The sequence below is a fragment of the Pygocentrus nattereri genome, chromosome 12 (assembly GCF_015220715.1).
Source record: "Pygocentrus nattereri isolate fPygNat1 chromosome 12, fPygNat1.pri, whole genome shotgun sequence".
NCBI classification, from domain to species: domain Eukaryota; kingdom Metazoa; phylum Chordata; class Actinopteri; order Characiformes; family Serrasalmidae; genus Pygocentrus; species Pygocentrus nattereri.
This window is the reverse complement of record NC_051222.1, coordinates 19,417,694-19,540,193: the sequence shown is the minus strand read 5'-3', so window position 1 is coordinate 19,540,193 and position 122,500 is coordinate 19,417,694. Positions and strand designations below refer to the sequence as shown.

At 39.2% G+C, this 122,500-nt stretch overlaps 6 protein-coding genes across 7 annotated transcripts in view; 1 reads left to right on the top strand and 5 right to left on the bottom strand.

Annotated features, from left to right (window-relative positions):
• The window catches only part of LOC108434698 (radixin), a 69,178-nt gene extending 60,577 nt beyond the window's left edge, over window positions 1–8,601 (bottom strand). Inside the window, exon 1 of the mRNA XM_017710028.2 lies at window positions 8,333–8,601. The gene's annotated coding sequence lies outside the window, so the exon portion shown is untranslated. The remainder of the gene's footprint in view (window positions 1–8,332) is intronic.
• A 16,276-nt stretch (window positions 8,602–24,877) lies between these two features.
• Window positions 24,878–28,492, bottom strand: LOC108434697 (toll-like receptor 13). The gene is made up of 2 exons (XM_017710027.2): window positions 28,387–28,492; window positions 24,878–28,127 (listed from the first exon to the last, which is right to left on the bottom strand). Exon 2 carries the CDS (start codon window positions 28,000–28,002, stop codon window positions 25,165–25,167), a length of 2,838 nt encoding a protein of 945 aa, XP_017565516.1. The 5' UTR covers window positions 28,003–28,127; window positions 28,387–28,492; the 3' UTR covers window positions 24,878–25,164.
• Window positions 28,493–30,355: 1,863 nt separating this feature from the next.
• Window positions 30,356–37,465, bottom strand: LOC108434696 (toll-like receptor 13). The gene is made up of 2 exons (XM_037543715.1): window positions 37,414–37,465; window positions 30,356–34,889 (listed from the first exon to the last, which is right to left on the bottom strand). The coding sequence occupies exon 2, from the start codon at window positions 34,838–34,840 to the stop codon at window positions 32,003–32,005; it is 2,838 nt and encodes a 945-aa protein (XP_037399612.1). The 5' UTR covers window positions 34,841–34,889; window positions 37,414–37,465; the 3' UTR covers window positions 30,356–32,002.
• Window positions 37,466–42,225: 4,760 nt separating this feature from the next.
• On the bottom strand, window positions 42,226–45,964 carry LOC108434695 (toll-like receptor 13). Its single transcript, XM_017710025.2, has one exon. The coding sequence runs from the start codon at window positions 45,848–45,850 to the stop codon at window positions 43,001–43,003; it is 2,850 nt and encodes a 949-aa protein (XP_017565514.1). The 5' UTR covers window positions 45,851–45,964; the 3' UTR covers window positions 42,226–43,000.
• An 11,822-nt stretch (window positions 45,965–57,786) lies between these two features.
• Window positions 57,787–66,317, bottom strand: hpxb (hemopexin b). Its single transcript, XM_017710024.2, has 10 exons — window positions 66,172–66,317; window positions 65,683–65,705; window positions 64,610–64,723; window positions 63,462–63,625; window positions 63,191–63,344; window positions 62,231–62,443; window positions 62,051–62,134; window positions 61,826–61,956; window positions 59,882–60,029; window positions 57,787–58,109 (listed from the first exon to the last, which is right to left on the bottom strand). Exons 1-10 carry the CDS (start codon window positions 66,234–66,236, stop codon window positions 57,883–57,885), a joined length of 1,323 nt encoding a protein of 440 aa, XP_017565513.1. The 5' UTR covers window positions 66,237–66,317; the 3' UTR covers window positions 57,787–57,882.
• A 4,329-nt stretch (window positions 66,318–70,646) lies between these two features.
• Window positions 70,647–78,024, top strand: LOC108434693 (toll-like receptor 13). 2 transcript variants are annotated; one of them, XM_037543630.1, is made up of 3 exons: window positions 70,647–70,709; window positions 72,859–74,039; window positions 75,716–78,024. In XM_037543630.1, the coding sequence occupies exons 2-3, from the start codon at window positions 72,996–72,998 to the stop codon at window positions 75,824–75,826; spliced, it is 1,155 nt and encodes a 384-aa protein (XP_037399527.1). In that variant the 5' UTR covers window positions 70,647–70,709; window positions 72,859–72,995; the 3' UTR covers window positions 75,827–78,024. The 2 variants fall into 2 exon arrangements, with proteins under 2 accessions (XP_037399527.1, XP_017565512.2); XM_017710023.1 differs by having other exon boundaries at window positions 72,859–78,024.
• The last annotated feature ends 44,476 nt before the right edge of the window (window positions 78,025–122,500 follow it).

Sequence of the window (122,500 nt, the reverse complement as noted above, 5' to 3'; positions counted from 1 at the left end):
GGCTGAATACAAATAAAAGGTGAACACTGTTTCATTTGTACCATTTGTATTTCTAAAAGCTTACATGGGAGGAGGGTTCATAGACTTGGCAAATTTATTTTTCAGAAGTTTGTAGGTACTGACATTCGTTGTGGATGTTCTTGGCAGTTTTCTGTGGTTTTATGTAGTTCATATCGATATCGGAATTATATCGTATCGACCAAAATTAAGAAATATATCGTGATATAAATTTTTGTCATATCGTCCAGCCCTACACACAGCTTTACAATAGTTTTGAGAAAGTTTTGGCTTAAAACATATTTTATTAAAAGGCACAGAGGCACATGCGGGGCGTCTTAAGGAAAAAATGGTACCAAAAGAACTTCTATGGTTGACCCCTACTACGTAAACTTCACACATAAAAACTCAGAAGACGTGTTCACTGATCGTAGTGATCATATAAAATGGTGGTCATATAAAAAAATTGTCCTCCCATCACCACCACTGTAAAGGAATTCAAGGCAGTATGTTTTTCTACACGAAACAATTCCACATTAAACCACTCTGAATCCTAGAATTACGCAGAAATTTTGACAAAGTTGACCGTTAACCGAATAAATGCCAAACACCAGTCAGTAGCACTATCTGACTAAAAGTACTATTTTGTTTTGTTTAAATTTTATGGACTAATGTTATCGGTTATCTGTAGTTGGGCCGTAGTTCCCACATTATTACTGACAATGCAGGACATGTAGAACTGGTTTAGCACCAAGTAGCGTTTCTGATATTTCAGGAAATTGACAGAACAGAAAACTCAGATTTCTCTGTCGTGCACACACAGAGTAGATCACATTTCAGCAAACACCCTTCCGTGCATTTCCATGAGGTGCAGAAAACAATGCTTAATTGAGTTACTGCACTTATCAAACCGCAACACTTGCACACTTGTGTTCAGCAAGTCATCAATGCTACTTCACATGACGAGCTGAATGAAAATGATACAACACCACGGTCAGTGGACAAATGCATATTCTTCAAGATAAAGGCAGCTTCCAAGTTCTTTTCAATGCAAAAAAAAATTATACTTACAAAGAGCATGTTTAAAATCAGCTTAGTCACACAGAAACACAGACAATTCGCACACAGACAGTATACTTTTATCATATTAAAACATTCGTAAGTAGGCCTAGAGGCAATAAAGATAAGAGGTATTGCAATTTGTGTGTAATTGGTAAAACTGATGGAAAAGTCAGTGCAACATTAAGAGCCATATACACATCACAGACAAAAGTAGTTTTTAAACACACAATTATTAAACTAATTACTAATTACTATTTACTAATTACTATTACTAAATACTAATTACTATTATCTAGTTATATGTTATGTTGATAATGTTAAAAAAAAGAAACAAACTGCCGAAAATAAGTTTTCGTTAGGGATTACTACATCTTACAATTTATGCCCTGCATAAATAATATATGCCTCTGCAATAAACAGATTTTTTTGTGGAAAAAAAAATAAGAAGGACTATTTAGGCCAAAACTTTCTCAAAACTACTGTATAACAATTTATGCAGCATCAGGCAGCAAACTCGTAGCCACTTGTTAGATAAACTTGTTATGTAAAAGCTTTGTGGGGTAGATTTTAGAGGCGTTAAATGTGAACATCTAGTTCTTATCACCACTGCAAACAATTCTGACTCACACATTTCTCTAGAACAGAGCATTTCATACCAAACCACTCAGAATGACTGTTTATCTTAAATTGTGAAGGGAAAAAAGATAAAAGGTAACAAACTCATATTTCTTAAGTACTGATACTCTCAAGTTTCAATTCTTTATTGCTGTATCAGTCAATATTTGACTTAGAGGAATTTCTTTCGATGCTGCTCAAACACACAAACAACATACACTCATACACAAAAACATCCACAATCTCAATTAATTAACACTGCATAAATTAAACAAGGCTAATACTGTGGAGTTCAAAAGTCTGATAACGGATTGGTAGGTACTATTACTACACCAACATTTTCTACATAAAATGCTTCAAACGCCTTTTGCCAGAAGGGAGCTTTTTAAAAAGATGCTGTGCTGGGTGTGAGATATTGATTTTTAATGCTTTCTTTTCTATCCTTATGGGGTAAAAAGAAGCAACAGCTCACAACCAATGATTTTAGAGGGAGTCAGCACCACTTTCTCTCATCACCATACTACCATACCAGACACACATGGAGGTCAACACGCCTTGCACAACAGCTCTTTAAAAGTCTAACATACAGTCTCCAGTCACACCAAATTTCTTAGGCCGTCTTATAAAGAAAAGCCTTTGATCAGCTTTCCTCAACAACATAGCAGTGCCGCTCTCCCACTTAAGAGATCTGATGATGGTTGTTGGGGAAGAGCTGATGGTTGTCCCCAGGGACCTAAAGGAGGCAACACTGTCCACTTCCCTACCACTGATGGTCACAGGTCGTAGGTACAAACCCGACATCACAGACTGCAGTTTATGCAAACTTTTGCTTTCAAATATAAATAATCACACACACAAATCTTTTTACAGCCATCAATTCTTTCTTCTTCAATAAATATTCTGATTTAACTCCATTAAGACCATTTCTTCCACGACATACCGATGTTTGAATATGAAAGCAAATGAAGACAATATGAAGTAAGTTTTCACTGTCATTAGTAAGCAACTTTCACCGCTGCCGTCTCAAACTACTGCAAAGTTAACCACAAACTTCAGCAAATGATAAAACGCTATACCCGCTCACAGAAACTGAAACAGCAAAAACAAGTGAACGTTAGCCACCTGTCAAGTAAAAACAGAGCAACTGGTCCGTTTTAATGTCTTTTCATGTTTCAACTCTTTAACAGCTAAAGTCAAGTACTTTTTCACCAGGTTTTTACTCCAATTTTCCTCTTCCACCTTAAATGGTGCAGCAGTAACATTCTGGTGCCTCACGCTAACGTAACCAACTGCAACCGGCAGAGCGAACAGGACACAACAGTCCTCCTCCTTCACGAATGGGTTTCTGAATGCACTACAAAGGCTGAACGAGCTGACATACGACTGCCTTTGTAGTTCTGCGATTTATTCTTATTATTAGTCTCTGCCAGAGCCGTAGGTCATGAAGGCAGTGCAGTGGAAGCTAAGCTAAGATTAGCGCTCGGATTCTAACATGGTAACAGAATCAAATCCTTAAAACTTGGAGAGGACAAACCACGTTACTTTCAGCTCTGCACGTTCACACCGTGAGTTTACAGCGAAATAGGACCCAAATACACAACACACCTCAGGAAAAATGTTTTTCATTAATGAAGTAGATATGACAAGGCTGATGTTGGCTTCCTATTCGTCTGTTGCTCGAATTTTTCTGTTCCACCTTAAATGGGGCAGCAGTTACATTCTGGCACCTCAGGCGAAATATGGCTCATATTCTTTACACCACTGATCAGCTCTTAGGATCAGCCAAGTTAGAGAAATATCAGCGGATCACATATTTGGGCTTAAAATCAGCAGATACTGATACCCAGTTGCTCAATCCTTCCATCGCTAATTAACACCTGTTTTTAAAGCTTTATATATCATGGATACAATGCGCAAAAAGTTCCTAATAATTTGCTAACCTCTTATGTTTGTGGGGATATTTCATTTGTCCATCTGAATTTACACGCCCAAATCGTAAGGCAAATTATTCAAGTAACTGCATGAAATAAATGTAATATTTTGTTTCTTTTTTTTTGTAAAAGCTCCCCTCAAATTAACAGAAAATGTGTTTTATGATCACAAACACAATGCCATAGGTTTACAATTTACTGCTGAAAGCCAAAAATCTTAGATGTATTTTCTAATAAAAACAATATTTTTTTACCTTGCATATCACTATAGAGACACCATCTGAGCTCCAGTTCATAGCACACATTTGTGGAAAAATGGGTAAACTTTCAGTAAAAACTTTCAATTTTTTAGTAAAAAAAAAAAGAATTGAGAGTTCAGCTTCTTTTATAACGAAGTTTTAAAAGCATGACCGAGAGGAAAGAAGACGACACCCACCTTTTGAATGAAGCCTACAAAATAAGAAAGTTATGAAGTAAAGAATGTGACGAAGTGTGTTTTGAAACCACCAGTGGTTCCACGGAGTTAAAAAGGCTAATGCTGGAAAGCAGTACAGACAACATAGGGCTCAGCACCACACTAATCCAGCACCGTTATGATCTACCTAATTTCACTGCAGATAAAGTGAGGTATAGAATTAGTGCTGCAGACAGCATGCTCTGCATATTTCTACCCAATCAATCATCCAACATTAAACTCATAGGCTAATTATCAAGCTCTTAATGAGCTGAGTCAGGGGTGTTATATGAGAGCAATCACAAAAATGTACAGAGCATTGTCCCAGGACTATTACTGGGAACTACTGGTGCATAACTTCTCTCAAGTTTAATATGGTACAGTTCCCTCTGACACCTGTGTCATGTAGCACTGCAACGAAATTAGGCAGTACAAGAACAATAGTAGTGCTGAACTTGGGTTCTTAATTACACCTCATTAGCACACGGTTCTTCAGATGTCACCTGACACCAAAACATTACCATCAGCTATAGCACTGCAACTACATCAGATTCACCATCAGAGTGCAGGTCCTTGCTGCTTTCAACTGTTTCTACTTATATTAGAGCAAATACAGTCAGAGTGTAGATGTGGAGTAGATGGTGGAGGCATCCCGCTATTCATTAACACTCAGATCTAATGCTTCATAAACATTCACATGCTCATATATTGTTTAGATAAATATTAGCTACAAGTCTAGACTGTAAAACAACCAGCTCATATTCGGAGCTTACATCTGTTTCCCAGTTTCCCCAAACAGGTCTCTAGGATTACACACGTTAAAGTTACTCATTTAAATATGTCAAATGTGTGTGTTCCACTTGTAAATACACATTTCAAAACCATATGAAGAGACACAAAGGACAACATGAATATTCATGAATGTCATTCAGTACACGAATATCCAGACCTGAAGAAATTTTAATAAGGAACACAAAGAACCTGCTATTATTTCTCAACACCGTTAGGATGTTCTAGTAAGAATCATTAGAATATTTCACCACATACACACCCAAATGTGTGCCATTTATTCCTGTCTAAGAGGGTCATACTCAGAAACCAGTCTCAAAAACCTGTCCATAAACACTGGAATCATGAGCATCACACAACCAAAAATACTATAAATTATAAATGAGTGGATCAACTGAAACGCTAAAGGATGCAGTAAAATGTTTGTGGGGTTTCATTTTTATTTTAAAGTTTTTAGGCAATTTTTACCCTAATCCTAATTACAGTAATATGTCCATGTATCTCTTTGTCATTACCCATATTTTTATATATCTACTGACTTATTTATTATAATAAAATGTGGGTGTATTATTTGCAAGTATTGAATTTCCCTACTTCAATGTTTTCCTCCAAAACTTTAAGGATGTGAAAGAAAACAACTAAATATTTGTGGCACAAGTAAAAAGAAAAACCTCAATGGCTGTTAATGTGCAGCAGAACTGAGATAAATACACTACATTTTGCAAAACATAATTTATTTAACTATAAAATACTTAGTCCAACAACAGCACAAATTGTGAAAAGTTACAGAGAGAAAAAAAAAACACTATTTACAAAATCTCTTCAAATCTTACTGTGTAATATTTAATTAAATCATTTAGACTGATAAGCTCCAGCACCCCCCCCCCAAACCCCCCCCTGCAACCCTGATGGAGAAGCGGCTTAGAAAATGGATGGATGGATGGATTTAGACTGATTTTAATTATTCAAGGAGGCATCACTGTTCATATAAAGAAGGACAAGTCTCAGTATTTGTCATGTTGGTAAGAACAACCTAATGTCAAGAGCAACCATCTTGTAGCTGGGCCTGTTAGAACTAATATATCATCACTTGATCACAATTACTTGAGCTTATTACAGTTATTTGTTTACATCACAACATACAACGTGAAGTGAGAGCATTTCATCCTCTGGGTTGAGGCAGCAGTGAGTACTGTTTCTATTGTAAGTTGGGAGTTACACATCAACAGCTAGGACACAAGACACCTAACTAGCCAACTTGGCCATGTAAGACTCAAACTTTAATAGCTCAATACAATTAACAAAAAAGACCAACCGTTTATTGCAATTACTTCTTTGGCCATTAACTGACAGCTAAAACTTCATGATCGTGAAAGGCCTCCTTGCAGCAGAACAGCTCTAAGGCCTAAAGATTTCAACATAGAGAATATTCTATACAATAGTTTACAAAATCACTTAATTTGATGCCAGTTCACACACACACTGAACAGATCCATGCAGTCATTCGTGTAAACACTAAAGTAATAAACTAGAGAAACGATTTGGTGGAAACTCTAATTGACTACTATAAGGGGAAAATGCGTAAATCAGCAGAGGCAGGTTTGCTGTCCAACAGTTGCTTCTTTAGCTTTGCACTGGAGCTACAAGGCCGATGTTTACACTGAAAAAACATAACTCTTCAAGGGTTCTTTAGTAAAGGCAATGGTTCTATTCATAGAACTTTTGCAGGCTTAAATGGTTCTTTGCCTGGTGAGGCAGTTCGTCACAATAACAGAGAACGTTATGCATGATTCTATATACCCTTTTTTGAAAACGGTCCTATATAGCACCAAAAAGGGTTCTCCTACTGCTACAAACTTGACATTGAACAATAACAGAACCTTTCTTAGTGCCATATACATATCTATACACACACATCACCAATCTGAAGAACTATTTTACCATGCAAAGAACCATTTAATCATCCAAATAGTTTCATACAGAACACATGGCTCTAAGCATAACTACTGCTTTTGCTAAAGAACCCTTGAAGAACCATTCGAAAGCATCAGTCACCCAAATTTTTGGTACTACGCTTTTACGAAATAAGCAAACTTTGGACCCCAAACATGCCATGGCTGATAAGCTTATCTGGGTTGAGGAGAAAATTTTATAAATTGGTTAGCTATACAGGCTTTTCCATTCCTGGGGGGGAACCAGTGAGTCTGCAGGTTGGAAGATAACAGATTTTAAATTAACCAGTAACCCTTACAACGGTCACGACCAACTGCGTTCAGTGGAGCAAACGGGATCTCAGAAATGTGGCAGAAGAATGCATGTTGGACTCCATCCAAGCATGTAATGCCATACGCACTAAAACCGGCCCGCTCATTCGCTCAACACCAATCCCCTGCTCGGGGATTTGCCTGAGGTAAAGCACGTTACATGGACGGCTCCTCTGGCCAAGCGCTCCAATTAATCACAGGTCAGGATCATGTCGAGTTTCGGAGCCTAAAACGTGTGAAATCTCAACAGACAGTCAGCCAGCAAACCCATTTCGAGGCTATGTTTTGGTGTATTGTAGACTACCGGCTCCATCCAGACTGCCCTTCATACCAAAACAATTCACCTCAGCCCGAAACAAGGCGACGCTTCTAGAAAACAGCTCAGTTGGCCTTTATTTACCTAAGCGAAGTTTCCACGTAAAGGCTGAAAGTCTCACAGAACAGCGTGTGAATTAGCTGACACCACATGTACTACCCCCAGAAACTAGGCCACGCTGTTGAATTTGCCTTGCTGACCGGATCCTAGGGCCCATAACGAGCACAGCAGAGGAATAAAATGATAAAAAAGGGAAAACCTGTCAGCGTATTAACGCTAACTCTTCAGCGGCGCTAGGCTACATTAGCCAGCCTCTAATCCACACAGCTATTTTAGCCAAGTTAGCGTGTCTAGCCTTACAGTCAGTCAGTCAGTCAGTCAGTCAGTCATCAACATGGATGATGAAGAAAGTTGTGACAGCAGTCGCTCTGTCACATGGAAAACACCGCCAAAACTTCATTTATAAGCACTCGCGGCTTTAAGTTTGAGTCTGCGTGTCTTGATGTTGGAAACGCATTGAAAGGCTACCGTTACTCTCCCCTCCGCCGCTCCACAAGTTCATACGGGACATGGTACGACGGTTAAGCTAATAACGTTACAAACTCTCAGCCGCTGAGCGCCGCTTTAATCTGTTAGCCAAGCTAGACTTGGAGCAGAAACGCGGCGAAAAGCCTGCTTAAATGTCCTCATTCTCAAACTCCGCGGGGTAAGTAACTCGCGGGAGGGTTAAAAGACCTTAACGACCTGTAAATTAGCGGTTAGAAAACGATGCGGGCTCAATACTGAAGTTTGAATTTTCTGTTCCACCTTAAACGGCGCTGCAGTAACGTTAACTGGTGCACCGTTTAAGGTGGAACGGAAAATTCGACTAAGAAGCCGTGATGCAGCCAACGAAAAAACTCACCTTGGAGAAGGACTACGTCTTCTAAAACCAATATCAGACCCCAGAAACCCTTCGAGGTCGAGGCACACACATAGACACGGGGCACAAAAGACCTCCAAAGCGCGTTGTTTGTTTAGCCGCGGCCGTGCGTTGCCGTTGGCCCGCTCTGCCTCTTCTTTCTAACGGAGAGGAGTGGAGGAGGAGCAGCGCTCTGCTTGTACAGATCCACCGCGAGGAGAGCAGAGAGCAGACTGAAACCGTCAATATGGCCGGCCTGAGTGAGAGAAGCCAACATGAGGCGTGGCTCACTTGATAGATGAGAGACGACGGGGAAGGGGAGAGGGGTGCGCCTCCTTCTCCGTGTTCGCTTTCGAGTTCAAACTGGCGCTGTAGTGTAGAGTTAAGTTAGTGTACTACAGTAAACTCAACCACTACGTTACATTACATATTCACTGTTTAATCCCGCTCAGCACAGGTGTGAAGACACTGTTCCCATTTAAAGGGGAATACCACCGAATTTTAAAAATGTACCCATAAGTCAGTCGTTTGTGTGCAGAGTCACTCAGAGCCATTTGATGAGAAATCGTGCATTGCAGGGAAACTTTCATACTTGGATTTGTTTACAGTGGTGGTGATAAGTACCTGGGGTCGCAAGTCCTACGACATAGCTTGAGCCGTTTTATTTAAACAACCAGTAAACCTACCTAAATACGTGTTCTGAGTTTTTATATGTACTATTGATAATTGGAAAAAAAAAAAAAAAAAAAAAAAAAAAAAAAAAAAAAATATATATATATATATATATATATATATATATATATATATATATATATATATATATATATATATATTTTTTTTTTTTTTTTTTTTTTTGGGGGGGGGGGGGGGGGGGGTTCCTTTTAGTACCCTGCATGCACCTCTCCGCCATGAATGGATTTTAAAATACATTTTAGGCCAAAACTTTATCTGAAAACTACCATAAACCAATGTCTGAGGCATCAGGCAGCATATTCATAATCATTCATCGTGAGGGAGCTTTTATGCATTCAAATGGCTCGTTGAGTGTTCACGATTGTTTATATAACCAATGCTTTTACTAAAGAACACTTAAAGAATCATTTTTGAGGGTGGAGTTTTGCAATAGTTTTTGCCCTAAAATGTACTTTTTTTTAAAAGCATTCATTGCGTTATCAGGCAAAAGAGCATTCAAAGAAAATGAACTGGCACTGTTTTACTACCATCTTCATTGCATATAAAAACCTAGAAAATATGCGTAGGTTCGCTGGTCTCCTTGGAAAGTGAATTAAATTGCTGTACTGTAGACATCAGACCCTCTGGTTCTTATAACCACCACTGTGAACATTTCTGGCTCTGTAAGTTTCACTAGAACGGAGTATTTCACATCAAACCACCCTGAATTACTTTGTTTACATCTTAATGAATTAAACAGAAACTTTGAGAAATTTCCCTTTAAAACAGTCAAACTCTAAGGTAATTAAATAATTCGTTTCTATATTTGCCTCAGACTATAACGACAGAATAAGAGTTACTTTTGACATTTAGGTCTCTGTAAGATTGAAACGGTTACTGTTGTTTTTTTATATATTTCACTACTGAATGTCATGAAGTACATTGTAAATGTGTTGAAAGTCAGTTTTTCCATAAATCCACATTGATATATATTATAAACTACAAACTATACTCGTATAGAATGCTTTTCAAATAAACAGTGCAGTCCTGTGTCCTCCTCAAAGTATCATGTGTGCCAAGTAGGTCTAAAACAGTAGTGTCCAATCCTGGCCCTGGTGATCTACTACCATGCAGAGTTTAGTCCCAGTCCTAATCTAATACATCTGATACAGTTAATGACTTCAGGGGCATCTGAATATTACAGCCAGGTGTGTTGGATCTGAACTCTTCAGGGTTTGCAGATCTTCCAGACCAGGATTTGGCACCCCTGATCCAAAATAACAAGAAAAAAAAGAACGGCAGTATCATCAACATAATATAATTTGTGTTCGCTCCAAACATGAATAACACCAAACAGTTACAATATGAAGGACTGTTGTAAGTCATGTTGATCATCTTTGACCTAATAATAACCGGACTGGTTTGATTGCAGCCAGGAAAAGTTAAGGATTATTATAGTACACATCAAACCACAAAGGAGTGTGAGCCTATAGTTAACACGTTAAAAAGAACCACAACTGACAGGTTATAATGACTGTAATAAGAAGAGACTACTCAGTGATGTTAAGTGTGTTTGGCCTGATGGTACCTGGAGGTTTCTTTGGGTATGTACTGCCATCTAGTGAAGGATAACTGAAAAACACTGCAAACTACTATGAATGTGTCTTAAAGCAACACATAGCACCAAAACAGAGCTCCTCCTCCTTCTGGCCCATCCATGATTACTAAGATTACAAATGAATAGAGCAACAAATACCTTTTTCTAAATGATACACATGATCCTGAAAAGCCCAAACATTAATGCAACAACAATAAAAAACTTACAAAACTTATTTGGGGCTAAAATGAAACAATACAATATGAAAGAGTCTTAGTTTCTAAATATAATTTATAAATAATAAATGAACTATAATAATAATAACATCTAAAAACCCTGAAATATGTTCTGCAAATAGGCTGATGTGGGGGTGAAATGACTGCAGTGACAGGCCTTCACAGTTATATCATAATTGCCTGAGCGTAATTATTTGAGCTGATTGTAATTACTAAAAGCTTCCATAGTTGTCAGCTTACACAATATGTTTATGCCACAACAAACAGAATGTGAATTGGGTGTGTCTTCATCCGTTTCATTGTGGCAAATACATTTGAATAAAAGAAAACATACTGCATCAGCTAATGGGTCTCACAAAAACAACAAAAGTTCTAACTTCTGATTTGGTGCTATAACACATGTAGAAGACAGCAGTGCGTAATGTCTGTTTATTTGAGTTTGAAATGTTGGGAGCTAATAGGCTTCATAAAATGAAATGGCTAATCAGCCAATTAGGCCTTTTTAGGCTTTTACTGGAGTAGCGAACAAGTATAAAGAATAAAAAAGACAATTGTTAATTGCAATTATTTATATAGCATTTCATTGTCAGCTAAGATTTAATGTCAGACAGGCCTATAGAATAATGATAAATATAACCGTGTTCTCTGATGTGGGGCGGCACGGTGGCGTGGCGTGGTGGGTAGCGCTGTCGCCTCACAGCAAGGAGGGCCTGGGTTTGATTCCCCTGCCGGGTGACCGGGGTCCTCTCTGTGTGGAGTTTGCATGTTCTCTCTGTGTCTGCGTGGGTTTCCTCCGGGTTCTCCAGGTTCCTCCCACAGTCCAAAGCCATGCAGTCAGGCCAATTGGACATGCTAAATTGCCCTGGGTGTGAGTGACTGTCTGTGTCTGTCTGTCTGCCCTGTGATGGACTGGCGACCTGTCCAGGGTGTATCCTGCCTTGCGCCCGAAGACTGCTGGGATAGGCTCCAGCACCCCCTGCAACCCTGACGGAGAAGCGGCTTAGAAAATGGATGGATGGTTCTCTGATGTGTTATTTTCACTTAAAAAATCAACAGATTAATTTGACCAGCGGAGCCCAAACCTTTGGATACAACTGTATATCTTTAAATGTATCTTTAAATTAGTCTTTGAGAACTGACAGGAGCAGGAAGTTGTGCCTGTTTCTGTAATTTAATACATGAATAAACCTCCCCCTGTTCTCCCTTTGAGGTGCTCATACGCTTAGCCTTCAGGTTAGGGGCCCACTCACCCTGAGAGCAATGTCTTTAGGGCATTTCGGATCAGTCATTTTTGTAAAAAGGGAAATGTGCATAATAAATAGAGAAATTGTTTTTTCTTTGTATATGTCTTGTGTGTTTAGGTCACTTGTCAGGTTATTTCCACAGTGAGTGGTAACCCTGCTGCTGGGTAGCTAGGTCAGCCTCATTGACAGCTGAAATATTGTAGATAAGACCACCCCTCACCACCCCCCACCCCCCACCCCATTCAGCACAAACTGTCTGACCAGCTGCTGAGTCACTAACAAAGCAGCTGTTCACTCTGCAGATACAGTTTCATAAACTGAAGGTGTCCAGAATGAGAGATTTGACTTGAATCTTGCACTCACTGATTTTTTCAGTCTTTGGTCAATTCTGATTGTTTTTTTCCTATCACATTCATTTTTGACCTGCTGTGTGACAAAACACTATGTACGAAACCAAAAGTCAGTGAGACAATGAAAAGAAACACTTTAATATGAGTGGAGAACCAATATAAGTGCAGATGTTTCCAGACAGGTTTAGTGCATGATACAATCAAGCAGTTAACATCCTACCATGCTCTGTGCCACGTATAAAAGCAGGCCTAGCTGACCTCAATTTTGGATGAGGAAGGCAAACTGGAAAAAAAAGACACTTTGAAAGAGGATTCGTTATTGAGGAATGGATGGCAGGAGCTACTGAACCACATTATTTGCATATGCATCTGTTATTTCTCCACTCATTTATCTCATTATTTGAGCCTGAAGTCATTATATTTGTGATTGGAGTCTGACTCAAGTCCACCCCTCTGGTATACAAACAGTGAACCTGTTCTCTTACTTTGGGTAATTTTTCTTTAAAGGGAATTCCACCTGCTTAATTCAGTGGTTGGTATGTAAACAGAGAGAAACCTATAGAGTCAGATTTCTTTACACTGGTGGTGATAGGAACCAGGGGTTCTGATCTCAACAGTGCAGCAATTTAATTGGGTGTCCAAAGACAATAGTGAACCTACATGTGTCTTCCACTCTTTTAGGGCAAAACCATCTCAAAACTCCACCCTTAAAAATGAGTCTCTCAGTGTTCTTTAGTAAAAGCAAGTTATTTCTCCATTCAAGAACACTCAGTGAGCCATTTGAGTTCATAAATGGCTCTGTATACATTAAAATGGTTCTTCCCTATGACAAAAAACTAGATTCTTTAAAGAACCTATATAAACCTTTTGAGCTCTATAGATATAGAACAAATATAGGTATAGAACAAAGTCTTCAACATCTCGGGCATCAAGCAAAACATTTGTAAACATTTAGAGTTTAAAGGGAGGTGTCTGGTTCCTGCCACCACTGCTGTGAGCAATTCTTACTGTATGTCTCTCTAAAAACACAAGCTTCACATTAAGGCGCAATCCCATTTCTCCCCTTGCTCCTACCACTTGGCCCTTAGCCCTCTGTTTTGCGCGTTCACATCTAGAGTTAGGGTGTCCCAATTTTTGTTGAGATAGAGTGGTAGGGCGAATGTTAGGGCTAAATGGCCCTCCAAATGGATGTTTTTTTTATTCGAGGGTTTGACCCATTTCGCAGGGCAAGATTTCAACCACTAACTGCAAACAAAGGGTAGGGGTAAAAAGAAGAAATGGGCCTAAACCACTCTGAGTGACTGTTTAAATATGAAGTTTAATAAATCAGTAATTTAAAAATTCACAGTAAATTCCCCCTTATGGCAATATATAACAAGTACACTCTGATAAAGCTATTTTAGCCCTAATAACTCAGGGTTCATTGTCCTTGAATGTACTGAAAAGTACTTGAATTTGACACAAATTATTTCATGGTCTTAAACATCAATCAAAATTTAACTGAAATTCTGTAAAATGCTTGAATTTTCTCTCAGTGGGGGGTAATGGTCTGGTGTTGTTTCCTTTTTTTTAGTGGTGAGGCTGCAGGTGGGACGTTTTCATGTACACTTCTGTCCACTAGGGGGGCTCAGTTAATGTTTCTTCTACCAGCATGCCAACATGGGTTCAAAGTTCCTAAAAGCTCCTGTAACTGATGGGAATGTACTCTGAGTGGGTTTGTACATGGGCTGATACTGGGGCCCAGTTTGTCTGGACATATATGGGCTAAAAGAGGGCAAAAAATCCATGCAAATGCTAAATTTTCCTTTGTGATCAAGAAACTACCTACACTATATTTCCAAAAGTATTCAATCACCCATCCAAATCGTTGAATTCAGGTGTTCCAATCACTTCCATGGCCACAGGTGTATAAAACCAAACACCTAGGCCTGCAGACTGCTTCTACAAACATTAGTGAAAGAATGGGTCGCTCTCAGGAGCTCAGTGAGTTCCAGCGTGGTACCATGATAGGACACCACCTGGGCAACAAGTCCAGTCGTGAAATTTCCTCGTTACTAAATATTCCCCAGTCAGCTGTTAGTGGTATTATAACAAAGTGGAAACGATTGGGAACGACAGCAACTCAGCCACGACGTGGTAGACCAAGTAAAATGACAGCGCGGTCAGCAGATGCTGAGGCGCATAGTGTGTATGGGTCGCCAACTTTCTGCAGAGTCAATCACTACAGACAGCTGCATTCATTTTTCTAGGACACTTTGCATTGCATTGCAGCTGCTCAGCCATGGAAACCCATTCCATGAAGCTCTCTACGCTGTTTTTGAGCTAATCTGAAGGCCACATGAAGTTTGGAGGTCTGTAGTGATTGCCTCTGCAGAAAGTTGGCGACCCCTGCACACTATGTGCCTCAGCATCTGCTGACCCCACTCTGTCATTTTACGTGGTCTACCACTTCGTGGCTGAGTTGCTGTTGTTCCCAGATGCTTCCACCTTGTTATAATATAACTGACAGTTGACTGTGGAATATTTAGTAGTGAGGAAATTTCACGACTGGACTTGTTGCACAGTTGGCGTCCTATAACAGTACCATGCTGGAATTCACTGAGTTCCTGAGAGCGACCCATTCTTTCACTAATGTTTGTAGTCTGCAGGCCTAGGTGTTTGCTTTTATACCCCTATGGCCATAAAAGTGATTGGAACACCTGAATTTTAGACTTGTATAGATCATTAGTCCATAATGTGCTTTTAAAACCTATATCTTTCCAATTTTTGATTACTGTTAGTTCAACAAAAAATGCAACCTACATTGGATGCAATGAAACTCACTTTCAGCAAAGTCTTTTGAAGGTTACCTGAACTCATGTAGCATCCCGTGAGCATATGCAGAGGCAAATAAGCTCTGTGGTACAATGTTCATCATGCTGATATATAAAGAATTGGGAGATGGAAGGGAGGTGGCGTTTCTTCCTGCAAAGTTTGTGGTGGCTTTTTTTAGTCTCTGTGGCACGTGTCGTGGAAATGTATTTAATAGTGTTGAAATATGCCTTTTGAGCTATTATGCTTAAGGATGATTCTAAATGTCACAGTGGCCGAGAGGTAGCGGGATTGTTTTGTGTCTCAGGAGATAAGTGGAAGTGACCTCGCTATGAGAACAGAAGCAGAGTGTAAAGATAGATGTAGCAAGGCAGTGGCGCATAGCCACAAGGCTACGGGTCGAATCTGGATGTTTTGCTTGGCTGCTCGCTGTAAACAGGTCGTATAAGATAAACATGTAAGAGAATGGTGTACAATTGAGAATAATGCTGACTAATGCTTACTGCCATGAAAGGAACGTAAGGGCAGGGGAATGACAGAAGGGTATAAGAAGCACAACACACAGCTAGGAAAGATATAGGAAAGATATGGGAAAGGGAGAGAGAATCCATTTTTGTCATGTTCGCTTTTTAATAAACTTGTTACTCACTTTGATATAGACTCAGAGGCTCAAATGAATTTTTCTGTCACGATTTTCCACAACAAACTGGCGTCACGAACAGGATGAGTTCAGAGTTGCGACGGAGGGGGGACAGCTAAACGCACACCGAGGACGCTTGACCGGACCCGAGACAAGGAAGTCCCACAGAACAAGGGCTAATACCGCGGGGGTGAGCGTGGCTGATCGTCCCTCCACCTGCAATCCAACCTCATTAACGAACATTGGTGGTGAGTGACAGGTTAGTTATTTTGAAAAATAACAGTAGGTTAATTTATTCCCCTCCACCTCACCTTAAGCACTCCGCCCTGGACAAGTTTAGTTGCATGACGGTGTAACACATTGCGTGGCAGTCGGGGCAGGACGCTCGACGGCGCAATAAGAGAAGACTAGCCTGGTCAGAGCGAGGCCTCTTTAGAGCAATAGGTCCGGACCGTGGGGAGGAGTGCATAAGTAATATCAATAGTACAGGGTGCTGATTGAGTATTAAGTAGGGATAAAGGGAGGTGAGACTTGGTTGTTGGGGCCAAATTTCTCTGAGTCGCCAAATCAAGTGAGAGAACAAAATGGGATCCCAATTAGCTGTTAGTTTAATTGTTTTACTTTAGTTTAATTAATTTAATTCCCAATTAGTTAAGGAGTTAAAGTTTAACCCTAAAGTCCATACTGCAGCTCTTTTTAGCAAATGAGCCAGGATTATGGTACTGACAGTGTAATGCATGTTCCCCTTTGGATCAAATATTTCGGATTTCCAGCAAATGAACTCTCCCTCAGCAAAAGAAAAAAAAAACAGCAAATGGTAGTTTAGTGTGAAATATTTGAATAAATTTAAAAATTTTAAGAAACAGTAATATCACCGCCCATGGGATGTCCACGGGCAGTAATCAAACACTGTAAAAAGCATAAAAAGAATATGGTTAGAGCAGCAGGGTTTTGGCTGGAAGAGGCCTAACAGAGGCAGAAAGAGAGGGAGGGGGGTAAAAGTAAACCTATGTCTCAGTGTGTCTCAGTCACAGCCGATCCTGACCTCGACGCCACTCCACCACGAAGAAGAGCACCATGAGCAGAGGAGACAGCGGAGGAGGCAGCTGCGGCAGCGGAGGAACCTAGCCAAGAGGAGCAGCTCCAACAAGCTCAGAGGGAACTGAAGACCACGTTTGGGTCATCCTCCCACACCCAGAGCCAGGACCCGGCAAAGCACCGCACCCGACGTGGATCCGATCCAGGCCCAAGCGCATTTCCAACTGGAACCTTCCCAATGGTGGAAGTATCCGGACCCGAAGGGGCGATGCTAGTACATCGACACTGGACAGACAAGGATCTACTGGAGGCTGCCTCAACCCTGCCAGATCCAGCACAAGTTGGCGGACACACTGGATCAAGCCATGCTGATCAGGTGCAGCCATGGGAAGCGCATCTATGCAATAGCTTCCTGTTGGGGCTGAAACCTGAACTGTCGAATGCAATCAAGCAGCACTGTGTGGGCTATGCGCGACAACCCCTCAGTGTCATCGAAGACCATGCCAAGAACCATGAGAATCTCCTCAACTCCCAGGCAAGGAAGAGGTTTTGAGCGAAGCAGAGGAAGAGGATTCGCAGGAAAACGGACCAGCTTTTCAGCCAAATCAACAACAACAGCAGCACTATGAGGAGGATGGCGATGAGGACTGGACTAACAGGTGTTACACCTGCAGGAAATATGGACATTTTGCCAGGGACTGACAATGCCTAAAATAACAGTAATTGTGGAAGGGAAAGATTTAGAGTTTATGGTTGATAGTGGGGCAGGCTATTACGTAATTAGGACAACCGACCTCCAACGTGAAACTCAGAAGGGTCAGTCACGGGCATTGATAGGGGTGGGAGGAGAAGTTGTTAGAGAAAAGGTGTCTGTGCCCCTCCAATGTTTAGTTTCACTGTTTTCTAGTATCTTCAGTTTGTCCAGTGAATCTCCTTGCGCGAGATTTAATGTGTAAACTAGGGTGCACTTTGAATAACTCTCCTGAGGGATTAGCTATAGATTTTGCCGTGCCAACTATGGTGCAAGTGGCACCTGGGGCCCCGGGGTATGCGTACATGTGGCGTTGCGTAGAAGAACAAAGTGAGACAGTCAGACTTTTCCTGTCTGAAGTGAAGAAAAAGGTGCCTGAGCCATTGAAATGGAAACAAACAAATTTGCACTGCACTTCTCATATTAGCAAGGGGCCTGATCATGAAAATGAGCAATCCTTTTTTTAGTCATGGTACTGAGCCATTGTCAACCACAGCATTAATATGGGATGTAGAAAAAGCAGCTGCCATAGCCTCGTTAACCAAACAACAAGATGCTTTGTTCACAGTGGGAAATTTTTACCCCCACATTTCCCTGGCCAGAGTTAGATACACCATCCCATGGAAAGACGTCAGTCCATGGGCCTTACAGGTTGCCAGAGCCAAAGATTGGGCGGATACAGAATGCCCCAATGTACAGTACAGCGCGTCCACTAAAACGTGGAAGTGCCCTTTTCAGTATAGGTTGAAGGCAGAGCCGACAGTGGAGCTACTTGGCCCACCTCCATTGGTGCAGGCAGCCACACTGACGGAAGAAGAGGAACTGGAGCTTGCTTCACTTCCTCCTCAGCTGTGGGCCTCCAGCAAATATGATGTGGGTCATATTAATAATAAAGGACTGTGAACCAGTGTCTATCACGCTAAAATCAGCTTATAGGCCCAGACAAGCCCAATACCCCTTGAAACCAAAAGCCATTGAGAGCATTAGGCCAGTATTTCACGCCCTGCGTGAGGCAGAGGTAATAGTTCCGTGCCCAGACTCACCAGTAAGAACACCAATCTTTCCAGTAAAGAAACCTGACCAGGAGGAGTGGAGGTTTGTTCAAGTTCTGCAAGCAGTAAATGCAGCAGTCCAAGCTAGAGCCCCAGAGGTTCCAAACCCCCACACAATTTTGTCCCAAATACCCACTGACCACACCCACTACACAGTAGTGGACGTAGCAATTGCATTCTTTAGTGTACCGGTACATCCAGATAGCAGATTCTGGTTTGCGTTCTCTTTCGAATGGAAAGCATATACGTTTACACTCCTGACAAGTTCAGGAACCAAAATAAAACACCATCATCTCATCAATGAGTTATTAACGGCCTTACTGCTGCCATCACAGATTGCAGTAGTAAAATGCACAACACACACACACACACTGCAGGGAAAATTAAATTCCTTCATGTGTGTGTTTAGTACATGACATATATTACCATGCTTCTGTCTTGTCAGTAGCACTGCTGTCCAGAGAACTTCCACTGCTGACCCTGTTAGCAAGGGCAATGCCTGCGCAACACACTGCACATAACACACTGATCTCCGCCGCCCAAGTGTACACCACCGAGCTGGAGAAACCAACCCTCTCAGATATTCAAGCTACTGCCACACCAGTTGAAAAAGCTCAGTGGGCAAAATCAGGGTGTACAAAACAAAACAATGTATGGGTACACACAACAACCAATAGGCCATACCTTCCCAAAGCATACATGAAGGTTGATTGCTATTGTTCATGGGCAGAGCCACATGAACAAAGGGGGGATATTGGGAACCATAGCTAAACACTGGTATGCACCAGGACTCTCAACACTTACCCAAAATTTTTGCTCAACATGCCTCATATGTGCACAAAACACGCATAGGCACACACAACCCTTAACACAACAAGCTGTGGGACACCCCCCAGCAATGGAACCATTTCAACATTGGCAAATTGATTTTGTTGAATTAATTCCAGCAGAAGGGAAAAGGTTCCTCCTGGTCTGTGTATGCATGTTCAGAAGCTTTTCCCACAGGTACCCAGGATGGCAAAGCAGTGGCCAAAGCATTCCTCAAGGAAATAATTCCCAGGTGGGGCCTGCCACAACATGTTTCAAGTGACAATGGAAAACCCTTTGTATACACAGGCTTGAATAGCCTGACCAAGTGTCTAGGAATAGATATGAGAAAACATTGCAGCTACCACCCTGCCAGCGCCGGGGCAGTAGAGAGGGCTAATGGGTCCATCAAAAATGGTCTTCCAAAAATGACACAACAAACAGGCCTTAATTGGGTCAAATGTCTTCCTCTGGTCCTTTGGCAGAGTAGGACCAGACCACAAACAAGAACAGCCTAAGTGCATTTGAGATAGTGTTTGGCAGGCCTCCCAACACGGGAATAGGTCCACCCCCACTCGATAACCAGTTGCTTGACCACTCTCTCACGACCTACTGCGTCTCACTTTATGAGACGCTTCTGTCTGTGTCTAAGCAGGTGAAAGCAGTACTACCTCAAGCAGCTGACCAGCCCTTCCACGACCACAAGCTGGGTGATTGGGTGCTGATCCGGGACCTGAGGAGGCGGAGGTGGAACCAGCCCAAGTGGAGGGGACCTCACCAAGTGCTTCTGGTCACCCACACTGCAGTCGGGGTGGAAGGACGAGGAATGTTGGTACATCACACTCACTGTAAGAGGGCTCCAACGACACCTGAGGAAACGACTTCAACATGATGTACATCACAATGCATTTTCCACAACACAACACTTTGTGTTGTCTCTGACTCAATGATAAAATTGTCCACATTCAGTGCCTGGGCAACTGAAGACTAGACTTCCTAACCTTTTTCATAGGCACTTGTTTGGCACTGGGTGCTCTGCACTTCTTGGGTCATGGCATGTCAGAAACGTAAAGGTTTGAACTTGCTTCTTAACAAGTCTACATCAGGCACTTGCACCAAGGAGGGTGGCTGCAGAGGTTCTATGAATTTTTTTGCTCTATGGTGCAATTTTGAACATATGGAGATTTCTTTAGTAACTGTAATCTTATCACCACAACTCTTGAAATTTCACCAATAAAGCACTGATAATCAATTTAAGAAAGCATCACATTCCATAACGTGATTGTGCTGATCAACTGTCAAACAAATGTAGGCAATAACTGGTGTTAATAACTAAGTCCAAGTTTTCATTATTGTAAAACAACAGGGATTTCTGTGAGAATCTCAGGAGCTTTGAAAGAGCTATATTTTCAACACTATGTGATTATTAAACAGTATAATGAGTCATGCCATGGCTTCATGTAACAGGACAGAATGGGTCTGTTGCTTGTGTATCAGAGCTTTGAGGCTTTAATAGTAAAAAGACAAGCTAAACACTTAGTCAAAAACCAGGCTATGCAGCATGACATCTAACAGGGACATCTACAGAGGGCCAATGCTAAGATCAAAAACCAGTAAGCAAAAAAAAAAAAAGACAACAAACCTAAACCAGAAACAGAGTCAAATATACAAAATAAGGTAGAATACACAGGAAATGACAACAACAACAAACCCACTTATTATGATTTGGTGAATTAGGCAATACTACAGAACGTGGGCAGGGAAACAAACAGTGTTTATAGGGAAGTTGGGATCAAGTATAGGTGTAACAGATCAATACTCAGGTGATGATCTTACTAAAGGTTTGTGATTGGAGGATGGCCGTAGGAAGTCATGGCATGTTACATGCTAGTGACAGATTTTCAAATCTTTACACAGATAATAATAGCAGTCATTTTTTTGCTCCCCTTCTGAAAAAAAAATTGTTAGTTATACTGTATGTCTTGATAAGCATTGTTGCAATATGCTGTGAATTAACTTTAATTTATGTTTATATTGCCTATGAGCCCTTGCCATGCCCCACATGTCTGTGTTCCAGCCTACTAACGTCATACAACAACCCATGAATCTATGATTACTGTATGCCAGGAGAGTTTGTTCCAAAGCCAAGCTGAGTACAGCTGACCTAAAAATGTCAGAAACCAAGGCTCAGTCACCCTAACTTTTGACAGTGAAATTGCAACAAAAAATGATTTCCTAGTTGAAAATCTGTTTTTTCAGTCAGTTACTAATTTTGTCCACTGTGCTTTTGCAAACTTCTCAGAGTAGGTAAATAGAGTGGATATGAGGGCAGAATTAAAATGGGCCATTTGCCAGGTTTAATTTGTAAAAAAGAATATCAGGCTATGTGAGTCAACAGTAGGAGAGATGTGACATGTAGAGGACAGATGGTACTGAAGGAATAATTGCAACGCTAAGCACTTCAAAAGGTCCAATACAGTGATACTTGAGTTTACCACAACATCCTACAATATGCAAGGTTGAGAACCTGTGCAGTAAGCAGATGAATTATTGAGTTCTGTGTTACTTGTGCCCATGGCAAATAAGATGCCTACTCATCCTGTTCATCCTGGTAATACAGTCACAGACAGTTAACCAGACTTCTAGTTCACTCACTCACTCTGATGACCATTAGATTGAGGGGAAATTGGGCCACACAAGAGAGAAACATTAATCACCAACCTCTCCATGAACTCTCTCCACACTTATAATGAACTGGGGGATCTCTATCCGACACAATGTCTTCAGGTTTTCTGAACACAAACAAAAACCCCCAAACATGCTCAAACATAGTCAAAAGCAGACAGCAGGGAAAGTATGGGACCAACCAGATTTGTAGTATATGTTCTCCATGGTAAGGATGGGTGTATTGCCCTAGGACAGCGGTAATTCAGAGACAAAGCCCAAAGCAATTTGACCAAGGCCGATAACATATAGGTAATGGCTACAATTACCCTGCAGGGTTCACAGAATGACATAAACTGGTGAACATTAGTAGACATACTTCCCCTGCAATACTGAAGGAATAGCAATTACTTTACATCGTTTTTTTCAGGAAATCATTTTTTACATCCTTTTCTGCTAAGGGTTTCTGAGGTACTTTAAGCTCCTGTGATCAGTGAGGACTGAATAAGTGTGTTTAGCTCCCTCCAAGCAATGTATTCTTATCCAAGAAGTTTTGGTTAAGCAAGGTAAATCAAGACTATTCAGTGTGGTCAGTCATTCTTCGCTAGGCTAGTTGAGTGCCATGGCGCAAAATGAATACTGAGACTCTCATTGGTTGCACCACAGGCGAGCTAAGTGCATTTCAAATTCATGGTTGTTTTTAGGAACTCTTAGTTTTGCTCTTTTTCTTAACTTCCAGTTTCACCCCTACAGGAAACCAAAGAGTTTCCAGAAGCTTCTGAGGCAGACCACATGGTAGTGGAAGAGGTTAGGTTTCCAGTGGTCAGGCAACCGTCTCACATGGCCTCAAAGCCTGCAGGTAGGGTTGATAAGCATTTAGAAGTAACGGGGTAATGGGGAGCCAGCAGAAATGAGTGAAGCTGCTGGTGCAGAGGTTGGTGAGCCAGAGTCAGGGTCCAAGTCTGACTGTGCTTACTCTGCTTAACATGCTGTTAATATGCCTCTACCAACTCCCAAGACTAACCAAAAGGGCCAGTATGTGGGCACGTTCCCTTCCCAAGAAGTTGTTAGTGGCGTGTCAATCAGCCTAGTATTGTTTTATCAAGTGGTTGCAAGCCTGGGAGCAGTGTTTCTTAGAGAGGCAGTGTAAGAAGTGTGTACTAGGTAGTAGGTCACCAATGACACTGATGCTGACTGTAGCAGGGGAGAAGTAGCTGCGTTGTCAGCTCTCTGCGTTTATAAGAGCTGTTTCCTCCCTGGCCGGGGGAGACCGAGGCTGCAGCGTTTAAAGAATCTGAGGACACAAACTAAAGAAGTGGCCATGGCTGAATAACATGAGCTTTTTACAGTGAACTCGAACACATTCTGGGTGATGAGTCCAGCTGTCAACCACTGGAACTTCATAATCGCTCCTATGATACTGGCGAAGACAACACTAAAAGCTCCAGCAGTGACGGGCTGGACGTCATGACTGTTTACCTCCGCCTCGTGAAGTATTGTTCTTTTGCGTATGTGGTCGGTTTAGGAGCCAGATCTGTTCAGATTGATGTCATATACAGGTCACATTTAAATGATAATGTGAACAGCCAAACAAAAAAATCTGATTTGGTGAGAAAATCAGATCTGGGCCACTTTTACCTGCTGTGTAAATGTAGCCAATGTGGCTTTTGCACATTTAACTTGTTAAAATGTGTTATGTGAAACAAGTGTGATGTAAAACAAATGTGATCTCTTTAGAAAAGTCACATGTAAAGTTGCAAAAACTATTTTTGACATGAAAATCATCTGACATTTTGTAAGGGATCACGTGTGAAAATGTGTTCTGGTTTAAAATTGTTCACATATACCTTTTTGTGACACATGAACACATTCACATCTATTTACACATTTGATTTTTGCATACTTCTCTTAAACACAAAATCGCTGTCACGACTGCCTTGAACACTTAAAACACAATACTGATTGCAAGAACAATCCTGATGTTTTTTAACAGGCTCCAGGTTCAGGATGGAGTAGTTTTTGAACTGTGCACATGTGTTTGGTCATTGGTTGGTTAGTCTAATGGTGAAGTTACTCATCCTGATGTAAGAGAGCAGAATTGAAACCCAACACAGGGAAATTAAGCTTCTTATGGTTTGTGCCAGCAATGTAATGATGTCTTTCTGGTGCTGTGGGTTCTATGAGCTCACTGGATCTTTTCTGCCATTGCTGCTCTATTGATGTGTTTATTACAGAAACTCATATTGCAGTAACAATAAAAATATGATTTGTTATTACAGACCCAGTATCTACTGCCAAGATGGAGAAGTTGTAGTTAGCATTAAAGCCTGGTATGACTGTTCTGTTGTTGCTGACTAAAAAAAACAGCTAAAAAAAAAACAACAAAATGAAACAAACCAAAAAAAATATTGTGGGTTTTCAGATAAAGGTAAAAAAAATAGCTGTCTAAGCTTTTGCTGTGTGAGTCATATGACAGAGCATTGTCACAGTGAACACTTTTCAACCCCAAACATGGTCAGGGCCCAAAAGTTTGCCTGTTTGCATTGAAGTCTGTAGTTATTTAAAAATAAGTATTAATATTGAATAAGTCTGGGATTTTAAGGGGTTAACCTGGTTTGAGTCATATGTACAATACAATAAAGATAACATGAACACGGGCCAAAAATACCAGCATGGAGAACAATGATCAAGTCTGGGATGTTTATTCTTTCAATCAATAAACAAATCAGCAGTATAAGTATTGCTTTTGAAAAAAAAATATATTTACAAACATAAATCATGCTTTGAGGTTATTAGTAACAAAATCAAATGTACTTGAACATGTTAACTAGTTTTACAATTCCCACAGACATTGACTGTGTACGTCTTCATACATTTGATTTATAACAGGAAAATCCAGGCAAAGCTTAATCAACTGATCTATAGAACATTGGCATTCTCACATCTTTCTTAATCGAGAATAGGGCTTTCTTCTTAAGAATTCTCTTTGGCCTCCAGAGCAACATCCAGGTTCTGCCAGAAGACCTGAATGTCCTCTCCTGGTTTAGGCCAGGTAAGGTAGGTACGCTTCTTGATTAGGCTCCTCATCCTGTAATATGGAGACAGCTGATGGGGTGGAATTTCCTCCAGGAACACCAGGATGAGAACGTCTTTCTTCTCGTCAAAGAGTCGGAAACTGGCCACCTGGATTTCTCTAGAACACCACTCACTCTCCAGGTAGTGGCGACTGATCACACAGATTGTCTTCCGGCTGCTATAGATCCCATCCACAATGTTATCCATGATGGGTTTACCTGGCTGGAAGTCTCTGTGGTGCAAACACAACCTCCAGCCCTGCTCTCCCTCCAGTTTTGGTAACAGCTGCTTCATAACCCACAGTTCATCGTGGGTATTATAGGATATGAAAGCATCATACTGGAAGCTTTGGATGGTTTGTTTTTTCTGCTGTTTTTTGTCATAAAGAAAAGCCAGGAACAGATAGTAGGTGTAGACAACCTGCCACTTCAAGAAATGGTAGAGGAAAGAACTGAGCAGGGTCAGAAGAACAAAAGATGTGGTGCAGACAAAACATAACAGTCCCACATCAACAACGCATGAGTCTTTGTCAAGATCTATAAGCAGATTTCCTCTAAAATTTGGTGGGTAGTTGCACTTCAACGCGTCAACTTTTAAAACTTGTGTGTTGTTGTTACTGACTGCCCAGTCAATGAACCAGGCGTTATCACAGTCACATGAAAATTCATTTCCTTGGAGATCCAGAAAGAACAACCCTGAAAGGGTCTCAATCAGAGTCTCATTGATGACCGCTATTGAATTTTTTCTGATCAATAAAACTTGTATTTCATTGAGATTTGCTTCAATAAGGAAATCCAGTGATTGAATCCCTGACTGAATCATGGTGAGACTGCTGAGTTTTTTAAGTGGCATGAATATGTCAGGGGAGATTGTTGTTAAATAATTTTTGCTGAGGTCCAATATCCACAGGTCAGGGGTGTAAGTAAAGGTGTCAGGATGCAGAGAGTTTAAATTGAGATTTCCTGCCCAGAATATTTTTAAAGATGTCAATCCTTCCAAAAAATTTGAGGGAATGTTCTTCATTCCATCTTTGCCCTGGCTGAAAATGTTAAGAACATGTAAAGACTTCAGATTTTTAAAGGGTGGCTCACTGAGGCTGTCCTGGCTTGAGTACCATATGAAATTATTATTTAAAATCAGTTGCTTAAGATTTGTGAGTCCTGAAAAAACAGAAGCACTTATTGAAGTCTGCGTGATCTTGTTTGATTGGACATCCAACAAAATCAAATTCTGTAATCCCTCAAATGCACCTACTTCTATGAATTTTATTTGATTGTCTTGTAAGCGCAAATATGTGAGATTCCTTAAATACTCAAACACACCTTTGTGAATAGTATTTAGTTTGCTATTGGACAAGTCCAAATACTTCAAATTTTTAAGTCCATTACTGAAATATCCTTTCAGTGTAAACAGTCTACCCGATCCCATAATGAGTGCCTTCAAATTATGAAGGTCTTGAAAAGCACAATGTTCCACAGAGGACAAATGATTCCTGTAAATATGAACCATCATTAATCGTGTTAGATTGGTAAAATCTGAGCAGGTTAGAGTAGTTATGGAATTGTAGCTGAGATCTAGGACCTCCAAGCTGGAAAGGTTTCTAATGGCAATGGGAACATTACTCAACTTATTATGGGAAAGACTCAGAGTATTAAGTTTAGTCATTGATTTAAATGCTAGTGCTGTTATTTCAGTGAGATCGTTTTCAGCCAAGTCCAGCACTCTCAAATTTGAGCAGTTTCTCAGTTCGTTTTCAGATATGGAGTTGATGTTGTTTGATTCCAAACGTAGGGTCGTCAGTGAGTTAATCAGGCAAGCTTCCTTAGCAAGTGATTTTGCTTTCTGCTCTCCCAAGTAGTACAGTCTGAGATTAGATAGCGTCAAGTTAAAGGTTTGCAGCATTATCTTCATCTCCCTTAACCCTGTTTGTATTCCACTCAAGTTGAGTCTGTCAACATTTCTGAAGTAGTTTTTGTCCTGCACGTCCCACTTCACACTGACTTTATTGAATGCCAGGTCTAATGTTTCCAGGTGAGGAAAAATATCGGCTGTGATCCTGAATGACTGCAAAGGATTGTGGGAGAGATCTAGGACTTGCAGTCGCAAGGACGCATTTGAAGCCTGGCATGTTTCAAAGGAGGAAAATCCATTTTTCCCAATATGCAGCTCCTGAATACGGGGCATCTGAAAAACAGGTTGTGCTTTGTGTATGTATTGTAGATGATTTCCTGACAAATTCAACATTACCAGGCGGATTAGAGGAACAAAAGCAGATGAACTGATATCTGAAATGTGATTTTCATTCAGTCGAAGCTCAGTGAGATTAAACAGATCCTGGAAGAATCCTCCTGAGATGGTTGTGAGTCTGTTGTAGGCAAGATTCAGTTCCTGTAAGGCAGCTAAACCTCTGAAAGCCCCGTCCTCCACATCTTCGATCATGTTGTTACTGACATTTAAGTTGTGAAGATTGGTTAAGTCTCCCAAATCGTTCCTCTTTATCACTGATATTTTATTGTAGGAAATGTCCAGCACCCTCGCTTTGCATGGTATGCTTTCAGGTACAGCACGTAGCTGCCTTTTGTAGCAGAGCACTTTCATAGATGTGGAGTTTAAAGAGCCTTTGACCGTGCAGTCCTTCAGTGAATATCCATCCATAAGATTGAGAAGTACAGAGCAGGACAGCACCAAGAGAAAGAAGGCAGATTCCATTGAACTTATAATTTTTAAATTCAGCATGATCTTCAGGTTTGTAGTGATTTAAATAAAAAAACTGAAGCTTTTGTTGCACAAGCAAAAGTAGCGTAAACAAGACTGACACAGCATTTATCAGAACGTGTCTTTTGTCCTGTACCTCAGCAGTCCTACAAAATCAGCATGAAAAAAATTATTTTACTATTATGAACAGTTCAAATGTCAAGTGCTGAAGTTAACAATTAATGTTTAGCATATTATAACACATTGCATTTTACACAAGTTAAAAAGTTGTACTGTTTGAGGAAATGTTCTTCTCCCTGAAAAATTATCGTCCTTTTTCAGAACAATGCTATTCATATTGTTTTCCCTTAAAAATGATTCGCTGCATTAAAAAACTGGAGAGTTGAAATGTTAAACCCTGCTTACCGTTTGAAGTGTGCAAAAGAGTAAGACAGAGATCCTGTTCTAAAAACACATCTGAAAATTTAGTCCAGCAGTCTGTTATTGTTAACTCAATGAACTGTAGTATCTTGTATAAGGAAATGAAGCTGTGAGGTTAATTTTATGCACCGACAAGAATGTCTTAAGGAAATGAAACCTAAAAGACAATCCCGCCAACTTCTAAAATTTCTAGATAATTCAGTCCTTGAGAAGTCAAAAGTTATTGAGAGTGGTTTGTATCACCACCACTGTGACCAATTCTGAACCTGTACATTTCTTTAGGATGGAGCATTTAACACCAAAGCACACCTTAACCAGTTAATTATGTGAATAGAAAATGGATGGAGTTCCCCTTTAAGGGTATGGTGGGCCTTTTTGTACATGCATAGACCATAAGTCTATTATGTGCTTTTAAAAAATGTATCTTTCCGTTCTTAATAATTGTTATTTTAAGAAATGCAACCCAGGATGGCTGAACAAAACGTGTCTTTACGTGAAGTCTTATGAAGGTCAGTTGAATTCTAAAGAGAGGAAGCACAGCTCTGGACACGTGGACACATTAAATGCCAGGGCAGCTGACAAAGAATATCCTATTCTTTTTTGTAGGCTCTTGTTTGGTGATGGGTCATGGCACATGTCTTTGGTCAAGGCGTGTAAATAATGTGAAAGTCTGAACTTACTTCTGGAAGAAGCAAGTCTCTCCTGACATCAGACACTTTCACCCAGGAGGGGGTGTGTTATTCTTCTAAATGAATTCCAGCGAGACTCAGCTCAGCCTCGTCTCAAGAATAGAGCTTATGAGTCGGCTCAGGTTCTATGAGATTCATTACTCTCTACAGGTGCTCAGTACAGGTGATTTCTCTTGTAACTTCGACCTCTCCCGCATGCACTCATCATCCCGGCACTTGATATCCCACCAACAAAACATAAATATATTTAAGATAGCATCATATTCCATAATGTGATTATTATAATCATCAGTCAAACATGTTAGCAATAAGGGGTGTTTATAACTTTCCACTAGTTTCCTTAGTATAATAAGTCTGAGGAGCTTTGAAATTATTAAACAGTGTAATTATTCATGCCATGGCTTTACATGCTGGTGATAGCTTTTAATTTGAAATTTAATTTATGTTTATATTGTCCTTTTTCCTTTGAACCCCTTCTACCCATAACGTCTGTGCTCAAAAATATGCTACAAACAATGTATCTATGACTGCTGCATCATGTCAGAAGAGTTTGTTTCAGAGCAAAGCAGTATAATTGACCTTAACATATGACAAGCTAAACATAAAGGCCCAGTCACACTGGCTTTCATCAGTGAAACTGGAACAAAAAATGAGCTGAAAACCACAATTCCATAAAACACTGTTTTACTGAAAGGGAAGGACCAAACACGAAGGAGACAAAACAGGTTCAGGGGGATGTTTCTGTGATCAATGAGAACTGAGAAAGGGTGTTAGCTTGCTGCAACCAATGGTTCCATTCTTCTACAGCTGGGTGTCAAAGTTAGCCACTAAAAGGGCCATATAAAAAAAATCTCAAATCTGCGAACTCAAATAGAGAACACCTATATTTTTAGATCATTTTAAATAACATTTTGCTATAACCTGAACTAGCAACGGTTTATTCAAAATATGCCAAAATATTGGCAGCAAAATAGTACTTGCAGTAGACCTTGAAATACATATATATTTCCAAAAGTATTCACTCACTCATCCAAATCATTGAATTCAGGTGTTCCAATCACTTCCATGGCCACAGGTGTATAAAATCAAGGACCTAGGCCTGCAGACTGCTTCTACAAAAAACATTTATGAAAGAATGGGTCGCTCTCAGGAGGATTTCAGTGAATTCCAGCATGATAGGATGCCATGTGTGCAACAAGTGCAGTCATGAAATTTCCTTGCTTCTGAATATTCCAGTCAACTGTCAGTGTCCAAGCAGACGCATATGCGGAGATAAGCAACTTTTATTCAGGGCAAATCCAGGGTCGTAGTCGAGACAGTCCAGGTTCAGATATCCAACACGAAGCACACGAGAATCAGACATGACAAAATTTCAAAACAGTCAAACAAATCCAATAGAAGAACAGTACAAGCAAAGCACATCATACATTACAAACAACAAAGACCAGTGACAACTAGTGGCAAACATAGGGCTTAAATAATCACAGGGTAAATAAGGGAGAGGGGTGGAGTCATGAAACGAGGGGGCTGGACTAAAAACCAAAACAAAAACACAAGGCCTAAACCAAAACACAACAGGAACACATGGACAGGACTGGGAGGGGCCAATCGTGACACATACTATAAGCAAATGTATAGTGTAACATGTATGCCAAATTTACATTAATACATTCTTTCAATACTTCCAAGCATGATAATATATGAATATACACAATGCTGTGCAAAAGGTAGAGCCTAGATGAGAAAATTATATGTAAAGCTGTTTATCTGGGCAGCCACACAAACTAACTTAATCCAGCTTTAAAATTTTTAAGTAATTTCTCATGTTCTTAAGTACTTTCTCATGTTTTTAAGTAATTTCTCATGAATACTCAAGAATACTCTACTGTTTTGTTCCTTGTTATTTCTTGAACTGATATTTAGGGGGTCCAAGAGATTAATCAGGGGTCCCAGTCCTCCCCTTGGAAGTACCTGTCAGAGAGATTTAACTGAAAAGGGGGAGGTGGATTACGCACAGAAACAGCTTGCTGATGCTCGTCAAGAGATCCACTCCTGCCCTTTTACCAGATGACTGGCTACTCTTTCAATCAATGAAAAAAACCAGCAGTAAAAGTGCTGCTTGTGACAAAAATGTTTATTTACATTCATAAATCATGCTTATAGGCTAATAGTGACAAAAGCAAATGTGCTTGAACATGTTAACTGATTTGGAAATTTTTAATTAAACACTGACTGCATCCCATGACAGTTCATCTTCATACACAAACCTTCTTTTGATAAATAATAAATAATTATCATTAAAAGAAGAATATTTTTAATACATAAAAGAGCATTTAGATTAATTGTGAATTGGTCTTTTTTCACAAGCATTTCTAGTTTAATTTTACACAGGCTAGGAATGCGAAGTGTCACCACAATATTGTATGTGGCAGAACCTAGATCTTGCTTAGAGGAATAAAATGAAAGAAAAACTTCATATCAAACTGACAAGCTATTTACGAAACACATTAATAGTGATTAATTCACATGGAAACCATGGAGCCAACACAGTGAACAAGCCCGGGTTAATTCAATATCTTAGGGAATTCACTTTGTAGGAACCCCCTGAAGAAATCACACAGCAAACTGCTCAGATTTGCTTCATTTGCTTTAAAGTGGGAGAATGTTTTAAAACACTTTGCGTTGGTGCACATGAAAAATTAAGCAAATGATTTGCTTAAACAAGCATCAAAAGCTACTGATGATCTAGAATTTCAGCTGGCAGAATAAATGTTCTTCGATATGTTATGAGTTTTAATAAAAGTAAAACAATTCTCTAAATAGTTCATTCCCTTTTCACCACACAGCATCATAATGTTGTGTAGTACCTTGGCATTCTCACCTCTCTCCTAATCAAGTATAGGCCTTTCATCTTAAGAATCCTCTTTGGCCTCCAGAGCCGCATCAAGTTTCTGCCAGAAGACCTGAATGTCCTCTCCTGGTTTAGGCCAGGTAAGGTAGGTACGCTTCTTGATTAGGCTCCTCATCCTGTAATATGGAGACAGCTGATGTGGTGGAATTTCTTCCAGGAACACCAGGATGAGAACGTCTTTCTTCTCGTCAAAGAGTCGGAAACTGGCCACCTGGATTTCTCTAGAACACCAATCACTCTCCAGGTAGTGGTGACTGATCACACAGATTGTCTTCTGGCTGCTATAGATCCCATCCACAATGTTATCCATGATGGGTTTACCTGGCTGGAAGTCTCTGTGGTGCAAACACAACCTCCAGCCCTGCTCTCCCTCCAGTTTTGGTAACAGCTGCTTCATAACCCACAGTTCATCGTGGGTATTATAGGATATGAAAGCATCATACTGGAAGCTTTGGATGGTTTGTTTTTTCTGCTGTTTTTTGTCATAAAGAAAAGCCAGGAACAGATAGTAGGTGTAGACAACCTGCCACTTCAAGAAATGGTAGAGGAAAGAACTGAGCAGGGTCAGAAGAACAAAAGATGTGGTGCAGACAAAACATAACAGTCCCACATCAACAACACATGAGTCTTTGTCAAGATCTATAAGCAGATTTCCTCTAAAATTTGGTGGGTAGTTGCACTTCAACGCATCAACTTTTAAAACTTGTGTGTTGTTGTTACTGACTGCCCAGTCAATGAACCAGGCGTTATCACAGTCACATGAAAATTCATTTCCTTGGAGATCCAGAAAGAACAACCCTGAAAGGGTCTCAATCAGAGTCTCATTGATGACCGCTATTGAATTTTTTCTGATCAATAAAACTTGTATTTCATTGAGATTTGCTTCAATAAGGAAATCCAGTGATTGAATCCCTGACTGAATCATGGTGAGACTGCTGAGTTTTTTAAGTGGCATGAATATGTCAGGGGAGATTGTTGTTAAATAATTTTTGCTGAGGTCCAATATCCACAGATCAGGGGTGTAAGTAAAGGTGTCAGGATGCAGAGAGTTTAAATTGAGATTTCCAGCCCAGAATATTTTTAAAGATGTCAATCCTTCCAAAAAATTTGAGGGAATGTTCTTCATTCCATCATTGACCTGGCTGTAAATGGCTAGAATATATAAAGAATTCAGATTTTTAAAGGGTGGCTCACTGAGGCTGTCCTGGCTTGAGTACCATATGCAATTATTATTTAACATAAGTTCCTTAAGATTTGGGAGTCCTGAAAAAACAGAAGCACTTATTGAAGTCTGCGTGATCTTGTTTGATTGCAGATTTAGCAAATCGAGTTTCTGTAATCCTTGAAACGCTCCTGCCTCAATACTTTTTATTTGATTGTCTGGTAAATGCAAATGTATGAGGGACTGCAAATGTTTAAAATCAGCCCTGTTGATCATACCTAGTTTGTTTTGTGCTGATGACAAATACGTCAGGTTTTCGAGACCACTCATTAAATATCCTTTTAAAGTATACAGTGCATTTGAATCAGTAATAAGTGTCTTCAAATTATGAAGGTCTTGAAAAGCACAATGTTCCACAGAGGACAAATGATTCCTGTAAATATGAACCATCATTAATCGTGTTAGATTGGTAAAATCTGAGCAGGTTAGAGTAGTTATGGAATTGTAGCTGAGATCTAAGACCTCCAAGCTGGAAAGGTTTCTAATGGCAATGGGAACATTACTCAACTTATTATGGGAAAGACTCAGAGTATTAAGTTTAGTCATTGATTTAAATGCTAGTGCTGTTATTTCAGTGAGATCGTTTTCAGCCAAGTCCAGCACTCTCAAATTTGAGCAGTTTCTCAGTTCGTTTTCAGATATGGAGTTGATGTTGTTTGATTCCAAACGTAGGGTCGTCAGTGAGTTAATCAGGCAAGCTTCCTTAGCAAGTGATTTTGCTTTCTGCTCTCCCAAGTAGTACAGTCTGAGATTAGATAGCGTCAAGTTAAAGGTTTGCAGCATTATCTTCATCTCCCTTAACCCTGTTTGTATTCCACTCAAGTTGAGTCTGTCAACATTTCTGAAGTAGTTTTTGTCCTGCACGTCCCACTTCACACTGACTTTATTGAATGCCAGGTCTAATGTTTCCAGGTGAGGAAAAATATCGGCTGTGATCCTGAATGACTGCAAAGGATTGTGGGAGAGATCTAGGACTTGCAGTCGCAAGGACGCATTTGAAGCCTGGCATGTTTCAAAGGAGGAAAATCCATTTTTCCCAATATGCAGCTCCTGAATACGGGGCATCTGAAAAACAGGTTGTGCTTTGTGTATGTATTGTAGATGATTTCCTGACAAATTCAACATTACCAGGCGGATTAGAGGAACAAAAGCAGATGAACTGATATCTGAAATGTGATTTTCATTCAGTCGAAGCTCAGTGAGATTAAACAGATCCTGGAAGAATCCTCCTGAGATGGTTATGAGTCTGTTGTAGGCAAGATTCAGTTCCTGTAAGGCAGCTAAACCTCTGAAAGCCCCGTCCTCCACATCTTCGATCATGTTGTTACTGACATTTAAGTTGTGAAGATTGGTTAAGTCTCCCAAATCGTTCCTCTTTATCACGGATATTTTATTGTAGGAAATGTCCAGCACCCTCGCTTTGCATGGTATGCTTTCAGGTACAGCACGTAGCTGCCTTTTGTAGCAGAACACTTTCATAGATGTGGAGTTTAAAGAGCCTTTGACCGTGCAGTCCTTCAGTGAATATCCATCCATGAGATTGAGAAGTACAGAGCAGGACAGCACCAAGAGAAAGAAGGCAGATTCCATTGAAATTGGACATTTTAACTTCTCCATGGTCTGCAGGTTTATGCTGAAATAAAATTGAACCTATGTTTCAACAGTCCTATGAAAAGAAACATGAAAAAAAGTTTATTACTGTGAACATTTTTTCAGTGCCAACAGCTGCTCAAGCTAGCAATGTACATTCATTTTAATAAAACAAATATCAAAGGAAGGAGTGAAAAGTAAGAAATTATAGTAAATTTACTGCTTGTCCACATGTACGTGAGACTTCTTTATACATAGCTATTTCTAAGTGTTTTGGTCTTCTGTCCACATGTGAACTGTACTTTAGGTCAGTGAAAATGGACCTTTTGCAAAACCCCTTCTAGGGTGATGATATTCAGACCGGGAAAGCAGTTTTTGCCTTGTGTCAATAAAATTGTACGTTGTTTGTTTGTTTTCAAGAGCGTGCATAATTATCTCCTTTGACGATTTTTGTGCAATAGCTGATGTAGCCAAAATAGCGCTGGTCAGTACTTGTCACATGTTTACACATAAATGTACACTATATTTAGAAACAGAGGTGTCAGAATGCAGTCGTATCTATATCCAGCATTCTCATGACACAGACCACAGCGTTTTGGGAAAGACCTGGTTGGACCTCTAGTTTTGTGCGACAACTTGAAATGGCGAGAGAATTTATATTCATCACGAACATTGACACGCTGTTGTCATTGAAATGGTGACAACATGTTTTTCTGTTTTAACGTGGACAGAGATTTTTTTTAAAACCAGTGCTTGTGTGGATGAGACTTTTAAAAAATACTCATATACGCGTGGACTAGGCCTACTCCTATTTGAGATCATTTACAATAAAATACGTTCACTTTGCTACTTTAATTTAATAACGTTACAATTCTGAGCGTCTCAGCTCATAAACCACTTCAAACAAGCACAGCTCAATTTCTAAGATTCTGTTCTGAAAGCTAACTAAAGAACAGGGCCTTGAAAGCACTACAGAGGTGTCAAGTTTAGTGGAGACAGCTTTATCCAAACGGTCATCTTCATTCATTTTCAAATGAAAACAGCGTTTTTATCAGTTGTCAAATCTGCCTCCTGAAATCTGCTCAGTTCTCTGCTTTACAAATGCAACTTCAGCCTCAGAGAGTAACGTTAGCTGCATTGCAAGCTAATCATAGCTAAACAGGTATTGACTTTATTGGTTTCTTCTTACTGTTTTCTTATTATTTTAGATCAAATCATGGCTATTTATCAAGCTTAAGATCTGTAGCATATATTTTATTGTAAGTGTCTGTTAGCTGCTGCTTTAGTTAGCATTGGTGTCAACCAGTGCAGTTTACCTGAATAAAAATACCATCTTATCAGTCTTGGAGATAAACAGCTGTGTAAGGCTGTGAAAGGGGAAATCTGGTCTAGTACAGGTTCCCTTTAACCTTTTGACTGCGTTCTTTTTTAACAGTAATGCTAATCTGATCAGACTGTGGTGGAGTATGCTCTCTCTATGTTATACAGTCATCAGTCTCTCTCTCTCTCTCTCTCTCTCTCTCTCTCTCTCTATCTGTCTTTAACTATGTGAGAGGCTATTTAACAGTCAGAAAAAGAAAAAAATAATTGTGCATGAAGTTATTAGTATGATTACCAGAGGAATATAACTCAGTAAAGAAATTCAAAACTGGATAAAAAGCTGCTGTTGTTGCTACTGATTTTAATGGTAGAAAAACTTTACACGGTTAACAGTGAATTAGTAAAAGCTGTGAATACCGTGTTTACCATCTGTGGAGGTCAACATCTACGAGTTAATGTAAGCTAAAAGTCAGGAAGCTAATGGGGGCAAGACTGTCACTAAAAAGTACATTATAAATTGAGTAATCTACTCATTTTGACTCTAAATAGTTTTTTAAATATAAAATCAATTTAACAATAGAAGACTCTACAGCCTTTCGGGGACCCTGAACTATTTTATTGGAAACAGATAAACTACACTCAGGTTCTATATAGTACAAAAAAGTGTTCTTTGGCTTGCAACAGTAGTTGAACCCTTCCATCTACAACACATTCTCCATTAATCTGAAGAACCTGTTCACGATGCAAAGAACCGTTTAATCATGAAAATGGAGCTTTGAGAGCAGGATGCCTTATATAGTCATCCACAAATGCATGCAGTTCAGTGTAAACCTTGTTCCTCACACCGAACACAGAAAGATGTGCAAATGTGCAGAGCAGACTGTGATCGGCCTCAGCACTCAAAACTTTTTTTTCTCACTTTTTAGGTTATGATATACAAATCATAAACTACTTTTTACTCTTTACTTGTACTAAAATGATCAAATTATCACTACAGTAACAGTATTTTTATGTAAGAATCTCTACTGTTGTGTTACGCTTTCCACACCTGACAAATATAAATGTACACAATGTTTTTACGTTATTGTATATGACTATATTACACGCAAGTTGTAATTTCTATTGAATATTCTCAAAAAAGCATATCTTACACCCCCAATAAACCAATACATTACAGACGAATTATTTATATACTTTTCCCCTAAAACCCACATGGATTACGTAACAGGTCTTTAACTTTATGTTTAATGAAAGATTGAAGTCTTATTTTAAAAGCATACCTGTTCATTTCTTTGTCCATTATACATTCAGCATGTCACGTATTCTACACTAGCTTGAAAATAAGGAAGTGTAGCTGTGTGGTTTATTTGACATCGTGGAGCGCTTGTCAGAGGGAAATGAAACTGAGGGTGGATCTCAAATCTCGAAGTGTTCATTCTTGTTCTTGTTCCTTGCAGGAATGACTAAGCATGTTGGACAAATGAGATGTTACTTCCACCATCTACTCGGCTTAAAGGACCTGCCAATAAACACTTTCATACTTTCTTGTTATCAACTGACATTTTATTTAAGCTTGCTTTACTGAAATGCATGCACATGAAGAATTTCATCAACTTTCATCAACCTTTAATTTAATTCTCTGATTAACTGTGATCATCCAATAAAAAGGTAGAGGGGGCAGAGAAACTGTATCATAAACCTATAAATAAAAATAAAAGATAAAAAAAAGACGTAAAGATGAGCTTTGAGATCTACTCTAAGCTACTGATGTCAAACTGTAGACATTTGCACACCCCTTATTTGTGACGTATTCTGTTTAAATGTTAACTAACTAACACTTTCATAGTCCTCTAAATTCCTTATCTACAGTGTTGCTCTAGATTTGATTATTGCAGGGTGTTGTTGCAAGCATAGTTCTACTACTCATCTGGTGTTTGTTTTATCTTTGCTCATTTTTATTGCTTGAAATTTCAACATTTATATTTGTGGTTGTAATGTGATTTTATCTGCCTACTGTGAGCTAAATTTAAACAGGCCAGAGCAGGCTTTTTTATTTAAATGACAATTCAATCTGTGCAAGTAGTTGATGTTTGAGTGGATATGTCTGCAGAGATTTGTTGTGAGATCATTCACATGCATAAGATGGGAGAATATCAAAGGCAAATTACTTTGTAGTAAAAAACTGGATTTTCTGAAACTACAGTTAAAAAAAAAAAAGATATACAGAGAAGAACTATGTAAGACCTAGTAGACCACCAAAACAGCCAACATCAGATAAACAGCACTTAAAGTTTATAGGATGTGCTGCTGTTAAGAAGCTGTGAGGAAAAATAAACAGATGATAAAGAAGAAAATTTGCAAATCAAAGAAGCTGTTGGTTTTCCCTGAACAGTGGACTTACCACCAGACACAAAGAATGTGTTTAGGACTATTTGGATAATGTGACTTTGGATCAAAGACAGAACTTTGCAAGTGTGGAAAAATATCCCTGCAGGTTTCTTTGAAAAACCCACAGCACTGAAATCTTCCACTGAAAAAGAAACAATTTGTACCTAATGGCTGTTTTGTTACTGTAATTAAATATAACAGCTTAGGTATTTGCAAAAAAGTGGCTCATTCTAGGCAGCTCTTCCTGTGTGTGTGTACCTGTGTGACCCTGACTGTGTGGTGTGTGCCGAGCAGGCCTGATTGTGTCAATAGCTGAGGCCTGGAGAAGCACATGTGCCCAGAGATGTAGTTTTTTACTACATCCATCCATCCATTTTCTAAGCCGCTTCTCCACCAGGGTCGCGGGGGGGTGCTGGAGCCTATCCCAGCAGTCTTCGGGCGAAAGGCAGGATACACCCTGGACAGGTCGCCAGTCCATCGCAGGGCAGACAGACAGATACAGACAGTCACTCACACACTCACACCTAGGGGCAATTTAGCATGTCTAATCGACCCGACTGCATGTCTTTGGACTGTGGGAGGAAACCGGAGAACCCGAAGGAAACCCACGCAGACACGGGGAGAACATGCAAACTCCACACAGAGAGGACCCCGTTTTTTTTACTACATATTTTTGAAAATTTCTTTAGGAAATGAAACATATCAGTTGCAAAAACATCAATGGTATTTGATTTGATTACCTAGTAAATTATAAGATGCTTTGGTGGTTCTCTCTCTCTCTGTGAGTGTAGGGATCTGTGTGTGCATGTAGGCCTCTCTGAAGGTGCTTGGTTTTTTTCCTGGAGCAGTATGTATGCTTCAGCCAGGCCTGGGAAACACTTCTCAGTCCCATCTTAAACATACACTATATTGCCCAAAGTATTCAATCACCCATCCAAATAATTGAATTCAGGTGTTCCAATCACTTCCATAGCCACAGGTGTATAAAACCAAGCATCTAGTCCTGCAGACTGCTTCTACAAACATTAGTGAAAGAATGAGTCGCTCTAAGCAGCTCAGCGAGTTCCAGCATGGTACCGTGATAGGACACCACCTGTGCAACAAGTTCAGTCGTGAAATTTCCTCACTACTAAATATTCCACAGTCAACTGTCAGTGGTATTATAACAAAGTGGAAGAGATTGGGAACGACAGCAACTCAGCCAAGAAGTGGTAGGCTACGTAAAATGACAGAGCGCGGTCAACAGATGCTGAGGCACATAGTGCGCAGAGGTCGCCAACTTTCTCCAATCATTACAGACCTCCAAACTTCATATGGCCTTCAGATTAGCTCAAGAGCAGTGCGTAGAGAGCTTCATGGAATGGGTTTCCATGGCTGAGCAGCTGCATCCAAGCCTTACATCACCAAGAGCAATGCAGAGCGTCAAACACTGTGATGTAACTGTGATGCCACTGGACTCTAGAGCAGTGGAGATGTGTTCTCTGGAGTGACAAATTTGGATTAAGAATGGGATGTCACTCAAGTTCATATGCATGTGAAGGCAGACGTGCAAATACTTTTGGCAATATAGTGTAAACTGCAACTGTGTAAATCTGACACTTGCCCATTGTTTAGGAGTTGTGGCCTGCACACACACACACACACACACACACACACACACCAGAGTTTGGACCATAACTTTATTTTTTACCCATTTCATGTACAAAACATATTTTAACACTTCCTTGTTCAGTTACAATTAGGAACAGCATGCTAGTCACAATCAAGGGCCAATCAACTTATTTTATACTCTCTTGATCATCGGAATAATGGAAAAGAAGGACAAGTTAATTGATGTAGCATGATGTAATCAAGAGCATAGTCAAGTGTGTTTTAACTGCTAATCAAATGTAATAACTCAAGGCTAGTCATTATTATTTTATACACACACACACACACACACATGGCTGATGAAGGATCACATGGCAATTTTAGAAGAAAAATAAAGGTGTTTGTCACAGAAGCCCAAGGCTAACTAAAGAAAGTGTAAAAGGGTAAAAAATTGTTGCTATTATAATAGAACTATGTATAGTCAGAGTTGCATATGATGGTAAGAATTTTGTCCCACATAACATGCATCATTGCTCAGCCCTGGTCCATCACCTTGGAGATCTATCATCCTGGAAAGTTCAGGTCCAACACGCTGTAATATTCAGATGGCTCTAGAGGCCTCGATTGCCTGGACCAGGTATGTTAGATTAGGATTCACCTGAGCTATAGCATCTTAAGGGGTTCAAGTCAGGCTTTAAATATGCCACTCTGGAAGCTTAATTTTGTTCCCTTCAAGCCATTCAGAGGTGGACCTGCTCTTGTCTTGCTGCATATCTTAATTGAACTTGAGCTTCAGATCTCAGACTAGTTAACAAACATTTTCTTGCAGGATTCTCTGGATGAGAGCAGAATTCAGGGTCCTGTCAATTACAGCAATTCAACCAGGTCCTGAAGCAGCAACGCGTTCTCACACCATCACACTACCTGTGCTACGTTTGACTGTTGCTATGATTGGTATTGGTATGGTTATTGTAGAATGCTGTGTTAGCTTTATGTTAGATGTAATTGGACCCCTGTCTTCTGTTTTTGACAAATATGAGCGAAGCCTTTATGTTTATATTGGCTAGCAGCGGTTTTACGCCTTGCAGCTCTTTTACTTCTGGGAAGACTCACCACTATACCATGTTTTCTCCATTTGGAGATAATGGCTCTCATTGCAGTTCACTGTAGTCCCAGAGGCTTAGAGATGGCTTTGTAACCCTTTCCAGATTGGTAGATTTAAAAAATGTTCATTCTCATTAATTTTTTTTATAGTGACATAGTGTGCTGCTTGCTGAGACCTTTTAACCTACTTCACTTTATTGAAAAGGTTTCAAATTATGTTTAGATTCAACAGGGATGGGAGTAATCAAGCCTTAAATGATCTCAGTTGTCAACTAAATGTGGTTAATTGGTTGAGTAACTAAGGGGCGTTGACTTTCACACAGGGTCAGTTGGTGCTGGATACCTTTTTTTCTTTCAATAAATGATCATTTAAAAACTATATTTTATGTTTTTCTGGATGTTGTTGTCTGAAAATACATTCTGATTGAAGATTTGAAGTAAGTATGAAAAGTAAGCAAAAATATTTTAAAAATCAGGAGGGTAGGGGTTGGCTAATACTTTTCATGGCACTGTATCTGTTTGGCCTGGTGGTAAAATCCAGGGCTGAAAAGTCTAAGGTGACCTTCTCTCCTGTCCTGAGACTGCTGTTTCCCTTTATATTTCATTTTATAGTTCAAATAGAGGATTGTTCTATTACTGTAAATGGACATCTTTGCCTTAAATCTCAAACCAGCCACATGTAAAACTAGAGCTCAGGGCTATTACACACTTCAACAAAGAGAAATAGGAGTAGGCCTTTGGACGTGTTAGATCAATGTGAAATACAGTTTACGATGTGTCACACCACAATAACATTATATAATTATAACAATTATACAGTATATAACCTTATTTGACTTAAATGGTTAATGAAAAAGCAAAAGATATCACACCAGAGAACATCCCATAAATTACATTTTAACAGGGCGCTTTATGCCCAGATAGGCAGATGTTCTCCACAGCATCCTGTGCTATTAGCAGTGCTTTTCTATGGAGACATTGCACTCCTGTGTCAGCAGTGGATCTACTTTAAAGTATCTAATTTCAATAATTAGAAGGGGTGTCTGGATGCTCTTAGACATATAGTGTAAGTGAATAAGATTGAGTCAATGTTTAAAATGGACTATACCATTTTTAAGTAATTAAAGGCCTACCATATTTTAGCAAATGTTCTGTACTATCTATGAAAATGAAGTTGCGGGACTGGACTCTGCATTGGCTAATCCTTAACATTAAAGAATTTGGATTGGGATCAGAGGCAAATTAAAAATAAAACATATACAGGACATCTCCATCTCCACTTTCTAGACTAATTCCTTCGACTGCAGACTTTCCACGCTTGTAACTGACAGCAGACAAATTTTGTGTGTTCTTTATTCACCACCATTGTTTAATCATTAATCATCATCTTTAATAAAATGCAAAAAGATTATAACCCATAAAAAGATTTTTGAACCACCCATTTGCATTTTTAGACATTTTCTACATGTAAATCACTGTTACTAGAACAAAACTTTTCAGGAGAAGGGAAAACATTTGTAACTTAGTTGGACTGGACGTTAATTTAAAAATACTTTTATCAAGCAATGTTGCACCATTTCTATTGGTTCATTAATTACAATTTTACACATTGTGGAAGGTACCTGGCACTGGTAAATTATACATACATATAAATCCAAAAACCACAATGAAGAAAGAAGGTGTGTAGTAAAGCCTAGATCTTACTTTGAGAACAATCACTGCAATTGGTTATCATTTCGAAATTCCAAAAGTGGTTGCCATTAGATCTGTAATATTTGAGTATTATCAGGTACCGCTTATCCCAGAAAGAATAGGATTTTCCTCTTTAGAAGACTCCTTGGCCTCCAGAGCCATTCTCAGTTTCTCCCAGAAGACCCGAGTATCCTCTCCTGGTTTGGGCCAGCTGATGTAGGTTCGTTTCTTGATTAGTTTTCTCATCCTGTAATATGGAGACAGCTGATGGGGTGGAATGTTCTCCAGGAACACCAGGATGAGAACATCTTTCTTCTCGTCAAAGAGTCGGAAACTGGCCACCTGGATTTCTCTGGAGCACCACTCACTCTCTAGGTAGTGGCGACTGATCACACAGATTGTTTTACGACTCCTATTGATCCCGTCCACAATGTTATCTATGATGGGTTTACCTGGCTGGAAGTCTCTGTGATGCAAACACAACTTCCAGCCCTGCTCCCCCTCCACATGAGGTAACAGCTCACTCATAACCCACAGTTCATCGTGGGTGTTGTAGGAAATGAATGCATCATACTGATAGCCACTGGACTGTGTCTTTCTCTGCTGGTTGCTTTTATAGAGAAATGCCAGAAGGCGATAGTAGGCATAGACAACCTGCCATTTTAAGAAATGATAAAGGATGGAGCTAAACATAATCAAAAGAATAAATACAGTGGTAGAAATGAAGCAGAAAAAACCCTTGTCCACAGTGCAGGACTCAAAGTCAAGCTCCATAAGTTTATTTCCCCTGAGTTTTGATGGGTAATTGCATGTTAACTGGTCTGCATTTACGACTTGCGTGACATTGTTTCTTATTGCCCAGTCAACAAACAAGGCATTGCTGCAGTCACAACTGAATGGATTTCCTTGTAGGTCGATATACGTTAAGTTGGTAAATGATGCAATGAAGGTCTCATTGATAACTGCCAGTTCATTCTTGCTGATTTGCAAATATTGAATTTCAGTGAGGTTTGCTTGCATGAGGAAGTCCATAGACTGCAAACCAGTAGAGAACATATGGAGTCTGTTGAGTCTTTTGAGGGGTGTGAATAATTCCTGTGAGACCGTTGTTAATTCGTTTCGGCTGAGGTCCAGGCTCAGCAGTCTTGGAGAGTGTGAAAAGGTGTTTGGGTAAAGAAAGTTTAAATTGAGATTTCCTGCTGTCAACACCTGCAAAGACGTCAGTCCTTCCAAAAAATTTGAAGGGAAATTCAACATCCCTTTGTGGCCTTGGCTGTGAATTGCTAAAGTTTCCAAAGATTTTAAATACCTAAAGGGTGGTTTAACGAGATTGCTCTGATCAGAATATGAGAGGTAATTGTTGTTCAGCAAGAGATATTTCAGGTTTGTAAGTCCTGAGAAAACAGAAGCTTTTAAAGAACTCTGTGTGATTTTATTTGACTGAAGGTTTAGCACTGTCAGTTTCTGCAGTCCCTCAAAGGCCCCTTTATCTATGGTGGTTATTTGGTTGTCATTTAAAAGCAAGTGCTTAAGAGATTTCAAATCTCCAAAATCTTCTTTATGGATGTAATTCAATTTGTTTTGCGTTAAATCCAAAAACTCTAGTTTCTGGAGACAAGCTCTGAAACAGTTGGTCACGGAAATTAATCTGCTGGAGCTTATAATCAAAGTCTTCAAATTTGTAAGGTTTTGAAAAGGTTTTACTGAATACAATGGATTTCTGGAAAGGTAAAGTGTCTGCAGCTGTGCTAAGCTGTTGAAATCTGAACAAGTTAAATTATAGATGCTATTGTAACTGAGGTCTAGGACCTCCAAGGAGGACAGATTCCAAATGGCAGGTGGAACACTGTCCAGTTTGTTTCTGGACAGACTCAGCCTTTTAAGGTTTGTCATAAATCCAAATGCCAGATTTGTGATGTTCCTGAGACTGTTTTCAGACAAGTCCAGTGTTACTAGATCAGTGCAGCCTGTTAGTTCCTTCGCAGATATGGATGCCAATCTGCTTGACTGCACATGTAGGGTTCTCAAAGGGTTGATCAGGCAGGCTGTCTTAATTAGTGTTTTTTCTTTGAGTCGGTAGAGGCTGAGATTGGTCAGTGATGTGTTAAAGGTCTGTAGCACTGATTTAATTTCTTCATTCATTTCTATCCCAGTTAAATTAAGGGTGCTGACATTTCTGAGGTAGCTTGCATCCTGCACATCCCATGTCATGCTTTCGTTACTGAATGCCAGGCCTAATGATTCAAGGTGAGGGAAAACATCTGCTGTGATTCTGAAGACTCGTAAAGGATTCCAGGACAGATCCAGGACTCTCAGTTTTAAGGATGTGTTTGAAACTTGGGGTGTTTGAAAAGAAGAAAATCCATTTCTTCCAATGTGCAGCTCTTGAATGTTAAGCAACTGAAAGAGAGGTTGAACTTCATGTATGTGAGCTAAATGATTACCTGATAGATTCACCATGACCAAACTAATCAGAGGATCGAAGGCAGAAGCACTGATGTTTGTAATTTGATTTTCATCCAGCCGTAGCACAGTGAGATTGAACAAATTTTGGAAGGATCCTCCTGAGATTATATGGAGATTGTTGTGGGCAAGATTCAGCTCCTGCAAGGCTGTCAAGCTCCTGAAAGCCCCTTCCTTTATATCTTTGATCCAGTTGTGTGACACATTCAAATGTGTAAGCTTGGTGAAGTAGATTAAATCCTTTTTCTTAATGCTCATCAAATGATTGTAAGAAAGATCGAGCACTCTTGTTTGGTCTGGTATGTTGTGGGGTATAACACAAAGTTCTCTCTTATTGCATAGCGCCTTCAAATTTGCAGGATATTTCAGAGATCCCTTAATGACACAGTTAATCACAAAAAATCCATTTGTTGGAAGTACACATACAAAGCAGGACAACATTAACAGTAGATATGTACAGAACGGCAGTGGAGCTTGCATGTTTTTGAATATAAAATATTTGGAAATTTGACGGCACGGTGGGACAGCACGGTGGCGCGGTGGGTAGCGCTGTCGCCTCACAGCAAGGAGGGCCTGGGTTCGATTCCCCGGCCAGGTGACCGGGGTCCTCTCTGTGTGGAGTTCTCCCTGTGTCTGCGTGGGTTTCCTCCGGGTTCTCCGGTTTCCTCCCACAGTCCAAAGACATGCAGTCAGGTCGATTGGACATGCAAAATTGCCCCAAGGTGTGAGTGGCTGTCTGTCTGTCTGCCCTGCGATGGACTGGCGACCTGTCCAGGGTGTTTCCTGCCTTTCGCCCGAAGACTGCTCGGATAGGCTCCAGTACCCCCCCCGCGACCCTGATGGAGAAGCGGCTTAGAAAATGGATGGATGGAAATTTGACCAGATCTTTGTCACGTATAGTTTTGTTCATCCAGAAAAACTGCTGATGTGGTAGTCCTGATTAATTTTGGTTAGCAACCTCTTCAACACCAATTCATCTAGGTAATAAAGAAAAAGAGGGAAGTGTGAAGTTTGCACTAAGTGTCACATAAACTGGAATTTTATATATGCAATACAATTTCCAAAAAAAGTTGGACTGCTGTGATAAATGTAAATAAATGTGGAATGCAATGATGTGCAAAACATTCGAACCCTATATTTAACTGAAAATAGTACAACATATTAAATGCTGAAACTGAGAAATGTATTTGTCTTTGAAAAATATAAGCCCATTTTGGATTTGATGCAGTAACACATTTCAAAATAGCGACAGAGGCAACAAAATTCTTGTGAAGTTGTGTAATGCTAAAAAAAAGCACCTGGTGAAGCACCTCCCAACTGATTATATTAATTGGCAACAGGTCAGTAACATGATGGGGAATGAAAGAAAGAGTCTGAGAGTCTGAGACTCCCAGAGAGGCTGAGTCTTTCAGAAGTAAAGTTGGGGAGGGGTTCCCTACTCTGTGAAAGATTGTGAGAGCAAATAGTGCAAAAATTCAAGAATAACATCTCAATGTAAACTAGCAAAGAGTTTGGGGATCACATTATCTACAGTACATAATATCATTGTAAGATTAAGAGAATCCAGAGAAATCTCTGTATGTGAAGGACAAAATAAAAAGCAATATTGGCTGGCTGTCATCTTCAGACCCTCAGGTGGCACAATTCTGTAGTAGAAATCACTGCATGAGCTCAGGAGTACTTTAAAAAAAAACAACACCATCTGTGAACACAGGTCGTTGTCGCATCCACAAATGTACGTTTTACCATGCAAAGAAGAAAATATACATATAAACATGATCCAGAGACGCCGCCACCTTATCTGGGCCTGAGCTTATTTGAGATGGACTGAGGAGAAGTGAAAAAGTGTCTTGTGGTCCAACAATCAAAATTTGAAATCCATTCTGGAAATCATGGACAGTGCATGCCTGAGGATAAAGACGAGAGGGACAATATCTGCAGGTGTTTTCCAGGGAAGGTCCTGCTTATTTCAGCAAGACAATGGCAAACATATTCTGCACATGTCACAACAGCATGTATTTATAGTAAAAGAGTCTGGTGCTAAACTGGCCTGTCTGCAGCCAGACCTGTCACACATTAAAAACCTTTGGCGCATAATGAATTAAAATGTAGAATGTTGTTAATAGAAGACGGGATAAAACAGTGGTAAACATGTCCTCGTCACAAGTTTTTTAAACCTGTTGCTGGCATCAGGTTCAAAATGGGTTTGTTTAAAAAAAAAATCAGTTTCAACATTTCATATGTTCCCACTATTACATATGTGTGTGTGTGTGTGTGTGTGTGTGTGTGTGTTCAAAAAGAGCTGTGATAGAAGAGTCATGGCTAATCCTGTGTTTTGTCTTCTACGGTCACTGCAGTACACACGCTTACTTCCTTAAATCCATAATCCCTGGTTTTCTTTAAACACTGTAGTTTTTTCCCAGTAGCTAGTTAAATTAGTTAGCTGGCAGGAGTGTATCTAGCAGAGCTCTATGTTAGATCCAAATTAGACATTTTCCCTAGACTTGTTTGCTAAAATATTGGAATGTACAACAGTTTTCACATTCCTCTGCCACTGGTAAACATAATAAACATTCTCATATGAGTACACAAACTTCAAAGACCTAGATCAGTTTAATTTAGCTCATGCAGTCACAAATCAAACTGACAACTGCTTTGTATGTAGTTGATTATAAAATAAAATGAATACTTACCTAAATTACTGCAGAGAAAAAATGAAACACCAAACCAAAGCAAATGTAAAGAATCGGTTGAATTTAAAAGTGAGCGCTTCATCAGATGTCTGTTTTCAGTACGCTGTATGAGGAAGTACAAAAATGCAGAACTAACCTTTGAAACACCAGTGAATGTACTTGCTTTCAAGTGCCAATGACACACCATACTCAGATAAAACAATGTTTTATCTCTTGATCTGCCAAAACGGGTGGCATCTAAACTGTAGTTATTCAAGGTAGTAAAACAAAGTTACTTCAGATTAAGAATGGATAAAAGTCCATATAAGTCCATGTCTAGTGGTTTGCAAAACTGACATCTTCTCCTTTTATAGGATCTTCAGTATTTATAAAGAATCCATTAATTGGGGACGTCTTTGGAATTCATCTAATGAGCTTGTGTGCTAGATGCTGTGCAAAAACACTGATGGGGTCTCTTTTAAAGATGGTATATATATATATATATATATATATATATATATATATATATATATATATACATACATACACACACACACACACACACACACACACACACACACACACTCACACGCACAACCCCAATTCCAGTGAAGTTGGGGTTTGCAAATCCTTTTCAGCCTATATTCAATTGAATACACTACAAAGACAAGATATTTAATGTTCAAATGAATAAACTTCATTGTTTTTTGCAAATATTCACTCATTTCCAATTTGATGCCTGCAACACGTTCCAAAGAAGTTGGGACAGGTGCATGTTTACCACTGTGTTACATCACCTTTCCTTTTAACAGCACTCAATACGCATTTGGGAACTGAGGACACTAATTGTTGAAGCTTTGTAGATGGAATTCTTTCTAACACACCCCCACACCATCAGAGATTCTGGCTTTTGAACTTTGAGCTGATAACAATCCAGACAGTCCTTTTCCTCTTTGGCCCGGAGGACACGGCGTCCATGATTTCCAAAAGCAATTTGAAATGTGGACTCGTCAGACCACAGGACACTTTTCCACTTTGCGTCAGTCCATCTCAGATGAGCTCGGCCCAGAGAAGCCGGCGGCGTTTCTGGGTGGTGTTCATATGTGGCTTTCGCTTTGCATGGCAGAGTGTTAACTTGCACTTGTAGATGGAGCGACGAACTGTGTTCACTGACAGTGGTTTTCTGAAGTGTTCCTGAGCCGCCTGAGGGGTCAAAGGTCACGGGCGTTCAATGTTGGTTTTCTGCTTTGCTGCTTACTTGCAGAGATTTCTCCAGATTCTCTGAATCTTTTGATGATATTATGGACTGTAGATGATGAAATCCCTAAATTCCTTGCAATTGCATGTTAAGAAACGTTGTTCTTAAACTGTTGGACTATTTGCTCATGCAGTTGTTCACAAAGTGGTGAACCTCGCCCCGTCCTTGCTTGTGAACGACTGAGCCTTTCAGGGATGCTCCCTTTATACCCAATCATGACACTCACCTGTTTCCAATTAACCTGTTCATCTGTGGAATGTTCCTGTTTCTTTGGAATGTGTTGCAGACATTAAATTCAAAAGGAGTGAATATTATATATATTATTTATTTAAATGGCATGTATTCTGTTATAAAGGTAAAAACAATTCTGAATACTGCCAACAAACTGTAACTTGGACTAAATATAGATATTTAATTTCTGTACTGTATTCCAAATACTTGCATTCTGTTACATTTTGACCCTGTTCATAATGATTATATAATTGTAATGGAGGGTTAATGTGCTGTTCACCGTACCGTGTATGTACCGTGGATGCTTCATGTACAGAGTTTCTGTGAAGTGTTATCAGATGATTACATACGGCCAAGGCAATAAATACCTTTTCATTTTGATCATTGTTTCTCAATATGATCCTGAATCTATCAAGGTTCTTTTTGTTCTGTCCCTGGGAACCACGTCATTATCCATCTGGGAACAAATGTTCATGGTTTGCTATTTTGTGTAAATTCTGAGTGCTTTATGATACCTTGGAGGCCCAAAGAGGAGCAGAAGTAATAGACTGTTATACCAGATCCATCCTGGTGGCTCCCAGCTCTGCTGTTGTAAACACATTGATTTAGCTCTGTACACTGCACCTGTTGATGTTTATGCTTTCGCAGGTTTTGTTGCTAATGCATCTTTTGTTGATGTTCATACAGCTAGATCAGAGGTCTAAATCTACTACCTTGGACAGTTTAGATCCAAAATAACTGGCTCTATTATCCAGATACCCCTGAAGATCTTCATTACATGGATCAGGTGTGATTGACTAGGGTTGGCGCTAAACTCTGCAGGATGGTAAATCTCCAGGACCAGGACTGGGCACCACTGTGACAGATACACTTTGTTCAGAGTCTGTCTAAGAACAAGGAGGCCCCCCAGTGGCCATACAGCACAAACAAAACAAAGAGGAAGTTGTAGAGATGAAATATGTCTCAATGTGGTGTTACATCTCATTATTTATGTGAAAGGCAAGTTTTACAGGAACATAACTTTAACACAGTGCATTCAGGAAAGAATGTACACTACCGTTCAAAAGTTTGGGGTCACATTGAAATGTCCTTATTTTTGAAGGAAAAGCACTGTACTTTTCAATGAAGATAACTTTAAACTAGTCCTAACTTTAAACAAATACACTTTATACATTGCTAATGTGGTAAATGACTATTCTAGCTGCAAATGTCTGGTTTTTGGTGCAATATCTACATAGGTTTATAGAGGCCCATTTCCAGCAACTATCACTCCAGTGTTCTAATGGTACAATGTGTTTGCTCATTGGCTCAGAAGGCTAATTGATGATTAGAAAACCCTTGTGCAATCATGTTCACACATCTGAAAACAGTCTAGCTCATTACAGAAGCTACAAAACTGACCTTCCTTTGAGCAGATTGAGTTTCTGGAGCATCACATTTGTGGGGTCAATTAAACGCTCAAAATGGCCAGAAAAAGAGAACTTTCATCTGAAACTCGACAGTCTATTCTTGTTCTTAGAAATGAAGGCTATTCCATGCGAGAAATTGCTAAGAAATTGAAGATTTCCTACAACGGTGTGTACTACTCCCTTCAGAGGACAGCACAAACAGGCTCTAACCAGAGTAGAAAAAGAAGTGGGAGGCCGCGTTGCACAACTAAGCAAGAAGATAAGCACATTAGAGTCTCTAGTTTGAGAAACAGACGCCTCACAGGTCCCCAACTGGCTTCTTCATTAAATAGTACCCGCAAAACACCAGTGTCAACATCTACAGTGAAGAGGCGGCTGCGGGATTTCGGGCTTCAGGGCAGAGTGGCAAAGAAAAAGCCATATCTGAGACTGGCTAATAAAAGAAAAAGATTAAGATGGGCAAAAGAACACAGACATTGGACAGAGGAAGACTGGAAAAAAGTGTTGTGGACGGATGAATCCAAGTTTGAGGTGTTTGGATCACAAAGAAGAACGTTTGTGAGACGCAGAACAAATGAAAAGATGCTGGAAGAATGCCTGACGCCATCTGTTAAGCATGGTGGAGGTAATGTGATGGTCTGGGGTTGCTTTGGTGCTGGTAAGGTGGGAGATTTGTACAGGGTAAAAGGGATTCTGAATAAGGAAGGCTATCACTCCATTTTGCAACGCCATGCCATACCCAGTGGACAGCGCTTGATTGGAGCCAATTTCATCCTACAACAGGACAATGACCCTAAACACACCTCCAAATTGTGCAAGAACTATTTACAGCAGAAGCAGGCAGCTGGTATTCTATCGGTAATGGAGTGGCCAGCGCAGTCACCAGATCTGAACCCCATTGAGCTGTTGTGGGAGCAGCTTGACCGTATGGTACGCCAGAAGTGCCCATCCAACCAATCCAACTTGTGGGAGCTGCTTCTAGAAGCCTGGGGTGCAATTTCTCCAGCTTACCTCAACAAATTAACAGCTAGAATGCCAAAGGTGTGCAATGCTGTAATTGCTGCAAATGGAGGATTCTTTGACGAAAGCAAAGTTTGATGTAAAAACAATGTCATTTCAAATACAAATCATTATTTCTAACCTTGTCAATGTCTTGACTCTATTTTCTATTCATTTCACAACGTATGGTGGTGAATAAGTGTGACTTTTCATGGAAAGCACAAAATTGTTTGGGTGACCCCAAACTTTTGAACGGTAGTGTAGGAGCTCTATTGCATGAGGCATTGTGATGTTATGCTTTCTATCTAACCTTATCTAATTGGAAATCCAAGTATCACATTGCATCCATCTGAATTAAATGTAACTTAATCAAGAGAGATGTTTTTTATTCACTGGCCATTAAGTGAACATGGCAAGGACAGTTTTTTGAATGTTAGAAACATTTTTATTTTTAATTTACTGTAGAAAATCAAATATACTGATGATAATATGGAGAAATTACACTAACAACGACAATCAACAATCAGTATATTATATAGTTATATATTTACAGAGATAGGGAGAGAAAGACGGATGTTACTAGTAGTTACTGGATGCACCACAGAGCTGCTGCCTCAGTGCTTCTCTGTGAATTAACATAATAAATGTTGACTTATGGTCCTGCTAATTGCTGGCAAGAAGGAGGGGTGATGTACTGAGGATCCTGAAATCTCATTAACTTAGAATAAGCCCTTCATATTTACAGAGAAAGGGGGTCCTCTTCCACCAGAAGATGTTTTTTTTACATTAGCCCCAAATGGACAGACCAAACAGTGGTTCTAGGGAGGCTTTTTACAGCTAGAATTAGGTGGCCCGGTAGCACTGGTTAGAAACATAGAAAGAAGACGAATCAGTGGATGCTGCCAGTGCGTACTATTACTAAAAACGTACTACTCAGGTACATGATTCGTTCATCAAGGTACAAACAATGTAAGTGTACCCTCAAAGGTACAACAGTGATTTTAAGGTCCAATGGTGTACCTTACATGAGTTTTTCCTAGTGGAAAAGTAGCTATGTGTACCATTTCATAAATTAATGATTTAAATCAGAACAATAAAATAAAAAGCCTGAAGATGAGATGGGGTGTGTGGAGTCAGTACAGCTTAGAAAATATAATTTCAATGGATTCAATGGATACAGTTATGTTCCCTGACTAAAGCTACTGGGATGTACCCCTGAGGGAACCACCACAGTGACGAGAGGGTACTGCCCACTGACAGTGTCGTACAGTGTGCTGGCTAACCATTTTGGGTTGTAAGAAGATTGAGAACCCAAATTTTGACGAATGGAGGATCATGCTTCCCATTTGGCAGAAGAAAAAGCATGGGAGGGTGAATCCTCAACCAACATGTAGAAGCAAAATGAAAAACCTGATGGCCAATATAAGTTCTATTACACGTTTGAAAAGAGGGGTGAGGGAGGGAAATTCAGTTGGTTCCAATATGAAATCTCATCACTAGATGCTCCAAAGTGTTACACACTGCACCTTTAAAGTTAGAACAAAATGTTATGAATACAGTACAGTCCAGAAAATAATAATAGGGTGAAATGCTGATGCCTAAATAATACAGTCAGACTGGAGACATACAGACAAGCATGACACAAAAAATCTTAACTATGCATGTCTAAGTTCAGCTGGCTCTGACTTTTTTGTCTCAAATTAAGGGAACTAGTACTGGCATTCTCAAAATGAGATGTGTCATGTAGGCTATTTGCTAACTGTACAGACTAACAGGAGAGTTCACTTTCTCTTTGTGTTGAGTTGTTAAGTCAATATACAGTAGATCTGTTAGCATGCAGAGTAGTGCAGAGTTTTCTCAGGGTTTAGTGCCTCAGAATCAATTTTTCCTTATAAAAGAATCAGATATTTCATGCTTTATTCACCTGCTTAGTGCCTGTAACACAGATCTATTTTAAACAACTCACAGCAAGAGCTTATCTCAATATTTTTCCATGAGAATCACTGCAGTGTTGCTAATGTTATGGTGATGGTTGTTATCATCATACCTGATATTCTTAATGTTATGGATAATTGGAGAGTTTATTAAAGGGAATATATCATTCAATATATCATTGATCATTTCACCCAGTGAGCTTTACTGAGGAGCTCATGTCTTACAGTCCTCTTAATGATGGAAGATGGCTAATTTCAGAAATCACAAAAAAGTTTGAAAGGGGATATGATTGATCCCAATGCTAACTGAGCAAAGCAGAGCTAATGACAATGGTTTGATTTTTCATATTTCATGTACCTGTAATTTAGATGATGGATGTACCTGTAATACACAGATTATTGCTAAAGTGAAAAAGGTTATACTTTGTTACTCAGAACACACTTTTTCTATACAAGGGCAGTAAAAATAACAAAATAATTAAAGACCATCCCCACTTTGGCATGGGTTAGATCTAGCATCCTGCCTGAATTGACCAATAAGTAAGACATAAAAAAAGTCTATAAAATACCCCGAAACCCTAAAAGGTCTTTGCAATAAGAAATCCATATGCTGTCCCAAAGAACCTCCCCTACCAGGCAAGAGTGCTGGATATTTCTAAAGTGCAGTGATTTGGCACATCTTTACAACCTAACAGTGCTTTATGAAGTGGGGGATGTGGCTTTCAGGGGTTTGGTGGTATTGGCAGGAACTGAATCTTGACTTCAACAGACTTACCAGCATCCAAGATGAACTCTTACAAAAATCTGTTTAACCTCAACGTGCTGCTTCTGGATCTAACCTGCTGAAGAGTATCAGCACTTCTGTCTTTCTTCCACTTATCAGTTTGATGATGGTAAACTTGTCCATAGATCATCTGCACAGTATACAAGAGTTGCAATCTCTTTTCACATTACCAAACTTAAGTAAGGCGAATGCCATGAACAATGAATTTATCACTTTTCAGACACAAGATCATGACTGACCAGGTTTGGAGCTCTGCATGGTAGTAGAACTCCAGGACCAGGATTGGGTACCATTGAGGAAGATACACTTTGTTCAGAGTCTGTCTAAGATCAAGGAGGCCCCCCAGTGGCCATACAGCACAAACACAACAGAAAGAGGAAGCTGTAGAGATTAAATATGTCTCAATATGGTATATCATCTAATGATTTATGATAAATGCTTTTTTACAGGAACATAACTAACTTTTTTCAGGTATTTCAGTGACTGTCTTAAGATGCTTTAAATACATGCCTAAATATGAAAGCTCTAGATTTGTCTTACAATCCTTTGCAGCTCTTCAGGATCATTGGAGATACCTTACCTTGAGATGTTAGATCTGGCTTTTATTAACAGCAGCATGAAGTGCGATATACAGAGCAAGAACTACTTCCAAAATGTGAACAGACCTAATTTCAGTAGCATACACATGGTAACAGAGGAATCACAACCGTCCTACAAATGGTTAACTTATCACAGGCTAACCAGAGATTGGAACACTTGGGAGTAATTAAAGTGAAACCACTAATTAATGTTGTTTGTATGATGAACTCATTGACAGTCCTTCACTTGAAGGAGAACAACATTGTTTCTGTACAAGACCAGGAATTCAAAAAAGGCAGAATCCTGACTGTACTGGATGAAAAAAACGTGCTGTGTCCCCTGCCATTAAAAACCTTTCCACTCTGAAGATCCTAGACCTGAACTACAATCCCTTAATGGTATTACAGTGCTCAGATTTTGCAAATCTTACAAATTCACATTTACTGAAATCCTTTGATTTCTTTGGAACAGTGTCCTTTTCAAAGCCTGAACAACTTAAGAGTTAATAATCAGTTCAGACACAATCATGTTAAAAGGTTTTAAGGCAAGACTTCAGAAATGAAAAGTGCTATTGCCAAAAATAAGCAGTCCACCTTTTACATCTCTAAGATGCTTAGACTATTTGGCAATTACAGTCAAGGCCGTGAAGGGATAGGGAATGTTCCTTCCAACCTTTTTAAGGGGCTGGTGGATTTGCCTGTGTTATGGCTGGAAGTCTTAACATAAAATTGTTACATTTTGAGACTGTTACCTAGACAACCAGCCTAAGGATTCCTTACCTGAGTAAAAATGAATTAACATCACTCTCTCCTCAAATATTTCAACCACTCAAACAACTCTAAAGACTCACTATGGTCAAAACTAGCTTATAAGTAAGTAAGTGATACTTTTTTGATCCCACAACCGGGGAAATTCCACCTCCGCATTTAACCCATCCGTGAAGTGAAACACCACATACACACTAGTGAATACACACACACTAGGGGGCAGTGAGCACACTTGCCCGGAGCGGTGGGCAGCGCATTCCACGGCGCCCGGGGAGCAGTTGGGGGTTAGGTGTCTTGCTCAAGGACACCTCAGTCATGGACTGTCGGCCCTGGGGATCAAACCGGCAACCTTCCAGTCACAGGGCCAGCTAACTAACCTCCAGCCCACGACTGCCCCATTGCTACGATGAAAAGCCACATCACGCAGTTACAAGCTAAGCTCGACGATATGGACAACAGAGGGCGGCGCAAAAACCTCAGAATAGTGGGCTTGCCCGAGAAGGCTGAGGGAACTATGACTCTCACCAAGTTTTTGAGTCTGAAGTTACCGGAATGGCTCAACCTATCCTCCGAAGTGCAGATTGAGATTGAGCGGGCACATCGCTCTCTCGCGCCCCCCATGCAGATCTCAATGTTGGACAATTGATTGACTATTACTTGCTCTGTTTGGGATTCGAATAGGATCAGTTACCTGTTGAGACTCTGCCTGTTTTCGCTACCGAATAATCTAAAATTACTTAGCCTTTGATATTATTTTCCGGACAATATGCAAATTATTGCATCTTTTCAGGTCTTCTGGAGCAAGCTACAGTAGCTCAATTTACTTTTTTATTGAAATGCTTTTTTTTTTCTTATCAAGACAAGAACACTTAAAGCTTAACAGGGTCTGGATTGGATAAACATATTTTTCATCATACAAACTTAATTCCAGAAGAAGAGGTACAGCCATCTTAATGAATAAAAAGCTACCATTTATTCTTGAACAGCAGACTGAAGATATTGAGGGCAGGTTTATTTTAATTTCTGGTCACTTGTATGGGCACCATGTTGCAATGCTTAACGTTTATGCTCCAAATGAAGACACTCCTGCCTTTATGTCTGATGTCATCTTGCGATTTAATCAGTCATATAAAGATGTTGACATATTAGCTGGGGACTTAAATTGTGTTCTCAGAATTTAGATAAGACATCAGTTTCTCCAGTGAACTTCAAATCAGCCTCCATTGTTAATTGAGCAGTGAACTTGGCCTTACAGATGTATGGAGAGAATTAAACCCCACCACCAAAGATTACACGTTCTGTTCTAACCCTCACAATTCATTCTCCAGGATCGATTATATTTTTTAAACAGAATAGTTGTATTCATTTGATACACTCGTGTACAGTAGGTTCAATAGTGCCATCGGATCACGCTCCAGTCTTTATGGATATTAATCTCTCTTTTTTTAAATGCAGAACCAAAGTTTGGAGGTTCAATTCGTCTTTGCTATCTATCAAGGGATTTGTTGACAATGTACCACAGTGGATTATTAATTATTGGGAAGACAATAAGAAATCTCCTGTGTCACCAGCCACTCTGTGGGATGCTGCAAAAGCTACGATACGTGGACATTTAATATCTTACACATCATTCCATAAGAAGCTTTTGCTACTAAATCGTAGAAATCTGGAAACTGAGGAGAGAAAATTAGAACAATTACATAAATTGTTTAAATTTTACATAGATACATAAATACATAGATTCTCTTAATTGTTAAAATCATTGCAATAAATTTGAGACAAGTTACAAACAATATTGTTTATTTTAATTTTGTTACCATGCATAGTAATGTTAAATGTAGAAAGAACTACACTTCATGTCAGCATGACAGCATGATTGTTATTCTTCACATCCAAACTTCTCAGGTGAAATCTTATGAGCTACTGGCATAATCTTGCCCATAGCCAGAATTCTGGGGCTCTGGTAAAGGTAGTATTTTGCACCAACATACACCTTCACGCCTTCAGCATCACATATGGCAGCATCGATATCAGCAATGGAGAGTGGGAACTCACTCTTAGCAGCTCTTGGAGTAGCAGCCAGATCAATATCCAACATTTTTTGACCTGTGGAAGAAATGAAAACATGTCTTTATCATTTTTTTGCACCACTACATGCTTTTTTTGTGTTTAACAGTTTTAACCACTACATTCTTGAAAAGTGCTGCAGTGTTTTGCACAAAATTATAGAAAAACCACTTTGTGGTTGTATAAAAAAAACAAAGAAACAATGTGCAAATCATTTAAACCCTACATTTAATTTAAAATAGTACAAAGACAACAGATCAAATGTTGAAACTGAGATTTTTTTTGTTTTTTGTGCTCATTTTGAATTTGATTTGGTACATTTCAGAAAAGTTGGAACAAGGCAACAAAAGCCTGTTTTGTCAGCAACAAGTTATGTGGTGGTACAGGTGGAACATTTCACAACGTATTAGGTTAATGCGCAACAGGTCAGTAATATGATTGGGCATAAAAAGAGCATCTCAGAGAAGCTGAGTCTTTCAGAAGTTAAGATGGGGAGGGGTTCACCACTCTAAGAGAGACTGCATGGGCGAATTGTGCAGCAATTCAAAACTAATTTTCCTCAACAAAAAATAGTAAAGAACTTGGTGATTTCATCATCTGGAGTACATAATACCATTACAAAATTCAGAGAATTATAAAAAAAATCTCTGTATGCAAGGGATAAGGCCAAAAACCAACACTGGCTGGCCTTGATTTTTGGGCACTCAAGCAGCACCACATTAAAAACTGACATGATTCTGTAGTGAACAATCACTGCATGGGCAGCTTGTTTAAGATTGAGACAAAGTGAAAAGTGTCATGGGGTCTGACAAATAAAATATGAAATTCTTTTTGGAAATCATAGATGTTGCATTCTTCCGGCTAAAGAGGAGAGCAACCATCCAACTTATTGTCAGCACACAGTTGAAAAGCCAGCATGGTCTGGGGGTGCATTTGTGCACATGGCATGGGTGACTTGTACATCTGGGAAGGCAGTATCAATGCTGAACGATACATATGCAGGTTTTGGAGGAACATGTGCTGCCATCCAGATGTTGTCTTTTTCAGGGAAGACCTTGATTATTTCAGCAAGACAATGTCAAACCACATTCTGTATGTATTACAGCTAAATGGCTCTATAGTTAAAGAGTCCAGGTGCTTAACTGGCCTGCCTGTAGTGCACATCTGTCACCCACTGAAATCATTTGGCCCACGATGAAACAAAAAATACGGCAAAGGAGACCCAGAACTGTTGAGCAGCTGAAATCCAATATGAAACATGAGCGGGAAAACATTTCACTTTCAAAACTACAGCAGTTGTTATAATTTCCCAAACACTTATAAAGTGCTGTTAAAAGAAGAGTCATTGCAACACAGTAGTAAAGATGCTCCTGTCCCAATTTTTTTAAACGTGTTGCTGGCATCAAATTCAAAATGTGCATATATTTTTCAAAAATCAAGACAATTTCCATGTGTCAACATTTGATATGTTGTCTTTGTACTATTGTCAATTAAATACAGTGTTTCAATGATTTGCACATCATTACATCATTGCATTCTGTATTTATGTACATTTTGCCCTAGTGTTCCAACTTTTTTGGAAACAGGGTTGTACATATTTTAATTATTAGAAGTATTATTATTATTATTATTATTATTATCCATTCATTTCACACATTTGACTAACATCAACTTCACTAACATTTGACTGTGTTCAGCTGGAAGACTTAAAAAATTAAAAACATGCATTATCAAATGATGCAACCACATTTAAAAGTACAGTTTCCGCCATTTAAAAGAATGTTTTTGTCAAGTCAAATTAAAAATCAAACCTTTTATAATGTGGACAACATGTTCGTTTGCACAGAGAAATGCAGCATTCACGGGTCCCTCGATGCCCAGCTCATCTTTCAGGGGTTTAGGATAGCCCTCTATTAGAGTGTAAGGTGTTGCTGATTTGTAGATATAGATCTGATTGCCCTGTCAGACATAAAGAACCTTACGTTTAACTACACAGGCTCAGTACACGTGCAAGATGACATTAAAGGAATGGTTCAGCAAAACAACAAGCGTACAGTTTTCCACTTACCTCAGATGTCATTGATCAGCCAAGACATGTTCAGAACACAAATTTTGCTTCTTCAGTTTAACACTGGAGCCATGAGGCTAAAGTAACTAACAAACACTAGAAGTCAAAAGTCACTGATATCTTTTCTGTAAATTCATCCCCCAAATTTTTCCTCAAACCATATCCAGATCCACACAAACTAGTTGATCTGGTTTAGGACACAGTTTGACTTACTGTGAACAACAAAAGTGAGCAAAAGTTTATTGCGCAGCTGAAAGCATTAGGCAGCCATTTTAGACAAGTATTTTGACAAATTTTGACTCCTCTTCTTGTGCATGTACAGTATATTTCCAAAACTTTTCATTTCCTCTGCCTTCACATGCATATGAATTTGACATCCCATTCTTAATCCATAGGGTTTAATATGATGTCGGCCCACCCTTTGCAGCTATAACAGCTTCAACTCTTCTGGGAAAGCTTTCCACAAGGTTTAGGAGTGCGTTTATGGGAATTTCTTTACCATTCTTCCAGAAGTGCATTTGTGAGGTCAGACACTGATGTTGGATGAGAAGGCCAGGCTCGCAGTCTCCGCTCTAATTCATCCCAAAGGTGGCCTATCGGGTTGAGGTCAGGACTCAGGCCAGTCAAGTTCTTCCACACCAAACTCGCTCATCCATGTCTTTATGGACCTTGCTTTGAGCACAGGTGTGCAGTCATGTTGGAACAGGAAGGGGCCGTCCCCAAACTGTTCCCACAAAGTTGGGAGCATGAAATTGTCCAAAATCTCTTGGTCTGCTGAAGCATTAAGAGTTCCTTTCACTGGAACTAAGGGGCCGAGCCCAACTCCTGAAAAACATCCCCACACCATAATCCCCCCTCCACCAAACTTTACACTTGGCGCAATGGAGTCAGACAAGTGCCATTCTCCTGGCAACTGCCAAACCTAGACTTGTCTATCGGATTACCAGATGGAGAAGCGCGATTCGTCACTCCAGAGAACACGTCTCCACTGCTCTAGAGTCCAGTGGTGGCACAATACCCGTTGCCCCCAAATGTTCAGCTACACAAGTTCTGTTTATTTTTATAGTTGACAAAAAAATCATACTGTGTCCTAAACCGCATTGATTAGTCTACACAGCATTAATAAGGACCTGGATGCTGTATAACAGAGACTCTTTAGGCATATATTTAAGGAAAAGTATTGTATTTATTGTGTATGGTATTAGTCACAGAATCCACCCAATTAATCCATTACATAATAAAGAGAAGAAGAAAACTTTTGTGGATCAAAATTTTATGACCTTTATATATCAGCAAAATTTGGACACCAAACATATCTTGGCTGATTAACTACATCTGGAGTATGTGGATTTTTTTCACTGAAACATTCTTTTTAATAAAAAATGACTTGACGGAGTCAGGACAAAAACATCTTAGCTAACATTTATGGAATTTGACCGACGCTGTTATTCAGAGCAACTTACAATGTGATAATTTTATACCTGTGGGCAAATGTGGTGTTAGGGGTCTTGCCCAAGGACTCTTATTGGTATAGTGTAGAGAGCTTGCCCACTACAGTATACCAACCACCCACTATATCAATCACAACTTCATCTGTTTTATATAAACAACAATGTTGCAGTTTCTCATGGTCAAGTAAGGTTTAACAAGAAAAAAGACAAGCAGGTGTTAATACGTTTTTTTGTACCTGAATAATGTAAATCCTGTCACCATGATTGAAGACGGCATCTACCCGTCCTGAGACTTCCTTCCATGATCTTGTGATGGGGAAGGGGTGACTTCCATCACGGTGCGAATCTAACCTAATGTACATGCTCTCTGTGTACAATAAGAATACAGGTATAAGAGGAAATTTAAAGAAATGTCTCATGTATACCTTCACAAATATCCTCTCGCAGTAAATTATGATCACCTATAAATGCATATGTTTTGCCGGTGTCATCCATGCTCATGGCATCAAGTTTACACCGTGGCTTTCTGTGTTCAGCCCCATGACCTAGAGCACAGTTTCACAAACAAACAGGAATAAAATAAATCTTCAGGACTGTCAATAGACAATGTTTTTTTTTTCAATCAAGAATGAACTGCTCACCAAAATCCTGGCATCTCATGAAGTAACGTCTAGCATCCTTGGGATAATTCCCTTCCACTTCTCCAGACACAGGATTGAACCTGGTGAAGTTGTGGCCATGGAAACAGTAGTAATGTTCAAGCCAGCGAAATGCAGAGGTGCAATTTGGCAAGTGATTCCACAACTTCTTCTTCACTGTCTTGGTCTTGATGTCAAAGCTGTACACCTCATGTCCTGAGGAAAATGTGTGAAATAAATTAGAACAACGTGGTAAATTATAGTGGATACTTTGCATACTTTGCATTTTGTTGGCGTATGGCAGCAGGAAGTGAACTTCAATGTGCATAAATTGTAAGCCAGTACACTGCCATAGGACAAAGGCTATATTCCTCATCCAGACATAAAAAAACAATGGCATAACAGCCAAATTGTATTGATATATTGATCAATATCCAATGGAATTATATTTAAACCTATCCTATGCACTACAGAATATAATTCCATTGTCACATGCTGTTGCCAAATGGCAATGATTATATTGTTTTCTATAAGAAATCAATAAAACCTAAACATGTTTTATTTGTGAGAAAGAAATTTTAGCTTTCCACAGACCATGTATAGATTTTTTCTTGAGATTGTCTATGACTATGCGAATTATCCACTTATTGCAAGGAATTCAGAGACCTGGACTCACCATGTGAAAAAAGTCATTGTTGCAATACTGAATAATAAGTTCAAAGGATTACTCTGTATCAATAACCATGGGCCGCTTTCCCAGAGACATGGATTATGCCTAATATTGGACTAATTATTATCAGTGGAGAATTACCATTACCAATTATTTTTAGGGTTTGGGCTAATCTGGGTTAGGAAACCGGTCCTATATGTTTGGCTGCATGCCTCTCAGTTGTACTCAGCACTGGAGACCATAGAGAAATCAAACTTCTTTAATCAGTTAACATTTATAAATGATGCATTTACCCTTGAAGAACAGAACTGAGTCTGTGATGCATTCTCCTTTAGGGCACTCCACTGCTGCATCTAAATGACATGGTATTCCTGGAAACACCTGCTGGATCTCCAGTGGGTAACCTTTCTCCAGACTGTGGTTGTAGTAGCTAAAGACTTTGTCACCCTGTAGCAGATTCAAACATAGAGGCATTTTTGAATGAATACAAAACTGCTTTTCCCTTTTTATATATCACCAAGAGGATCTGCGAGTATCTGTTCAATGAGACATTTTCCACTGTACCAAAAAGAAAAAGATGTGGTCGTGGTCTTTTAGAGGATCGCCGTCTTTATTGTGCATGCGGAAGGCTGCGTCCACGTGACCCAGATGATGATATTCATCTAGTTCCTTGAATGTACCATTTGCAAGCTCAGCGGGACCAGAAAAACCTTTCCACAAATGGTCACCTGTCAATGTAGAAATGAAAGTCACTATTTAAATTATAGCAAATGCAGACATGCATGGGAGGAGATGGTTAGGGCTAAGTAGTAATCCATACCCATAAACAGGGATGGTCTTTGCACTAGGCAGCTGCCTAGAGCCCCCATGAGCCAAGGGCCCATGAAAATATTAATTAGATACTCTACTGTCTGTATTGATGTTAAATATCCTTTTCCCATACACCAATTTTAAAAATAACTGTTATTTGTAATTGTAACCATTCTTTTCAGCAATTTCAATGAAGAGCCACCCCCCCTCCCCCACTACTGCCTAGAGCCTCAGAACTGCACACCTGCCCATAAAACTCCTAAATATATTTTATAGAATAAGACTGGCTGAATAATTCCTTTAAATAAGAAAAAGTTTGACTCTCTCTGAAATTAATGCTATATCTCTAATGCTAGCTAGCACTACAGAAGTGTTTATTAGCCCCTAGACCAGGATTTGTTTAGTGCATTGTGGATTCCTAATGGTGTATAATGAATGTGCGTGATGTATGCTGGGTACTGTAGTGAGAAAACAGATTAAAGAAAACATGACAACAATAAAAAATTGTAAATTGTAAATTCTGTCAAAGCAATGAGGTGAGAGGTGCATTGCTACACTACAGAATATCACTTAACATAACAAATAACATGATAAATGCTAGTTGTAGGCCAGAATGCTCTCATTCATAAAAACTAAAATGCTCGACAGGTTCTTTAGGGAAGCCAAAAAAAAAAAAAAAAGATTTCCAAGGCACTTTAAAGAACCCCTTTATTTCTAAGAGTACAACTGCTGTTATTAGCTGCTCAATAGTTTAAATGGTTGTTTAACTGAAGTGCTGGCTTCTGAATGCATTGTAGCGATCAGCTACTCAGAGTGGACATGTTAACTAAGCTGAGAAAGAAAATCTATTTAAAAAAAAAACAAGAACATTGAATTAAAGGTTATGCAATGTTGCTAAAAACCTTTGAAAAAGAATGTGTTTCCTTTCTCGTCAGGGGCAATGGCATCAAACTCAATGCCCTTGCAGCGGTCGAACTTGGCATGGTGATGGGAATCTTCTTGAACGTGTGGATGATCTAAAAAAGGAGCATTTAACTGAATTAATTCATCATAAATGAGCTCAATCTATTTCATTTGTAAAAGATAATTCCACCAGTTTCTGCACAATTAAATGGTTAAGATGTAAGCAACGTCATTCAGAGTGGTTTCCCTGAAATGCTCTGTTCTAGAGAAACTTACTCAGGAGTTTTCACAATGGGGATGATAGGAACCAGACGTCTGCAGAGTTTAATGCCTCTGCACCGTAAAACTGATTCAGTGTTTTAACTTAAAAAAGTAACATGGTTGTCTTCTAATAGCAAGTTAACAGAACAATAATCTGAGTTTTACATTCTACTAATTTCAAATAAGGTCACTTACTTTAAGTTGAGATATTGAGAGTGAACCTTCCTCACAAGTTATTGGCTGAAATGGTTAGGACTAAACTATCATATTTAATACTATTTTGCTGATCTAAAAACGACAAGACACATGTAGGTTCACTAGTGGTTTGGACAGTAAATAAAAATGGCTATATTTTCACTTTCTCTCTAAAAAAAGAAGAAATGCACAATTGCAAGAAAGCAAAAATATTTACTTTTAATGTAAGAGATTTCAAGCAGTTTTGCATTTCTTTTCGTCCCTTCAGCATTAAATTTGACAGCATGTAAATGGCAGCTGGCGTTCTCAAATTACATCAAAAAATGAAAAGTAACCATATTTGACAGTGACGATATTTGTCTTCTATATATGGTATAGATATGGTGACCCCTGGTTCCTATCACTACCACTGTGAAGAAATCCGAGCCAGTAAGCTTCCCTTGAATGAAGCATTTCATCAAACCACTCTGAATGACTTTATTTACTTTATTAATTATTAATTATACAGAGCCCCTTATTAAAAACCCCTTTAAGCATTAAGCCTCATCATTTCTCAAAGATAACAATGAATCTGGCAAAGAAAGAAGGAAAAAAAAACTGGTACGCATGTTTATACCTGCCATCATAACATCATGGTGGCTGTAATACAAAGAGAAAAAGCATATTAGGGTCTTAGTAGTTAAAATACATATACTAGAATTGACAAACTGCTTGCTTTACATGAAATAATCTGAAAAGAACAGAAAAACAATACATTTGAGGTAAACAATAGGGGGACTGAACATAAGCTGAAGGCCAACAACATGACTCAGTGAAAAAACATGCTGAACTAGACAGACTTTGACCACTGTGTATCTGTAGCATCGATCTGATGCTGTACTCTGCAAACTAACAAACAGACTTCAACAAACACTGACAGAAAGAGAAGCAAACATATAGAACCAAAGGATTTATACACTGGATTATGGCCTGATATAAACATAAACATCTGAACCCTGCACTTATTGTACAGCACATGAAAAGTCAAGTGTGGGGTTAGATCTGGGATAGATCTGCAATACATCTCAGCTTTCTTTAGTCACTATCAGCATTTGGAGATACTCACGCTGGAGCTGCAAAACTTGTAGCCAGAGCCAAGCACCCGCACAGGAACACCAAGAGCTGCTTCATGATCAGCCGTCCGCTTGAACCAGATCAGCTGTGTGCAGTAAAAGGTACTCCAAGAGGAGAAAGACCCATCTTTTATATAGATTCTCTGGATGGGAGGGTGCAGCAGGAGGCCGTCTCTGTTTCTAGAAGAATTTGGTGACACAGTTTACCGACAGAGCGCAACAGAGAGAAAAGTCTGGGATTAGGCAATCGACTCAAAGTGCATTTTTTCAGAGGACATTAATGGGCATTAAATATATTATTCTCACAATGAAAAAAATGTTATCACAAATAAGTATTCATTTATAACTAAGAGATAAGAGATTAGAGAGGTTTAAGCTTTTCTACTGTTTGCCAAGAACCTTGAACTGACCCTGAATGTTCATTTGAAATGAGCAAAAAAAAAACACAGAACACAGCGCTCTTTTGTGTACTGTTGTTACACTGAGTCAAGGTTGGTGCAATCCCAGTAAATCCCACTTTTACAACCTGCTGAGTCATAAAATAGCCTATCAAACAGTGTTTAAATTTGTGCTAACACATTACTTAGAGTGGTCCTTTATTGGTGATTAATAAACTCTTAACAGATTATCAGTAACACATCAATAACATATCATTGAACATACATTGAAGTCAATATCTTGTAGAAGTCATATGCTTCTGAAGTTTATGAGTCCATTGAGTGCTTTTTTATTTAAAGAACTACTTTAAGTAAAGTGCCACTGCATCTGTAATTAAACGTTAGTCCTAATCTTGATTACTGATGCAGAAAAACAAACACAAACATACAATTACTGATGCAAAGCACCGCTCCTCCTTAGCGCCCCTGGTGTTCTGCTAGATCCAGCTAGATGAGACATTTTTAGCTAATGTAACTTCTTGTTTGACACTGGCCCAACAGTCTTTCCAGAATCAGTGAAATTAAATGACAACGTAGAAATAAAGGAGTCTGGCTTACCAGTCATAAAGTACAGCTGCTGTACAGTATCACAGAATACTCCTCTGGATGATTTAACAACAGGTTTTATCTAACAGATCAAATAAATGAGGAAGACACATTTGTACACCTAAAATCTAATCAGAATAAGGTGTGGTAAATTAATGGGTTATTTCAAGGTGAAACAGAACAGACACAGTACCACGCAGGTCCAGGAGGGGGAGCTTGTGACATACCTGACTGGTTCCTTCATAGAGCAGTTTCCAAACAACTGAAGATACTACAAGCAGCTGTACAAACAATCGTATGTAAATATGAGAAATTGGGACCAATGAGTTACACAATTGGGATAAAATGAGTTAAAGACAACATGGAAGTTTTGGAGTGGCCATCCCAAAACCCTGACCAGAATCCCATTCAGTTTAGTCCAAATTTATAGACCAAACTGAAAAAATATTGCAAGAATCCATACAGAAATCCAATATCCAACATTTTAAATATATTGCATATATACAATTCCCTTAGATCCAGCATTTATTTGTCACATATGGATATAAATATTTGCTTATTTATTCAGCTTATTTGCAATTATATACATTGCAAACCAACTACGGTGGACTATTTTCATCAAGGGTCATTAAAATGTACCTTTGTAGACCTTTTTATTCATAATTAGTAAGAAATGATTCCTGTATGAAATGTCCCTGATATTCTCATATTGTCAGGTTTCACTGTGTTTGAGGCTGTGCACTTCTACTGCGTCACTATTTGTTGTCTGACATCATGTTCCCTCTGTTGATAGTACTGTTTAATGTTTTCGAGAGAATCACCAGGCTGCCTGCTGGTATCACCTAGAGTCTTACAAGATGTGACAGCAACCAGGTCTGTGGTCTTGGGTAACTGTACTGTTCCTCACTTTCCTTTTGTCTTTCACCCTCTGTTCTGCCCACATTGTAAAGGGCTACTAGTCTAGACCCCATCATTACTGCCTATGTTAGTATCCCAGGCAGAAGTCAGTTTATATAAGAAGGCAGATTCTAGACATGACATCTTTACATATGAGATCTATAGTGCTCAGGCCTCAAACTTAGTGATTCCAGCGAGCAACCCCTAAGTGAACCCCTCCAAACCTCTTCCAGGTTCTCCAGTGAAAGCCAGATGGTTGCCGGCCTCTTGACTCAAATGTCTCTTGAGTCCCTAGTCACCCAGCCTGAATAACTCAAAGAAGTCTAGTGCCTAGTGTAAATCTCTGGTCTCCTTAGGCCATCTTGTGCCAAGGTTGATGCAATTTTTTAGGCTACCACAGTACCACTTGCTACAGCAGGGGCTTCAAACTGGGTTCAGTCAAAGACGCATCTCTGCAGAGATTAATGTTCTGCCATATTATATGCATTTTTTGTACTCATCAGCTGATTAGCATTAGCAGATTGTTATAAGAGAATGTAATTCTGCTGCGACTTTTCAGGGAGAGAACGCTTGGAGGCACAAGTTCCTGCATGTTAGCTCCACACCACTCCACTGCATGCCAGTCTCAGGACCTATAGCATTAGACCTATACCAGTGAGAAATGCTGATAATAACAGAAAGCAGTGTTTAGTCAACTCTGACCTAGATTAAACTGAAAACAGTACTAAAATACAATATGTGATGCTTTACCTTATCAACTTATTGTTTTTTGACAAATATATGCTCATTCCAAAAATGGACACCTTCAACACATTCCAAAAAAATTTGGGACAGGACCATGTTTAGCACTGTATTAGTTTGCCTTTCCTATTAACAGCACTTTCCTATTAACAGCACTTTCCTATTAATAGCACTACTGGGAACGGAAGACAAAAACGGATCCTGATCGAGAGCTTCTTTTTTCACCATTCCTCTTTTGTAGAAGTCACCAGCTGTGCAATGATACAGGGCCTTCTGTTAGTTACCATTAGTTATATTTCCATGCACAATGACATCTATTGCTCCACCCTTCTTTATATTCGCTTAATGGAAAGCACTTGTATCTTGTTATAGACAGAAGAATAGTTCTTTAATCTCTTAACCCAGGGTCCACTGGCAGACCCAGTTTTATTATACACTTCTATAGCCTAAAAATAACGAACAGCTCAACTGGTTTGCATTGAAGTCCTCGTAGTTACTGAATAATAAGCCTTAGTATGTGTTAAGCCTTTTTTTAATCCCTTTATTAATTATTCCCTCAGGAGAAATCTGAGTGCCACAGCAGTGTACAAACAAAAAAACAGAGAAATATTTACTCACTGGTGCGCTTAGATGTAGTGCAATATACCAGTGAGGAACATTGCATGTAGTACACAGTAATCATTACTGTGCTACACACATATGCATATATGTATTTATGTTAAATATGGCTTCATTACTTCATTGGACTTCCTCTTGGACATCTATTTCTCAGATCCCCAGTCAGCATTACTGTAGTTTCAGATTGACTGTTTATGTAAGGAAGTGAAATATTGTCAACAGCATTTCTCACCTCATTGTTCATAGTTTATAGTATGAGTATATTCTATATTATATATATATTATAGTTTACTCATACTTATATTTTTTATTGAGGGAGTGTAAAAATGAATGAAAATGATTAAAGATTAATCATTTTCTGCAGTAGTTAAATTTTATCCAGTTGAATGGATTATTTTTTAAATACTGTGCTAAGGTAAGGGCTGCAGCTGTTTTATTTCAAGACATAAAATGTAGTATAGCATCTTGTTTTTAAAGCCACAGTAAAAAGCCAGCAAGAGTCACATTTTTTTCTTTTGCCTTTTTTCTGTTACTGTAACAAAATCCAGTTACCATTTTTTGGGACCTAATTACATTAGTTACATGTACTCAAGTCTGCACATTCCTCTCTGAATATATCTGTTCAAAAGTTGAGGAACATAGTTTCATTAATGAATCATTAATGACTCATGATTCAAAGTTCAAAGTTTATTAAAGACTTTTTTGGCTACATTTTAGCTTAGTCATGCACATTTGTCCTAATAAGCCAGTTACCATTGACCAGTGATGTGTTTGTTGTTTTACCCAGAATTTGTAAAAAAAAAATCATGTGTGGAACAATACACACTATTTGCATAGCACTGTTGATGCAGTTTGAAATTTCAAATGAGAGATTTCCATTTATATACAGATAAACTGAAGTGGGAAGAGATATCCAGTAAGAATATTCACCATCATCATCAACAGCAGTGTCCATCACATCCTTAAAACTCAAAACTCTGGATTTGCTCCAAAATCATTTCAGGTCTTCAAGTTCACTTCTAAAGGATAACAGCTTCGACTACCAACAGACTCTATAGAAATGGTATAAAAAAGGCACCAGAGGAACTTAAAAGCAAACTTCACTGGGCGTGTGGGTGTGCTAACACTTGAACAATTGGGGAAGAGAGAGCAAAACCACTGATTGAAGCCGCCTATATAATTAATTCACCAAAAACTCTTCAGCTGCAGTTCAACAACATCACTTTCATTTCAGAAGAAGAATGACAGTTCTGCACTAATGTGAATGCTGGGCTTCTCAGACATCTCCAAGTGTAAGTATACTCACATTGCCATTAGAAATATTTCCACCTTGGACATTTTAGAAATCAGCTACAATAACATGCTTAGATTTTTCAAACCTTGAGAAATTGTTAACACTTCACGTTTATAGGAATTATTTGTGAGTAGTACAGTTAAATTCCAAATTTTTTCTTACAGTATGTGAAATTCTAATGAAAACAGGAAGCAGTGTTTAGTCAACTCTGGCCTAGATTAAACTGAAAACAGTACAAAAACACAACATGTGATGTTTTACCTTATCAACTTATTGTTTTTGGCAAATATATGCTCATTCCAAAAATCAATGCCTGCAGCACATTCCAAAAAAATTTGGGACAGGACCATGTTTAGCACTGTATTAGTTTGCCTTTCCTATTAACAGCACTTAGTAAACAACTGGGAACGGAAGACATAAACTGATCCTGATCGAGAGCTTCTTTTTTCACCATTCCTCTTTTGTAGAAGTCACCAGCTGTGTAATGATACAGGGCCTTCTGTTAGTTACCATTAGTTACATTTCCATGCACAATGACATCTATTGCTCCACCCTTCACCCTGCCTTTCCTAGTAACAGCATTTAGTAAACAACTGGGGATGGAAGACATAAACTGATCCAATTGTCAGAGCGTCTTTTTTACCATTGCTCTTTCTTAAAAGTCACCAGCTTTGCAATGATACAGGGCCTTTGTTATTTTCTGAACTTAATAAGACACTCATTTTCAATAGGACACAGGTGTGGACTGCAGACAGGCCTATCTCCGACCACTCAGCCATGCTGTTGTAACACGGGCAGAATGTGGCTTGGTTTTGTCATGTAAAAGTAAACATTCTCTTCCATTGTGTTTCCATTGTGAAAGTGTTCTAAATGTTATAAAAATGTGTTAATGGTAATTTTACAGATGTACAAGTTACCTACTAATACCCCCCAAACCTTGACAGACCCTGCCGTTGAATTTTACACTGGTACGAATCTGGATGCTTTATTTTTTTCACTTCTTTTGCCTAAAGAAGACGATTTTACATAAACAGTTTGAAAGGTTGACTCATTAAACCACTTTACGTTTCCGCTGTGCATCAGTCCATTTTGTTGACATGTGACTTCTGCTGTACAGTCTTAACCTGCAGTTGCGGATGCAGTGACGGACATTGTTCACTGTCAACAATTTGTCAAAGTATTCCTGAGCCCTTACGGTAATTTCCATTATAGAAGCATGCTGTTTTTTAATGCAGTGCCATCCAAGGGATTGAAGGTCATGGACATTCATTTGTGGTTTTTGGCCTTTTCCTTTAAGCACAGAGGTTTTTCTACATTCCCCAAATCATGTGATAATATACTGAACTTCAGGGGTCAGGTACCTAAAATACTTGCAATCCATGGCTGAGGAACATTATTTCAAACCTGATGGGATTTTGCTGCTGCATTTTTGGCAAAGTGGCTTGTGCCATTTTTGCCCTTTCATGGATGCTCCTTTAATACCGTATTATCACTATTGATGTTTTTTTGAAAAAACATTTCACAGTGTTTCTAGTCTTAAACTCTGTCCCAATTTTTTTCAGAACATACTATAGGCAACCATTTCAGAATAAACATATATACAAAGAAAAACAACAATGTTGATTATATTAAATGTTACATATCTTGCCTTTGTACTGTTTTTTGTTCAAATACAGGTCAAAGTAAATTTATAATTCAGTTCAATTTGTTTTTATTTACATTTCACACTGTCTCACCTTTTTTTTTTTTGGAAATGGCTTTGTAGAAAATTTTGCCTTTCAAGACCTTCATAATTTAAAGTCTGTCATCATTATTTCAAACAAATTGGTAAAGATCAATGGCTAACTATGGTTTGGCTTTCATAAATTACAGTATTTGCAGTTGAAGCATGATCCATAAAGTATTTTTTTAATATAATACAGAAATTAAATAAATAATCATAGACTTTGCACAGTACTGTACATTAATGGGTAGTAACGGTACTTAATGGGGCACTAATCGGCACTTCTTCCAGTACTCGCTGCTGGGTTCTTGTGAAAGAAAATGTGTTTTAATAGTGATGTGTCCTTATTTGTGTAAGCTATGTCTGCACAGATGAATTTATTTTCAAAATGCTGACAGTTTTGTTTATTTCCATTCATTTATAGATGAACTGAAGTGAGATGAGATATTCAGCAAGAATATTCAACATCATCTCTTCAGATATCTTGGTCTTTAGAATAAGCTGTCTGGGCTAACTATCTCATTGCTATCTCATTTGTTAATTATTATCCATATCAAGAACATGCAATCCTCAATAGGAGGGTTTTGTTTAAAAATGACCATTTGCCTGCTGTTACTATTAACCATTTCCATACATGTAAATGGATTTTTTGTGAAAAACTGCAAGGTTGTGGGCTCCTTAAATAAATCCAATACTTTGAAAGTATTTTGTACTAGGAAAGGACTTTACACTGTACCAGAAAAATTACCCTACAGAACAAGAGTCCTGGACATCTCCAGAAATGAGATCTCTAAAGTGATGAATAATGATTTACTACATTTGTCCTTTCTCACCAATCTGAATATGTCTTACAACCAGATTAAGGTTGTCGAGGAACATGCATTCAGGAATTTGGTGGCATTGCAGCAGCTGAATCTTGCCTACAACAAACTAACTACAATCCCAGACAGACTCTTTCACAATCTGTCTTACCTGACTTACCTTAGACTGGATGAAAATCGCATTGCAAAGATCAATCCTTCTGTTTTTCTTCCTCTTACCAGTTTGGTAACCTTAAATCTCTCTGGAAATAGCCTACACCGTATACAAGAAGTGCAACCTCTTTTCACATTACCCTGTCTAAAGGACTTCTGCATTAGGAGCAATGGATTTTACTCTTTTAAGACAACGGAAGTGTCCAACACATCCTTACAACTCAAAACTCTGGATTTGTCCCAAAATCCTTTGAAAGTCTTCAGCATCACTTCTAATATTTTTCCTGACCTTGAGATTTTGGACCTGGCCTTCATCAGTAGAAGTATGAAATGGGATGTGAAGGACAACAGCTTTTTAAGGAATGTCAAAAGACTCAATTTAAATGGTATAAAAATGGCATCAGAGGAGATGAAAGTGTTGCTGCAAACCTTTAGTTCTTCACTGGGTGTGTTGAAACTTGAACAAATTGGAGAAGAGAAAGTAAAAGCATTGGTTGAGCCTGCCTGTATAAGTAACTCACCAAAAACTCTTCAGCTGCGGTTCAACAATTTCACTTCCATATCAGAAAAAGAACTACAGCTTTGCACTAACGTGACAATGCTGGACTTCTCAGACAACAAGGTCCAAAACGTAAGTATACTCGCATTCAGATCAATGAACAAACTCAGAATTCTCAATCTGTCTCACAACAAACTAAAGGCTGTTCCCATCGCCATTAGAAATATTTCCACCTTGGAAATTCTAGAAATCAGTTACAATAACATGACAAAAATAACACGCTTAGATTTTTTAAACCTTAAGAAATTGTTAACACTTCATGTTTACAGAAATGATCTGCGAGTTGTCGAAGATTTTGCCTTTCAAGACCTTAAGAACTTAAGGTCCCTCATTATGAGTTCGAACAAATTGCTAAATATAAATGTCAAACTCTGGTTTGGCCTTTGTAAATTGGAGTATTTGCAGTTGGCAAGTAATAAACTGAGCTGGATTCAGAGAGGCGATTTTAAATATTTACAAAGCTTGACAAGACTAGATTTAGATGACAACCAAATCCAAATGATAGCGATTGGGGCCTTTGATGGTTTAGTCTGTTTAAAATTCCTCAACCTACAATCAAATAAGATCACCCAGAAATCAATAAGTTCTTCTGTTTTTTCAGGACTTAAACGTTTACAAACTCTTCAGTTAAACAACAATTACATATCTTATGCGAGCCAAAAGAGGCTCAAAAGACCACTCTTTACATCTCTAACCTCTTTGAAGTTTCTGAGTATTTACAGTCAAGGCCACAATGGGATGATGAATATCCCTTTAAATTTCTTGGAAGGACTGAATTCTTTAAGGACTTTCAAGGCACGAAATCTCAACATTGACTCTGTACATCCTCTCACATTCGCTCCAACACCTAATCTTACATTTCTGGACCTCAGTAGAAATGAACTGATTTCTCTTTCCTCAAAGGTTTTTATGCCTATTCAACATCTTACCAGACTTTCTATGAGCAAAACTGGGTTGCAATCGATTGACTTTCTTAGGAAAGCAAACCTCACTGAGATGCAGATGTTGACGATACAGAAAAATGCCTTATCGTTCATTAATGACACTGTGATATCTTCCCTTCCAAATTTAGTTTACCTCAGCATGGAAGGGAATGTGTTTTCTTGTGATTGCACCAATGCTTGGTTCATTAAGTGGGCAGAAATCAGCAATAATACGCAAGTTTTAAATGCAGATCAATTCAAATGCAACTTTCCACCCAAACTCAGAGGAAGTAAACTTTTTAAGCTTGACATCAATTCATGCGTTGTGGATGTAGAATTCTACTGTTTTATTTCTTCTGCCACTGTAGTCCTTCTAACAATGATTGGTGCCTTACTTTACCACTTCCTGAGATCACAAGTTGTCTATGCCTATTACATTTTACTGGCATTTGTCTATGACAGCAAACAGCAGAGAAAGCAAAAGGCTGACAGTTTTCAATATGATGCTTTCATTTCTTACAATACCCATGATGAATTATGGGTCATGAGTGAGCTGTTACCTCAGCTAGAAGGAGAGCAGGGTTGGAGTTTATGTTTGCATCACAGGGACTTCCAACCAGGCAAGCCAATTATAGAGAATATTGTAGACAGCATTTATGGCAGTCGCAAAACTATCTGTGTGATCAGTCACCACTATCTAGAGAGTGAGTGGTGCTCCAGTGAGATCCAGCTGGCCAGTTTCCGAATCTTCGATGAAAAGAAGGATATTCTCATCTTGGTATTCCTAGAGGATATTCCAACACATCAACTGTCTCCGTATTATAGGATGAGGAGACTTGTAAAGAAAAGGACTTACCTCAGCTGGCCCAAACCAGGAAAGGACACTCAAGTCTTCTGGCAGAAACTGAGAGTGGCTCTGGAGACCAGAGTGGCTGAAGAAGAGAATTTTATTCTGTAAGTTCTAGTGGGCCAGTGATCAAAGCAGTTACTGTAATGTGAGGAAACTGCAGTGACCTTGGTATAATGGTCAAAGCAGTTGAGAAAGTATAGTGGGTGACATCATTGCCCTCCAGTGGCAGAGTGGGGTTTGATTCATTGCCTGAGCAAGCACATCATGCTACATCATGCTAGACCACAGATGTTCATGGCTAAGGGTTCATGACCTTCAACACTGACCATTTGCTTCAACAATGAATAAAACCGATACTTCATTATTCTTGTTTTGCTTGGATTTGGACGGGAACATTTGGGTTCATTTAGTAAGATTTTTACACTACAGTGGTCTCCGAAACCAGGGCAGATGTGGTTTAGACTGCAAATGTGAGCCCAGCCATCAAAGTCTACTATTTTCTGCTGATCCTTTTCTTTCTTAATGTTGCTCTTCCATGTGCCATGCCATAAATTCCTGCTCTGTGTACTGTGAGGACTGTGTGTTTCAAATTGTTTGAAGGGTATAAGGCACATGTGGCAGGATCCATTCCTTGTGGGCCAAAACATTGCAGACTTCAGCACGCTGTCTCATTAACACCTGATTCAGCTCATCAGCTAATTAGCAAGGCCTTCTTGAAAACGTTGATCTCCGCAGTACTTTGGCCCGGAAGGTCCCCAGTTTGACATGCCTGGTATAAGGTGTGCATAAAATGCTATTATTTGTTGATTGTAGGTAATCAGTGATGCATCATAGGTGCCTATCACATTTACTTGATTACTGTTTGATGTCATTATTGCTCCTACAGCGGTGAAAGTCATTGCTTAGCAATAGTGTCACAGTGGAGTGCTACAGTGTTTGTGAAAAACTGTATTTTCGCCATAACAGCATGGTTAGAATGCTTCTCTACCAAGCAGTTTGTGTTGTATAATACCTGTTTTTTTGCTACTTGCCCTGTATTGCTGCTGGTTGTTTCACTCTTGGCTTAATAATACATTTAGTTAACTGCCTATTGTCACCAGCTGTAAAAGTTTAAAATCACTTTTCAATTATATATATATCATTTTATAAGATACCTGTGTAAAAAATAACTAATATGAGACTACAACTGCAACACTTGAGTTTGAACAAATTAATTTGAACAAACAAGCCATAAAAATAAAGACATGTGATGGAAGGATGAACAGAGTTGTAGATTATTCTAAATTATCCAAGGAAGCATATTCAGAATGGCTCATGTAGATAACTCATGTAGATAGATTTCAAATAACCTTTAGATAATTTAATACCTTCTTGGGTTGCCAGAAAAATTATTATATTGAATAAAAGAATCTTTAAGTACCTTCTGATTATCGAATAAAATGACAGCAGTCATTAATAAGATTTTTAATAATAAGATTATTAATAAGATTAATAAGATAAGTAATTCCAAACCTTTGAATGCTGGTGGTCCCAACCTGTGAGCCATTTTTCCAACATTTTAACTTTCTACTTGAGATAACTGTATTCATGACACTTGGAATCCAAGACAACACAGCTGGCCCTGGTCCCCCTCTCCCTCTGTCCCTCAAGGTGCATTCAATATGTACAGACTTGATCAGTGAAGCTTGTTGATGACCAAACCAAATGTTGCATACAAAAACTAAAACATCTGTTTTCTTCCTTGTAAGCTTGCGGCACTTTTTACTGTTATGTTATACAGATGTTAACTGTAATTTTTAAAATTTGTAAGATTTAAACTGAAACAATAAACCTCATTGACTGTGTGATTGTACTTGGCACTCTTACTGCAACTCCTCTGTACCATAATGCTTATTTGCACAACTGTACAATGTTTTTTTTTTTTTTACAAATATTCATATCATTCTGTAAAATATTGTAATAAATACTAGTTATTATATGTCTCCCCAGACCCTGCTCATATGTACATATCACATTTTTGTCTCCTACATTGGCCTCACAATATATACTCTCTTATTCTTTATATTCTTAATTATTTTTTTCTATTTTTATTTTAAGTTGTTAATCTTACTTGTATATATATTGTATTTTCTTTTATAATATTAGATAATAGTCTATGTTATGTGTCTGGTCTGTTTAGTATTTATGTGTCTGTTTAGTTACATGTAATACTTCTGTGCACCCATTAAGTCAAATTCCTCATATGTGTAACATACTTGGTGAAATAAAGTGATTCCGACTTGGAGGCAGGTACAAGCATTTTATTGTACTGTTGAGTGTAACAGCAAGCACTGTTTTACCCATTCACTAACATGTACTTCATATATATCAGTCATACATGTATTTTCTGTATTAACTTTCATTTTGTGATTGACAGCACAAATGCATTTGTCACCCAGAGACTCTAAACACCACACTCAGTTTATTCCATACTAAGTAAAAGGTAACATAACACTGTTAAAATATTGATCAGAAACTAACTAAATATTATAATTCACTGTAATTACATTAGTGAATTAATGAAAAGTTAAAGTGAAATTTTATATACTTAAATATATGTCATAATATGCCATAGCTAGACTACGCCCAGGAGCATAGCATTTCACAACATTTTTCTTCACAATACTTGTGCTGGAACCTCTGAACTGCCCATTTTGGTCTTTTTCTCTGCCCTTAATATCCTTGATTCCACTCACCATCTATTAACAATCCTAAGTTGAAAATGTTATATTGTATAATAGCAAAGAAAACAATGGAAATGTCCAGGCACAGGGGGGGTCCCACAATCAGAAACGATTTACAACATGGCATTCCGTGATTACTTGTGTGTTTTCATTTAAATGTGTAATTGATTCTATGGAACTCACGTTGATCTGTTGTGATACAAACAGTACCGACAGTTTTAAAGCTGAAATATTAAAAATATACTATATATAAATATACTATATAGGCTGTGTAATATATTTTCTTTTCTTTCAGTAATTACTTAAAATAGTTATGAATCGAATCCAAATATCAAAGAATACATATTAAACATAATAAGCTCTGATTTAAGTATATGCATACATAAAGTCTCTTTACTAAGCTCTTTGAATATTTCACTGAAAGACACTAAACATGACTTATTTCAAGTAATTATTGTTAATAATCTGTAAAAGTCAGTAATTCAACAAACAGCAGATCTCTTACCTATAGTTCTATTCAGATTACTGTGATTTAATAGCTGAAATCTAAATGTATGTTACATGTCTTTGTCATTACTTTTTTTAGGTCTGAGTGCTACATCATTTAAGCCTTACTTGTAGCGGTAAATCTTGATGCAGTGGTTCATGCTGTCTGATACCACAAGATGACCTTCAGGCAACAAAGCAAGACCTCTAGGGCTGCTGAGGCCTTGGGTAATAATTGATCGACCTACACCAACAGCAGGGTAAAGCACCACACAATGCTGCTTGCCCCAGTCAGCCACCAGGACATCTCCATCTGTGTCAATACAAATTCCCCAAGGGCTTGTGAGAACAGGCCCCATACCAGAGCACACACCCAAGATGCGAATGGTGTTCCAACCAGGTTCTAGCACTCTTATACAAGGCGCCCGTCCAGTTTCATTGCCCCTCTCGGACACAACCATCAGGCCTGTAGTTAGACATGCTGCAACCAGGTAAGGCCTGTGAAATCCTGTCACTACTGTGCGCTCCATCTTGGCTCCTGTCTTAGGATCAAGTTTGAGAGCTGTTAATGTACCACGTCGAATATCCGCCACTAGGAAGTCATCAAGCCTTGTCAAAGTGACACCCCTTGGGGCCTCAAAGTCCTGCTGAGAACCTGATCCTCCATAGGTCTGGAGGAGGCGGCCATGGCGGTTAAACACCAGCAGAGCCCGTTCTGCAGCACATGTCAGTGCTATCAGGCCCTTGGAGTTAGCAGCAACATCAAAGAAGTTGCGGCAGTGTCGTGAGGTACCATCACAAGCTGGTGGAGCCACTTGTTGCACAACATTCCTCTGCAGGTCTGTAACCTGAACTCGGACATTTCCACAGTCCACTACAAACAGTTGACCTTGTGGTGTGGCATGGACTCCACTGGGCAAAGTGAAGTCAGTGCGTCCTGAGCCCTGCTTGCCAAATTTCTTGACCAGATGACCAACTTTTAGGGTACGCCTTTCTTCCTCAACCTTAGGCAGCCCTGAATCTGCCCGTTCTCTTCTTCTTCTGTCTCCATTTTGCTCGCTCCTGGTTGAGCGCAAAGCTCTCCCTTCTATTGCTGACATGGACAAAGACCGGCATACTCTGTTGGAACCCTCATAGGTGTTCTTCAGAGGTTGATCTTTTAATTCAGGTGTCTCAGATCTTTTAAAGTCTACAATATTTGGCTTGGGAGTTGACAAGTTACTTTGATTTAACTTCTTCTGATGCTCTTCTTTACCATTGATTAAAGGGTGATCCCTGGTAGATAGGTCCGCTGTCGAGATAGAATTTCGGCTTTCTCCTTTCAGGGAACTACTGCGACTACTTGCTGACCTGATTGTGAAGGTATAGCTGGAGTCCACGCTGTCTGCTGGAGAAGGGGATCTCCTTGGTACAGCAAATGATGCTGCACTATATTGTGGTTGCTCTTTGGAAGAGAGATCCAAGCAGCTATAACTTGACTTAGATCTAGCATAATCTGTTTTAGAAGCGTGATGTTCTGAGCCAGTTGTGGCAGGAGATGATGTTCCTCGTTGGAATCCTCGGCTTCTCCTAGAGTTCTCAAGTCCACTTTCCTCTGGTGGGCAGGATGGCTCCTGGCTTGAAACTGGCACAAGGGTCCTTTGTTTCCTGTGACCTTTGGAGAAAGAACGTCTTCTGATACCATTTCGTCCAGATCCAGGGCTATCTCCCTCTGATTCTCCTTGGCTTGACAATGGGTGGATTGCAAGAAACAGATCCTCTCCACGTGAATCAGAGCCAAGTGAATCCAAATCCTCCTCCTGGGAGGACTCTGAGGTGTCTCGCTTATGTGACCAAAGCTTACGTGGTTTCGGGCTGGGTAACTTCACTTCATCACCCAACACATCTTCATCAGCAGTTGATATCCGAATCTTCCTGACAACACGGTTACTCCCAATGTTTGTCCTTGAAGGTTCTTTGTCTCCACCACCATTAAAAGATGCAGAGATTTGCTCAGACACAGCCACATGACTCTCATGTGCCATCTCACCAGTGTGAATGGCGCATTTCTGGCCCTGCGGTCCGCAAACTCCAACCGGAAAAGACAAGCTGTGTTCCTGCACATTAATCTCTCCAAAGGGAATGGTACTGGGCTGGGAATTGGGATGGAAAGTAACTTTTTTCAGGGAAAGTGAGATCTCCCATGGTTGTATTAGTTCCCGAACTCCTCTCAGCAACTGACTCTTGTTGGGTCCACTAGGGCATCTACCCCACATATGAATTTGCTCCTTCAGTTGGCTCATCTTTCGCAGTTGCCGATCCACCAGGGACTGCCCCACTCGAGCTGCAGCTGCATTCTCTCGTTTGAGCTGCTGTAGTCTCTGTTGGGCTTCTCGGTGGTCTTTCTCCACCTTCTCCAACAGGCGGCGTTCTTCTTTCTGAGCATCAAGAATAGCGGAATCGAGACTCTGGTTCACTTCATCCACTTCTGTTGTTTGTTGTTCTCTAAGATGTTGGAGCTCCTGCTCACCTTGTGTTAGGTCACATAAGGCCTGTGTTATCCAGGTAGGAAGGGAGTTTAAGCATAAGGATGAAGGATCAGATTTCTCTGGAGATGCAGTGGGAAGTCGCACAGGGCTGCTGTGCACTGGCTGAGATACTGTTCCAGGGAAGGATTTCCTACTGAAGTGTGATCCAAGAAGCATCATTTTGAAAGGTTTTTATCAGTATTTATTATGAATGATTATCAGCCTCAAAACTCCACTAATGAAATTTCTGTTTTGAAACAACGAAAAAATAATATATTAGACAACTTTGACAGATGACACCAATTGATACAATAAATATATATTAAAACTGAACATATATGTCTGAACACTTACATTGCTGAAGATATCAATAGGTACTTGAAACATTTTAGTATAATACATAGCAATGACTACAGTGGCATAATTAATAAGGATGAGGCTGTGAGTGAGGAATGCACAAAGACCACTAAGTTTAAAATCTTTATTGAACCCCTCTTGTAAAGTACTGTGCAAAAGTCAGAGACCACCCTTTTTTACACCTTAATTTACAGTCACAATAGAGACTAAGTGCATGTGATTTTATTTCAGTAGATAAGGTATATTATATTTCAGAAAAAAGTGAACAAACAGGAGTTTCCAAGACTGAAAATATGTGATATCAGAAAAAACACACTTCCACTGTGAGACGACAACTCAATGCTATGTGTCAGAAAGGATGTGTAGCTGTCAAGAAGACGTTACTGAGAAAGTAGTCAAAAATAGTTTGTTAGTTACTCAACAATGCAACCAACCACAAATCCCTGAAGATTTCTTTAGGAACCTCAAAGCAAGTCTACAGAAAGGAAAGAAAACTGTTAAAAGAGTGGACACACTTTATACTGAAAACTATATAGTCATATTATATATGTCATTATTATGGTTTCAGTGTACTTTTCTGTCAGATTTATGTTTGTGTTTTTTCCTGACACTGATAAATTAATCATTTACATTTAATGACTATTTTATAATTATATTATTATTTTAATTTTTTTAATTATTATTTTATAATTACTGAAATTAAGGGTAGTCTCTTATTTTGCATGGTACTGTTGTTACTGACACAGCTGTGCAACCAAGGTCCAATATCTTATCATCTATTTATCTCCCTTGTGTCCATAATGCATTCCTTTCATGATCATTCATCACAACCTGCAACATGATATGTTCATTATATTTCTTTTAAAATCTTAAACAGGTAGTCTAACACAAACATACAGATCAACAGATGCTAGTCTATGTTTGAGGCACAAAAATAGCAATTACATATTACAAATTCATTTTTTAATTCAATGAAATTTTCATAAGGAGGGCCCATCTGTTTTTCCCTTCGCACTAGAGCCCATAAGATCCTAGTTACGCTGCTGTGTTTGTACAGTGGACATTATGAACAGCGATGTCCTCGATCTTGGTTTGCTTGTTGAATTCTACTGTAACGTCCACTACTGTCCAACACAGTACTCTGTGACAGCAAAGCTCTAAGGTAGCTTTTCATGAGAACAGTCCTCTGTTGTTTAATAAGTCACACAATCTCCTCTGCTAACCACTGGGGGCACCTTTATCTAGGACAATCCCACAGAAAGGCACTTAACCCCCTGAGTGATACTGTGGGTGTTGACTGATGAGTGACTCTCTGAACAGTTTCTTTACTTCATGCAGCTGTACTACTATAAATTCTCCCCTTCATTCTGAGATCCATCTCATGAACAGTAGGAATGTACTATGCATATCTCTCTCATGCACTACTTGGAAAGCACTGCCCTGTCTCTGCAACAACAGAGCTTTCTCAGTGATGAAAGGCGGGTGGTATCAATTTACCAAGGTGTTCTCACAAAAAGAGTCCCACTGGAAACAAATGACCCCTGATAAGGAATGAATGAAAACATCAACTAATTCATACAGGCTTGCACTCCTGATTCTCAAACACTTTCAAATATTGTTTATTGGTGGATGTCCCAGCAGTGGGGTCCAGAAGTCTGACACCACATTGAAAGCCTGTCATTTTTTTCATTTATCCCTGAAAATAAACATCAAAAAGAGTTAGGATTTTGTTAAAAGTTCTGAGAAAAAAAAGAACAAATATTTAGTATTCTGCACTACTACTAGGTCACTATTCAAACTGAAGCAAATGTGTGACACTGACCATGTTAAGGTCTTTACATTTTTACATAAAAGGGTCATTTTTTTGTCTCATCTATTCTATTGAAGCTCATGTTAAAGCAGCTCTCAGGTAGACTTAATCTACTCTTCAGAGGCTTCTGCACAAACTTGTGGGTCTTGAGTGCCTGCTGTCATTTACCCCCTCAAATGTCCAAATGCCCAGGGCCCACCAGCATGCCCAAAGTTTTATTACACATTTCTTGAAATTGAAGTCCCTATAGTTACTGAATTATATATATATATATATATATATATATATATATACTATATAATATATACTATATAATATATATATAGTGTTAAAGTAAAAGAGGATATACTAATTCCTAAGAAATCCTGAAATGTATACAAACATATCAAATATGCAAAAAAAGTAAAATGGAAGCATTTTCATTGGTGGTCTCAGACTTTTGGACCCCACTATGTTTGCATTGTTGTATTTATGATGAAGACCTGACACCTGTGTTTCATAGATAAAAGCAATGTGGGTGCTGTTTTACCAAAAGGTAATTGCACTTGTGTGCAAAAGTTTTGGTCAAATGACATTTTGTTGATTTTCTAATTGAAAAGAGGTAAATTGGGTTCTACAGAGAATACACTTCTGCTCATTTTCATGAACAATTACTGTTTATGCACCTAATTTAACATAAAACAAATTTTAAAAACATGTTCTGCATGTGCAAACATTATGCCTTATTATATTCTGTCCAATAGTTTAAATACAAATTGAAGTTGTGTGCCAAGTATTTTCACTTAGATGATCAACAAAACATGTCATTTGACTGGGGGCGCTCAAACCTTTGGACATGATTGTAAGAAAAAGAATAATATTCCCATACAAGAAGAGGCCAGCCTTATATAAATATTAGCAAAGAAAAGGCTTCGGTTCATTTCATGCATTTGGTTCTCTCCAGTAATATATAGTAATTTAAGCATTAAGAGCCAATAAGGTACTAAAAGTATGTTTGTTTATCTATATCGAACAAGTGCATTTGCAAATTATTGTGTTGAATGAATAATTAACTCTGTAAATGGGTCTGTTTTTTTTCCCCTGTGTTAAAATGTCACTGTGTGCCACTGAAACAAATCCGCACCTCCAGCACAGCCACCAGTGACTGATCGTATTACTTCACATTAAAGATGAATGAGGGCTCAGGTTGCTAATGTACCAAAGAGTCTGCATAGCATTAGTGTGCGGATAAAAGAAAATATAAACATTGGCTTTGCTGTGGGGAACATGTCATTATAAGCATCCCAGGCAACCATTTCAAACACAATGGAATATGGCTTAACAGAAATGAAGCCATCTTCTGGTTTTAATTTAATAACGTTTCAATAAAAGTAGTTTTTTTCTAGAGGCCTTTTAACTTTTTTTAACATAGGCAGCTGTTGGTATTTCATGCACCAGTTAAATCAGTGGCAGAATCATGTAAAAAGAGATATTTCTGTCAGAAGCACTCAACAGATGGCATAAGTCTCTGCAGCTTGCACAATTCATTTTATCAGCAGACATTTGTTCCAATATAAAAAAGTAGATGCAAACATACAGCACAATGTTTTTAATCAGCGCAGAACAAAACATTCTTACCTGATCACAGGTGTCCCTCACCTGCCTCACTCAGAGGATAGATGGTCTGGGTTCACATCAGAAACTCCACCCTTTTTTTTTTCCATTCTGCATCCGCCCACAAACTCTCCTATTACTTACCCAAACGCCTCCTCTCCTCATACTGTCCTGTGCACGTCCTGCAGACATTCAGAGCCCCTGTTTTGTGCTCTATAACACTGTCAGATGTGATTCCTCTACTGATCCTCTTTATTTATTTATTTGTTTATTTTTGTCTAGTATTGTCTTTATTAGGGGCATTATCACAAACTCCTTAAAATCCCAGGCTTATTACAACCTAAGGCTTATTTTCCAGTAATTACAAGGACTACAGTACAAATCAGCTGAGTTATTCTTAAGTTATAGAAGTGTGTAATAAAGTCTGGACCTGCTAGCAGGTACTGGCTATTTAAGAGGTTAATATGTTGAACTGGAATTTTTTTCCCTTTAATCTGTTTCCTTTTAAACCAAATGATGGACTGAGACCACCAGCAGCAATCATTATCACAAGTACAGCAGTTCACAAAAACACAAATTTTCACAGACTATCCACTAGATGGCCTCAAAACAGTAGGTATTCTCTAACTCTGTTGCATTACTGCCCAAGTCAGAATTGTTCACAGCAATGGTGATAGTAAACAGACATATGAAGCATTTAAGGCCTCTAAAAGCTTCCTCTCAGAAAGTTATTGCGTTTTTCTGAACGGTTCTGAACATGAAAATGTATCCAAAAAGACATGTAGGTTCACTGGTGGTTTTGGATGGTAAATAAAATAGCTGCATTTGTGTTGCAAACATCACAACTCCTGGTTCCTATCACCACCACTGTAAAGAAATATGAGCTCATAAATTTCTCTACAATGAACCATTTCATATCAAACCACTCCAAATGACTCTGCTTACATCTCAGTGATGCAGCTATGGAGAATTTTGGAAACTATAGTTAATATAATTCCTTTCTAACACATCTAGCTCTGATATGCGAATATTTAGTGCCTTAAAAAGCAGCGCTGCTGTGACAGATTTGATTGGTTTATAATTTTGCAAATGGGTGAAACTGATAGAAGTGAGTGAAATTACTACTTCTGATGCAAAGTGATTATCGTTTGCTTATTCCCAGTGATACTGAATTCCTGTTCTTACCTCTGGTTTCCAGAAGAGGGCAGCTGCATCCTACTATGATGACACAGGGATTGCAGAGGAGCTGAATCTAATGTGTTTGCCTCTTTAATTGCTGTTTCTCATCCACTGTCTGTTTGGTTGATGGTGGTTCTGCAAGGTTAGCCTCCAGGTCTGTCATGCTAAAATCTAATGTCTGTTCAATATTTGAACTCGTATTATACTGGATTTCATTCTGTCTCAAGATTCCCAATATATGCATAAGGTTTCTTCAGCTTTTCTATCACTGGTACACTGTTAACAGGCACTCTACTTCCTTCCATTCTTCATAACTACATCACTTTGAAATGTTTGACTATATTGAAAGGTTTTTCTTCAAGAAACTAAAAGTGGGCTTACATACATAGTAAATATAGCACTAATAACATAGTGCTAAGGAAAGGTTCTGTCTTATAACAATAATGGAACCCTTTGTGGTGCTATATAGAACAATTTAAAAGGGTTATTTAAAGAGCCATGTATAACAGGATTTTCATCATACAGATGCATTTGAATGGTTCTTTGAGTTGTCGTGGTTCTACATATAACCATTGTCTTTACCAAATAAACTGAAGAACCGCATTTTATGGACGTATGACATCTAGAAAATCTGTGACTTCAGGGAACCCTCAGTTTAAAGCACTTTATTTTTAAGGATGTAAAACTTTAATCTACATATATCCGATTTTTCTACATCACTTTGACATAGCACCTGTCCTTTATGTTGTGGGAAAATTTCATTATGAATGGACCAATAGAAATGCTCTAAAATCACTTGGAATAAAATCGCTTTACATAAATTTAAATTGTAAATAAGAGGGTTTTTGCCTTCTCCTGTAAAGTTACAATTTCGGAGATACTTGTTTTTCTTGGACAGTGACAATAAATGTATGTATGTAAGTAGGTATTTAACCTTTATTTACAAACTCTTGAGCAAAACTGCAGCCTGGCAAGTGTCAAATGACACCTGTAGGGAAGAAGGAGGCAGTGAAAATGAGTGAGAACAGAGATGGGTGCTGACATTACAACAAGAGAATACCATGTGTGGGCTTTGGCAGTCCTCGCAAAGGACAAATGTCACACATATTTACACATGTGGGATTGTTTTCCTCAAAATAATCATGGTTAGCCTTTTGCACACCTTCAAGCAAAATGTTTCTATTTGTGTTGAATGAATTTGTGTGCCCAAACTTTTGATGAGCAGTATATGTTTCAGTGCTTTAAGAAGAACCCATGTTAAGGAGATGTCCTAGAAGTGAAAACAATTTTGTGAGTCTGTCTATATTATAGATGGTGTGGTTTCTCAGGTATGGTCCTTTTAGGAAAAATGTGATGGTGAATTTTTAAATCATCAATCAGGATCATTCATTATTCATCCTCTAATTATTTTGTCCATCTGGCAGGCTTCTTGATGAAGAGGCAAGAACATGACTCATATGGTTAAAATAAGAGTCTGTGGCATCATTCAGCCAAACAAGATTAAACCATTTGTTCTTCCTCAAATTCAGCATTTGTACATTTCATATCACTTTTTAAGGGTGCAGGAGGTTAGCGGCCTTGCTTACTCACAATCTGGCTTTTTCCCACATCAAATGAAACTATTTGCATGTGAATGATGACTCCTTCATCATCCTTTTCCATCTGGTCAGTGTGCCCAAAGCATTTATACCAGGAATACAAACAAGTTAACAGCAATCTATTCTAACTTGTTCATATAGTCTTAAAAAATAAAGGTTCCTAAAGTGTTCTAATTTTTCTGTGTGTTCTTCATTTAAGTAAATTGTTCTTTAGAGAGCCAAAGCTGGTTCTTTTATGCCTTCACTGTAAAGACCCCATTTTGGTACCTTTAAATATTTTTTGAGACAAAATTCAAAGGACTCTGTATGTTACCTTTTCGATGTTAACAGAGAGAAAAGTAAGTCATTTGTGTCCTTTAAATAGATGAATTTACAGTTTTTATACACATTTCAATCGTTTGTTTGACTGAGTAACTGATTCACTCACGTTAAGAAAATGCCCCAGGATGGGGCACGATTCGCAGTCAAATATCATCTGAGCAATCAGTGCTTTACATCAGTTACAGTGCGTATCATTGATACATTGGTAGTTCATGTCCATAATAAGACAATATAACTATTTAATTAGAACAAAATTATTTTCCCATAATCTTAAAACAATGTTAACCAACTAAATCATATTTCACTTCCTTCTCTCAACAGTCCAACTGCCATTATTAAAACACTCAACTAGTTCAGAGACCCTCCCTGATACCATGTTTCACTTAGGAATGCATCGCAGTGCAGAAAATATGTAATGACTTCAATAGTAATAGTAACATTAAAGCACCAGGATTGTGTTTCAAATCATGCATTACCTCATGCCAGCATTTGGCAACATGTGGCTCCAGAGCTGCATTTGGCTCTTTTACTGCCCTGTTGTGGCTCCACAGCAGAAATAGATTTTTAGGTACAAATAAAATAATCCTCCTTTGTAAAATAAATCTCTGCTGATCGTTCTAACACAGTTTTACCAATAAATGGTCTTAAACACTGGAGTTAATGTATAACTGCTAATTCACCTTTTAACACTGAAGGTAGGACACAGATTGCTGGTAATAGCAATGCAGACAACGGTCTCGCATTATTTTAAGATGAACATTGACCATATGGAGACTAATTATTTATATTTTTAAGCACTCTGCTGGTTTTCTGATATGTTTAGTCTGCAGCAAGAAACTGTCAAAAACTAAAAAGTCACAAAGCTGAGGTCATCTTATTACATTTAAACTTCTATTTAATTTTAACCTGTTGTTTCTCTGCTTTAACTCATGTACATGTTTTGTGTACTTTGTTCACCACAGTTTGTAATAAATTACAGAAGAGTGACAGAACAGTTACTGATAAGTTTTACTATGGACGTGATTTTTTGACTTCGTGATTATAGATCTGAGGCACTATTTTGATGCCACAGGCTCCTCAATACTTTAAAAAAATCACTTTAATAATCCCTGTAATACTACGATTCTTCAGATCCCAGCTAATTTATTCCTATTTAAATAGTTGCAACCAAACGTTGCAGCCTCATCTAGTTTGTGCCTGAACCATGTCTTTGAATTATGGACAGAACAGCTCATGCCTTAAACCTACATGTGATTTTTTTCCCCAGAATGAACAGCCTTTAATATATTACTATATCATACTCACATTAACACATTATTAGTTCACATTAAACCACATGGACAGATAATATGGTGTTACATATAATCTGCTTACATTAACCAGTCTAAATTGAATTTAAATCAGCCATTACATGTGCACTTAGCAGATTAATTTACTGGGAAAGGTCAAACTCACTATGTCATATTTATATTGCCAGAGTTCAGTAAGCTTAGAAAATAAGCTTTAAGTAGTGTGGCTGTCTGATACAGATGATTCTTGGTTAACAAAAGAGAAAAAGGAATTAGGAGCAAGTATTCTGGACACAGATTAGGACTGATCCTAATGGACAAACATTTTTAGATTTTTCACACACACACACACACACACACACACACACACACACATACACACACACATATATCTATATATATATATATATACTTATAACAACAGTGAGTTACCAGTTGGTTCTCTGATTGACTTTGAGTCATTAAGCCATAAATCACTATGGCTAAACAAATGGGTTGGAGAATCTCTGAAACAGCAGGGCTTGTGCGGTACTCCTTTTCAACAGTGGCGAGTGTCCTGAAGACGGACAAACCATGAATCGGGAGCAGGGTGTTGGACACTCAAGGCTCATCGATGAGCGAGGACAACGAAGGCTATCTCACCTAATGTAATCGATAGAGACAGCCATATTACAAGCTTTGGCTCCTTAAAAATAAAGGTTTGGACATACGGTTCTAGGTTAACTGTTGAATAACTATAGAACCTTTACATTATGTATATGTTCATTAAACCTTTAAGAGGTTCTTCATCTTATGCATAATCATGATTCTGTAAATGATGATCTGTTCTCAGGGAACCGAAGGCGGATATACTACAACACTGATCCAACCTTTTCTGCACCGATTTTTAGGAGTGCAGATTGAATCTACACAGTGGAAAAGAAATCATCAACGACATTGTGATTCATCAACTCCAAACCAGCAGGAGGAAAGGGATTCAGGAACCATGTAGTAACAACTGACAGATCCCACCTCTATTCTCCCTCAGCACCCACTTTCACTTTCTCTGGGTTTTGTCCTGACTTTCTTAGTCCAGACCCCCTACACCTCCCCTCTTCCCTCCTCTGCATCTGTCCATCATACTCTTCCACCACTCTTCCCTTCCTCCATTAATGCGGGTCATCTTCCCCCTGCCTTTGACAGGGAAGCGTTACTGCTGTCGAGGTTATTAACCTCCTACTCCCGAGACAAAAAGAGAGGGTGTAGCAAATCTTCCTACCCTGAACTACAACAGCAGCTCAGAGCGCAATTGGAAAAATTCAACTTCCATTTATTGCATATTGCATGGAAGCAATTATTTGAGATTATTTGCTTGCCATGGCCAATTTTGAGTATTGTTTTCCCAAATATTGTCTTGTTGGTGTTGGTTTCAAATAATCTTTCCCAAGCACCTGCACCTCTGACGATCCAATAAAGATGTTTTATTGCCTTATGCTCTTGACAGTGAACAATGGGGCAAGAGAGCAAACAAATATTGTGTCTAATGCCAAAGGGTGGTGGTGGTGGGTTTGGGAGGGGGGGAGGGGGGGCAGGCAGGATGAATTGTTAGACAACACAGTTAAAGCGTTGCTGCTTAGGTGGCCTGGACAGTGATTCCAAAACCTGGGTAGGTAGTGACAGCCCAAGTTCTCGGGGCAATTGTTGGCGGTTTGGCGTGTTAAATCCAGGCTGTGAGTTCACAGCGAATCCAGCGCCTGTACTCGTGTTTTTTCCCCCTTTTGCCTGATTCTAATTCACAGCGTATAATATTATAGGAACAATCGCAGAAACAAAACGAGTTGGAACTACCGAGTCGGGAACAGATGGCCCATAATTGCCTCGTGGAGGAAGCCAGGGAGTCAATTTTTACAGGTCTCGAGGGAGTGGCAGATGCAAAAAAAAGTGCAGGTGCATTTGTTTTGATCTAAGATGGCCTAAAGGAGGCATCTGAAAAAAATATGCACCGCGCACACGCGAGAGAGGGAGGAGGGGGAGGAGGAGGAGGAGGAGGGGTGGGAGTTTAACAAAGCGCCGCGTTTCGGGATGAAGGCGGAGCGCTTTCATTAGAGGCCAACGAGGCACGAACACGGGCAGAGTGCGCGCGCGACAGGCGCGAGAAAACTGCAACAGATGCGGCACGAATTAAAGCCGCATCACCGTGCAGAGATGAATCAGGGGCACGTCGATGGAGGGGGGGATTGGGGGGGGGGCAGTGACAGCAACACAACACGTTTTTCCCTTGTGTCCTTACAGTCCTCCGTTTGAAGAGCTCGTGCTCGTGACGAAATGCCACTCGCGCTGAGGATCACACGGAATTGTTAGAACTTCCATAAAATAACAGTGGAAGTGATAATATGGAGATAAAGCGGGATGAGCGCAGGCCTGTGTGCCCGCAGGGTCGGCGCAGTCTAACAATGGGGCTGATTAGTTTTGGTGCAAATGCATTTCAAGAAATGAATGATGAAGTAACGGCTCGTTAACCAAGTTCTCCCCAGCAGTGCTAATCTGAGCGTCTGTAAACACGCCTTAAGAAAGAGAAGAACAGGCCAGGGCTGTGAAACACGTGAACTCATTGCATTTTAGATGTCTTTTTGAACGTAAGTACGGAGCCTCTCTGGTGACTTCTCAAATTAAGTTCATGATCCCATCAGTGAGCTCAGAGTAACTGAAACGGCTGTAGAAAAAGCAGGCCCAGACTGAGCCATTTCCTCCTGTGTGCTTTACAGGACTCTCAGTGTAGTCTGGTTGGAGTTCTTCTCCAGGCTTCCTCCACTCAAAGAGTTTTTTTCTCTCAATGAACTCTAACTTTGCTCAGCTTCTAATGAAGCAAGCCAAAGGATGCCAGAGGTTTGCCACTGGTGACAATACTGTGCTGTGACTTCATGGAAATGGTTTTAAGCTATTTATCTCAGCACACAAACGTTTTTGTCAGTAATGGCACTACGTAATATTGGAATAAATATAAATAAACATAAATAATAGATACACCGTATAAATAAATTAAAGATCAGTTTAAAGCACATAAATGACTATAAATATATGTAATGATATCTAATCTAATTTATATATATTCCCAGTCAAACCAGCCACCAAGTACAAGTAATTCATCTTTCAGATGTTTCTGAGGAGATTAGATATAAGATAATCCATTTGCATGAGGAAGGACAAATTCAAAGGAAAACAGTTGAAAAATTGGAATTTCCAAAACTGGAGTTCAGAAATTATTCAAAGATTTAGAGGAAATAAGATTCCTAACAACCATCAGATGTCAGTACTGTCATCTTTGAGAGAGAGAGGATAAAATCAAGATCCACTCCTGTTTCAGATCAGAAAAAATCCACAGGTGTTTATGTCCATCCATCCGCTGTGAGAAGACAACTCAACACTATGAGACTGAACCATTAAGAAACTCTTACTGAGTAAAGAAAATAAGCAAAGGAGAAGAAAATTTGCTAATCAAACTAAGAATCTGTCTGTGTTCTCAGAGCAATGGACTGACCACAACAGAGCTCAGACCCCAACATCACCAATGTGTTTGGGATTACTTGGACTTGGACCAACTTCTAAGACTGAACTTTGTCTGTGTGGAAAAATATCTCTGTAGATTCAAGTCTTTTGAATGAAATGGAAATTGTAATAAAAGCAAAGCATATATATATATATATATATATATATATATATATATATATATATATGTGTGTGTGTGTGTGTGTGTGTGTGTGTGTGTGTGTGTGTGTGTATACAGTCCCACTTCCAAAGAAGTTGAGATAGATAGATAGATAGATAGATAGATAGATAGATAGATAGATAGATAGATAGATAGATAGATAGATAGATAGATAGATAGATAGATAGATAGATAGATATAAACACTATATTGCATTGAAAATAGTACAAAGACAATATATCCAATGTTGAAACAGACACAATTTATTGTTTGTTGAAAAGTATTTGCCCATTTTGAATTTGATGCCAATAACATGTTCCAAAAAAGTTGGAAGAGGGCAACAAAAGGCTTGAAAAGTTGTGTAATGCTAAACAAAAACACCTGGTGGTTGCCTGATAACAGGTCAGTAACATGTTTGGCTATTAAAAAAACATCCCAGAGAGGCTGAGTCTTTCAGAACTTAAGATGAGGAGGGGTTCACCACTTTGTGAAAGATGTAGTAGTAAGTGCAGCAATTCAAGAATGTTTTTCAACATAAAAGAATAAGTACCTTTTGCTTTTCATCATCTATAGTACATAATATCAGTAAAAAATCTGAAGAAATCTCTTTATGCAAGGGGCAAGGCCAAAAAAACTGTATTTTCTGGCTGTGAACTTGAGCTCTCAGGCAGCACTGCATTAAAAACAGACATGATTCTGTAGTGGAAATCACTGCATGGGCTCAGAAAAACACTGTCTGTGAAAACAGTTTGTTGCTGCATCCACAAATACAAGTTAAAACTCTAACACTCAAAGAAAAAAATGTACATTAACAAGATCCAGAAATGCAGCCACCTTCTCTGGGCCCAAGCTCCTTTAAAATGGACTGAGGGGAAGTGGATTACTAACCTGTGGTCCAACAAATCAACATTTGAAATTCTTTTTGGAAATCATGGACACTGTGTCCTCCGGGCTAAAGACCACTCAGCTTGTTATCAGTGCACAGTTCAAAAGCCAGTATTCATGATGGCATAGGGGAGCATTAGTGCACATGGCATGGGTGACGTGTACATCAGTGAAGGCACCATTAATGCTGAATAATATATACACGTTTTGGCACCATATGCTGCCATCAACATGTTTTTCAGGGAAGGCCTTGCTTAATACATCAAGACGATGCCAAACCACATATTACAACAGCATTGCTCTGAATTAAAAGAGTCCAGGGGCTTGCCTACAGTCCAGACCTGTCACCACTGAAAACATTTGGTGCATTATGTAATGATACCACAAAAGAGATCCAGATCTGTTGAGAGCTGAACTTCTATATCAAACAAGAACGGGAAAATATTTCACTTTCAAAACTACAGCAGTTGGTCTCCTCAGTTTACAAATGCTTACAGAGTTTTGTTAAAAGCAGAGGTGATGAAATGCAATGGAAAACATTCCCCTGTCCTAACTTTTTTGGAACATGTTTTTGGCATTATATTCAAAATGGGCACATATTTTATAGATAGATATGTAGATGGATAAATGTGTATGCATAGCTAATGTCACCTTCAAGTCACACATATAAAAATATAGGTGGCTAGATATAGAGATATAAAATTTAATTGTGCTTCAGAATGCACGTTGTTGTTGTATTTTGCTATAAGCAGTGACAGTAGTGACCATAAGGAGGATAACACACAACCCAAGGTCACATCACTTGTCAGTCTCTGTAGATTGTGGTCTACATCACAAACACTATAAAGAGTGCTCTTAAAATTCAACCCGCATCCTGAATATGCTTTGTTCTGCGCAAGACCCCTTTATAATCCCAAACTTGAGCTGCCTGGCAATATCAAACTAATAAATTACATCCTGCCTCCCCTATAACTCCCTGATAAATAAAAAAGAGGCTCCACTTTCCTCGTACAGCTGTGACCCAGGGTTACCTAGCAACAGGTCATGCCCAGATGAAGAAGCACAAGGTAGAGATTCACCTAGGAGGATCTTGGAGGAAGGGGGGAGGGGGCTGTGAGGATGGGGCATCTTCACTCACTGACCCTTGACGGATGGAAAACGCACTCAGAAGAAACGTTTTTCTGAGTGACAGGGGTGTTAGGAGAGGCGTGAGTGTTCTTCTGCTGTTTCTTCAAAGCGTGTTAATGCCGCGAGCTGAGGAACAGAGCACAACAAGGACACATACGTACTAAAACTTAAAATCTTTATCTATATTCACTCTTTATCCCTTTAAAATGATGGTTTGATATAAAAGCTTATACCTCATCAATTAGCAGTATACAAAAAGCATGATTTAATAGCAACTTAAGTATCTTTAACTTTGTTTTTTTCTCCATTTTTGTAGATAGCAGTTTGTCATACAGTGTCAGAAACAACATAAGCAAGATTATCTAAGATTACTTAACAAAAACTGATTTTAGAACAGTTAGCTTTAATGGTCTATTTCAGCAGGGCAGTCATGAATTGTAACCGCCAGTTCTTTAAAGGCAAATTGGCTATAATACACACTAGTACTTTCCCAGTACTGTTAGTAAAAGTCACTATATCGCTGTTGTCAGAACAAAATCTCATATCTCTAAAATGGTATCTTTACAGGAGAAGGAAAAAAACCTACTTCATTTTTAATGTAAGTCAATGGAGCCAGATTTTTTTCCACTCTGGGCCATTTTTTTTATCTATTTATCATGAAATTTACTTAAAATGTAAAGAGCAACAGGCATTTTCAAATTATGTCAAAAACTGGAAAACAACAAAAATGGAAACACAAGGTATTAACACAGTAAGATAATTATGCTGGGATATTTTGGTACATGTGTAACATCAGTATTCAAATACAAAGACAGTGCCTGGTTTATCATCTCATAGAACTGCAGCACAGTTTGGCTAAATCAAAAATATTAAATGTAGTCAAAGTCACACAGTTCCCATCATGCATCCCTATAAATTGATAATGAAGTTCTGCTTTTGCAAAAAATCACCAATGATACTAATAATACTAATGTAGGACTCATTGGCATACATGATCACAAGCACTGAATGTGTTATTTTTGTATGTACATATAGTCACATGCTAGAATTTTGTTTTGCTTTTGTTCTCTTCAGAAAATAATCTTAAAACATAGAATTTTTCTCTAAATGTAATTTTTGCAGATGCCACATTTCATGTTTTTTTCACCAATATGTCAAATTCAACAAATAAACAGTACTTGTATGTTATAATGTGCACTACACAGTTTTTCATATTAACACATGCATGAAAAAAATCTTGTATCTCCTCGCATCTTCAATGTATTGGGTTGGAAAAAACATTCTTAACTTATAATGGAAATTAATACAACAAGATTTTTCCCATGTAATATAGTGTTACTCCTCTATTAGTCCGTTCACCAAAAAAATTGAACACAAGGTAAAGGGTAAAAAGTAACTTTTCAAATCATACAAACAAACAAAAAAATTGCATAACAAGGACAACACACTGATGATGCCACCAAACCAACAAGATACTTCAATAAATGCTCCACTAAGTGATAATAGCTTTTTTATATCAGCCATGTCAGCCATGCCATGAAGTTGAGCCTGCGTGAATTAAAGTGCCCTGCATTCAGAAACGAGCTGCCTCTGTGGCCCTTTGCGCGGTCTCTGTGGAGTCAGGCAGCTGCGTGTGTTTAGTGCACGCTCGAGGTGAGCCCACATACGACCAGGAAAAACAACAACACACTCAAGCACACATCATCAAGGCATCCTTTTATTTGCTCTGCATCTGCAATATTCCTGGATCTGTGCTGTTTAGATGACTTCAGACTTCTGATTTGATTGTCTCTTGATTATTTTCTGCAGGAGAGCAGCAGAAGGCTTGTGTCTCATAATTCATATGTTACAGCAGACAGAGAAGTGAAGAGTTTGAAAAATACCTAAAGGGAAGAGCTGTCACTGCCTCTGTGTGTGCGTGCACGCGCTTGTCAGACTTCGGCTAGGAGCGAAATTTGGACCATTATCTTGATTCATAGCTGTTCCTGAGCATCCAGTGGACCTCCATCCTCTTCTGCTTCAGACAGACTGAAGCCTATCCATTTTTAAATACACAAACACAACAGTGTGCAGCCTTGCTGAGTGGAAAACAATGCATCAGCATGTTTATTGACTGAAATCCCAAGGTACATTACTCACATACACAGAGTACAAGTACATATTGCTTTCTTCAGCACCCACTCCTCAAAAACATATGTCCAGAACAGTGGGTTCCAAAAGTTTGAGACCACACTGAAAAACTGAGATTTTTTTTTTTATTTGAACACGAAAATAACAACAGATCGTTTTCAGATTTTTAAATGTAGAAGAAATATTGCGAGAGTCTTCTCTATAATGTCAGTAATTCTAGGTCAGTGTTTAAATTCTAACCAAATTTGTGCCACTGAATATGTTCAGGCCTTTGTAGAAAGGGTTAGATTTTTTTGTTTTATCAGTTCCATTAAATCTTGGCTCATCAGCGGTGGAGCTTGATTGCATGCGGACATTTAAGCAAAATATACCAAATACTAAGAAATTCTGAAATTCATGGCAGGGGACAAGTGGACCTGAAGGTCTACCACCCAGGAAAATTCAGATCCAACATGCCTGGCTCTAAAGTTCAGATGCCCTTGAATGCCTTCATTACTTAGATCAGGTAGACATGAATAGGGCTAGAGCTAGGTGTTGGTAGATATTGATCCTGGAGATCTGACACTGAAATAGTTTGCTGAAAATACATCAATAATTTTATAATGAAACATTATGTATTAATTTAGAAAGGAATGCATTTCCACTGGTTGACACAGGCCTTTGGACCCCACTGTTCAACGATAATATCAATTTATAAACACACATATTTTCTAAACTGCTTATGCTTCTGGGTCGCACGGGGAGCTGGAGGCTCTGCCATTGGGCAGAAGGCAGGAAATACCCTGGACAGGTCATCAGTCCATCACAGGGTAGACAGAGAGGCATATACTTTCACACACACTCACACCCAGGGGCAATTTAGCATGTTCAATTAGCCAGATGTCTTTGGACTGTGGGATGAAACCAGAGCACCCAGAGGAAACCCACGCAGACACGGGGAGAACATGCAGACTCTGCACGGAAAGGACCCTGGTTACCTGGCTGGAAATCAAACCCAGGACCTTATTTTTTAGTGGAAGGCAAAGAGCTACAATTTAAATAAATATTTTAGCAAAGCATCAAATTTACACAATTACTTCATTACCTCCAATTTAGTCGATCAGCCTAAACGCATATGGGCTCCAATATTTGCTTCTTGGTTTTGTATTGGAGCTACAAAACTAGTGTGGCTAAGAAGTAATCGAAGATTCTTATTGACACTGTGGATGCCTACATCATCACGATATGTGCCACAAATCTGATCTAGTCACTGCTTGACATATTCAGTGTGTCCCAATTCAGGGGCTGGATCCTTCAAAGGATGTGGTCTATGAAGCTGTGTCCTCTGAAGACTGCTTAGACCCGCAAAGGCTGAACCGTAATGACACGGTCTGCCCTTTGGCGGATTTTCTGTTGCGTCACAGCACCCGCCCTTGAAGTCACGAAACACAGCTTTTGTCAAGTTACTTTAAAGTTCTTAAAAAACGGAGCCAAAACTTTGATTTTAATTGCTTATTTTTTCATTTATTAGAGCTTGAGGTGCTTTACTGCCAGCAACTGATGAGATAGTTTTTTTTTTACATTTGTATCGTTAGCTATTTGCCTCAGTTTAAACCCAATACTCATATTTACATACATTTAACTTATATTTAAGAGTGAACACTTCAGCCACGTTTGCTCCTCTACTGATGCCGCCATGTTCTCAAATCCTCACAATGAACCACAGGATATGTTGACTGGAGAAGGATGAATATAAGGATATGAAGTAGCCTTCGAAATGGGACACCTTAGTTGCGCCGCTGTGATGCAATCAGCCTTCAAATGCATCCGCTGAAGGATGCAGCCCCTGAATTGAGACACACAGATTGTTACATGTAAAATGGATAACAAATAAAAAATGTCTGTTGCATTGCAAAAATTGTAGTAGCAGCCATCTTGAAACCTGTAACGTACTTTAATCCATACATTTGTCCCAGTGAAAAACTAAAGGAGCAACCTTCAGACGTAAAGGTACATTAGATTTTTTTACTAGATTTGTGTCATTTAAGAGGGAATTCCACTGATTTTGCTAAATGTCTGCATAATTCATGCACTAAGATGTCACTCAGAGAGGTTTGACATGTGATGCTCTGCGCTAGTGAAACCTACAGTTCACAGTTCACACATCTGAAGCTGTAATGACTCTAAAATTACCTCACAGAAAGTTCTTACATGAGATGGTAATAACTATGTTCACTGATGCCTGACACATTGTTTTGTGATACTTCTGAAATGCGACTTTGGCCTAAAGCATGTTTTCCATTCATAGTGGAGAATTAAATGAAAAATGGAGATTGTAGAGACTGTACCAAGTCACTGTCTGTAGGAAGTGAATGTATTTTGTTTCAAACACAGATGCGGGTTATACTTCTATATTAAATAGAGATAAACTGAGATCCTTCTTTTGAATCCCAGGGTAGGAGGGATCACCTTTAGCTGAAGGTGTTATATGCCAGCCAAACACACATATATTAGATGGAACTTATCCACCCTGAGAGCCGCCAGGCCCTACAGTAGCTGTGAGAGCCTGAGGAAAGGGGGGAGGGGAGAGGGAGTTACAAAGCGGACCCCTGAATAGTGCCCTGTGGGCACAGTTGTACCCGATACAGGACAAAACGCAGACCCCTAGCCTTTGAGCTTCCAGTCAGATGGATGAACATTACTTTCTCCCACAGCCCCAGAGGAACAACCCCCTAGAACTAAGCTTTACATACGGTGCTCTCTACCAGGGAAGGAGCCATCTCATGTGTACAAATCATTGAGACTATGGGTCCTGCTGCAGGCTGGGTGAGGTATATATCTGTCTTTAAGTTTCAGCTGAAACTAAAGCAAGGAAAAAATTGGTTGTTGCAGACTTCTTCAAGTTATAATTGAGGATTATAATCAGTCAGCCAAGACTTGTTTGGTGTTTGAAGTTTGCTTATTTAGTTTTGCACTGAAGCTTTGAGGCAAATGTAGCTAATAGGTCATACAAGCTCATACTATATCCATTAGCGCTGTGCAAACTACAGGCTCATGCACATACATTTAGTACAATTTACAGCATATTGCAAAACAAATAGTGTAATTATGTTTCAAAGCAAACCAATCATAGTGTTAAAAGATTAACCAAGGCATATCACATACCATAAGGCATTACTGCTCTGACAGGATTTGAATTCTAACTGGTATAAACTTTAGAGTTAGAACTCTGTTTAAGAGCCCCAGCAGGCACCTGCACAGATAGCCCCTGGGGGGGGGGGGGGGGGTTGAGACCCCGTCCCTTTGCTCCCAGACTATACAATGCCCTACTTCTTGCTGTGTATAATAACTGTATTTTATACTGCCTCTGCCTTTCTTCAAGATCTGCTTCAGCAAGATGAGTCTCAGCCTCACCCGAGGAACAGAGCTTGTGGGTTCGCTTAGGTTCTTTTAGATTTATCACTCTTGGACGCCCCTATGGTGCAGTATCTGTGCCTGTGTTTCTCCCCTGTAACTCTGACCTACCACAGCATTGGAAATCTGAATAAAATGTTGATAATCGATTTAAGAAAGCACCACATTCAACTTGCTACACCAAATGCTACACCAAATTTACGTTATTGTGTGAAAAAATTTCTGTGGAGGTCTTGAGTTAAAATAAATTACCATGAAGAGTAACACTATGACAAGATGGTGACTTTAGAAAAAAGCTTTTTTTGTTGTTTTATCTGAAATATTATTTTACTTCCTCTCTTAATAAGTGTGCTTGAAATATACAGTAAATTAAATTAACCTCTTCAATGGCCAGGGCCCACTGGCTGGCCCAAATTTTTTAAAACACTTCTGTAACCTAATAATAGCTCAGCCACTGCCTTGAAGTCCCTGTAGTAACAAGTCCACTGAAGAAAAAGCCTTAGTATGTAATATTCCTGGAATTTTAAGGAGTTAAGTTCAATTCTTGTTCAAGGTGACCTTTTCCCCCTTAAGCCCCGCCCCCAGAATGTAGGGCCTGTGTTCCCTTGCATAAATCCCTGCTTTTTACAAAACAAAAATGTGGTTTAATGGTTATTGTTCAAATGAAGCACATTATGCAATATGGCAATTTGTTAATATATGTTATTAGTGTTTTATCAGCAGGGTTTCCAATGCTATGGTCATGTGAGAACTTCTGACAGGCTGGAATTACAGGGGTGAAATCTCCACAGGTTCACACGTCCAATGGCAAATGGCATGATAAATCATGACACAAATGGAGAAATATATGAAAAAAATTCAGGGTTTAAGATGTTTTTATCACTGTGTGTAGCTGTTATAAACATTATAAAATGTTGTTTCTATCATACTAACTGCTGCGGTGCACATCAGCTGCATTGGCTTTATAGCTTTGGTGCAAAAGTAATGAAGCAAATCTCTGACATCAAATGTGTTGGACTTATGCATTACACTTTACATCAGGTGAGAATTCCATAAATGTGATTTTTTGCTTAACTATTCTGATCTATGTATTCAGAATAGGAGTAAAGTAAAAGCTGAGCTTCTCAGATCTCAGCTGCATGTGTGCAGTCGTGTGCCACGGCATGTCAGGGTCACTTCAGACCTCCTTCGGAAGGTTTTCCTTCATATGTCTGTGCCAATACACAAAGGTGGCAGGTGAGAGCATGCTATGTAAGACCACGTTTGCCATGTACATCCACAAGCAAGTACATGTGTGTGAAAAAAGAAGAAGTGGGCTGGCAGCCATTATAACATAGCCCCCCCGATCTCTCCACGTGGAGGCTGAGTCAATGGGCATCCATCACTGATGCTAACAGCTCTGATTAAAAATACATCAACTGCAACTGGCCTCCTGATGGCAGTGCGTAGTAGCGAGCATAATTAAGGGGCCAGGGAGCTGTGATGATGAAGGGCAAGGCACACCTGCTCTCCGTTAAATCACGCTTCTGTTGGTAGAGCTTTGCCTATTTCACCCTCAGCAAATTAATTAATATCAAATCAAGGGAGGAGGGATGCCATTTTTATTTACGGCTCATGTTGCGCCCGAAGTTTGTTAGGCTAACTCACATGTGTGGAGTGGCAGCAGCGCAAACTCTCGCACTGTTCACTGTTTCTCGGTTCAAATTAGGAGGACGAGCGCAACTTTCAATTTTATGGTCCAATTATACTCAAAGTTAGTTAACTCACTGCACATCCATCCATCTCTCGCTCTGTTTCTCTCCCTCTCACACTGTTTCTCCCTCAGGTGAGGGTGTGAGAGAAAGAAACGCTGCTTGTAGAAAAGCTCATCAGGCTAACACTCGCGGTGTCACGTCCAGCCTCACCCAATTTACACCTTCTTCTATTTTGTCAGCGCCACACTGATTCCCCTCAGCGACAGCACCACGTCAACTGTCAGCCCCCCTAAGAAGAGTGCTCGTGGGACGCAAACTGCCCACCGGAAGTCACACATGACGAGAGAGCGCGAGGCCTTGACTGCTTCACGAAAAAGCCGCACTTCCCGCCAAAATCCCTAAAGGCCCTCATTGGAGGCGAAAAAAAACCCTAATGCTTAAAAAGCCATCCTCAGCGACGCCTGTTTAAACAACTTGACGGGATTAAAGCGGAGTTAAAGTGTTTGGTAGTCGCAGTTAATTGAAGCGGATGGGATTTTTAATAAAGCATGCAGCAGCAGCAGCTGACAAACAGGCCCGTTGGCTCTTTAGGGAGATGGTATCAGAAGATATGTACTCTGCCGGAACCCATTGCATTCCACCCCCTCCTTCCCCCCAGTCCCTCCAATTCACGCTTACCTTAATCGTTAGGGTTTTTTTCCACTTGAGTTTTAATTACGGTTCATGTGCAGGATTACGTGGGGAATAAGGGACAGACTGTGAGATGAGCAAGAGAGAGAAAGAGAGAGAGAGAGAATAGGCATGACAAGGAAGGCCTTGCACATCATCGCTGTAGCATGCAATTTTCCACAGCCCCAGAATAAAATGCACTGAGCTTTCCATTGTGAGCAAAAATCCAAGAAAACATGCCTACAGCTACTAGATAGCCTGCAGAGACGGTTGAGTCCTGCTGTCTTGGACTTGTGTGATTTTCTTTTTTTTTAATATCAATCCACAGTCAAAGACAATGCAAGATCATATTCACTGCAAAGCCCCCTCGGCCCACTTGTCTGTAAGGCCCCCTTCTCCAGATAGGATCTTATCAGATTGTCCTCTAGTGTGTTTAACTTAAGCCTTGTGGACTTCAAGTGGACCTTAAGGACTGTCTCGATAGAGATGTCTTATGGGAAAAGTCTACTTAATATCTCGGTTTGGTGATGCTATGGCCATTCCTGCAGGACGAGGCCTCATATCAGGGGACAATTAGTGAGTTTCATTTTCCATCATATCAATCACATAGCTCATGAATAAAAACAATTAGGTGCTCATGATTCATACAATTGCCATCCCTCGCTGGGGCCTTTGCAATGGAAACCGTAGCCACTTGGGTATTTGCCTCATCGTCACTATGGTTATGGGGAGAGGCCTAGTACAGGAGAGACCAGCATAAGGGGAAGAGATGGAGTGTGATATAGAGACAGACAGAGAGAGAGAGAGAGAGAGAGAGAGAGAGAGACGATGTGGGACTCGTTACTGAGCCCGACCCATCTGCAGAGCAACTGTCACTCTTCATTATGGGGTGGAGGGAAAGCGTAGCTTCCAGGTATGGAGGGATGAAGAGAGGATGGTGAGAGAGAGAGACCAAGGGACACAGAAAGGGAGAGGGAGGGAGGGGTGGCAGCTGTGGAACAATGGCGGGGGTCCACGTCCTGGTCTCCTCCGGCAAAACACCAGCTTCCCCACCGCTGTGAACCCATCTCCCTCTCTCCGCAGCCGCAGGGGAGGGATCGAGAGGAGGAGGTCACTGCCAATCAATGGAGCTGTCCGTCACACGCGGGATACACTGATACCATCAACTGTGCTTTATGTCACACTCCAGGCACTGCCACTGACCAAACTTATATCATCATGATGAAGTACATTCTGATTCTAGAAGATAATGACATATCAAGCAACTTTCTCTCATGACAAAGGCTACCATGGGGCTGATCATTTGTTCTAGTTAGTAAGAACATAACGGTAAGTGTTAACATCTGCTTAAAGGGGGAATTACATTCATTTCTGTATAAACATATCTGTAAAATGGAAAGTCATACAGAATGGTTTGATGTGAAATGCACCAGTCTAAAGAAATTAACTAAGCCTGAGTCAGACCTCTGATGAAAGGATTACAGGTACATTACCTGATGACTGAGATATTGATTTATAAACACCTTAATAAATGGCAGAGAGGTACATATTTTGTGCATGCAAAATAATGATGATCGAGCCCATGTTTTGACTATTTTTCCCAATTTGCCACCATCAGCTTTACATAGAAAAACTCAGAGGGACACCTGTAGGTTAATTTTGGAAACTAAATAAAATGGCTAGATTTGTGTTGTAGATATTGCAACTTCTGGCCCTCATCACCACCACTGTAAAGAAATCCAATTCGGTAAGTATGTGGCACTCACCAAAGAAGATCTTTAAATCAGACAGTGGTTTTCATAGATGTATCATAGTGTGCTTTTTTGCTTTTTACATGACCACAAAAACATCCAATTAACTATCATATTGTTATATGTTCTATATACATGGCTTCACTGCTATAATAAAATAGCATAATTTGTCTCTACAGATCACAAAACATGCATGTGAAAATTTATGCCAGGTGTACATCCTTTTAGCTGTTTCTATCAGTACAATTTATAGGGCCTTCAGTCATCCCATGGACCTATTTTCCAATCCAGTTTTTCAGATGATGTCTCAGCTCAAGGACTCAAAAACTCGTCCAGTTCTTCACGAATTCAGTCTTTTTAGCAGGGGGCAGCTATGGTGGGGCCTAGGCTCTCACTTGGGTGCCAGTGTCCCACTGGATTTCTAACTGCTCAGAAAAAGTCTTCTGATGATAATAAAAATGTTATGAAATGTAATTTACATCTTAAAATACAGGATGCTTATGTTGCTTTTTTTGCGTTACTTAAATAAAAGTGACCATCAAAGTTTGACCAATTGGTCTGCAGACTGTGGGGGCTGTCCTCATTCCTAGCGGGGGCTTCTACTTACCAAGCTCACTGGCTAACCACAGAGAGGAAAACAAATTGGAATACTACAGGGAAAATGATGAGAAATTGCAGTCCATTTGCCCCAGGCATACACACTTCAAAGAAAGATGGTTCTTCAAGTGGTCTTCAGTGAAAGGAATGGCTCTATTTACAGCAATGAGTTTCATATAGAACCATTTCATTTTTAAATGGATCTCTCTATGGTAAAATAGATCTTCAGATTGGTGGAGAATGTGATGTATACGGTTCTATATAGAACCTTTTTGAAAATGTGGGCCTTGCTATTGATGTGATGCCTAGCTTGTACCATGAGCACAACGCTTTTGGTGCTCTACAGAGCCATATTTAAAAGAGTTCTATATAGAACCATCTACAACATGTTCTCCATCAGCCTAAAGAATCATTTCACAAAGAAAAGATCCATTTAAGCTTGAAGTAGAAGTCATAGTTCTAAATGGAACATTTCCCTTTGCTAAAGAACCCTTGAAGAACCATCTTTTTAAAGTGTGTTGATAATGATAGAACTCAGCCTTTACCTGTCATGGTATGCTGTCTATTGTTGTAGTAACTCGGGAGTTGAATGCAAGAACAGCGCGCAAGTTCTGTGTTTCTAAATTCTAATTCCGTATTTTTTGTGTCTGGGATTGTGTGGCTGGGTGGTTGTGAGCCTAATTCTGGTGATGCCTCTGGGACCTAATGCTTCCTAGCAGTCCCCCCAAGCTGTAAGCAGGCCATCCCAAAATGAAATTCTGGCTATCTCACCGCTTTTTAGTATATAATCAATCTTATCACAGTAAAAATATCAGCCTTCCACTTCCCTGTAACTGTAATCGAAAATGAGAGGGAGCAATTAAATGACACATAATAAACAATCAGAAGGTTAACAGACCTCATTCATAGTAAAACTGTAAGTAGTGGCAGCTTGTACAGTTTAGTAATGCAAACACTGGTGAGCCTTTGTTTACCACACACAACACACACATAGACACACAAACACACACACACACCTCACACTCACTTTATTAGCTAGGTCAAACACAATCACAGCTCAGCCACACAGGGCTAGCTAATTATGGGTGGCAGCTGGCAGAGAGGGTTTCCTTTAGGGGCTGGGTGCTGGGTAATGTCCATGCATGAACTGTGTATGTGTGCTTGTGCATGAAGCGTGGATGAAGAATAAATCTAGCGCCATTGTCTACAGTAAACCGTGTGACTGCCCCCTAATTTCAAAAGAGTCAGATATGTGGACGTGAGCTCAGATTAATAAGGGGAATGAGGCATTAAATTAATGTGATGTAACTCATCCTTGTGTGTGTGTGTGTGTGTGTGTGTGTGTGTGTGTGTGTGTGTGTGTGTATACATTCACTCTTTAAAATAAAGCTGATATAGGGTAATGACATAGAAGAATCACTGTTAGTTTCCCAAAGAACCTTTCAATCGACGGTACTTTAAAGAACCATTTTTGTAAATATGACGTGCAAGTGTGAAAAACTCTTTACTGTCTGAGTTCTGAAATTAATTGAAAAAAAGTGTTTTCTTTTTGAAAAAGGCCAAAATTAAACATTTGACCACCACCACATTCATAGACGTGCTTGCTTTCCGTTTATAGCGGAGCTGTCTGCAGTGAGATTTCTTGCTTTAAAAATTAGGAAAAGGACCTTCTGCTGATGTATCAAGGAGGAAAAGTCCATTTTGCTTTGCTTTATGGTGGACACGAGGGGTTGGGGGTGGTGGTGGTGGGGTTGTCTGATTAGCTGGCTAATTCTTCAACCGAATTATTATTGAACAAAGGAAAAAGTATGACCAGCTTAGGTAAGTTCACTAATGCAGCTCTCTAGATCAGTGGCAGTCAGGATTGGTTGAGTGTCATATGAATTTTCAATGGTTGTGTGATGTTCTTATGTAATGCATGCTGGGTATTGTAGTTAAGGGAATGCTGATGGACGAAAACATGAATACGACACAAAATTGTGATTTTTGTCAAACTGATGATGCCGAGGGGTACAATGATGCAAGAATACTATACAACATGTTAAATGATAGCGTTGGCACAGAATATATGATTATATTACTGAAACTTGTACTGCCCATTGGAAAGGTATCAGTGTACATATTTATATATTTTCTTGAAGCTGGTGAATGAATTGAGTACATACACTTTGAGAGACCTTCAGAGGTCTGGCCATACCATGAGATGTGTATCTGAAAAACAGAAGTGCAGATTGCAACAGGAAGGCATGTGGTCAGACCAAAATATACCCAGTTAATTAGAAAGCAACCTGTTTCCCAGAAGGAAAATAAAAAGGTATTTTTTTAATGTGGTCCAGACAAAAACGAAAAAAGTCGTTGTTGTTATATGGCAACGCCAGGCAGTAGAGACTTAAAGAACCCCCAGGTTCTATACACATTACAGAACCCTAGACTCAAGCCGAGAACCATTTATATTCCAGATTGTGTGTAATGTCTAGCCTTACTTGTGTTGATGTTGGAGTGAAACAAGTTTTACATGATGACTAAGTGTGATGCTAAAACATACTATCTATCCTTCAGAGAAAGTGTTTGAAGGTTTCCTGGTCCAACACGCTCTGTTTGATTTAAGTCTCAATTTACACAAGACAAAATGCAGCGGCCGAGAGGAGAGAATCCTTCACAATCAGCTCGCAGCCCGGGATGTTCTGTAAATTGGGCAGCGCAACGACAAAAAGTAATTTCCATGAAAATCAATATTAATATCCGTCTGCGAGAGTGGAGCATTACACTCGCACCCTTAACCCACCCTCGCTGAAATATGAAAGGAAGGAATGCGAGGGGAGGAAAAAAAAGACAGGCATTCATCAGGCACACTAATTTCACCAGCGAGGGGGAGCACTAGAAAACAGCATCTCTCTCCTCCTTTAGCAATCAAACGGAGGAGAAAAAATACATTAAAGCTGACAGGTGTGAATGGGGAGACGAGAAACTTGTCCAACAGGAGGGAGAATGAGAGCAGAGTGAGGGGAAAGATGAGAGTCTAACAGGCTGAGAGATGGAGAGAAAAGTTACCTCAGAGAAACAGGGGGTCCAATGTAACGAAGAGAAACGGTGGTGAGTTTCCACATCTGTAAATCCACACGACTAAAATATCCTCTAAAGCTCAAATACCCACTATATCTGCTGTATGACTACAATATGAAACCCACACTGTGTCAGGAAGTTTAATCCTGTCAGGAAATGCTGCCATTAGGCCCCGTTTGTGGTTTTGAACCTTTTTTCAGAGCCCGCACGCTGCCACTGACGTCACACGCTACTTCCTCAAAGGGGCATTCTGACCCAAAACCAGCCTATTCTGTCTGTTCTGTAGGGCAGCACTGAGTCCCCCAGCAGCCCCATCAGCCTTCAGCAGTACTCACCGTGTTCTCTCACTATAATACACCACTTACACTTTAAAACAGGGGTGTCAAACTCAACCACTAAAAGGGACATATTAAAAAACCTCAACAAATCTGTGGGTTTATATTTTAAAATGCCAAAACAGCAAATTACAGCCACTTGTAGGAAACTTTCAAATGTTACATTTGATTACGTGATATAATTTTAGTTACAGATAACTGTTAAATCTCTTTAAATGCCCTGAGGATGTAGGTCTTTTAAACCTACCTGTGTGCTTGATCTACAAACCTGACATCTTTTTTTTTGCTGCAAGTTCATTTTTAAGGTCAGTTTCTGAGCTGGTGAGTGTTTATGGTCTTTATAGTGTTTATAGTGTTTATGTTGGTTGAACTGCAGCTGAAACACAGCTAGTGTGTTTGGTGGTATGATGTGTGCAACTGGGTAAAAAAAAACGATTACGTTGCAATGCATGCTGGGAATTTAATAGAAATGTAAAAAGTTTCAAGGGCCTAATTGGATTGTGTTTGACACACAGGCTGTAAAAAGTCATGCGCAGACCCCTTCACATTCCTGGTGTATTATCCAGTAAATACGTGGACTTCAACGCAAACTAATGGAGTTTTTCTTAGGTTATAGAAGGGTGTGGCTCAGTAAGGGGTTAAATAACAGCACACTTATTTGTGTCAGCTATTTTAAGACTTTTTGTGTCATGTTGTTTCTGATTTAACACATTCTGCACACTCAAAACATGTTATCCATAAGCGGGCACAGAAATATTTCAACACGTTTTGAGTCAAAAGTAAATGTGTTGTCTCCAACGGAACACGCTGACGTTTCGGGTTAGAGACAGAATGTGTTGTTTTTTAACACATCTGAGTGTACTGTGCCAATATGTGAGATGCCAACATTGGGAATCCACAGCCATGAAGGAGTGCACTTGCGTAGATACGTACAAATACGGAAGTAATACTCAGCCTGGTTGTGGTAACATCAGCTGGGGTGGACAATTGTTTGTGGTTAGGGAAGCAGCCCTGTGACCGGAAAGTTGCCAGTTTGATCCCCTGAGCTGACAGTACATGACTGAGGTGCCCTTGAGCAAGGCACCTAACCCCCGACTGCTCCCTGGGCATTGTGGATAGGGCTGCCCACCGCTCTGGGCAAGTGTGCTCACTGCCCCCCGTTGTGTCTGTTTGCTAGTGTGTATGTGGTGTTTCTCTGCATGGATGGGTTAAATGCAGAGGTGAAATTTCCCCATTGTGGGACTAATAAGGGTCACTTTCTTTCTGTACTAGCCAGCTGGTGGGAAAAAAAAAATCTAAATGTTTGCTCCCTTGTATCCATCCCAAGTACTTAGCTTACTTTTTAAGTTTTGCCTTCAAGATCCATCATCAGAAAGGGATTTTTCTAAACATTAACGTCAGTCCAAACCTAAATAGTTCATATACGTTAGTTATACACATATGAAAAAAACTATATTGTTGTTAAATGTTGCTATCGTCTGTAAAGTTATTATATTGGAGATACCTTTTTTTTGAGCAGCAATAATATGTCAAATGTATCAAAAATATTTGAAAATATTTCCTAAAGGCCAATAAATGCTCCATTTTCTTAATATGTTTGCAATACATTTGGGAATATAAACCCTTGATCAGCTTTTCCTGCTTTGATTATATCACTGCACACCAGCGGGTGGGGAAAAATAATTAACAAATAAAATCACATTTCACATCCCCGCCCGCAACTATCATCAAGCAAAACATCTAGCTCAGAGACCCTCCCTCATACTGCATTTTACTCAGAAGTATGTCTTGATCATTATTTCTGATTTATGCTAAGTTTAAACTGGAAAATCTCACTTTCTGCATTATTGTTACACAGATCTAGGACACAAATAGGCATATTTGCAGGAAATTGCCATGGTTATTTTTCATTATGGCCAGAGGGCCTTTTTAACTGTGAAGCTCTCAATTGAGCATAAGATGCTTTATGCAAGCGTAAGACTGCCTCTATGTAAGCTGAGTGTAAAATTACAGCTTGTGAAAATCCAACCTCGACAAGTTTTATTCTCCACAAACGTCTCGCTCACTGGCAAGATTTATCGATCCACTTGGTCTGGGCAAAATGAGATGCAAATGGCCTTGTCCTGTCTGTAGAAACCATAATCATGACACAATATGGGCTATCTCAACCTCAATATCGGATTTTAGCATGGCCACATAAATCTGATCAATGTCTCATTATAATTTAACTGTGAGAACATTTTTTTAACATATTGTTCACTGTTTCATGACCCCTATATTGGGTTTGAATTGTGTGTGGTAGTGGAGAGTTATGTTTGAATAAAGCTGTTTGAGGATATTTAGAGTGTGAGCCAATTTAGGACATTGCGCTAATGATCGGGCTTCGATATTTCTCTGCAAACAAGGACAAACTTTACTCCTCCTTTTTATTGCAATGAATAGTCTACGCCTGGAATAGAGGAAGATATGGGGTGGGGTGGGGTGGTAGGGGTTGAGGAATGCTCCATGACAACAGATTTGTGTGTGTGTGTGTGTGTGTGTGAGTGTGTGTGTGTGTGTGTGTGTGTGTGTGTGTGTGTGTGTGTGTGTGTGTGTGTGCACATATGTATGTGTGTGCGTGTGTGTGTGTGTGTGTGTATGTGTGTACTGCACATTTCATCTTTGCACTTTCCTTCTCTCGCTCCCTGCTTTAACTTGCCCCCCAAAGCCCTTGTAGCCATGGCAACAATGCTGATCGATCCAATGCCATCTGATGCCAAACCCCTTGAATTACTAAAAAGATAAGAAGTGGAAGACTTGAGATTTTGGTTGACAAACCGTTTTGTAACCGAGGTGATATAAGATGCACTTGAAAACATAGACTGACTTGTTTGCAGCTAATTTATGGAGATTAAGACAATGTATTAAATTGGGAAATCAAATCAGAGTGATCCATCCAGATTGAAGGGGTTAAGGGAATCATGGTATGTACATTAAAATACAGACAAGGTCCTAAATTCACTTAAATAACACAATGAAATGTGAAAATAAAAACATGTAAACACAAACACCCACGCTTGCACTAATTCTCATACTGAAGTCCTACTGTAACATAATCCAAATGTCGTGGGGTTCAGTTACTCTGTGTGTGCCCAGCCGTATGGTCTTCTTGATGGACTCATACTGGCGGAGACTCTCGCAGTGTCTCTGTGGCTGAATGCCTGCAGGACTCAGGGCTCCGATCACAGGCACATGTCACATGCTGTTTCTTCATCCAGACAAGAGGCCACCAATTCGCCTGAACTCAGACCAAGACCTATACATAGCTGTTTCGAGCCAAGACAAGACTGCATTCACTTAACCCTAGAAAGCATGACTCAATTTATTCAGCAAAGAAGCACCAGAATTAGTGACTGATGAATAATCAATATTTGTTTATTTATTTGCTTGCCTTTTGACATATTCTCTCAATCCACTAATGAATCACTCAATGCCATGTCTAAAAGTAATAAAGTAGAAACAACGCTCAATATTTGCTAGCTAATTGTTAGCTAATTAACTTAGTAAAATTTGATAGCTAGCAAAATATTAGGTGTGTTTTAAATGTATCTGTCAAATATTTTCTAAGCTGCAATTTGAAACATTTGTGGACAAACTTTCTCTCACACTATCACAAGAACAGTAGATCGATGCTTGCAACGAGTTGTCAGCTAAGACCAAGATTAATAACTGACTCCTCACATTGATTTATCAGTCTACTCAGGCTTTAGGAGAGTTTAGTAGCACTGAGATTAATTACTGACTCCTCACATTGATTTATCAGTCTACTCAGGCTTTAGGAGAGTTTAGTAGCACTGAGATTAATTACTGACTCCTCACATTGATTTATCAGTCTACTCAGGCTTTAGGAGAGGTTAGTAGCACTGAGATTAATTACTGACTCCTCACATTGATTTATCAGTCTACTCAGGCTTTAGGAGAGTTTAGTAGCACTGAGATTAATTACTGACTCCTCACATTGATTTATCAGTCTACTCAGGCTTTAGGAGAGTTTAGTAGCACTGAGATTAATTACTGACTCCTCACATTGATTTATCAGTCTACTCAGGCTTTAGGAGAGTTTAGTAGCACTGAGATTAATTACTGACTCCTCACATTGATTTATCAGTCTAATCAGGCTTTAGGAGAGTTTAGTAGCACTGAGATTAATTACTGACTTCTCACATTGATTTATCAGTCTACTCAGGCTTTAGGAGAGTTTAGTAGCACTGAGATTAATTACTGACTCCTCACATTGATTTATCAGTCTAATCAGGCTTTAGGAGAGTTTAGTAGCACTGAGATTAATTACTGACTCCTCACATTGATTTATCAGTCTAATCAGGCTTTAGGAGAGTTTAGTAGCACTGAGATTAATTACTGACTCCTCACATTGATTTATCAGTCTAATCAGGCTTTAGGAGAGTTTAGTAGCACTGAGATTAATTACTGACTCCTCACATTGATTGATCAGGCTTTAGCAGGAACAATGTTTGCAAAAAAGCTGTTTGTCCTCTTTAGAGTCTATCAAACAAGTGTCTTTGCAGTGTGCTGATAATTAAATAGAATTTGTAAGCATTAATGGTTTTCTATTAATGACTGTATATTTTTTCAAACACAGTATTTTTAAACAAAGTATTTATAAAGTGTAATATTTTGGGATTCTATACAGCATCCTACATCCATAGGCATATTTTTTCATATACAAGAGCAGAAAAAGTGTCACGATTGGCCCCTCCCAGTTTTGTCCATGTGTTTGTGTTGTGTTTTGGTCTAATCCATGTGCTTTTTGTTTTGATTCCAGTCCGGCCCCTTGTTTGGTTACTCCGCCCCTGATTGTTCCCACCTGTGTTTTCCAACTGTGTCTTGTGAACCCTCTTGTATTTAAGCCCTGTGTTTTCCTTAGTCTAGTGCTGGTCTTTTTTTTAATTGTTTGGTTGTATGCTTGTGCTGTTTGATTTGTTTGGTCTGTTTCTCCGTTGTAGCTTTCAGTCTGTGTTTATTGCATCATGTCATGAACCTGGACTGTCTTGACCATGATCCTGGATTTGCCCATAATAAATCTCGCTTATAGCTGCATATGCATCCGCCTCCTCACTCCCTGGCATTACAAAAAGAATACTTTATTAATTATAACCATATAATCAATAAACATCTCTGAACTCACTTCACCTTTTCACCATATTGTATCCGTGGTCCTTGGTACACCCTTGAGGCTATATGAAAAACAAATTGATCCACTAAGGTACTGAATGGACCATCAAACATCTCAGTAATATAAGCTGTTTTCCCCAAATCATAAAAAAAAAAAAAATGTTCCTAAATAGTCTTTGGCTTGGATGTACTTATCTTTACATTATCTGAAGGTTCTTCAAACTTTATGAAGATTTTTTTTACACTCACACATCTTTTATCTATTTATGACACTTATTCTTTGAATAGTTCTTTAGAGTTCTTTGTGGATGAACTTTGCTTTACTTTTTTTAAATTTATTATTAGAGTTTTTTACATAATACAATTAGAATATTTGAAAGAAAATCTGTGTTTTTCAGAGACCACAAGTTAAGTTAGCCCCAAGCTAATACACTAGCCAACTAATATGCTAGTTAAAATACAGTGATACCGTTTGAGACAGTTTGATGCAGTTCAATAAAATAAAATATGTTGCAGTGCTGTGAAAAAGTATTCGCCCCTCACCCAACATGATTTATTTTTATTAATTTGTCACATTTAAATGTTTCAGATCATGCAACTAATTTTAATATAAGACAACATGAGTAAACACAAAATCTAGCTTTTAAATGACCATTCCAGTTACTGAAGATAAAGATTTTTCACCTATTTGCAAAAGTAAATGCCCCCTGGTCCTAAAAGGTTGTGCCACCTTTGGCAGTAACAACTGCAATCAAATGTTTGCGACAACTTGCAATGAGTCTTTTACATCACTGTGGAAGAATTTTTGCCTATTTTTCTTCACAAAATTGCTCTAATTTGGCTACAATGGATGGTTTTCAAGCATGAACTGCCCATTTAAGGTCTTGCCACAACATCTCAATGGGATTCGGGTCAGGACTTTAACTTGGCCACTCCAAAACCTTATATTTGTTTCTTTTGAGATATTCAGAGGTGCACTTGCCTGTGTGATTTGAGTTATTGCTCTGCTGCATAACCCAACTGGGCTTGAGCTCAAGGTCATGAACTGATGGGTGGGCATTCTCCTTCAGGATTTTCTGATATAGAGCAGAATTTATGGTTCCAACGTTTATAACAGATTGTCCAGGTCCTGCAGAAGCGAAGCAGTCCCAGACCATCACACTACCATCACCATGTTTGACTGTTGGGTTTGATGTTATTATGGAGGGATGCAGTGTTAGCTTTACACCAGCTGTAACAAGACCCATGTCTTCCAGAAAGTTCCACCTTTGACTCAGCAGTGCTCAGAATATTATTCCAAAACTCTTGGGGGTCGTCTAGATGCTTAAGCCTTTGTATTCTTTTCGGTCAGCAGTCATTGGTGCCCTGCAACACCCTTGGACACCATTTTGCCAAAAGTCTGTCTTATTGTGGAATCATGTACATTGACCTTAATTGAGGCTAGTGAGGCCTGCAGTTATCTAGATGTTCATCTGAGATCTTTTGTGACCTCTTTTGAAAATTTCATAGGTTGACCACTCCTGGCAAGGTTTACCACTGTTCCAAGTTTTCTCCATTTGTGGATAATGGCTCTCACTGTGTTTCAGTGAGAAATCACTTTCCAGACTGGTAGATTTGAATTGCTTTTTTCAGATTTGTATTAAAGTCTCTTTAGCTGCTTTTCAAGACCATCCAGCCTGCTTCTTATTGCCAGACATGTTCTATTTAAGTGACGTTTAGAATGCGTTAATCATACTTGGGTGTGGCTAGTGAAATTGAACCCAGTAGTCAATTGAATTTGGTTAATTGGTTGATTTAGCAGCTAGGAGGACAATTACATTTTCACAGCCAGGGAGGGCTGAACAGCATTTTCCCTTCATTTAATAAGATCATCTTTTTAAATCTTGGACAAATATCTTTGTCCAAGATTAAAAGTAGTTTGATGATCTGCTACATGTAAGTGTGACTGTGTACATTAAATGCCACTTTAGAGTCATGTGGAGCCTCTGAGCACGACCATAAGGCTCAAACCTAAAATAAAAACCACGGTAAGTAAATAGATCCGTGCTTTCTTTGTCTCCAGCTACTCCGTGAGGCAGGATGAGATACAGATGTCAGGTATACCATATGAACAACAATAACATCGCACAGATGATGCTAGCATAGTAGCAAAGCAGCTCCAAAGCCGGTGATAAACAACAGTGAATAAACAAACAAACAGGAGATTATACTCGGATAACGTAATTGAGTGCTAAAGAGGTGTGATTACGCAAAATGGTGTGAAGGAAATCAAATACAGAGAAAGGGGAGATGAGGATAAAAGGAAGGAGAAGACAAAATGTTATTAGGGGAAAAACAGATGGCCGAATTCAGCAGACCCGGGGGAATACAGGGGACGACTCGCCACACCTATGGTTATGAGCGCCAGCGAGCGTTTTAATAAGTCTGTGTGTGTGCAATTGTGTGGCCAAAAACATATCAAGATATTGTCAAAAGTGCATGAATGTTGACATAAAAGAGATGATGTCATGAATGCTAGTATTGCGGACACGTCATAAACAGCATTGTTTGTTGTTTTCAGGGTTAGTATTGATTACACCATTTCAAAATATTATAGGAACATTTTATGGCAAAGGGAGCAATTTTACTTGCTTACTTTAATCCCAGATCACTTGTTACATTCATGTTAAACATATCATTCCTAAAAAATCCCATGTGGTAACATGCAATGTAACTGCTGTAACTAAAAAAGATACTTTGAATTCGACGAAGCAAAATTCTGAAATTTGATAAGCAAAAACGATGTCGGTTCCAACCTCATAAACATTTTCCACTTTTCCACTTTGTTTACAGCTTCCCATTTGGAGGTTTTGTTAAGGACATTTTCATCAAGATAGACAGCAAAATACACCCAAACATGAGCGCACACTCACTCAGATGACAGGCAGAGAGTGTAAATGAAGGATTTGGGGTTCCATCCCGTTACATTATGCAGCAGATGGCGTACAGGCCGAGCCAGGCCGGGGCAGTCCCAGGGGTAACGCACACATGAGGGGGAGGGGAGGGGGAGAAAGAAGGGGGAGAGGGACAAAGCTGCCCTCCTGCCCCTCTCCTCTCCTCTCCTTCTTTCCTCTTCTCGCTTCTCTTCTCCTCTTTTTCACCCATCCTTTCTTTTCTCCTCTATTCTCAGTCCTTTCATCTTCTCTCTTCTCCTTTCCTCTCTTGCTCTGTTTTGTCCAGCTACATCGCCAGAACATATTTTGGTATTCGCACAAGCCTTAAATACTGGGATCCAGCTTGAAAACCTTAGGAACAACTGAAACTCAAAGGGGAACTCCACCATTTTTTCAGGATGTAAACATAATTATTCACAGTGGGAGTGATAGGAACCAGACATCCACCTCTAAAAACTCCCTCAGAGGAAGTTATATCAAATGGCTATGAATACACAACATGTGGCCTGAGATCGAGAGTTTGTAAAATCCATTCATGCTGGGTGTTATAGGCAAAATAGGCCCCAAAGAAAACTTTTTATTATTGTACCACAACCAGCATTTCATGTAAAAACTCAGAAGGTTCATTGGTTGTTTTGGATAGTATAATAAAAAAATTAAATGGCTATGTTTACATTATAGACACTGTGGCCATGGTTACTATCAGCACCACTGTAAAGTTTCTCTACAGCGAACTATTTCACATCTAATGATCTGAATGACTGTTTGCATTTCAACCACTGAACTGTGCAGAAATTTTGAAAAATTCTAATTTTTTTGGATACACAAACTGTGATGGATGCCTAATTGGAAAAAAAAAACAAATGACTTCATTGATTTTAAATTTATTTTTAGCTAAATGTTTTTATCTAAGTGCCCAAATTCTCATTACTGCAACACAGTAAGATTTGAAGATTATCTGTAAATAATGTTTTTTCACCCAATTCTTAAAAGTATTTAAAAAGTATTTAAAAGCTAATTCTTAAAACATTCTAAAAAATATTGTATATTTATTATTTAGTATTTTGTCATTTTATCTCATTACCTCAACACAATGAGAACCAGCTTTTTCTTTTTACTTGTGCCACATATTTCATTGTTTTGGTTAACCTTTTTAGAGTTAACAAGGAATACATTGAAGTAAAAAGAATGTCTGAACACCCCTATTACAACTATACAACTATATTATAGATTTCCTCTATAGAGAAAACACTTAAATATGACATTTGCACAGTTTAAAACACAACTCCAAAAACAATGTTTATTTGCTGAGTTTAACATTTGGGAACAAAATCAAACATAAAATCTCTGCCATAGCTTTTGCATATTTGATGTTTTAATGTTTTCCAGTATGTTAAATTTTGTAATTAAACAGTAATTGTGTAATAAAATGTGCAGGACTGTGTTCTCTGTAGAGGATGTGTTAGCTTATTTTCAATATACCATCATTTGACCACCATATGCATCACTGTGCATGTAACTGCGTGAGTAATGAGAAACAGATACAAGGACACATTCCAGTAATGAGAACTGAGGTAAAAAAAAACGCCTCAAAAAACTTTCCAAATAGAAAAAATAATGATGTACCTTTTTGCTGTATCATCTAGAGCTCCAGTAGATCCACTAAATGATATGAATGTTGTTTATCTGGATGACAATTATGACCCTTAAATATGTATGAACATGGTTTGGGGCGGTTTTTTGAGAATGAACTGATATCTTGTGTTTTAACATGTATTTGCTTAATAAATGACTCTGATTCGTTTGTCCAAGATTCTGGCATCCTTCTCTCCTTTCATGCCTCTCCTTTAGCCTTGCTTCTCTCTTCTTCTCTAGACTTCAATCCGTTATTGCATCTCTCTTCATGTTTCTGCACGGATAACCATCACCTTAACCTCCTCTCTCCTTCTCTTTCTCTCTCTCTTTTCATCTCTCGTTCTCGCCACTCAGCTGAAGCCGCACCTGAGGACCACTGCAGAAGGTTGTGACCCTGAAAGACCAGGAGGTGTGGAGAAGACTTGTGTGTAGTCTTTTGCGGCTGAATAAAGGAGTGAAAAGGAGAATCAAATCAAGCTGGGTTTATGTACAGTGGGGTTGGGCTGGAGAGAGAGAGAGAGAGAGAGAGAGAGAAATAATTACAATCACGAGCAGCATGGTTCTGCTATCTGGTTTTAGAGTTATGCTGATTAGCATCGTTATGGTTATGGTCACTTTCGCTGTGCAGGTTCATTAGTTTAGCGGTGCTCATTACAGGCTGCTGCTGTACCTGAAACACAGGCACACAATAAACACTGACTGAGACCTTTTTAGCTCAGTCTTTTTCGCTGTGTTTCAGAAATATTTGCCGCTGAATTTCTGAAAGTGGTGTACAGTACTGTGCAAAAGTCAGAGACCACTCTTCATTTATTTCATTCCTGCCATTTAAGTACATTATTTATTTTTCAGTGTCAGGGAAAAATAACGTAGAAGCCTCAACAACTAAACATACTGTTTATTTTTGTTTCAGTCAACTCTTTGCCTTTATTATAGCTTCCATTCTTTTATGCACACTTGCTTTCAGTTCTTCAAAGAAATCTGCAGGGATATTTTTCCACACCTCCAAAGTTCAGTCTTAGAACGTTTAGCATTTTCTACGTCTTAAGATCCAAGTAATCCCAAACACATTTAGTGATGGCGAAGTCTGGATTCAGTCAGTCTGTTCTGAGAACACCGGCAACTTCTTCGCTTGATTTGCAGATTTTCTTCTTTTTTATTTATTTCATTTTCTCAGTAACAGCTTCATGACAGCTTCACATCCTTTCAGATTCAGTTTTGAGTTGTCTTCTCTCAGGAAAAATTAACTAAATGAAGAGTGGTCTCAGACTTTTACCCATAGAGGGCCATTAAATGATTGCAATAGTTAAATAATTAAATAGACAAAGAGTTTTTTATCGTTAATCATAATTGTCATATGTGCTAATATTTGACCCTGAAGAATGTTTTTCCCCACTTAAAAAGCAGTGCAGACAAAGCTTCATCACATTGATAAGAAGATAAGCTTCATCACAATGTATTTACTGTTTTTAATTATTTTCATCATGTGACAGAGTTCAAATGCACAAATTTCAAAACACAATTTCTAATTTTTATTACTGATGTCCAGTGAGAGCAACAGTGGCTGCATGTTCCAGCCAGCAAGTGTATATAGTTAATGATTCCAAGTCTTCTGTGATTGTAACGGCTATTTTGTAATGGGAACTGTAGCTTTCCACTTTGATATTGCTTTGATATTGATTTTTCCATAGGTCTCCTGTGAGCACTGCCCAGCGTAGTCTCCTGAAGGTGTCACTTTAAAGATGATTTAAAAGCTATATATGAATAAAAGGGCTACAATCACAGATTCTATTACAGCAAAATACAACATGTGAACAGGTGGGCATCAGCTTGGACTACTACAGATGGTTTGAAGGGTCAAACTAGGAAGATGCATTAATGGCATAACATAATTTATGAGCATTAAGAAGATGCTATCATGGTATTAACATGTTATGAATCTGTTACTAATATACTTTTAATGCATTAAGTTTGAGAGCCCAACATTACAATGAAAACCTTGTCAAAAAGGGTCTTTTCTCATTGGCTAACAGTAAATGTACAAGACTGACTCTAAATCTTGATCATTCCAGGACTGTCATACATTTTGTTGACATTCATGGATCTGCTGTTACTGACTTCTATAACTCACTATTACTTGATCACATAACATTTTGCTTTGTTGTTTATGTAATACCTGAGGGTGTGGTCTTGGGGATGTACACATTTGTGATAGTTAAAAGCTTTTTGTAATACGTAATTATCCATTAAAAAAATGTTGGACATGCCAAGTATTATGTTTCTCTCAAATCAGAATTCATGTTAGTTCATAGACGGCAGTCTGTCCTAATTTGAAGGCATTCAGACCAGTATTCAAGAGATATTCAGCCCACTTGCTGATCTCTCAGTCTGTCAGTATAAAAGGTCTCAGGTTAGCTTTAATTTTGAATGTCTTTTAGGGTTGCTTCAAAGATAGTTGAATAGAGAATATATCTGCACCAAAGCAATTAGCTGAGTCTTTAATAAAACGTAGCAAATCAGCAATTCAATTGTTTAAACGGAGCCATTACAAGCTGCGAGGAAGTAGCAAGCCATACAGATTTATTCACTGAGTCCTTCCATAAGATCTCACAAGGCTAACAATAATACAATAGAAACAATACAACTGTTTATAAGCAAAAGTTATTGCTTATTAAGTCAAAAATCAATATAATCACCAAATGGAAAGCCCAAATGTAAGAGTCTAAGCCACATTTGAAAAAAGTAAATACAAGTAAAATGTAAGTAAAAAAGAATGTCCACATACGATGATATGATTACAAAGGGCATTATTAAAGGAGGGCCTTAGATTCCAGGCATAAGGATTCAGTGGGGCTATTTCAGAATCAGACTGGTCGAAATAAGTCAGACAAAAGTGTAATGTCAGACTTTCATGGCTCTGATAAACAAAGAGAGAAACAGACTGAAATATATCTTGAGGTGGAGGCTCGCCTTCAAACAGCCCTGGCTGTTATCACATTCGCAAGCTGCAATCCCCCATCTCCCTAACAGTGTTAACAACACTTTCTGCTTCAACATGCCAAGAGATGCCTCCCAGTGTCCTGTGAGAGAAGCAGACGTGCATGTCTTTTCCATGTGTCCCCGCATAGGTGTTTGTAAAGATAAAGGGCCAATCTCTTTGGCTTTAACAGGGCCCCCCTGCCCTCACTCCTCACCTCCAGGCAATGTGATTTCAGGTTTGGCTTGCATACTTCCAGCATTACACTTCATTTCCTATTGCAATCCCGTGCCATTTTCATTTGTACCGAAGGATATGAAGGATCTGAACGGAGCACCCAATGCCAGTGCCATGCAGCCATCCGGTTTGCAGACAAACAGGCCGCCTAGGTGCCAAGAGGCTGGTTGGATCCTTGTAATTCAGGAACTAATGAATGAGCCAACTCACAAAACAAGTTCATTAAAGCATAGAGACCCAAGTCCAAGTCCAAGCTCGCCCAAAATGGCCTCCCCCGCTCTTCATACTACCATGTGGTCATCCTGCTCACTCGTCCCAGCGCCAGCCTAGATGCCAAGGGAGCGGCGAGGGGTCTGCAAATCGCACATGTCTGCACGCGCACCCACCCTTGTGGTTTTACTGGAGCATCGTGGAGTCCTGGCATGGCTTTCTGTCTAATGAACCCATCAGCCAGCTGGAGGAGCAAAAGAGGAACGATTTAAAGAGCGGCCTGCGCTGCCATACAAACACAGGCCAAAAGGTGGAGGGGGGAAAGAGCTGAAGAGAGAAAGAGAGAGGGTGAGGCCAGGGTGAGTTAGATGTGAAGAGTTAAATGAAGAGAAGCAACACGAACAGT

What these genes read in the sequence shown, in the direction of transcription:
- hpxb (XM_017710024.2), bottom strand. Translation starts at nt 66,236, where the DNA reads ATGAAGCAGCTCTTGGTGTTCCTGTGCGGGTGCTTGGCTCTGGCTACA. An exon ending in AAACACATTCTTTTTCAAAG is followed by an intron (nt 63,626 to 64,609) that starts GTTTTTAGCAAC and finishes CTACATTGACAG; the next exon opens with GTGACCATTTGTGGAAAGGT. An exon ending in CAAAACATATGCATTTATAG is followed by an intron (nt 61,957 to 62,050) that starts GTGATCATAATT and finishes TATTGTACACAG; the next exon opens with AGAGCATGTACATTAGGTTA.
- LOC108434696 (XM_037543715.1), bottom strand. Translation starts at nt 34,840, where the DNA reads ATGGAGAAGTTAAAATGTCCAATTTCAATGGAATCTGCCTTCTTTCTC.
- LOC108434697 (XM_017710027.2), bottom strand. Translation starts at nt 28,002, where the DNA reads ATGCTGAATTTAAAAATTATAAGTTCAATGGAATCTGCCTTCTTTCTC.
- LOC108434695 (XM_017710025.2), bottom strand. Translation starts at nt 45,850, where the DNA reads ATGCAAGCTCCACTGCCGTTCTGTACATATCTACTGTTAATGTTGTCC.
- LOC108434693 (XM_017710023.1), top strand. Translation starts at nt 72,996, where the DNA reads ATGCAATCCTCAATAGGAGGGTTTTGTTTAAAAATGACCATTTGCCTG.